The 122,791-nt window shown below is 36.3% G+C and overlaps 18 protein-coding genes and 4 pseudogenes across 44 annotated transcripts in view; 7 read left to right on the top strand and 15 right to left on the bottom strand.

The window, feature by feature from the left end:
- Window positions 1-3,823, top strand: part of POK1 (phragmoplast orienting kinesin 1) — an 11,963-nt gene extending 8,140 nt beyond the window's left edge. For both annotated transcript variants that reach the window (XM_086659840.1, XM_086659839.1), the window contains exons 22-34: window positions 1-419; window positions 525-632; window positions 874-1,040; window positions 1,133-1,220; window positions 1,334-1,408; window positions 1,517-1,738; window positions 1,867-1,965; window positions 2,072-2,146; window positions 2,246-2,304; window positions 2,626-2,737; window positions 2,845-2,946; window positions 3,022-3,186; window positions 3,340-3,823. The exon at window positions 1-419 is cut by the window's left edge and continues 979 nt beyond it. In XM_086659840.1, coding sequence (XP_086515966.1) covers window positions 1-419; window positions 525-632; window positions 874-1,040; window positions 1,133-1,220; window positions 1,334-1,408; window positions 1,517-1,738; window positions 1,867-1,965; window positions 2,072-2,146; window positions 2,246-2,304; window positions 2,626-2,737; window positions 2,845-2,946; window positions 3,022-3,186; window positions 3,340-3,363 — 1,715 coding nt within the window. In that variant the 3' untranslated portion in view covers window positions 3,364-3,823. The remainder of the gene's footprint in view (window positions 420-524; window positions 633-873; window positions 1,041-1,132; window positions 1,221-1,333; window positions 1,409-1,516; window positions 1,739-1,866; window positions 1,966-2,071; window positions 2,147-2,245; window positions 2,305-2,625; window positions 2,738-2,844; window positions 2,947-3,021; window positions 3,187-3,339) is intronic.
- Window positions 3,824-4,306: 483 nt separating this feature from the next.
- LOC147554835 (peptide chain release factor 1, mitochondrial-like) lies at window positions 4,307-8,948 on the top strand. Of its 8 annotated transcripts, none has more exons than XM_086659845.1 (12): window positions 4,307-4,400; window positions 4,804-4,972; window positions 5,069-5,169; window positions 5,256-5,354; window positions 5,489-5,672; window positions 5,816-5,864; window positions 5,953-6,031; window positions 7,315-7,389; window positions 7,475-7,552; window positions 7,651-7,809; window positions 8,115-8,210; window positions 8,288-8,948. In XM_086659845.1, the coding sequence occupies exons 2-12, from the start codon at window positions 4,804-4,806 to the stop codon at window positions 8,480-8,482; spliced, it is 1,284 nt and encodes a 427-aa protein (XP_086515971.1). In that variant the 5' UTR covers window positions 4,307-4,400; the 3' UTR covers window positions 8,483-8,948. The 8 variants fall into 8 exon arrangements, with proteins under 8 accessions (XP_086515971.1, XP_086515975.1, XP_086515972.1 ...); XM_086659849.1 differs by having other exon boundaries at window positions 4,335-4,400; window positions 5,252-5,354; XM_086659846.1 differs by having other exon boundaries at window positions 4,363-4,479.
- A 581-nt stretch (window positions 8,949-9,529) lies between these two features.
- On the bottom strand, window positions 9,530-12,946 carry LOC147554836 (protein FAR1-RELATED SEQUENCE 4-like). 6 transcript variants are annotated; one of them, XR_015234316.1, is made up of 5 exons: window positions 12,450-12,946; window positions 12,307-12,367; window positions 9,969-12,206; window positions 9,811-9,889; window positions 9,530-9,729 (listed from the first exon to the last, which is right to left on the bottom strand). XR_015234316.1 is itself a non-coding variant. In XM_086659841.1 (5 exons), coding segments are annotated over exons 3-5 (2,310 nt in total). In that variant the 5' UTR covers window positions 12,201-12,206; window positions 12,307-12,367; window positions 12,450-12,946; the 3' UTR covers window positions 9,530-9,727. The 6 variants fall into 6 exon arrangements, 4 of the variants coding, with proteins under 4 accessions (XP_086515967.1, XP_086515970.1, XP_086515968.1 ...); XM_086659841.1 differs by having other exon boundaries at window positions 9,811-9,886; XR_015234317.1 differs by having other exon boundaries at window positions 9,969-12,367; window positions 12,450-12,911.
- Window positions 12,947-22,008: 9,062 nt separating this feature from the next.
- Window positions 22,009-23,489, top strand: LOC147554837 (uncharacterized). Its single transcript, XM_086664293.1, has one exon. It carries the CDS (start codon window positions 22,491-22,493, stop codon window positions 23,370-23,372), a length of 882 nt encoding a protein of 293 aa, XP_086520419.1. The 5' UTR covers window positions 22,009-22,490; the 3' UTR covers window positions 23,373-23,489.
- Window positions 23,490-28,916: 5,427 nt separating this feature from the next.
- LOC147554838 (uncharacterized) lies at window positions 28,917-31,098 on the bottom strand. The gene is made up of 3 exons (XM_086663113.1): window positions 30,416-31,098; window positions 29,983-30,150; window positions 28,917-29,781 (listed from the first exon to the last, which is right to left on the bottom strand). Exons 1-3 carry the CDS (start codon window positions 31,036-31,038, stop codon window positions 29,235-29,237), a joined length of 1,338 nt encoding a protein of 445 aa, XP_086519239.1. The 5' UTR covers window positions 31,039-31,098; the 3' UTR covers window positions 28,917-29,234.
- Window positions 31,099-34,007: 2,909 nt separating this feature from the next.
- PFD3 (prefoldin 3) lies at window positions 34,008-40,471 on the bottom strand. The gene is made up of 6 exons (XM_086663302.1): window positions 38,662-40,471; window positions 37,319-37,376; window positions 36,540-36,611; window positions 34,701-34,820; window positions 34,507-34,608; window positions 34,008-34,414 (listed from the first exon to the last, which is right to left on the bottom strand). The coding sequence occupies exons 1-6, from the start codon at window positions 38,796-38,798 to the stop codon at window positions 34,331-34,333; spliced, it is 573 nt and encodes a 190-aa protein (XP_086519428.1). The 5' UTR covers window positions 38,799-40,471; the 3' UTR covers window positions 34,008-34,330.
- A 573-nt stretch (window positions 40,472-41,044) lies between these two features.
- On the top strand, window positions 41,045-43,062 carry LOC147554840 (uncharacterized). The gene is made up of 2 exons (XM_086659853.1): window positions 41,045-42,516; window positions 42,819-43,062. The coding sequence occupies exons 1-2, from the start codon at window positions 41,412-41,414 to the stop codon at window positions 42,851-42,853; spliced, it is 1,140 nt and encodes a 379-aa protein (XP_086515979.1). The 5' UTR covers window positions 41,045-41,411; the 3' UTR covers window positions 42,854-43,062.
- Window positions 43,063-49,891: 6,829 nt separating this feature from the next.
- LOC147554841 (transcription factor bHLH149-like) lies at window positions 49,892-57,159 on the bottom strand. 5 transcript variants are annotated; one of them, XM_086659868.1, is made up of 4 exons: window positions 56,857-57,159; window positions 55,290-56,626; window positions 53,923-54,007; window positions 50,601-51,619 (listed from the first exon to the last, which is right to left on the bottom strand). In XM_086659868.1, the coding sequence occupies exon 4, from the start codon at window positions 51,457-51,459 to the stop codon at window positions 50,797-50,799; it is 663 nt and encodes a 220-aa protein (XP_086515994.1). In that variant the 5' UTR covers window positions 51,460-51,619; window positions 53,923-54,007; window positions 55,290-56,626; window positions 56,857-57,159; the 3' UTR covers window positions 50,601-50,796. The 5 variants fall into 5 exon arrangements, 4 of the variants coding, with proteins under 4 accessions (XP_086515994.1, XP_086515995.1, XP_086515997.1 ...); XM_086659869.1 differs by lacking the exon at window positions 56,857-57,159 and having other exon boundaries at window positions 55,290-55,524; window positions 56,549-56,626; XR_015234319.1 differs by lacking the exons at window positions 53,923-54,007; window positions 55,290-56,626; window positions 56,857-57,159 and adding exons at window positions 49,892-50,196; window positions 51,787-52,142 and having other exon boundaries at window positions 50,634-51,619.
- Window positions 56,770-60,007, bottom strand: LOC147554842 (protein SUPPRESSOR OF QUENCHING 1, chloroplastic-like). Its single transcript, XM_086659856.1, has 7 exons — window positions 59,188-60,007; window positions 58,975-59,075; window positions 58,782-58,838; window positions 58,607-58,701; window positions 58,168-58,267; window positions 57,238-57,296; window positions 56,770-57,159 (listed from the first exon to the last, which is right to left on the bottom strand). The coding sequence occupies exons 1-7, from the start codon at window positions 59,750-59,752 to the stop codon at window positions 57,018-57,020; spliced, it is 1,119 nt and encodes a 372-aa protein (XP_086515982.1). The 5' UTR covers window positions 59,753-60,007; the 3' UTR covers window positions 56,770-57,017.
- Window positions 60,008-60,737: 730 nt separating this feature from the next.
- On the bottom strand, window positions 60,738-62,850 carry LOC147554843 (pentatricopeptide repeat-containing protein At3g62890 pseudogene; annotated as a pseudogene). Its single transcript, XR_015234318.1, has one exon. The product of XR_015234318.1 is annotated as a pentatricopeptide repeat-containing protein At3g62890 pseudogene (transcript).
- On the bottom strand, window positions 60,738-66,425 carry LOC147554844 (Protein phosphatase 2C family protein). The gene is made up of 4 exons (XM_086659855.1): window positions 65,837-66,425; window positions 64,985-65,352; window positions 64,331-64,567; window positions 60,738-64,232 (listed from the first exon to the last, which is right to left on the bottom strand). The coding sequence occupies exons 1-4, from the start codon at window positions 66,147-66,149 to the stop codon at window positions 64,020-64,022; spliced, it is 1,131 nt and encodes a 376-aa protein (XP_086515981.1). The 5' UTR covers window positions 66,150-66,425; the 3' UTR covers window positions 60,738-64,019.
- A 3,711-nt stretch (window positions 66,426-70,136) lies between these two features.
- Window positions 70,137-72,262, bottom strand: LOC147554845 (putative ubiquitin-conjugating enzyme E2 38 pseudogene; annotated as a pseudogene). The gene is made up of 3 exons (XR_015235332.1): window positions 72,000-72,262; window positions 70,668-71,941; window positions 70,137-70,236 (listed from the first exon to the last, which is right to left on the bottom strand). The product of XR_015235332.1 is annotated as a putative ubiquitin-conjugating enzyme E2 38 pseudogene (transcript).
- A 1,628-nt stretch (window positions 72,263-73,890) lies between these two features.
- Window positions 73,891-76,767, bottom strand: LOC147554846 (GDSL esterase/lipase At4g16230-like). The gene is made up of 5 exons (XM_086659859.1): window positions 75,326-76,767; window positions 75,099-75,229; window positions 74,798-75,031; window positions 74,431-74,686; window positions 73,891-74,352 (listed from the first exon to the last, which is right to left on the bottom strand). The coding sequence occupies exons 1-5, from the start codon at window positions 75,564-75,566 to the stop codon at window positions 74,126-74,128; spliced, it is 1,089 nt and encodes a 362-aa protein (XP_086515985.1). The 5' UTR covers window positions 75,567-76,767; the 3' UTR covers window positions 73,891-74,125.
- On the bottom strand, window positions 76,440-78,622 carry LOC147554847 (GDSL esterase/lipase At4g16230-like). Of its 2 annotated transcripts, XM_086659862.1 has the most exons (6): window positions 78,529-78,622; window positions 77,874-77,996; window positions 77,651-77,781; window positions 77,243-77,491; window positions 76,857-77,112; window positions 76,440-76,767 (listed from the first exon to the last, which is right to left on the bottom strand). In XM_086659862.1, the coding sequence occupies exons 2-6, from the start codon at window positions 77,923-77,925 to the stop codon at window positions 76,544-76,546; spliced, it is 912 nt and encodes a 303-aa protein (XP_086515988.1). In that variant the 5' UTR covers window positions 77,926-77,996; window positions 78,529-78,622; the 3' UTR covers window positions 76,440-76,543. The 2 variants fall into 2 exon arrangements, with proteins under 2 accessions (XP_086515988.1, XP_086515987.1); XM_086659861.1 differs by lacking the exon at window positions 78,529-78,622 and having other exon boundaries at window positions 77,874-78,479.
- Window positions 78,623-78,888: 266 nt separating this feature from the next.
- On the bottom strand, window positions 78,889-80,846 carry LOC147554848 (GDSL esterase/lipase At4g16230-like). Its single transcript, XM_086659860.1, has 5 exons — window positions 80,338-80,846; window positions 80,105-80,235; window positions 79,679-79,915; window positions 79,330-79,585; window positions 78,889-79,232 (listed from the first exon to the last, which is right to left on the bottom strand). Exons 1-5 carry the CDS (start codon window positions 80,570-80,572, stop codon window positions 79,024-79,026), a joined length of 1,068 nt encoding a protein of 355 aa, XP_086515986.1. The 5' UTR covers window positions 80,573-80,846; the 3' UTR covers window positions 78,889-79,023.
- A 1,566-nt stretch (window positions 80,847-82,412) lies between these two features.
- LOC147554849 (GDSL esterase/lipase At4g16230-like) lies at window positions 82,413-85,357 on the bottom strand. 2 transcript variants are annotated; one of them, XM_086659858.1, is made up of 6 exons: window positions 85,092-85,357; window positions 83,909-83,954; window positions 83,686-83,816; window positions 83,250-83,498; window positions 82,897-83,152; window positions 82,413-82,801 (listed from the first exon to the last, which is right to left on the bottom strand). In XM_086659858.1, the coding sequence occupies exons 1-6, from the start codon at window positions 85,110-85,112 to the stop codon at window positions 82,578-82,580; spliced, it is 927 nt and encodes a 308-aa protein (XP_086515984.1). In that variant the 5' UTR covers window positions 85,113-85,357; the 3' UTR covers window positions 82,413-82,577. The 2 variants fall into 2 exon arrangements, with proteins under 2 accessions (XP_086515984.1, XP_086515983.1); XM_086659857.1 differs by lacking the exon at window positions 85,092-85,357 and having other exon boundaries at window positions 83,909-84,834.
- A 603-nt stretch (window positions 85,358-85,960) lies between these two features.
- On the bottom strand, window positions 85,961-87,642 carry LOC147554850 (GDSL esterase/lipase At4g16230-like; annotated as a pseudogene). Its single transcript, XR_015235414.1, has 5 exons — window positions 87,169-87,642; window positions 86,761-87,002; window positions 86,537-86,637; window positions 86,395-86,442; window positions 85,961-86,299 (listed from the first exon to the last, which is right to left on the bottom strand). The product of XR_015235414.1 is annotated as a GDSL esterase/lipase At4g16230-like (transcript).
- A 556-nt stretch (window positions 87,643-88,198) lies between these two features.
- LOC147554851 (GDSL esterase/lipase At4g16230-like) lies at window positions 88,199-97,095 on the bottom strand. 4 transcript variants are annotated; one of them, XM_086659867.1, is made up of 6 exons: window positions 96,957-97,095; window positions 89,618-89,663; window positions 89,391-89,521; window positions 89,037-89,285; window positions 88,682-88,937; window positions 88,199-88,593 (listed from the first exon to the last, which is right to left on the bottom strand). In XM_086659867.1, the coding sequence occupies exons 1-5, from the start codon at window positions 96,960-96,962 to the stop codon at window positions 88,833-88,835; spliced, it is 537 nt and encodes a 178-aa protein (XP_086515993.1). In that variant the 5' UTR covers window positions 96,963-97,095; the 3' UTR covers window positions 88,199-88,593; window positions 88,682-88,832. The 4 variants fall into 4 exon arrangements, with proteins under 4 accessions (XP_086515993.1, XP_086515989.1, XP_086515991.1 ...); XM_086659863.1 differs by lacking the exon at window positions 96,957-97,095 and adding an exon at window positions 90,739-90,967 and having other exon boundaries at window positions 89,618-90,653; XM_086659865.1 differs by lacking the exon at window positions 96,957-97,095 and adding an exon at window positions 89,846-90,518 and having other exon boundaries at window positions 89,618-89,740.
- LOC147554852 (GDSL-like lipase/acylhydrolase superfamily protein) lies at window positions 88,370-88,775 on the bottom strand. Its single transcript, XM_086664485.1, has 2 exons — window positions 88,682-88,775; window positions 88,370-88,593 (listed from the first exon to the last, which is right to left on the bottom strand). The coding sequence occupies exons 1-2, from the start codon at window positions 88,773-88,775 to the stop codon at window positions 88,370-88,372; spliced, it is 318 nt and encodes a 105-aa protein (XP_086520611.1).
- A 601-nt stretch (window positions 97,096-97,696) lies between the features above and the next one.
- LOC147554853 (pentatricopeptide repeat-containing protein At5g15300 pseudogene) lies at window positions 97,697-100,038 on the top strand (annotated as a pseudogene). Its single transcript, XR_015235278.1, has one exon. The product of XR_015235278.1 is annotated as a pentatricopeptide repeat-containing protein At5g15300 pseudogene (transcript).
- A 1,030-nt stretch (window positions 100,039-101,068) lies between these two features.
- On the top strand, window positions 101,069-102,559 carry LOC147554854 (putative pectinesterase 55). Its single transcript, XM_086664487.1, has 5 exons — window positions 101,069-101,295; window positions 101,453-101,615; window positions 101,725-101,943; window positions 102,065-102,291; window positions 102,409-102,559. Exons 1-5 carry the CDS (start codon window positions 101,069-101,071, stop codon window positions 102,557-102,559), a joined length of 987 nt encoding a protein of 328 aa, XP_086520613.1.
- A 7,015-nt stretch (window positions 102,560-109,574) lies between these two features.
- On the top strand, window positions 109,575-110,771 carry LOC147554855 (putative pectinesterase 55). Its single transcript, XM_086664490.1, has 4 exons — window positions 109,575-109,798; window positions 109,940-110,087; window positions 110,226-110,426; window positions 110,517-110,771. The coding sequence occupies exons 1-4, from the start codon at window positions 109,575-109,577 to the stop codon at window positions 110,769-110,771; spliced, it is 828 nt and encodes a 275-aa protein (XP_086520616.1).
- The last annotated feature ends 12,020 nt before the right edge of the window (window positions 110,772-122,791 follow it).

Below are 122,791 nucleotides of genomic sequence, written 5' to 3' on the forward strand. Positions count from 1 at the left end.
TTGATGTCATCGTGGTCCAGTATAAAGAGCTCAAGGCACAGCTGGCCACTAGTGAAGCGGCACTATCTATGGCAAACTCAAAATACGAGCAAGCTCAAGACATGTGTGATGTGCTGTCAAATCAAAATTCTGATCTCCGAAACCTTGTAAATGATCTCTTTGCTAAAAAAGATGACATTGAAGAGCAATTGGAAGATAAAATTGAGGTTGTTAAAAGTTTGGAAGAAGAGATTCTACGCATGGCATTATCTGCAGAGGAAAAGATTCTTTCTTCTGTCGTCAGCATTGAGGATGAACTAAGAGGTGTCACCAGTGAGAGAGACCATCTTCGTGAAAAGGTCATATCCTTGAAAGATAAGCTTGAGATGGCCAATGCACTTGCTGAAGAGAATGAAGCTGTTGCAGTTGAAGCTCGTCAGGTTGGTATACGTTGTGGACTTCTCTTTATTTTTCTTAGCACTGGTATAGGCTTAAGTTTTACTGCTCCACTTCTTTCCAACAAAAGTTGTATCGAAATGTTATAGGAGTCAGAAGCAAGTAAAATGTATGCTGAACAAAAGGAAGAGGAAGCTAGGATTCTTGAACGATCTGTCGAGGAGCTTGAGTATACCATAAATGTACTGGAGAAGAAGGTGAGGTTTTCCTCTCTTTTCCTAATGGATGTTTCTTGGTGTTTCTTATGATTGAGTTGATTGTTTGAAATTGCTTGTTAGAGGAAGCGAAAAAGAAGAAAATTTGATGGATCTCTGAAACAATACAGTGGCATATAATAGTTGATGGATGTTCTGGAACTTCTTAGTACACAATAGCCTAATCTTAAGTTATCTCAGCATTTTACACTATTGATTAGTAATTGCTATGTTTTCACTGTAGGTGTTTGAGATGGGTGAGGAGGTAGAGAGACACCAGTTCAAGAGAGAAGATCTGAGACTGGCAACCCGAGATCCAGTACAGAGAACATTAGCTATTGGGGATTCCAGACAAATGATAGATCCAGAAAATTTCAATGTTGAACAACAAACAGGAGAGCAGATACCAGGGTTCGTATCTCCGCTTTATAGTTGTCACCTCTCAGATATTCTCATTTTTTGGATTATTATCTACTAGTTCTAAGATAAGAATTTCATGCCAGGCACCTGGATGATCAGATGCTAGAGCTTCATGAGTCGAAAAACAGGATTAGGGTTCTTGAGAAGGAAAACGCGGAACAGGCTAAAGAGGTGGGTCTATGGGTTCCAGAGTTGTTTTCCCTTCATTTGCATGTCTTAACAAATTTGGTGATGGCACTTTCCTTCCAAATTACACTTATAACATGGTTTTCTGTGGTTTGAAGATCAAAGAATGCAGAGACTATATCTCAGAACTAAAACTACACACTGATGCCCAGTCATCATTGTACCAGCAGAAGGTGTTGTAACAAATCCTTAAATTGATGCAGTTCTTTTTCTTCATCTCAATATATTTGTGCTAGCCCAAGTGCTTGCTTAAGATATCTAATAATTTGTTTTTGGAACAGTATAATATGTTAGAGGCCATGGTTCGTCAAGTGAAGGCCGATCAATCAACTTCCACATCTATGGCACTGGAGAAAACTTCGAGGTCAAGAGGTTCCAGCTCACCTTTTAGATGCATCCAGGGTTTGGTTCAACAGATGAATGTAGAGAGGGATCAAGATCTGTCAGCAGCCAGGATTCGAATTGAAGAGCTAGAGGCATTGGCTTCTAGACAACAAAAAGAAGTAAACTTTTGTTCATTCTTTGAGAAATAAAGAAGCAAAATGGCTACCTAGTAGATATTTTGTTTCCAACGGGATCCTATTAATGCCTGAATATTAGTTGCACGTAACTTATAAAATCTTGTTCACAGGTGTGCATGCTACATGCTAGACTAGCAGCAGCAGAAAGCATGACTCATGATGTGATTAGGGATTTACTTGCAGTCAAACTGGACATAACTAACTACGCCGTAAGTTCCAAGATAGCATCTCATTCAATCACCTGAGATCGTTCTTCTACCAGAGTATCTGCTGATATTTTAAATGCTTTATTTTTTCCTTTTGGTTTTTTTCCAGAACTTGGTTGATCAGGGTGAAGTTCAAAAGTTGGTGGAAGTAGCTCAACAACAAACAGAAGAGTTCATTGCAAAGGTAATTCCATGGAAATACTATTATCAATTTATTTCTGGAGTGGGTTTCTGTTATTTATTCTTGCCAGACATTAATATATGTCTGTTTTTATTGATCAAGGAGCACGAGATTCTGAAGCTAAGAAAGCAGGTCAATGATTTAATGGAAGAAAGACAATGGTGAGATTAATCCCCTTTTTATTGTGGGTGTAGAATGTAGATACTGAAACACCATTGCTGAATGCTTTGAACTTACGCTAATATAGAAACAACTTATGACATGTCACATTTATACAAACATAAATAAGTGAATTTGCAGAGTCAAAATCCATATAACTGAACAACAAAATGAACTGAGACAATTTCGTGAAAAGACCATGTTTTCTTGGTTTAAGTATGTACTGTTATCCACTGCTGGACTTATTGTTAAATTTTTAACGTCATACTATAACCAAAGATATGTTTTCTGTTCTTTTCACATGTTTTTCTTGTTATATGCAGCTACTTGGAGGAAAAAGATCAAAGGGAATCAGAAATACTAGCTGCCCAGTTGAAAGTTGAACAACTAAGAGAACGAGATCACATGCTCACAGCACAAAATGAAATGTTAAAGGTGCAAAAAATCAGTAAACAAAGTAGAAACACGTAACAAGTTGTATATCTTAGCATCAATGTCGTTGGTACTTAAGATAGCTAATTTTGCTTTTGCCCATTGCATAGATGGACAAGGCCAATCTACGTCGGAAAGTGACAGAGATGGATGATATGGTGAAGAAACAATCTGCCAAACAGAATATTCTACAAAGGACAACAAAGATGAAGGTACGATCTTTCATCTTCTCCTTTCTTAATAAAATCATCCCCATTTGTTATGTCTAAGTTATCTTGGTTTTACAGGAAAACAGTGTGCCAGGAATCGTTAATGAGGAGCTTAGCAAGAGGCTAATGTATTCCGAGAAGCTTCTTTCCAATGTTAATAATGAGCTTGCTTGGTATCAGAAATCTAACGGCAGGGATGTATACAATAGAAATAACGATGAAAGGCTCAGAAACCAAAGGCAGGCAAGTGATTAGATTAATAAAATGCCTTTTGAGCTAAAGATATAAGGTCTCTGGAAGGAAGTTTCCTTGCATAAAATGAAATGTTATTGGTATCTGAACCTAAATTTCTTCTCCTCTATCTGTTTATTAAGATGTGTGATAATATTATGACAGGGTAAAGAAGAAGATTTCAATTAGATGAAGAGAACACTACTAGCTTTTTCCGGTTATAATATTTGCAATCTCCGAGAGAGATTGCTCAAAATGGGGAGACACAACTTCTACTGAAGATGAAGCAACCATATATGACGCAAATAGTAAATTCGTAATCGGTTTTCCCTCTTGCAGGTTTTCTACTACTTGAGCAAGAGATTTTTAGTGTGGCAAGCAGGTTTGCTGCAGTTATATAAATGTGTTGTTGTATATATAATTAATAATTCGAAAATGTATTTTATGTTGTAATTGTAGGTTCTCGTCTTCATCTTCTTCTTCTTCTTCTTTTTTGTGAAGCTAATGAACTTGATTGTATGTTTACATGGGTATCAATTTGTTTGTATGTTTTCATGGAACATAGATATTATTGTTTGTCTTTGTACACAGAGTGGGGGTGTTGTGATGAATTATTGTTACAAATAAAGTTTTTAGTAGTGACGTCTCATTCGATGATCATCTCCAATTGTTTCAATCAGTTGTCACTTTATGTATGTTGGTAACAAGCATGAGGTCACTACTAAGCTTTAAAATTTTGTATCAACAATACAAAACCTAGATTATAGATTCAAATTTATGACACTGATGAAAATAACAAACCTCCTCCTCCTCCTCCTCCTCAAGGAGGAAGGCATGAAGTTGAAAGTCCTCAAGGAGGAGCAGTTTACCCAAAATATCTCTATAGCAATCCTATGGTGATCACTATCATCAGTATATCATCTATTATATTAAGACCCATCTGAAATGGACATTTGAGTCTTGGATGGATTGGTTCTGTTAGTTCAAGTGTAAATTACCAAACAATCCATTTGATTATAGAAAACCACCACAAATCACTAGAATCTCTCACATACTCCTAAAGATAGGGCGCCTTCAACAGAAATGGGGGGGCGTTTCTAACACTATCCTTAGATTGAGAGAACTAACTAACGAACGAACCCTAGTTTGAAGGATTAATTCCCCCCAAACTCTAACAGGTTCCACCACCTTCTCTCTGAACCTGGTGTAAAAAGTAACCCTAGTAGGTAGGTACATAGATCTCTCTCTCTCTCTATACTCTTCCGTTTGAGAAGGATTTTGATACATCTCTTTTCACTCTAACAGGTTCATTTCTTAATTAAATAAGCATGTTCATCTTGTATTTGTTTTGAGAATCACTTCTACTGTTGGATAAATAAGTATTTAATGCGTTTTTGGATTAGATTAAAATTTTCTCCTCAACTTTAATATGTATGATCAATGGGACAATCCTTGTTGTATGGTATTTCTTTTTAATTGGGTAGTTTCCCCAATGTTGTATGGTACTTCTTCTTGCATATAATTCAATTCAAAATCTTGTAAAATTGATACCATGAAATGATTCAAAAAATTTAACACACCCTTTTGGGGTTTGTTCTTACTCTTCTTTTGATTGATCAAAACATACAGATGTGGAGATTAGTAGTAGTAGTAGGTTCTTTATGGAGAAATGTGGCAGTTCAGGAGTTCAGATGCTTTACTACTGCTCCTCCGCCTTCACTCATCAACTCAAGATGTTTCTTTTGTTCGTCATTGATGATGCCTATGTTCCCTCGCTCTTACTCTTCTTCCGTTTCTGGTGCGTTTCCTTCTCTTTTTACCCTTTCAACTCCAACACTCCTACATTAATTACACAAAAGACCAGCCACTACTTATGAGTTTAATTTATTTGCAGGATCGGGGTCTCAACTGTCCAATGATCTGATTAAGATCATGGATCAGAGGCTGTCAGCAATTGAACACAGGGCCAACTATCTCCAAAATATTATGAACAAGGTAATTTTTATCCTACTTACTTTCTTCCCTCCACGACTCCACACTCTACCTTTTTCATTTGAATGTTTGGCGTAAATTGAAGACAGCCTGAAGCCTTACCAGCAGATTACTCGCGCGCTAATAAGGAGCTTCGGAAGCTCACTAGTTCTATGGATCTGATAACTGAGTTGAGGGCCAAACAGAAGGTTAGTCATCATTCACGAGCGTTCCAAAGATGTTCTCTATCTTTACGGATACTCTATTCGCTGTTGTTCATTTTTGTTGGATTTATAGAGTATCATGGACGATGATGAGACAGCCTTGCATTGTGATTTTGTAGGAGATTGATGGGTTGAAGTCACTGATGTCCGAATGCCCCGAAGATAAAGACATGAGTGACATGGTAAATGATGAGCTGGTTGAAGCTATGGGGGAGGAGAACAGACTGCAGCAGCTCCTTCTCAAAGCTTTGCTACCTAAGGACGACGCTGACGAAAGGGGTTGCATTCTGGAGGTGAGGGCAGGTACTAAATTGTGGATCCAAATACAGACGAGTTATAATTATGGATATATTGTATGACCATTCCAGAAAATCAAAGAACGTTTTAGAGTTATTGAACATTTTTTTTTTCATTTGAACTAACATTTGCAATGATATCTGATGTAGGGACTGGAGGTGAAGAGGCATCTCTGTTTGCTATGGATATTTTCAAAATGTATGTTGCATTGCCTAATCAAGGTTTCTGCTCAAAAACATACACTCTGTTGAGTACTTGGATCTTACAACATGAAGTTCTGTAACAGGTACGAAAGGTACACACAGAAGAAAGGTTGGAGATTTGAAGTTGTAGACGTAGTGGAGTCTGATCTTAAAGGGTACAAGGTATACTTTATTTCTTACTGAATATGACTTTATTTATGTGAGCCACAACTTAGATGGTGTAGTTTTAAAGCTTTTGATGGGCATCCATCCACCTGTTAGCTTGGGTTTGTTCATCCTTATAACCTTTCCATGCAATGTTTTAAAGTACATTTTTACGCCTCAAGGCAGTTTGCTCTCACAAGACGAGACATCACCTCAAGACGTATGTCTTAATGTGTAAAAGGAGTAAACCATTTCTTGCAAGGAAAATGACATCATTTATGTAAACACATAACAATATAACGTAACATCATTTTTCTACTTCACTCCAATAATATAAAGTCTTAAGTGTTTAATAAACAAAAATACTAATGCTTTTATGTTGTCCAACAACTTAAAAATACTAATGCTTTTTTGTGCTTATAAACGAAAATATAAAGTCTGAAGTGTCTAAAACATTCTTTCCATGTAATGCGTGAGAGGCTATGTTGGAAAAGTTGGCAAGGGGGACTAGTCGGCGGACTTGGGACTAGGCATAGTCGCTACTAGTCGTATTTACACGTGACTAGTCGTAGAATATAAATATATAATTATATATAGATATAAATATGAGTATTTGGTCTTAATGAAGTATAAACACTAAAAATTCATCCCTAAGAAGCACACATATAACTACCAACAAGTTCTAAGAAGCACACATATAACTACCAACAAGTTCTAAAAAGATTGAGTATTTGGTCTTAATGAAGTATAAACACTAAAAATTCATCCCTAAGAAGCACACATATAACTACCAACAAGTTCTAAAAAGATTGAGAAGATAGAGAAACTTGGAATCTTGTTTGGAGAGCAAGAAAACTTCAAAATTACTTCAATCTGGTTATAATGATATTTGGAGGGGAGAGGAAGGGTGAAAAGCCGAATGAGCAAATCCTAAACCACCTTTGTCGATTTGAGCAAAAGAAAAAAAAAAGCTCAGCTAAATAATCCCGACTTGCCCGACTAGTCGACTCGGTCCTAGTCGGACCAAGTCGGGGATTTACTCGGAATTCCACGGGACTAGGGTTTTGGCTCCTAGTCGAGTCGGCAAGATGGGGACTGAGGAGTAGTCGGGGTGTACTCGGGGATTAATCCCGACTTTTTCTTCATAGGTGAGAGGTGATCACTGTTAGATGGGTCAATTGTATGTCTTTGTTAGCCTTCTTTAAATCCAAACGCGCTCGATTATTTGTCTGATCTTTCTTTTTTCTCTCTCTTCTCATGGTTTCTCTTTGGGTTCTTTTTTGTCCTTCACTCATTTTCAGGAAGCTAGTGGAGCAATTACAGGGCTTGGTGTCTATGGAAAACTTAAATTTGAGAGTGGTATTCACAGAGTTCAGGTACTTGTGTGATTCATTATCTTTTCTTTAATTTATGATCGCCGAGAAAAATAACTTCAAAACGTGAACGTATTTCTACTGCCAGCGAGTACCTGTGACAGAGAAGTCTGGGCGTGTACACACTAGTGCTGTGTCTGTTGCTATCCTCCCTCAGGCTGATGAGGTGTTTGCATCCATTCTATTTCCGTATCTTTATGTGATTTATGTTTCACGAAGGTGAGATAGGTTGATATACAGTATGGGGTTTCTTTTCTTCTGTAGGTCGATGTGCAGTTAAAAAATGAGGATTTGAGAATTGATACTTACAGATCAGGTGGTTCAGGTGGTCAGCATGCAAATACCACCAATAGTGCCGTCAGAATAACTCATATTCCTTCAGGGATGACAGTCTCCATACAAGATGAACGATCTCAACATATGGTAACAACCTTCTTAACCCATTGAAACGTTCTCATATTACTTCGGCCCAATAATGGCTTCATCAATTGTCTGAGTGCCTCTGCTTGAGATCCAAATTTGAGATAAAAATTCTGTTTGAAGAATAAAGAATTTAAGAACACGCATCGATTCAACAGATGAAAGATATTTTATGTTTCAAAATCTGTTACCCAAGGTGTTAAAGATTGATAGTGCACTACTAAACCATCGGTTTGATGTTACTTCATTACTAAAAGGGGGAACATTTCCTAGTGATTTTTTTTATAGCTTTTTGTTGTTACTGACAGAACAAGGCGAAAGCTCTTAAAGTGCTTTGTGCAAAGCTGTACGAGATAGAAAGGTCAAGAATTCAGATGAGCAGATCAAAGCTTCGAATGGAGCAGGTAAGGAATTTTCTTGCATAAGAGATGATTTCACAAATAGGTTTTCCTTTTGGAAGGTGACTCATGGTATGGGACAGATTGGTAGCGGCGACAGGTCTGAAAGAATTAGGACGTACAACTTTCCTCAAGGAAGGGTGACTGATCATCGTGTGGGGATCACCCATCATTCTATAAATGATGTGATGCAAGGTGAGAGCTTAGACGTGTTTATAGAAGCTCTCCTTTTGCAGCAGGAGATGGACGCAATTGCCTCATTCACCTCCTCGGATTAGTATGAGTAGACACCGTGTTTGGGGAAGAAATCTTTCATACTGATCAATGTGAGTAGTGGTCTTACATGACCATGTTCAATGAAGTTGGATCTATTAGCATCGAATCAATAACAAGATGGTGAAACTCAATCAAATCGATGAAAAGAAAAAGAAGATGAAGTTTATTCTGACCGATCAATGGAAAGAGGAAGATGAAGCTCAAGTGGCTATTAGGTTTATTTCCTTTGTTATTAAGGACATTTATTTCATCAAACAGAAGAAGACTTTCATTAGTTTGTCAATCCACTCATAAACTGAGTCTGTTTAATACAACATTGATGCAGCAGCAACTATTGAGAACTGATGTAGTTTTACCCTATCTTATCTATAAATTTTCACTCTCTTTCCTCTCACCCTTCTGACTAAGGGTGAAGGAGGAGTGATTTTACGCCCGGTAGACCTATGCCGTGTTGCATACTCTCATAAAGTGGGGTGCCAGTTCATTTTTGGTTCAACATGACCAGTTGGCGACCACTCTCTTCAAAACACAATTTGGAGAACAAGTGTTTTTATCTGTGCGTACCTATAATAAGCAGAGTGTAATTCTCCGAAGTATTTTTAAGAGGAGATTTTAATGTTTAGACCTTCAAAACTGCACTTGAAGTTGTGTGCTTGTTGCCTTTGAACTTTTGAAGGTTCTGTGGCGTTATAAATTGTTTCCCAAAAAGCCTGCCTAGACGACCTGTCTAGAGGACCCGTCCCTTGGACCCATGAAGCCTTTTGCATCTCCAGTGAAAGATATTCAAATGTAATAGGATTTTTTACTTGTTGTACTTTTTAATTTTGTTGTGAACTAGTTCTACGTAGCTATTTCAAGAAGTTAATTAAGAAGTTTTCTACTATTTGGAACGTAACGGTGACCACTATTTTGTTAAAATACATTCCAAACTTTATGGTGTTGGAGTTATTTCTTCGTTATATACTGATGAACTGTTATGCAATATGTTAAAGAGTGTATGGAAACAAAAATAAAAACAATTTATACAAGGATTCAATAATAGATGAAACTTCAGAAGAAAAAAAGATAGATTAACAAGTGTTTATGGTCATGGTGTTTTTAGTTTAATAACTCCACATATCTCAAACAAAAAACTTAGACATCATATTGTCTTGACAAGAAGATAGAAGAATCCTTTGAGAACGACTCTCAACTTCTAATCGCTTTGGTTTTCATCAAGTCATTCCAAGCTTCCCGGTCCTTCATTGTCCTGTAACACAAAATATTCATACAATGACTATAATATTCAAACAATCAAAAGATTACAATTAAAAATGAGAAAAATATGCACATTTGTTATTATGTGGAGGATTTTTATGACTTTCTTGAGTAGCATTAAATCCCACGTTTTGTAGACCATCATCTTCCTACTATATAAAAGACTTCATTATAGTTGTATTTTCTAAAAATACTTCTAAGTAAAAAAATCATGATTGCATAGTAACGAACCTTGGTTCTCTTGTTACTTGACACATCTTTTTCCTTCGATTTGGTGAAAAGTGTAGACTCTAACTCTTTTGTATGAGGTCGTCCCTTACGCCACACACAATATGGATCAAGCAAGATTTCTTCATTATCATTACCGTTGGAACTACTACCTACATTAGTTCTCGAGATTGGATCTGGATTTAAACTCTGTTTAAACAAAGGTATCGTTTTTTTCTCATTCTCAACCCACTCAATATATCGTTCACAACGATGATCATCATCACACGCCAAGTCTGCAAGTTCAATAAATGCACGACATAATCGATCATATGTATGAAGATTCTCACTTATTGCCCTATCATCATATCCAATTGACAACTTTGTGTGTGCTCTCGTAACATCATTTCTCCATCTACGAAGAATGTATTTTTCTGGAATAAAGTCAATACCAAGATCAAGCAACACCAATATAGAATGCCTACACAATAAGCCCTTAGACTCAAACATAAAACAACTACAATGTATACTGCCACTCGTTTGATTGCAATAAACTTTATAAACCATTCTTTTCTTCATTCCCTCTCCAATGACAATGTCAGCCCGTATGTCATGTACGGTGAACATGCCTTCTTGGTAACTATGTATTTCCTTGCAATATAACAATTCAATCAACTCATTTTGAAATACTTTGAACTTCTCTGTGGTGTATACTTGTTGAGCTTGTTTTTCTATGGCAAATCTAGTTACACATGGTATCTGGTGTGCGTATGACCTAAAGTCCGCCTCCGCCTCCTTTTGGGCTTTATCTCTTAATGCATGGCCATATTGTTCAAAAAATTGTTTTAGAGTTGTTTTAGAATCAACATAACCATCAAAAAAAGTATTCACATTTTCACTTCGTTGTATAGTTGACATGCTAGCCCAAAAACTATTATTAAGGTAAATTGGAACCCAACGATACTTATCTGCGTATAATTTAGTCAACCATTTATTTTGATGTAAATCATATTTGTCAAGCATGTTTAACCAACCTTCTTCAAACTCTCTAGGGTCTTGAGAATCATATACTAAATGGTTCAGCGTCGAACTGATCTGATCTTTTTGTTTATTGCTACCAAACTTTACAGGCAACTTCTTCAAAATATGCCATAAACACCATCTATGCCTAGTGTTAGGAAATACTATCTCAATCGCACTCTGCATTGCCTTACATTGGTTCGTAATTATTCCTTGAGGAGGGCAATTATCCATGCAAGCGAGCCATGCTTGAAACAACCAAACAAATGTATCTATGTCTTCATTTGAAATGAGACTGCACCCGAGTAAGATTGTATGACCATGATGATTTACTCCAACAAATGGAGCAAATGGCATTTCGTGTTTGTTAGTCAAGTAAGTCGTATCAAATGCAACCACATCGCCAAATTCTTTATAAGATTTTCTACTCTTTCCATCGGCCCAAAATACATTTTTCAGCATACCTTCTTCATCGTGGTCCATACAATAGAAAAAATCTTTATTTTGCGATTGCATCTTCAAGAAATAACGTTGTACTGCAACTAAATCGCCTTCACCAAGGCGCAATGGCCTAACTTTTGTTAGGTAATTCTGACAATCTTTTTTGTTCGCAGTCAAGTTTTCATAACCATGTTCATCTTCAACAACCGTGTCAAAACTCTTACATACTTGAGTTCCTGCTCTATCATGCAATTTTGAATCTTTTTTTACGGATGACTTGATGTTTCTATAGCATTTATAAAATCTAGACTTGCTAGGACTTAATGGATGGTTGTGATCAAGATAGGAAGACGTTATTTTCCATCTTTCGTCTTCTTCAAGCGTTACTCTAATCTTAACTAAACAACCTGTTTTGGAAGAGGGTTTCGGATTTAAGCAATTCGAAGAAGTACTTTTAGGTTTTCCTTCTCTACCACACGAATAAGTAACCCATCGAAGCAAACCACTAGAGTCTCTTTTAGTAGTTCTTTTCTTTGCAGGAAACCCTGATAAAAATGCATATTTCTTAAAAAGTTCAAACACAAACTCAAGATTATCGTGTATTGTTCCAATCTTTAGTAATTCCAATAGTTCTAGTTTACTAAAGTTTGAACAATCAAACTTTTTTTCACTCTCTACACATTCTTTTCCGGATTCACAATCATCTTCGGGTCCACAATCATCTTCTTCACCAAAATTCCCATGATCAATATCCTTATCAAGATCTACATTATGGTCTATAGATATTCCTTCCATAGATACCTTGAATAAATCAATGAAAAATAAGAACAATCTAGGTACCAAGAAATGTAAGGGACATTATATGTTAATATAAAAAAAGAAAATTGTGATCTGAAGTTACCTTGTAGAGAGGGAATTAGGAAAACAGATGTCAAAATTTTGAGCAACAACTAGACTAGTAGCTGAAAGTTAGAGAAGTAAGTCAAACAAAAATGGAAGACAATACTATAAGAAAATCCTAATAGATATAATATCTAAAGTTACCTTATTTTTGAAGAGTAAGAGTAGTAGATGAAGGCAACGGAAAAGCTAGGGCTCTTCGGTTTGAACTGATGATGAAAAATGGACAACTTGAAACTAGGGCTCTTTGAAGCTTTTTGAGACAAATGACTGATTGAACAAGGAAAGTAGAGGGTGGAGAATTAATTTGGTTAAATTTATTAGGGCTTTCGATCTCAGCCCTTGAAAAAATTAAAGGCTGAGATTGAAAGTTAAGTGGGAACCGTTAAGTGAGGGATGGAACCGAAATGCTGACCAATGAATATTGAAGGGAAGCTACTCTACTCTACTGGCCAAGTTACCAGGTTTCTTTCTCTCTTGTTTAACAACCTAAACCCTAATCCTTTTATGTTGAGAGCTGTTCGTTTCGGGGTGATCCTCATTTTTAGTTTCACTTTAGGGTAACCATTAAAGCGAAAATTGGATAGTAATGTCTGCAGTACTGTCAAACATCAAAGCAATTGTTTTCAAACATAAGCGAGAATCGATCACGGGCTTTTCATGTTTATATATGGGCATTTTTCCCTTCGCGCCTGGGCTAACTTGTGCTCAGGCGTATTTTAGCCCAACAAACTTATTGCCTCGTGTACTTTAGCGTGGACTAACTTGCGTCGTGGCGTATTAAGTGACATAGTGAGTGGTATGCCATGGAATTGCGTCCAAAACCAAACTACATCGAACTCATGGTCTCCCGGCACAATATCTCGTTTGCGATTTTAATCACAACCAAGTCTTCTACAAATAACCCATGGAAAATTCTTTAGTGCCAAATTGAGTTCAGACTCAGTCATAAATCTAATTAGAAACACATTTTGCTTTACATCTGTCGAAGTGAATTTATTTGGACCATGAAGTACTTTAGAAAGTCGCTTGGCCGATTTCGGTTCGTTTGGTGCTTTGGGATCAAACTACTCCACTTTTTGATGATCCCAATATCCGAACAAGGTCTTCTCCATCCACCATTAACGGAGTTTTCTCCTCCACAGAGAGAGCGCTGAATAGTGGGAGAAAGTAAACATCGCGTGCCTCCATATTGTTGAACTTTAAAGAACAGAGAAAGCATATCTACTCATTTGAAAAAAACGATAACAAAGAGACTAAATCTCGTGAATGAAGTCCCCTAAAAGGTAAAAATTGGTAGGAAACCTAGGTTGTGTTTGATAGCAATTAGGGGAAAACAAAAAAAAATAGAGAAACATTTAGTTCGAAAAACTTTTTCTACGAGAATAATTTTCTCTCTAATATCTTTATATGTTCTACCGTTTGGTTTGATAGAGGACTTTTTTTAAAAGTTTTCTATGTTCCACTTATTGGACACCAACTAAAAAAAAATTCATGTTATTACTATTTTTTTTTTTTTGTTAAGATATGTTACTACTCTCTTCCCAGTAAAGTTTTCACCCTCTCTAGGGGTGGGAAACGGGCCGGGCTCGGGTACCGGTGGGCACCTCTAGTCCGGGCTCGGGCGTTTCGGGTACCATATTCTAATGAACAATTGACTTCTCAGGCGGGCTCGGGCCGGGCAAAAGTCAGATTTTCTTGCACAAAGCCCGCCATGGGTACTAGCCCATGACGGGCATAACAGGCATCGGGCGGGCCGGGTAGCGGGCCGAACATCTTCAAATTTCTAATTTTTTAAAATTTTAATTTCTTTGGATAAAACACAAATACCACCATGAACCCTAGATTTGTTAGTAAGTCAAAGGAAGATCAACATGAAAAAAAAGAAGTAGAGATCTACACAAATATTAGACCTTAACACAAATACTAATCTTCTGCAATTTTTATCTTTATAGAGAGAGACAGAGATAAATATATATCCAGATCTAAATACATGAAAGATTCATGAAATTATTTTCACAGATCTATATCAAAACTTTCTAAAAGATTTACTTATTGTTTCTTCTTAGATTTACCCAATAGCAAATATACAAATCTACTTGAAAATAAAATATTTACTGAGAAAAGATAAGAGTAAAGAGAATATTTGCAGAAAAGAGATAAAGATCTATTTCTTGTAGATCTTCCATGATGTTAACCTTCACTCTTCATAGCTTATCTTCAACCAACAACTCACTATCTTCGTTTTTTTGCTTTAATCTTCATATTTCTCTATGTTTCAATCGTCATTTCTTTGTCTTTCTCTCTCAATCTCCTTCTCTCTCACTCTCGTTCTCTCTCTCTCACTCTCGTTCTCTCTCAGTCTCCTTCTCTCTCACTCTCTCGTTCTCTCTCTCTCTCTCTCTCTCTCTCTCTCTCTCTCTCTCTCTCTCTCTCTCTCTCTCTCTCTCTCTCTCTCTCTCTCTCTCTCTCTCGTTATTTCTCCCTACCTCTCCCTCTTTTTCTTCCTCATTTTGATTAGAGGAGAATGGAGATGCAAAAAGAGGTTTTATACCTTACAAACCCTAACGTCAAAAATCTAAATCTGACCATCCATCTCTAATCTAACGGACCATATAAGTCGGGTATGTGATTCGGGCTTTGTGTTCGGGTAATGTACTCGGGCAAGGCTTTTCTTAGTAGAGCCCAAGCCCGCCCACAAAAATCTAGCGGGCCGGGCGGGCAAAGCCCGTCTCGGGCTTCGGGCAGCACGTTTTTTCGTCGGACTCGGGGGTTCCGGGCCGGGTTTCGGGCTCCCGGGCTAAATTCCCACCCCTAACCCTCTCCCCCTCTTTCTAAACCTACCCATTTTTCATCAGTCACCACCAACAAAAACTCCTTTCTCTCTCCCATTTTTCATCTATATCACCAGCAATATCATCTACCCAGTTCACATAATCAAAGCGAAATAAAGAAAAAGTAGTATTTAAACCGCTAATTTTTAACGTTACTTCATATTTCGAGATTGAGATTTAGAGAGAGAGTCAAATCTGTTGAAAAGGGGGCTTTTAAACCAAATTTGGGTTTGGGCCCAATATAAAAGTGTGGGTTTGAGTAAATGGTTTACCAAACTAGAAGGGGTAAAAAAGTAAAAGCCTCATGAAATTAATTAAAAGGGTGTAGAGAGTTCTTTTCTTAGTCAAGTTCAAGAACAATCTAGAGAGAGAATGTAAAAGGAGAATAGTATACAAGAAACTTGAAGAAGAAGACATAGATCTAGTATGAATATTGTGTTTAAGGTAAGAACTAACTTCAATATCTAGTTTAATATTGTGACAAAACTTTGTGTCTCTTGTTTTATGAGATTGTGTAGATCTAAATAAGCTTTATTATGTGAAAGTATGTTGATGTGAATCTTTTGAGTTTATTTGAGTGTATTGAAGTATCTATACCTCTAATCTCCAACAAATTGGTATCAGAGCCATATTAGTTTATCAATTCAAGCTTTTTCAACATTTTTGAGATCTAGGGTTTGTGAAATTTTTGGGGATCTTTTAAGAAAATGTCAAATATGATACAACCTCAAATACCTAGGTTAACTAAAGAGAACTATGAACATTGGTGTATTCAAATGAGTGTACTATTGGGATCTCAAGATTTGTGGGATATTGTTCAAAATGGTTATGTAGAACCAACTCAAGAAGAAGAGAGTTTTATGAATGATGTACAAAAGTGTGTTCTTAAAGACTCAAGAAAGATGGATAAAAAAGCCTTATTTCTTATCTATCAAGGAATTGATAGTCCTACATTTGAAAAAGTGTCCGAAGCAAAATCATCGAAAGAGGCTTGGAATATTCTCAAGAATTCATTTAGAGGAGTTGATAAAGTGGTAAAGGTTCGTCTCCAAATTTTGCGTGGTGAATTTGAAAGATTGAGTATGAATGAAGGAGAACTTGTCTCCGATTATGTTTCATGAGTATTGTCTAATGTTAACGAAATGAAAAGGTGTGGTGAAAAATGTGATGATGTTCGGGTGATGGAGAAGATTTTACGGTCTTTGACACCTAAATTTGATAATGTGGTTATTGTCGTTGAAGAATCAAAAGATTTGGAATCCATGACGGTAGATGAATTGATGGGAACATTGCAAATCCATGAACAAAGGGTGAATAGAAATGTCGCAACCTCTTCAAATTGTTCGGTTGATCAAGTACTTCAAGCAAAACTCACTTTAGAAGAAAAACAATATACACCCCAAAAAGAAAGAGGCTATGAGAGTTATGGTAGAGGTTATGATAATGGTAGAAGAGGCTTTGGAAACCAAAGAGGAAGAAATTTTTTTAATAGAGGAAGAACAAATGAACCAAGAGGAAGAGGTAGAGGAAACTTTACTAGAGCTTATAATAGCCAAGGTAGAGACAAAAGGGATATTGAATGCTATAATTGTCACAAGCTCGGGCATTATAGTAATGAATGTTAGTATAAAAATCAAGTTAAGGAAGAATCAAAACCTTGTTGAAGATGAAGTAGAAATTAATGTTGATCCTACATTGTTATTTTCTTGTGATGGTTTTGACGAATCACAAACAAACACTTGGTATTTCGACACCGGTGCAAGTAATCATATTTGTGGAAAAAGAGAATTGTTTGTTGAAGTGAATGAAAGTGTGAAAGGGTGTGTAAAGTTCGGTGACTCCTCAAAGATACCGGTGCTAGGGAAAGGTAATATCCTCATTCAACTAAAAAATGGAAAACATAACTATATTTCCGATGTCTATTATGTTCCCGCAATGAAAAATAATATTTTGAGTTTGGGACAACTTTTAGAAAAAGGTTATGATATAAGATTGAAGGATCTTCATCTCACATTAAGAGATAGAAGTGGAACTCTAATTGCTAAGGTAAAGATGGCAAAGAATAGATTATTTCCCTTGAACATTCAACATGGTGATGCAAAATGCTTAAACTCTATTGTGAAAGATGAATCTTGGTTGTGGCACTTGAGACTTGGGCATCTAAACTTTGATGGGATAAAGACCTTGGCAAGCAAGAATATGGTAAGGGGTTTACCATGTATTGATCACCCAAACAAAGTGTGTGAAGGGTGTATCTTTGGCAAGCATCATCGCACAAGTTTTTCTAAAGAAGGGAGGTGGAGAGCATCTAATATATTGGAGCTTGTGCATACCGATGTTTGTGGTCCATTGAAGCCAATGACAAATGGAGGTAACAATTACTTTCTCACTTTTATTGATGATTTTAGTAGAAAAACATGGGTTTATTTCTTAAAAAATAAATCCGAAGTATTTGAGACATTCAAAGAGTTCAAGAACATGGTTGAGAAACAAAGTGGTTTTATGATAAAGAAACTAAGGTCCGATAGAGGTGGAGAATACACCTCAAGAGCATTTGATATGTTTTGTAGAGAACATGGGATTGTTCATGAACTTACTCCGTCATACACACCACAACTAAATGGAGTTGCCGAAAGGAAAAATCGCACCATATTAGACATGGCAAGAAGCATGTTAAAAGAAAAAAGTTTGCCTAGAGAATCTTGGGGTGAAGCCGTTGCATGTGCCGTATACTTGTTAAATAGATGTCCCACTAAAAGTGTCTATATGAAGACCCCACAAGAGGCATGGGGTTATTACAAGCCTAGTGTATCTCATTTAAAGATATTTGGATGTATTGCTTATGCAAAGATACCGGAAGCAAGAAGAACAAAACTTGATGACAAAGGTGAGAAATGTATCTTTCTTGGGTATAATGAGCAAATGAAATGTTACAAGTTGTTTAATCCAATTGTCAATAAAGTTCTATTTAGTAGGGATGTGATATTTGAAGAAGATTTGGCATGGGAATGGAAAGGAAAAGAAATTGTTCAAGTTGAACTTAGACTTGAAGGAGAAGAAGAAGAAGATGTGCGACCAAGAGAATTTCAAAGAGACCCACAAACACCATCGTCCTCATCTCCATCATCCTCAGCATCGGGGGGAAGTTCTAATGAAGGGTCAATGAAAACAAGAAGTTTGAGAGAGATATATGAAGTTGTGGATAATGAAGAAGAATTAAACTTGTGTTGTTTTCTCATGGATTGTGATCCTATTAGTTATGAAGAAGTCATCCAAGAAGAAAAATGGGAAAATGCTATGAATGAAGAAATTAATGCAATTGAAAAAAATGATACTTGGGAGTTGACAAATTTACCAAAAGGATACAAACCTATTGGTGTGAAGTGGGTGTATAAGACAAAGAAGAATGCAAGTGGAGAAGTCCAAAGATACAAAGCAAGACTTGTAGCTAAAGGTTACAAGCAAAGAGCCGGCATTGATTATAGTGAGGTATTTGCTCCCGTTGCTCGTATGGAAACAATTAGATTGTTAATCTCTATAGCGGCTCAATATTCATGGAAAATTTATCAACTTGATGTCAAGTCGGCATTCTTGAATGGTATCCTTGAGGAGGAGATATATGTTGAACAACCTTTAGGGTATGTTAGAAAGGGCAAAGAAGATAAAGTTTATAAGTTGAAGAAGGCCCTTTATGGGTTAAAGCAAGCTCCACGTGCATGGAATGCAAGAATTGATAAGTATTTTCAAGAAAATAAATTTGAAAAGTGTCCTCATGAGCACACTTTATATATGAAAGTGAAAGAAGGTGGAGGAATGTTATTTGTTTGTCTCTATGTTGATGATTTGATATTCACCGGTAATGATTCAAGACTATTTGATGAGTTCAAGAAGAGCATGATTAAGGAATTTGATATGACCGATATTGGGTTGATGGGTCATTTCCTTGGTATTGAAGTGAAGCAAATGGAAAATGACATATTTATTTCTTAAAGTGGATATGCTAAGGAAGTTCTTAAAAGGTTTAAAATGGAGTCATGTAATCCGGTAAACACCCCTCTTGATAGTGGAGTGGAGTTGAGAAAATGCTCAAGAAGAAGTGATGTCGATCCTACATATTTCAAAAGTTTGATTGGAAGTCTACGTTATCTTACATGTACAAGACCGGATATTCTTTATGGAGTTGGGCTAGTGAGTAGGTATATGGAGACACCGGATGAATCTCATCTTAATGTTGCAAAGAGGCTCCTTCGATATATTAAAGGTACGCTCAATGATGGTTTATTTTTCTCTTGTGAACAAGATTTTAAGCTTATCGGTTATTCCGATAGTGATTGGGGCAGAGACTTAGATGAAAGAAAGAGTACATCGGGGTTTGTATTTTTTATGGGTTACACGGCATTTACTTGGTCTTCTAAAAAACAACCCATTGTGACTTTATCTACTTGTGAGGCGGAATATGTAGCCGCTAGCTCTATGGTTTGTCATGCAATTTGGTTAAGAAATATGTTGAAGCATCTTCAATGCCCTCAAGTTGGTCCAACCGAAGTGTTCCTTGATAACAAATCGGCTATTGCTTTAGCCAAGAATCCCGTTTGTCATGAAAGAAGCAAGCACATTGATACACGCTACCATTTTATTCGTGAACATGTTAAGGAAGGTGATATTGAAGTGATGTATTGCAAGTCTCAAGATCAAATAGCGGATATATTTACGAAGCCCTTGAAGCATGATGTCTTTGAGAGATTGAAGTGGATGTTAGGTATGAGAAGCTATGGAAATTTGGTTTAAGGGGGGATGTTGAAAAGGGAGCTTTTAAACCAAATTTGGGTTTGGGCCCAATATAAAAGTGTGGGTTTGAGTAAATGGTTTACCAAACTAGAAGGGGTAAAAAAGTAAAAGCCTCATGAAATTAATTAAAAGGGTGTAGAGAGTTCTTTTCTTAGTCAAGTTCAAGAACAATCTAGAGAGAGAAAGTAAAAGGAGAATAGTATACAAGAAACTTGAAGAAGAAGACATAGATCTAGTATGAATATTGTGTTTAAGGTAAGAACTAACTTCAATATCTAGTTTAATATTGTGACAAAACTTTGTGTCTCTTGTTTTATGAGATTGTGTAGATCTAAATAAGTATGTTGATGTGAATCTTTTGAGTTTATTTGAGTGTATTGAAGTATCTATACCTCTAATCTCCAACAAAATCGGCATTAGGTTTGATCAAATAAAATGAATCAAAATAATTTTTGATCTGTAATGGAGTTTTAACACATAAAATGGTTCTTGATATGCAAAAAATACAAAATTTAACTCTGTAAGAATCTAGAGAGAGCGAGTATAGAGATAAATGGGTTATCAATACTACTTGGAAAGCTTATGTCGATGGGTTTTGCTTGCAAGAAGAAAAACAACCTCCAACCAATATTGTTCAACGAACAATAGTGGAGATTATTTAGATTCTGAATTCATAAAGTACAAAATACCACTACTAGTGATTCTTGATCTGAATATGAGGTTGAGTTTCATCTTACATAAAACCCAGGAGAAGAGGAAACAGAGAACAATGGAGATGAAGAGTTATTCAACATCATCACTAGTAATGGTATGAATAAAAGAAACTAATGGAAGATTATGAAGAATATAGAAAAACCCATCTCTTTCTCTTCTTTTCTTTCCCTGCAACTTTTGTGAATTAAAAACAAAAGAGTTTTTATTAGGAGGTGGGTTGGAAATACAACATAACCGAAAGTGTGAAGCTCGATACCACAAAGTGAAAGTAGAGAGGAAGAGAGAGAAACACACAAGAGCCCATAAGTGAACGAGAAAGTCTTTCTCTCTCAGGAGTTGGGTAAAGAGATTCCTCGTTTTCTGGGAAAAATGGAAAACGTTAGTCACGTGCCCAATGTTTTCTTTTTCTCTCTATTGGCAATCAAACAAGTGAAAATTTATATTTCAGAGAAAAAGTTTCTCCTTTCCCTGGAAAAACTGCCTATCAAACTGACCCCTAGAAGAACAAGTTAAAGTGGGGTGACTATTCAGTCTAAACTGCCAGTAACCGCCGTTAGATAACCGTTCCCTCTTCGTGTAAGATGGCGAAACCAAGGGTCGCTCAATCGCTCTGCTCCACTACATCTATTATACTAACCCGCTTTTTTCTTTCGGTTCGATACCCTATCTAGAACACCTGAAACATGAAGAAAGTGGGGTTACGTCTAAGACAGGCTAAACCTGTCTCCCTGGTTAAATTAGATGGACTACTTATAGCCAACAAAGAAAAATGTCTACCGGAACGTATTTTCAGTTTTAAGTTGGTTATTAATGATATTGCAGAGTAGATGCACTACGTTTTCTTTTAATATTAAGTTGAAGTGTATCTTTAATTACACATTACCTAGAAATCTAATTGTTTGATGAGCGTGTTAGTAAAAAAAATGCACGTGGCGAGTTTTGTGCAAAATATTTTCAATTTTGTCTGCATTGAACCCGGAGATGGAGGAGGTGTCGTTGAATTTGTTAGTGGAGGTCGTTAGTGTTGAAGGTGGTAGTGGGAGAGGAAAAAGAGGAAGTTAAAAAATATGGTCGGTGTTACGGGGAAATAAAGAAATTTTCCGGGGTTTGAAGTTTTACCCCAAACAACCAACTCCTTATACTTTTTCAGCTTCTTCTTCCTTTCACCTACCACCACCATCTCCGGCAACTTCCATCATCTCTTGCAAAGTCTACCATTTCAGGCGATAATTTTTTTTTCTCCTCTCCATCTCCGGCGAAGGGAATCCTCTCCTTCGCCGGACCTCTGGTTTCCAGACGAAACCAGACGAGATCTGGTTTGTTCTTCAAACCAGATCTTCCCTTCGCCGGACCTCTGGTTTCCAGACGAGATCTGGTTTGTTCTTCAAACCAGATCTCGTCTAGTTGTTCAAACTAGACGAGCTCCGACGAAGGGGCTCCTCTCCTTCGGCGGAGACAATGAGAAGAAAGAGAGAACAAGAGAAAAGAGGGAGAAGAGAGAAGATAGAGAGAAGATGATGAAGTCGCTAGCAACATCCGGCCGGCGACATTTAAAAGGTGTGCTTGGTTTAATTTGTTTTTGTTTTCCACCGTCTTCCTCGAAATTTTTTTTACTTTCCCCGAAACAGTGGCAAAAAATATAGGGGTCGTGGTGTTTAGAGGAAAGAGGGGAATTTTTTTTAGTTCCACTCAACAGTAGTTACCTTTTTTTTTTTTTTTAATGGTACTGCCTTGCCTTGTTCAGTTGGTAATTGGGTCTTGTTCTAGATAGAGAGCAGAGAGAGAGAAGAGCATCTCCCTTGCATTCCCTAGTACTTTAGTGACAGTAGTAATTAGGGCTAGGAATCCGATGGCAAAAATTGGCGCAGCTGGTGTTATCTTCTCCCGTTATATCATCCGAAATGCTTCTTCATCATCCTCCTTGGTTAACCGATTATCTCCCTCTACTCCTCCTCCTCTTCCAACAACAACTCTCAACTCCATTTCTTCTTCTTCAAACACCAGATTCCTTAGCTCCTTTAAAACCAACAGCACCATCTCTTTCCCAGATTCTGATGATGACGATTTTCAGAATGATAATAAGATCAGGTGCAACAAACCCATTTCTCCTCCTTACGACCCATTCAACAAGAAGCCTGTCATCGAAGAACCTAAAGACCCCAAAGACCTCCAAGAAATATTCCACAAGATGAGGAGCGACGGTCTCATCAACAATGCCATCAAGATGTTCGACGCATTGTCTAAAGATGGTCTTACCCACGAGGCCATGGAATTGTTCTCTATCATCAAAGACAAAGGAAACATGCCCGACGTTGTCGCTCACACTGCCGTTATCGAAGCTTACGCCAATGCCGGGGGCCATTCCAAGGAGGCTCTTAAAGTCTACATGAAGATGCTTGCCGCCGGAGTCAAGCCAAACGCATACACCTACACAGTCTTGATCAAGGGTCTCTCTAAGGATGGCAAACTTGTGGATGCCAAGAAATACTTACTCGAGATGATGGACAGAGGGATTCGCCCCAACCCAGGAACTTACACCGCCGTCTTTGAAGCTTTCTTCTCCAACAACCAAGAAGAAGAAGAAGAACAAAAAGCGAGGGAATTTCTGGAGCAGATGAAGGCCAAGGGATTCGTCTTAAAGGATGATGATGAGAGTGCAGTGCGGGAACATCTCGCTACCAAGAGCAAGAGGGTGTTCACAAATGTTATCAGTCTACTCTTCTCCAAATGATATTAGTAGGAATACCCTAATAATAATATTTCCAAATCCTAAACTACTCTTTCACTTAATTTTTCTCTTTAGACTCTATATCTAATGATTATAAGATTGACCAAGTTTTCTTAAAAATGCAAACTCTCAAGCTTACAAATTTTCTACAACTACTTTTTGGATGTATAAACAATAGAATTACAGCTTACAAGTTAAAACTTCGTCAACAGTTGGTAGCCCAAGTAGTTCCAAGATGTTGACATAAAACTCCAGAAAACCCTAGAGGTCCCAGGTTTCGAATCCCAGAGAAGGTGGAATTTTTGGTTATTTGAATTAAGATTATTAGAGTATAAGTAATGTGGTTGGGCTTTAGACCATCGTTTAGTTGGGCTATATGTCCGGTCTTGACGTCACCAGGTCAAACGCTAATTTAGGCATTGCCTTCCTTCTAATCACACATTGCTTTTAACCAAATTAGGGATTGTCTTTAGCAAAATTGTTTTTAACATGGACATTGCCTACAAATTATCTCTAATTTTCTTATTCGATCAACTAAAAGGCTACAACACACACATATTCTTTCACAGAACACTTTTTTGTTTTCGACAAATTAGTGGAAAGACATTCTGTTAGTATGATGCTACCCAAGTCACTCAGTCAGTAACAATTAAAGGAACTTATTGTTGATGAGTTAGAAGGCATGAAAGTTAGTAACTTGGCTTGTTAAACAAACATACACGTTCATCTATGATCTATAAGAAGTCGGACGTCATCACTTCATTTCATCATGGAGATTGCTGCACAGTCTGAGAACCCCCCCCCCCCCCCACCCACTCATACCAGGCCAGACTCCAGAAGATGGATGGGATGCCCATGTGCTTTGCTACTCACACTTTCTTCACAACCATAAATATATATATATATATATAGAAAGAGAGAGAGAGAGAGCGAGAGAGAGTTATGGCCTTATGGGTTGTGGAGGTTGAAAGAAAAAAATAAAAGTTCAGCAATGATTATTACTGCACCAGCCGGAAATCGAACCCAGGTCTGTACTGTCACTAGGTACTATTCTACCACTAGACCACTGGTGCATTTTTATTTTTATACGTCACAATATTATCTTTGACCGCATGCATTTATGTGCAAATTGGACATTTGAATATTTAAAAGTTTAAATGAAAACTAACTCCAATCTTCATGCATGTGATGTTTCTATTAAGAGCATCTCCAATGCAAGACTGAAGAAAAACTCTAAAAATCTTATGTGCCAAGTGTAAAAAATAGATCTCTAAATGGTTTCTTTCCTATTTGGTCATTTAGAGACACTCTATTGCAAAACCTTCTCCAATGCAACACTAAAGAGAAACTATAAAAACCTATATTTTGGTTTAAAAGTAATTGATTTGCTTATGTGACACTTAGAGATCCTCAAGAGGAAAGTCTAAATTTAGAGCATCTCCAATGCAAGATTCAAGAAAAACTCTAAAAATCCTATGTGTCAAGTGTAAAAAATGAATCTCTAAATGGTCTCTTTCCTATTTGGCCATTTAGAGACACTCTATTGCAAAACCTTCTCCGATGCAACACTCAAGAGAAACTCTAAAAACCTATATTTTGGTTTAAAACTAATTGATTTGCTTATGTGACACTTAGAGACCCTCAAGAGGACACTCTAAATTTAGAGCATCTCCAATGCAAGATTCAAGAAAAACTCTAAAAATCCTATGTGTCAAGTGTAAAAAATGAATCTCTAAATGGTCTCTATCATATTTGGTCATTTAGAGACACTCTATTGCAAAACCTTCTCCGATGCAACACTCAAGAGAAACTCTAAAACCCTATATTTTGGTTTAAAACTAATTGATTTGCTTATGTGACACTTAGAGACCCTCAAGAGGACACTCTAAATTTAGGGTGTCCTCTTAAGGATCTCTAAAGTAAATCTTGACTCATCACTTTAGAGATTCATGTTGATTTGTGCATTGGAGATGGATTTTAAAGAAAAAACTCTAAAAAATCCTACGTGGCACTCTAAGATTTAGAGTTTTAGTGTTGCATTGGAGATGCTCTTAGAGTGTCCTCTTAAGAATCTCTAAAGTATATCTTGACACATCACTTTAGAGATTCATGTTGAGTTTTGCATTGGAGACGGATTTTAAAGAAAAACTCCAAAAAATCCTATGTGGCACTGTAAGATTTAGAGTTTGAGTCTTGCATTGGAGATGCTCTAAGAGTAGGACAAGAAAATTTAGATAGACTCCGCTCCTAACTCATATGTCGCTTTTTGTGATTTCTTGTTTAGAGGATTAAAATCATCGAAGGCACGAACTACGACAATCCACAGAGGATTTCTGACTAGATTTTGTCTGGATTTTTGTTACCTAACATTTTCCCTTTACTAATGAGGGTAACAGGTAAGACTGAAATAAAATAATCTTGTCCAAGACACAAATCAAGAAAAATCTTCGCATATAAATCTCTAAGAAAAAAATTGATTGGATAATCTAGAATTTGGATACGTTGTTTTTATTTTTATTGGAATCGGGGCCAATTTCGGATTACTTGTGAAATTTAAGAGATAAATACGTCATTGCATTCGTCTCGTCGAACTCTTAAGTTTAGAGTTAAGAATTAGTTAAATCCGATCCCAAATGAATGAGATATTCTCATTTGAAATTTTGATGAAAATTCTATTAGTTGGGGGACTAAATCGCAAGGAAGAAAAGTTAGTTTAGGGGTTTCTATGCAATAATATAACGTCCAGATCTGACGGATCTTGCTGCACCCAGATGAACTAATATGACGGCTCACGTTTTATATGTTGGGCTTGCTTAGGGCAACCTTCTATAAGGTCCCTTGCGCCCCAATGTAACGAACAACATCGATCCCGATTTGGGATCTCTTTCGGGAACTTGAAAATATCCAAGGGTTGGTGTTCTTCTCGCGAGTTCCTTTCAATCTAACGGTCCGATAGGCAACCGACATTTGGGTGTCTTCTCGCGAGTTCCTTTCAATCTAACGGTCCGATAGGCAACCGACATTTGCAACACCCAAATGTCGTGTCTCTTGGCCCTAACGGACACAGATCTGTTCCAAAATGAACAGACACACCCAGTATGTCCCACCTATTCGATTCTTATAAATACCTCAAATCAAATCCGATTTCTGGTCTGTTTTTTCCAGTGTTTAGATCATAGATAGAATATCATTTCAGAGTAGTGAGATACTACACATAAATTTCATTTCGTTTTATGATTATTTCGAAATTCCGAAGTTCATAATACTAGTCAACGTTCGCAATTTTCTTCTTCAACGTGTCTGAGAAGGATAATGAAGTCGTTGTATTCTGGAGGTGAACCGCCGTTGATTTGTGGGTACACACAGGATGTAATTCATCTTAAGTTAAAAGTATCTTGCCTCGGTTTTTCTGGGTTTGTTTGAATCTGGAAAGATTTCATTTGTTCGACAATTAAGAGGTAAATCTGACTAACTGTTCTCTAAATTTTATATTACAGTTGTACTCGTGGCCAACAATTTTTGTATTATGTCTCTTTATTTGTTTCCATCTAATGTAATTTGTGCATAATCATCCATTGACTCATATCTTAACCAGTGGATGTGCTTTTTAGTAATTAAGTAGACATGAATTAAGCCCAGTATTGAAAGTGGTGCCATGACAAGATAAAGTGATAAGTACTTTAGTAGTAAAATATTAACTAGTTCGAGTTGGTTGGTTTAGAATCTTGATTTTAGACCAACAACATACACAAATTGCCCAAACACAGTCAATTGGTGCTGATATAAAGATCCCCTACTTTTTCAGATATCTAAACTCTCTCTGTTATGTATGTCCACACCTTTTTAGGGAACTACTGTTCATTCTGTCTTATGCACTTAATAATAAATACTATATGATTTACACATTACTTTAGTTTCATTGGCTATCTCAAATCTTCATGCATATTTCCTTGTGAACTTGAAATCTTGATATAGAGAGAGAGAGAGAGAGAGTTAGAGATCCTTTCATTGATCTCTTCGATCTTCTTTTTTTTTTTTTTGTATAATTGTGATTGATTTCATTGAAAAATGATGACAAATCTCACAAGCAAGTAAGAGTTTTTATTAAAGAACTTATATTCTATCTCTTCTTCCATATGAGTTTGAATGTGAGCATTCATTCCACAAATCTAACCTGATCTAATCTGGTAATGCTTATAACCCCATCTCTCTCTCTCACTTAGTAGCTAGGTAGGTGGTGGTGACAGGAGGAAACTTGTTTATAAGGTTATTATAAGTTTGACCTCTTGTAGCTCATCATCATCATCATCAAGGATTTGCAGTGGGAGTTAATGATGTCTACAAGCTGTAAGTGAATACATTACTCTTTTTTTTTTTTTTGGTTGAAAACAGTGAATACATTACTTATGGCACCATTCTTAGTCCCTGCTTGTTCCAATTCATATAGCTAGAGCTAATACTTGTCTAAATATGTACTATTCATCTAGCTTCTGTTTTTGTTGTTGTTGAAATCTCTACATCTATCTTCTTGTTTACACATTATTGTTTAACTATTCGACAGTCATGTGCCCTTTTTCCTATAATTCTACATTTATGTACAAATATGAATATGTTATATACTATATAAATTTGTATATACATAGCAGGCAGAATATGTGTGTGTATATATATATATGGGCAGAATATATGACAATGTGCTGCCAAAATTTAATATTCTCCATTATGTGTTTCATATCATCTATTATCAATTGATTCTCTGTTTTTTTTTTTACTAAAGTAGTAGTAGTAGTATATATATATATATATAGCATTGAAGCATAAGACCAACTTTTCAAGCAGATTAAGACAATGTCACATGGTCAATTAAGGAAAAATATTAACCCTCCAAAAGTATTAAAACTACTCACACTTTTCATATCCCTCTCTAGCTAGCTAGCTAGCTACCAATATCTATCACCATTCCTCTAACGAGCAAGATATCCACAGGCAAGTTCCTCCTATATCTCCCTAGCTAGCTACCATTATATGAATAAAAAATCATTCTATATATAATTAGTTAAGAAGCAACCAATTAAGTTGGGAAATTAACAAAGCCATTAACTTCATTCTATATATAATTAGTTAAGAAGCAACCAATTATGTTTGAAAGTAACAAACTAACAATGTTGGGTGGTGTTTTATAACTAGTACCTATCTATACACATAATATTTTAGAATACGATCTCATTTAGTTCCCAAAACGATTCCCCAAAAAAATCATCCCATGTTATAGTTTTTATGACAACTTCCTCGAAGAAGGAACAAAATCAAGTTCCCAATATTATTCTAAATGTCTAGTATTCCCTATAAATAACTAATGAGGGTTGATTCTCACATGTAAAAAGCTGAAAAAGTAAGAAGTAGTTTCAACCCTATTTTTCTTGATGAGGAAACCCTAGCTATCAACACTATCCACAATGAATTTGATGCAGATTCCTTGAAGCAAAATAACAAAGATATGAGACAAATATTGTAGCTAGGGAAACAATTAAGAACAAGAAGAAAAAAAAAAGGAACCCTAGATAGCTAATTAATATTGATCCAATAAGTTTGAGTGTATATATAGTAGTATCTCATCATCAACATAATAAGATAATACAAAAGAACATACCCAATCAGAGAAACTAGCTAGCTAGCTAGTACTTACTGTTTTAAGGGTTTGAGTTGATCAAGTGTATTTCTTTCTTTCATCATCATTTAATCCTTCTTCTCATCAGATGTATATACTAATGATCTTCATGATATATGTATAATAAGCAGTAAGAACAAACTAGCTAGCTAGCTAGAGCTCATATAATTATATATATATATATATATATGTTCTAGCTAGTTTTCTTTTGATCTAATCATATCTGAAGGAACAATGTCTTGAAGAAGACCATGATCTCTAATCAACGAATTAGAATAAGATGGCGAAGAAGCAGTGCAAAAACGTTTAGTCATGTCTACTTGAACAAAATGCCGACTAGGAGATGGTTGTGAAGTACTAGTACTACTAGTAGTACTAGTACTAAAACTCAAATGTGGTGGTGGTGGTAAGTTTTGGAAATTGCTACTCATCCATGGTACTAATGGTTGTTGTTGTTGGAAACGGTGGGTTTGTGTAATGTGCATGGCCATAGTGGGGCCGAAAGCAGCCGATGAAACCCCCCTTGGGAAGGTGCTTGTTGAATCTTGTACTAGTAGTCCACCGGTACCAGTGGAACTACGACTACTACTAGTACCTGCGGCTGATCCCCTTGGCATAATAATAGTAGGACTTGGGTGAATATGTTGACCTTCATATGTGGTGACGACGAAAGCTGAATCATTACAACATCTTTCAACTCTCTTCTTCACTCCACAATTAGAACTAGTGCAACGATAGTAACTCCTAAAAATAATGAAATTAAGATGATCATAAATTATAATTAGAGAGCTAGCCAAAATAATGAAATTAACATATATAATTAAGAGAATACCCAAAATTTGAAATCACAAGAAAAGATGATGATCTAGCTAGGGCTAGGAGGAGTTGTTGTTGTTAGAGAAAGAGTAGTATGATATTGATATGCATGGGTGAGTGGTGGGGTACCTCGGGAAAGGGCTGTTTTTGACAGCTTTTTGACCGTACTTCCTCCATCTGTAGCCATCTTCAAGATTATCAACTTGACTCTTTGTCATGAAAGCAAATCTCTCTTCTCTACTAATACTACTTTGTTGCCTTTTCTTCTTCTTGGGTTTCACCGCCACCACCACCAATCTAATTATCACATCACAAATAATTATGAGTAATTAATACCACCACAAATTAAAAACCCATACATATTTGGTGATCACTCACAAGTGGAGTAATCTTTTTTAGTCATGTAAAAAAGTGGCGAGGGGGCATATCTAGCTAGGGTTTCTTTCTTTCACCTAATTTATAAAATGATCAAAGTAATAATGAATAAAAATCAACAAGACAAAACCATAAACTAAGGAGCTATATATATATATAGAGAGAGAGGCCGGCCGGATCGACTTACTCTTTGTTAGAGTTATCTGCTACGACTAGGTCATCTTCTTCTAGTCCTCCCTGCTGCTGCTGCTGCTGCTTATCTGGTGGTGTTGGTGTTGGTGTTGGTAGGGGTACTAGTAGGTTATTTGATTGTTGATCAACAACAACAACAACAAGAGTAGATGAGTTATTTGTTTCGGTAGAGTGGGAAGAGATGGATGATGAGGAATTATTAGGTGTCGAGGGGGAGTTCAACACTACTACAAGCTGATCATGAGAAGAATACTTGTCCTGATCTGTAATTGAATAATTAGATGGTGGTGGTGGTTGGAAATCGAATAAGAATGAATCAGCAAAATGATGATCTTGATCTTCATCAGGTTGGAAGAAACCAAGTAAATCATCATCAGAAACACTAGAAATTTGTAGTCCTCCCAGCTTTTTATGATCATCATCATCTATATTATTATTATTATTATTGTTGTTGTCGTCGAATATGCCTACTCCTCTTGGTGATAGTGGGTAATCAAATTGATGATCTGCCACTTGTTGGAATAAAGATGATGATGTTGATTCCATCACCAAATTCTCCATCTCCATATCCATTGGTGGTGGTGGTGGTGGTGCTTGCTTCTTGTTCCTATCACCCATCTATCTATATATATGTATGAATCAAAGTTAATTAGCTACCCATTTAGTATTTGTAGCTCTAGCTAGCTAGACAATTTGGATATATATATATATGAATGAAAAAAAAAAGAACCAAAGACTAGTAGTAGTGAGTAAATGGGCTACTATAAGAAGACTAACTATTACCAGTAATATATACTCTACTTTTAATACTTAATATTGTAGTGTGACATAAGTGTATAAATAAAAGTAGCCAGATAGCTAGCTAGGGTTTACTAGTGGAGTATGTGTTATTTTGATGGTGGAGGAGGATTTTTGACGGGTAATGGGCGGTCAACCATAAGTAGGGGAAAGATGCATTAAAATGCACAAGAACATGTTTAATTGTCCCGACAAAGTCTTTCTTTCACTGGCAACCGGTCCTTCAAGTGTGTGTGAAAGAGCTTCTGTCTAACGTTCACCTATTTCGCCTCAATTCGATCCATTAAAAATGAGTCCTGCAAACAAATATAAATTGATTAAAAGTTAATCACTCCATCTGGTTGAAAAAATATTCTACATTTTAATTTTCGACTACAAACAAATGATTCAATTTTGTCAAGTCTTAAGCTTTAGTTGTTGTCGGTATTATCTTATTTTTACCCGTTAAGACTGCAGGTACGGAGTATTGTACTCGACGAAAGCTCAACGAGCCTACCGAGGAACTCTCGGTACTTTAATTTGAGCATACACCTATACTCTCACGTTCCAGACACTCTCGTGAGTGACAATGTGGAACTATCACACTCAACAAAGAGTCATCATTAAGACACAAATTAAGTCAAGATATTCAGTACACTCGTCATTTTCCCTTAAGAATATAAGTTTCTTTACTAAAATGTTAAATAATTATGGTTGAGAATGACGATAGAAGCAGAAGCAAAACCGGATGAAGCTGCTGATGATACCATAGAAAACTTCACGATCGTGTGACAATCGAAATATGTAAATTGAAATAATGCATACGCACGTAGTTAAAGATCCCTGATCTCGTAGACCTCGACTTACATCCATCGAAAAAGCAATGAAAGACTGTTGATCTTGACAGATGTCTTGATTCTTAGATATTCTAACAATGATTATCTTGAAGTTGTCTCAAAGGCACTCATAAAGTAGAAAGGACATTAAAACTATCTTAGAGGTCATTCTGAACTAACGTATATTTACACAAATCAATTAATGATGAATTTTCACCTCCACCAAATATATGTAACAATAGTACAACAAATGAGAAGGGTAACCCAATAACCAACAACACAATGTCTAGGTCTTTTTTAGTCATTGTCAATTTATTTGGATTTAAATGACCACAAACTTAACCATATTGATCTTTTGATTCTTGGTTTTTTGAATCAAATGAATTACACCCACAATGCCCTATGTACTTTTTAGGGTTTTGATATATTGAATAAAGAAGTATATATATATATATATATTAAGCACCCTTTCTTTTTTGTTCAATAAAAAAACCCCAAAAGTACTTGACTTTTATCAAGTGATCCTTTTTGTAACTATTAAGCTCTCAAAGTAGACTGCTAGACACAAAATTAAATAAACAATTTTCGTGCTCAACGTGGTTGATCAATGGTGTTTGGTTTGGAAAAGTTGATACACATTATTGTTTTAATATAACTTTTTTTTTTTTGATGAAGTGTTTTAATATAACTGGGTGGAAAAAGTAATGACCATCTATTAAACACGACCCCCTTCTCCTTTGATACTATGACCGGGTCTTTACATACTACAAGTTGTAATGGACGGAGGTTTTAAGAGGGACCCTCTAAACTAACTTAATCATCGTCGACAATACATTGAAGGGACAAAAATTGATTGTTTAAACCCTAATTGTATTCGTGAAGATGTGATGCAATGTCCTTAGGGTTTGTTTCAGACCATAAATTGCTTTGTGAAGCTTGTACACATGAGTTGGATAACCAGGATGATGAAATCTCGTGGTTGTTTCATGAATACCTCTTCTGTTAAATCACCATTCAGAAAGGCATTCTTACGTCCAATTGACAGACCGGCCAATCCTTTATCACAACAAGAGAGAGAACAATGTGAATGGTGGTCGGACAAACAATTGGGTTAAACCGTACATATACGGGATATGGTGTCCAATATGAAATACAGCTCTGGTAAATGCGCGTAAAATTGACACAGTTATATGGTATAGGGGGACGAGGTTGCTTGTAAATGACGCTCTGAAGATCTTTTTTATTATGATTTTGTAGGAGGAGGTGGTGGGGTTGTTGATACAGTGCTTCTTCTTCTTCTTCTACTTCTATAGTTTTTATTCGTAAAAGTGAGTGGTTTTTATTAATTAATAATAATAATTGTATTAATATAGAAAGTTGCTTCAACTTTAAGTTTCAGACAACAACTTGCATTAGAAACCAAAAGGAAGACTGTTTAATTTATAGAGGGCCAAACCCACCATCTTTTGACTGCCGGTCATCGTCCGGTTACAGTGTCAGTTGTTTGACCGTATAAAAGTCAAAGGACTGACCCTTGTTTTTGGGTTGTTAAGATTCGCCCCTTGCCCAACAACAACCCCACAAGTCCACACAACAAAGGTCAACTTGAACATAGATAGCCCCATAACCCCATTCACTTTCCAAGATGTGCCAACTGGTTGGATTATCGAGGCCCGTGGGCCCATCTTATTTCCTTTTGATCCAGTGGGAGATTTAAAGTCAAGAATAACTTAAATCCGACTCCGAATGAATGAGATATTATTTTCCTTCTTTTATAAACACAGGGATGTTGTGGTGGTGATTAAGTATACATATTATTAAGATTTAATTATTAAGTAGGACATCACAATCTAAAAGCAATCCCATTTGTATTGATTGTTGCAAATTTTCAAGTCTAATAGACTATTCTAAGGATATTAGCAGCCCCTTCTTCCTTCCTACAATAACTCAAAACATTTTATAGTTAGAATCTTCTAAATTGAAAGATCACACAAATAGATTAGGCCATAAAGTTAACAAAACAATCAAAATTGTAATCCGCGTCCTCCACAAGAAACTCAACCACATTAACTCGTACGACTTACACAAAGACCATCCATCATATGATATACGAATACAGACAAGTTTAGTTTTACTTTTCTAGCATCTTTTTTGGGATCTCAAAACTGATACTGAATCAAACTCTACTCCATTATCACCCCTTGTAGACGAACTAAGGAAGAAAAATAAGATCATTGTACATCTTAATCCTCTACCCATAACATATCATAAGAAGCCCGGCAAAGGATATTAGGTTTTCATGAGTCTTTCACGGCGGAGGTAGTAGCTTGCTTGGTTCGGCGTTGATGAACGTCCCAATTGTACACCCGGGCAATAGTTACCTGAATGAGCAGCATTTCATTAGCAAACTTAGTGTAAATTAGACGAACAAGTGAAGCAAAAGAAGGACGTGGGGTTTTAAAATTCAACATACTTGGGTTATAGTTGTTTGATCTCTTAGGAATTGAAGATCGGCAATCAGGACTTCTAAGCTTGCTTTAGCATTCTCAAGATTCTTCTGCAGAAGAGCACTTGCCTGCAAAAACCAATTATCACCTTCTCTTAATATTAACGAATGTGTTTGTTTAAGTTTTGCAGTACCGAACAAAAAAGTTTCGAAAGATGGACCTCGTCACATGTATACTCCAGCATCACGTTTGCTCCCAACCATAGACATACGGAGTCTGAATCATCAATTCGTGCCCTTGAATATATGCCTTCCGAAACTTCAAAATCAGCTATCAGCTCCTAAAACAAAAAAGATAGAACCAATAGAAAAGGTCGTCAGACCATTGACCAAAATCAATCACAGCTGAACCATATTGGGTCAGCTCGAGCTTTCAGCTTCATGACCAATAAGTCTCTATCTACTCTCGTCGTGCCGTAAAAGGAAATGGGTCCCGTGATCATGCCTTACAGAGCTAAAATTGATCTAATCCAAACTGAGGGAATATGAATATACGCCTTTTTCTTTTATAATATATGCCTGGTGTGGTCCACAGAATCAAACATACTGAAATATATGACTTTTTGGGGATAGCTCAGAATCACAGCTCCACCAGCATGTGATGTGATTCTCTATATAAAAGTTGGAAAAGTCAAACAACCAGCTTATGAGGATGAAAAAGAATTGTAGTTGTACGTTTTTGTCTTGATTTACCATCTAAAGTACTGATATTAGTGATCAAACAGAATATTATTTCCTCAGAATTATACACAATGATGCCTTTATTACTGTTTCGCCAATTTGGTCCCCAACTTCATTAATGAACTTTGAACAATTCATAAAAAGGAAATATGTGTAATGATGAACCAAAATATCATCTAATATCTACTATACATACCATATCTTACTGTTCATGTAAAAACCAAAAAAGTTTCAGTGCTATAAGTGGGAAAACAAGAAAAAGAAAGGAGCGTCTTGAATGTCTGACGTTGGTAGTTGGGCATAGAAAGTTAGCTTGTACATTCAGAAACTACACTTACGAGACCTGACACAATTTAGCTCATATATGTGAACTTTTTATATTTCTTATCATGTAGTTCATATTCGTAGCAGCAAAACGTTAGTTCTATAGGACTTTTGAGCTGCTTGCAGAGTGGTAGTTTGAAAATAATGAACAAAAAACGTGATTGGGTTCCAAAGTTTTCCTGGCAATCCACATGATTTACATAGGTTTCCTGGCAAACCATGTTTTTTCTTTCTTTTGTTTCGTCTTCTTTTTACACTTCCCAAGTATCAAAACCTAAAACTCCAGATCTCTTTGCAAATGTGATAATGCTCATTGAACACTTTCATAATTCATGACAGGACCAAATCAACCAGAATGAAAAAATAAGGTAATAGAAGATTAAACTCTGCAAGAAGGGTTTGATCACTTACACACAAACTATGTCTCCAGATGCATCTATTTTCAGAAATATGGGGTTAGCAATTAAGAAGATTATGTCATTTTTCTTAACAATGATGTGGTGTAGCCTTTGTTCATGTCTATGCAGTTAAACTCGGCCGAGTGACTCGAGACTCGGCTCGGGCTCGGGGGTAATCTAGCTGAGCTCGTCCGAGTTCCCAAATCTAGGGTTTTCCCGGGTGACTCGGCCGAGTTTTGGTCTGACCCGGCTGACTCGTGACTCAGAAACTCGGGATAAGGTATACGTACTTTGGGGATATAGGTCGTAACCTTGGTCCATCTGTGTCGGTTGCTAAGTTTTTGCGGGATAAGGTTTCACCTATGATGCTAATTACTAGTAAAAGAAAGAAAAGAATACAACAAAATCCAAATACGTAATATCAGAATTTACATGCTGTAAATTCAGATGTGCAGCAAGTGAATCACCTGACCTAGTCCTAATGTATATAGTATAACCACTCATGTACGTTTCTCCTAAGTAGTAAGTAAGCATCTTATCAAGAAAAGAAATCATCAAAGCAGTATCCAAACATGCAAAGTAATATAAACAACGAACCTCACCAGTACCCTTCTTAGCTTGCAGCGTGCCTACTATGTCCAAACACTTCTCAATGTCCGGAATTTTCGCCTGTTTTTCACAAGAAACAGGTAGAATTATCATCAGTACAAAGAGAGACAAGCTTCTAGATGGTACTAGAAGCATCAAAATATAATTACTTAAAAATGGGGCCAATGTGAAGGAGGTGAAGGTTTCTAATTGAATCATCTTCTCTTGTTTAGTTGTTGATACTAGCTCTCTTTTCCTCTTATATATTAACCTATAGAGAGGGGTTACCGAAACATTGATATTCGGTTTTTACATATATAAACATAATATGGTTTGGTGTCAAGGTGACAATTTTTGCTTGGTCCAGAACCATAAAAGAATTTAAGGATGCATCTTTTCTGGACATGGTAGTAAATTGGGATGCTTGGATGTTGTAACAAGCCCCTATACCTTTAAGTTTTTCTTTTTTCTTCTTTGTACAGTTTTCCCCTTTTAATATATATTCATTCAAATTCTAAAAGAAATTTTTTTTTGGACCCTTGGAAAAATTTAGGCAGGACCTGTTTGAGTTGAGACGATTGACAAAGACCTCGAGGGATTTTGAGCTCTACAAGTGTTTCAACTTATAATTGATATTTTGAGTCTAGTGGTAATGGCTCGGGTTTGTTCAAGCGTAATAGACCAAATAAACATCACATATTTAAACCCATGGCTATAAAAGTGTAGTAGGATTGAGATAATAAATCTAGCAAGTTCTTGCATTTGGAAACTCTAAAAAGAGAAAGCACCTGAAGATCCCGTTGCTGAGCAAGAAGTTTCATCTCAACCATCTTGTATTGTTGAAGCCTGCAAATGTCAATGTAATACATCAATTACAAACAGTTGAAAAGTATTAATGTTTAAGAAACGGTTGAGGCGTACACCTCGAGGCGCACCTCGAGCCGAGGCGTCTCGAGGCGTATATCTTTTGAACCAAAAAAAACGTAAGCATCTTCTGTGTAAGCATACGCCGATGGAAGTAGTGATGACGTAGATGATGACCACATCCTTGGGTGATGATCTCCTTTAGGAATTTATTAATGCATTGCATTAATATTAAGAAGAATAACTCTTTAGATTTTTTTTGTTTTGCTATTCACTATTATTTTTTAGTTGTTTGGCAACATTTAAGACTTTATATTGTGCTAGTAAAGTACAAACATGTAATGTTATGTTTTTACATAATTGATGTCATTTTCTTTACCAACTTGTTTCCGTATTATACGGATCGACGTGCGCCTCGAGGCACCGCTTCACCTTGTGGGAGCAAACTGCCTTGAGGCGTAAAAACGTATTTTAAATCCTTGAAAAGTAAGGACCTAAAATATTATTTCTTGTAGGATGGAAATAGATTAATTTTGCTTCATGTAAGTGTTGTTCTGATGAAATTGTTTAAAAGATGTAAAAAGAAGTATGCGATATCATATCCTTGACTTTGAGATGCTAAGAATATATTATAGAACTTTTTACCAAACTATATTCTGTTCGATCAAATTTTATCCTATATCACCTCTAGACTCTTCATAAAGCTACATGTTGTTGTCGTAACATATGTGTTATAAGATCCGTCTAGTTTCAAGTTTCATCATTTATTTCTTCGAAAACCACCAACGAACTGTAACAAGCTTCTCTTAGTTTGCGACTATTGGTAATTACATGCCAAAGCATCACAATAACTTGCTATAATCCTCCATTTAAGCTACTCATCACTCCCTCAAATAGTTCATTTATCTCTTTGTTTCCCACGAGTGCTTTCATCATTAGCATCTTGAATATAAGTTTTATCCTAAAACAGTCACCTTTAATTGATAGATACACACATTGTCGACTAGAACCCTAATTTCCACACAAATTCAAAAGGGAAAATGAAAGAATGACACCACCCCTCGTATGGAAAACTAGATTCAACCAGGAACTAATGGATCTCAATGCTAGATTAGTATAAAAAAAGATCAATACTTTAGATTACCCAGTTCACTGAAAGTAATTAATATTCACCAAAAACTCCCTAAACACAGAAAGCGCAAATTTAATCTATAAAAATAATGAATACCCATTGATCGAATCGGAGTAAAGGAGATCAAATACCAACCTTTCTTGAAGAAAAGCTAGGGAGGAGTTGACATCGAGTCCTGTTTGTGTTAGATAGGTTTGAACATCTGATACAAACGAAGCTCCTGGAATACCCCTCCGTTCCGAAACCGCAGATGATGAAGAAGATGTAGCCATTTTAGTCTCTACTAGAATGGGTTAGTCCAAGAGAGACACAGAGAGAAAGGGTTTAGAGAGAGAAAGTGAGGTTGTTGGCTGATCGATTTGGCTGACGATGGTGCCAATTACTTGAGTGAGGTTTCAGGGTTGTTAATACTGTCTTGAAGAAAGGGCCCATTTGCACTGGATCTTTTGTGGAGGCAGTTAGGCCCAAATAAGGCCCATCAACTAGAATTGACCCATTAAATGCTTGAAAGTTAATTGCATGTCTCGCTAACATTAGACACCCTTGTAGTCCACTTTGTAGTGCATATGGGTCCCAAATTCGATCCCATGGAAGTGCAAAAAAGACTTGAGTGCCGATCCCATGGAATTGAAGTTTCTTTGGGCTTTAGGGCAATCACTTCTGCAAAGTTTAAATTCGGCGTTTCATGTCGTGCTTATCACATCATATTAATGTATCAATATCTTTCTAATGGTTGTTGTAGTCAATATGCAGAACAAAAAAACATAAGACAATGCTTATAGCATCATTAAATATGTTTACAAATATGGGTTAGGTTTAAAATGAAACTCTAAAACCCAAAAGATTACAGTACTTTTATGAGTGACTAATCAAACCAAGTTACACAAAATATGAAACTTAACGAAGAATATAAAGAATGAAGTCAATCTTAATATTAAAAGAATTTAATTATAGTTCATAGTTATAGCGGAATCGTACAAGGCGTTAACCATAATCTGCATAATCTTCACTTGCGTTTCTAATGACACGATATAATCGGCTGTCTCTCTAAAAAGCCCATCAAGGCCCACGAAGTCTCCATTAGGCACAATCTTCTTTAGAGTTTTAACCTTCTTCATAATTCCATTATTCATGGGTCCTCTATAACCTCCTAGAATGGACCTCCTCCTCTTCATCAATATCCTTGTAATAGGCCTTATAGTAGTAGTAGTATTATTGAACCCATGTTGACTTCCATTAATCTTGCTCATGAGATCCTTTCCTTTCCTTGATCTTATCCTTCTCATGGGTTCATGAGATATCAACACTTTACTCCACAGAGAACCACTTGATGATGATTTGTTCTTAACCTTATTTTCGAAGACCATATTACTCTTTGAATTAAGGGAAAGAAGATCTTTTAGAGAATTTGCTCCCATTAGTATCAAGATAACTCAAAAAGAAAAACTCAATTATCTCTCTATGTTAGCTAAAAAACTAGATCAAATTTGCACGAAAAGATTTAGTTAAAGAGTGCTTTTATATCTTCTCAAAAATGTTTTGTTGTCCATAAATTGTTGGAGGATATGAAATAATATAAAAGTGGCTAAGATTAAGCCACACATGTAAATAGATGAAGATAAATGCTAACAAAAATATTAAGGTCCTTAATTAATTTCCTAGAATATATTTGGGACATCAAATTATGGGACCCAAGTCTTAAGTTCTAGGGCATGTTATCCATCTTAATACACATGCACTCACATGGATTTCCAACACCCACCTTTAGGGTCCTCTACTACTCCTAGAGCCTCTCTCTCTCTCCCTCTCTACCACCTCATCAATTAAGACACTCTGGATTATTCCTTCTCTTCTCCCTTCACAAATGCAATGAATATACTAAAGAAGTAATGGGATTATTGGCATGGGCTACTTTCATTACCTAGCTACTATAGGTTTAGCTCACATGGAAGTTGGAACCCATTCATGATCATATATTAAGATGATTAAGTTACTAGATACTTGTGTTGATGTTTGGATTAGCATAGGGTGGAAGTAAAATCTTAATTTATGTTTAGGATAAGGGTCATGTGATTATACATCATAGTTCATGAGCCACATATTTTCGTGTAAGGTCGACCAGCCAGGATCTTTGTGGTTTAATTAAAAAAATGTTTATATTAATTGTGGAACATGTTCTAACATGAATGAGTATTCAACTTATTAATTGATGTAGGGCGGAAAACTTAGCTGATTGATGAAGCAACCCCAACTCTAACAAATCGTTCATGCATCTTCTTTATTGAATAAATTAATCATAAACTAGAAATTCACAAGATATTGTTGGAAGGTCCACTCCACTCGGCCAAACCGAGTGGACTTGGTCCAAATAGGAATCCTACTACAACTAGGATTCCTTAGGTATTAGGATTATAGTTTAGATTAGTTTAGGATTAGTTTAGATAAGTTTTGATAACTTAAAACTCTTCATCATGTAAACCTATATAAGGAGATCATACACAATGTAATATACAAGTTGTAGTGTTAATAAACAAGGTATTTACCTATCTCTCTATCTCTCTCACAACAACAACAAGCTCACCGATCTTCATCTCTCGGCTTCAACCGAGACTGTCATCATCAACCCTCGGTTATAACCGAGAGCTCAACTCATCTCCCTCTCTCTCGGTTATACCCGAGCTTCATCACTCTCGGCCTCACCGAGAGTTGTCATACACTCTCTCGGTTATAGCCGAGACTAGCAACTCTCTCAATCTCCCTCTCGGTTATCAACCGAGAAGATCATCACTTTCACCTACACTCGGTCATACTCGAGTGAGTTTAATAATCAAAGGTTTAACCTTTTCACATGGTATAAGAGCCTTCAAATTTTTTTCTCTTGAATCATGACTACTCCCGAAACTTCGGAAACTTCTCAACTTCACACTAATCTCAATAGTGGGCCGTTTGATGTTCACCATTCGGATTCTCCTACTACTATCCTTATTACACCGCTTCTTACGGGTGATAATTACTCATCATGGTCTCGAGGTATGTCAAAAGCTTTAAGAGCAAAAGGCAAACTAGGTTTCGTAGACGGAAGCATCGATAAACCCACCGATCCTAATGAATTAGAACAATGGGGACGATGTAATGATCTCGTTTCTAGTTGGCTTATTAATTCGGTAGATCCACCTCTTCGATCTTCTATATTATATGATGAGACGGCATCCGATATATGGAAGAATCTTTTTGATCGATTCCATCAAACCAATGCTCCTAAAATCTTTCAATTAAAGAGAGCTATTTCTTGTCTCAAACAAGGGAATTTAGACGTTTCTACGTATTTTACACACCTCAAGGCTCTTCAAGATGAACTCAATTCCTTGCTAATCACCGAGCCTTGTATATGTGGACATGGTCGCTCTTTGGTTGAAAGAACCAACCAAGATAGAGCCATGGAATTTCTTCAAGGTCTTAATGACCGGTTCTCATCAATTCGGAGTCAAATTTTATTGATTGAACCCTTCCCTTCAATTCTTCGAATACATTCACTTATCAAGCAAGAAGAGGTTCAACAAAATCTCGTTACTCCTATGAATGTTGACTCAAACACTGCTGCCCTTGCCGTTGGTTCCAACGATTACTCACATAACCGATTCAACGGTTCCGATAAACAACGTACTAAACGTCCTCGACCCTTTTGCGAAAATTGCAAAATTCATGGACATGATGTTTCCTCATGCTACAAATTACATGGGTATCCACCCAACTATGGTCAACGTGGAAGAAACCGAACACGACAAGATGCCGTGACTGCCTCGGTTATGGACAACAATGGTTCGGCCATGAACCATATCAACAGTTCGGCCATGAACAATTCGAGGGTGCCTGCAGCGTCAACTTTTACTAATGAGCAATATCAAGGTATTTTAGCATTATTGGACCGAAATAGGCAACCAACCGACAACTCTACCGGCACCAACAAGGATCCCTTCATCAATCTCACAGGTAAGTACTCTTCTTCTTCTCATCCTCCATGGGTTATTGACTCGGGAGCGGCTAAACATATTTGTTCCAATCTTTCAAGATTCTCTTCTTATTCCCTTGCACCACCGGATTTATACGTCCGATTACCGGACGATTCCCGAGTCAAGGTTGATCATATTGGTACCATCTATTTTTCAAATAGATTTTATTTAAAGGATGTTCTTCACATCCCTTCTTTCCAATTTAATCTCATATCTATATCTCAGATTTCTAAATCACTTCGTTGTACCGTCCTATTTGACCGTGATTTGTGTCTTTTCCAGGACCGAAAAACGAAGACGGAGATTGGGCATGGTAGTCTTCATGACGACCTTTATTTCCTTCGCACGGAGCGTCCCATCCTTTCAGTTTCAAATCTAGTTCGAGATAATTCTAGTCATGAGTCTTTTGTTTTATGGCATTGCCGTCTTGGCCACCCTTCTTTTTCACGTTTTCAATATTTTAATTCTAGACTTCCATGTATGAATTTTAATTTTTTATCGAATAAAGTGCCGTGCGAATTATGTCCTCTTTCCAAACAAAGTCGCTTACCTTTTCCAAATAGTACTACTACTTCTTCACATATTTTTGACATAGTACATATGGATTTATGGGGTCCTTTTCCGGTTCCCTCCACCTCCGGGTGTCGTTATTTTTTGACCCTCGTTGACGACTTTTCACGTTGCACTTGGATATTTCTCATGAGTTCCAAATCGGACTCAAATACGTTAATTATGAATTTTTCTAATTACGTTAACACGCAATTCAATTGCAATATTAAGACAATTCGTTCGGATAACGGTTCCGAATTTATGAATAATTCTTTACAACATTGGTTTCTTGAAAAAGGAATTTCCCACCAACGTAGTTGTACCTATACACCTCAACAAAACGGAGTTGTTGAGCGCAAACACCGTCACATTCTTGAAGTGGCACGTTCTTTACGCCTTCAAGCTCATCTCCCGCTTTACTTTTGGGGAGAGTGCGTTCTAACCGCCGTCTATCTCATTAACAAGTTACCTACACCTATCCTTGATGGAAAATCACCTCATGAAGTCCTCATGGGTTCTCCTCCAAATCTTTCACACTTACGTGTATTCGGTTGTCTTTGTTACGCCCGAATCCCTTTGGTCAACACCAAGATGGACGCTCGTTCCTCCGCCGGTATCTTCCTTGGTTATCCTAATGGACAAAAGGGTTATCGAATTTATGATATCTCCACACGACGTATATATACTTCTCGTGATGTGACCTTTTTTGAAAATCGTTTCCCGATGTCATCCTAACCGACGGACAAACCGTCTAGCTCGCGTCCGACACCTTTCATCTCCATCGACGACGACGACACATTCGAGTTTCCGGCAACCGATAAAACTCAATCCATATCACCGCCGGACAGCAGCAGTTTCACCGATGAATCTACTGTTGCTGTTCCGGCGAGTCTGGATTCGGGACAGGGGGTGCCTTCAGACACCCCCGATGACCCGACTACAAGCCCTGTTCGCACAGGACCGTCTTCCCCATCAGGAGTGCCTTCAGCAGACCGTGATGGGGATCCCGTCTCTAGTGTGCCTCCAGCACAGTCTACTCCTCCGACGAGCAATGACTCCTCATTGCCGAACCCCTCATCCGACGACAAGAGCTCCGACACCGTCGTTGCCGATTCCGGCCGACCAGTCCGGTCCCGCCGCCCACCTAGTCACCTTGATGATTATGTGTGTTCCAATACAAGCACTATAAAATATCCTCTTGAAAACTACTTTTCCATTAATTCGTTTTCAAATTCTCATCAACAATTTCTCTCTTCGGTATTATCAACTACCGAACCAACCTCTTTCACTCAAGCAATGAAGTCCCCTCATTGGAAAGAGGCGATGGCCAAGGAAATCTCAGCCTTGGAAGAAAATAAAACCTGGACAATCACTGTTTTACCACCCGGTAAAAAGCCCATCGGTTGTAAATGGGTGTATAAAATTAAATTCAAATCCGATGGTTCTATAGAACGATATAAAGCCCGCTTAGTAGCCGAAGGCTACACCCAAATCGAGGGGTTGGATTATAATTAATGACACTTTTGCTCCAGTTGCTAAATTAGTAACCGTTCGTGTCCTTCTTTCAATTGCCGCCATTAAAGGTTGGAATCTCCATCAATTGGATGTCAATAACGCCTTTCTTCAAGGCGACCTCGATGAAGAGGTTTACATGAAATTACCCCCCGGTTTTTCATCTCAGGGGGAGTCTAAAGTATGTCGTCTCCATAAATCTCTTTATGGTCTCAAACAAGCCTCCCGGCAATGGTTTTTCAAATTTTCCTCCGTTCTCATCGAACGTGGCTTTTCTCAGTCTAAAAGTGACTATTCTCTTTTCACCTTTAGATCTCACTCCACTCAAATTTATGTCCTTGTCTATGTTGACGACATAATTATCACAGGAAATAATGATCATGCTATTTTCCAGTTAAAAATATTCCTAAATAAAGCTTTTTCACTAAAAGATCTGGGCCGTCTACAGTATTTCCTTGGTATCGAAGTATCTCGCTCATCACAAGGCATTTTTCTATGTCAAAGGAAATATGCTCTTGATATTTTGAAAGATTCTGGACTCACCGCTGCACGTCCTTCTGAGTTTCCCATGGAACAAAAACTCCGTCTCAGTCCCACCGACGGTACACCTTTACCAGATCCGTCAGTTTACCGTCGTCTCATAGGAAGATTACTTTATCTAACGGTTACACGGCCAGACATCACCTTCGCTGTAAACAACCTCAGTCAATTCATGCAAACACCTAGCCAAGTACACTTAGACGCAGCTCACCGCGTTCTACGATACTTGAAGGGTACTCTTGATAAAGGAGTTTTCTTATCCGCAGACAGCTCTCTCCATATTACAGGATACTGTGATTCAGCTTGGGCTGGCTGTCCTTCCACCCGTAGATCCACTACTGGATACTTCACAATGTTGGGATCCAGCCCTCTCTCCTGGAAATCAAAAAAGCAACCCACAGTTGCCAAATCTTCGGCAGAAGCAGAATATCGAGCTTTAGCCATCCTCACATGCGAATTACAATGGCTCAAGTATTTACTACTTGATTTTGGAATCGACCACTCTGACCCGATGACAGTTTACTGTGACAATCGGGCCGCTCTTCACATTGCTGATAATCCCGTCTTCCACGAACGTACAAAACACATTGAGATAGATTGCCACATCGTTCGTGAAAAGATTAAAGACAACGTCATTGCCACGCGCTTCACCAGTACAGAAAATCAGTTAGCGGATATCTTCACAAAGCCACTTGGGGCAGAACCGTTCAAGAACATAATTGGCAAGTTAGGCGTTACTTCCATTCCCGCTCTAACTTGAGGGGGAGTGTTGGAAGGTCCACTCCACTCGGCCAAACCGAGTGGACTTGGTCCAAATAGGAATCCTACTACAACTAGGATTCCTTAGGTATTAGGATTATAGTTTAGATTAGTTTAGGATTAGTTTAGATAAGTTTTGATAACTTAAAACTCTTCATCATGTAAACCTATATAAGGAGATCATACACAATGTAATATACAAGTTGTAGTGTTAATAAACAAGGTATTTACCTATCTCTCTATCTCTCTCACAACAACAACAAGCTCACCGATCTTCATCTCTCGGCTTCAACCGAGACTGTCATCATCAACCCTCGGTTATAACCGAGAGCTCAACTCATCTCCCTCTCTCTCGGTTATACCCGAGCTTCATCACTCTCGGCCTCACCGAGAGTTGTCATACACTCTCTCGGTTATAGCCGAGACTAGCAACTCTCTCAATCTCCCTCTCGGTTATCAACCGAGAAGATCATCACTTTCACCTACACTCGGTCATACTCGAGTGAGTTTAATAATCAAAGGTTTAACCTTTTCACATGCCCTTTTAAAAATTTATAATACAAATCTACCTGAGTATAATTCCCTTTGGTTAGGATGATAACATGTTTGCCGTTTCGAAAATAAAACCTAAATCTACTTACCAGAAATCCAGAATCCGCACAAGATCAATCTCACCCCTATATATACACACACACACACACACGAATACTAGTCTTCAAAAGTAATACTGTTATTAGGACATAACTGATAAGTTGAAGGCCAACAACCCATTGTCCTTCGAAAGGAAATGTGTTTTTTTGCATAATGTAGTTGAATTCCCCTTTAACCCAACTATCCAAAGTAAATGAGGAGATGGGCCAAGTCCTATTCTAAGTATAAGACTAGTAAGACAACAGCATCCCCCATCTATATATCTACTCATTCATATTCCAAAAATTCCCATGTAAATACAAATTTGCAACCTTATATTTATGGACTCCCCTTCTCTGTCCCTAAAGGAAGGACATGGGGTATTTAGGGGGTATCCTTGGCTAGAATGAGACATGAATGAATTTCACATGGAAGGGAAAAGTTTTCTTACATATAGAAAGCTAGTCTTAAAGATTTCCCACTTCTCCCAAATCTTAAAACAAGTACGTTAGATTTGATCTCATAAAAGAAAAAAAGTAGGTTAGATTTGGTTGGAAATATCAGACCTCATTTTACTCAAATTTATAAATAGTGTTTTTTGAGCTTATCCCTTTAAAATTAATTAGTAATTGAGTTTGTCCCCTTGAATTTAGAATTTTTGTCAAAACTACTAAGGACGTGTTTGACATGTAATAATAAAGTCATAAATTAAATAACATATAAACTAAATCAATATTTACTAATATATTCCCGACCAAATCAAACAATAAAGTAAAGTGGAATCTCTACTGGGAATTATATTGAAGAACAATTGCTCTTGATAATCACAATTATTTCACGTACGTCAAATATAACTTTTGTACTTTTGTCAATAATAGTAAGTCTAAGGGGGTAAACTCAATTACCTATCATTAAAGGGGGTAAACTCAATTACCTATCATTAAAGGGGGTAAACTCAATTACCAATTAGTGACGAGGGGGTAAGCTCAAAAAACCCTTATAAATAACATCATGTATTCACGAGGAATAACATCATTTGTTTTACTTGCACGTGAAGGTTCACAAAATTTATGAAGCACGTAAAAACTTACAAGATACCCTATCGTGGTGAACGAAAAATGAAAACTGACGTTTTCTTTTTGAGATAAACCAGAATTTCATTCATATAAGGAATATAATCCAACAAATTACTGGTTTTGATAGTTTTGAATCCTTTGAGTATAACATGAATTTACTAAAGTAAATAACAACACGAAACTCATAAAAGTAAAGACAACATGAAGGAAAAGGTGTGCAAGATTGCAAAAATAAAATAAAAAGACCCTAAAGATCACAAATTAAAGATCCTAAAGATCACGAAGGAGACCCTAAAGGTCGTGAATTTTATTATACTTAATTATATGTAATCAGGATTTGTGCCTTGATACTCGAGTAAGTTGAGAAATCCTAGCCGCACAAATTGCAGGCACTCGAATCCTTCTTCCTCGACCTTCAACTTTCGTATGACGATCTTTGGTTGAAGTCCTTTTTGTTGTTGTTGTTGTCGTCTATGTTACCACCGACATCTCCATCGGTAAAATTTCTCCTTATTCTGTTTGGTGATTTGGTGTTGAGTTAATGAACTTCTCATACAAAGAGAGAGAGAGAGAGAGAGAGATTTGTTTTCTGGACCAACAATTACAATTACAACAAAAATATATGAGAATCAGATCCGAAAATAACACACTAGTAGTAGGAAAGAAAATCGAACATCAAAAATGATTTGCTCTGTTTCTAGAACGGTTTTCTCTCTCTCTCTCTGGAGCTGACAGTTATTGGTGCCATGACTGCCTAACTTTTACATGTTAGTGGCACATGCTAGGTTTGACACGGGACCCCACGATGTCACATGTGAAAAATATGTTGATGTGTGCCTATTGTGATCTCATGTTGAGTTTTCTTTAAATATTACTAATAAAAACATCATAGGGTGGACCTTGTGTTTTTGTGTTAGATTTCATGAAAGTACCGGTGGGATCCAATTTTGTTGAACCACATGGCTAACATTATTTGTCATGTACTTAACAAGTAGAATAATGATGAGTGAAATAGTTCGATTGAATCATTAACTTATGCGTTCAAAGTTCAAACTATACTCATGAGTACATACATGTATGTGTTTATCGGGACATTAATACCACACCCAATGTTATTTGTGGTTCTTCCAAGATGAGTATGTAGGAGTCTATTTTTTATGGCTTTTCAGAAAAGCAGGTGGACAAATTTTCATTTCTCTCTCTCTTTTTTGTCCCTTGGTAAAACATGAACTTATCCACACCTCCCTCCCTGCTCTTCTAATTATTTGAGGATAAGAATGCCACCTCCATCACTCACTACTACTAGCCTAGTAGTACTTTAGTTAAGCATCACCCCAACCATCATCACTGGCTCACCTAAGTAAGCACTTTAAATTTTCATTTCTCTCTCTCTTTTTTGTCCCTTGGTAAAACATGAACTTATCCACACCTCCCTCCCTGCTCTTCTAATTATTTGAGGATAAGAATGCCACCTCCATCACTCACTACTACTAGCCTAGTAGTACTTTAGTTAAGTTTATACATCTCCATCTCCATCCATATAGGTGCATGAAACACACAAGTAGTGGATTTGAGATCAAGTAGTAATCTATGTACATAACATCCATCATTCACTAATTGTACGAAGAAAAATCAAAATTAGGGTCGATAATATCTGCAAGAAAACAATTAAAGTCCGAAGAAAAGTATGGGTGGTCCAGAATGAGAAGAATGATTGTCGCTACCTCCACTAAGAATTGGAGAAGCTCCCACACTACTACCCCCTTTCTTTCTTTTGGGTATCCGGTCGTGTAAAGCGACACTTACCCATTTCCATGTGTGGATGACTCTTTTGACACGTGTTTACAACTATTTCATATACATCCAAGTAGTCCGCCAACTAGCTCCACTCGAACCTTTCGAAAAGATGGGTTGTTGATTTCTGACCCGTTGTCAATTTTCTCATATAAACTCAAATCTAAGACAGTCTAGAATGCAGACGTGTTCCGGTAGATTTGGTTATTTCTTTCTCTCTAACCAAATGTCACCGGAATATTTATCTTAGGTCCGACTGGGGGGTCGGGGGGGAAGGCAATGGATGATGGGCATGTGGACTAGAAGAAAGTAGGTGATCACATGGGAACGATACATGTAATATTGTGAGAAGGTAGGGTACGCCCTCTCTTTTCAATTATTACAACACATATGGAAGCCAAGGGTGGGGGAAACCTCCAAACTCAAAGTAGCAGAAGATCAACCCCTCCCTCAAACCCAATTCCAAACTAGTATTCAAATAAAAAGACAAGGTCGTCCAACTGGTTCCTCCTCCATTCATTCATTCATTCATTCATTCATTCATTTATTCATTTGTTGTTGTTAAGATAAGGTTAGTTGGGTGATTAATGACAACACTTCACGTGAATATTTTAAGTACTCACTACTGAGTACTACTTAACATCACCACCCCTATTAATTAACACACTTAAAAATAAAACACTCATCACCCGCCCACACCACCTCATATCATTCCTTCACACATTTTTCTTCAACTCTTTATACCACACCACCCACCTTCTTTGATTTGTCTCCCGGTCCCGACCCTCCACCACCACCACCTTCTTAAATGAGGAAGAACAAGAAAAGCTAAGGCAGACTCAACCAAAATTGTTATGTTGTCTTGCTACCCCTTTTGTTGTAGTGAATAAAAAATCATGACTCCTACCTAGAGTCTACCTTAGATCTCTCCCATCCAAGGGCCTCAAATCAATCCCCCACAAATAAATGGGTGGGTCAGTGGGCCCAAAACAATTGTTAGGTCTCCATCCTATTATTTTATTTTTATTTTTATTTTTGTGATGAACAGGTCTCCACCCTCTTTTTTTTTTTAAAAGAAATGGTCTCCACCCTATTCAAACCTCTTTTTTTTTTGTAGTTGTTGAACTGCCACCCTATTCAAACCTCAAAAAAAGAGAGTATGAAAGATAAACTACAGACAATTTCAAAAAAGATAAACGAGAGAGGGGAAAAAAAGATGTGTATACATACAAATTACAATAAATACAGTGATGAGATTTAAGAAAAGAAAAGTGGAGAGAGGATAATGTCCAAGAAGAAGAAGAAAAAGAGGTTTAACCTAATAATAATAGTAGGAAATAATACTACAGTAGTATTATTAGGAGGGAGGGAGGGGGGGAATGGGGGGGATCCCTAGGCCGCTATAATTGAGGAGGAGGAGGAGGAGTTGGGGAGAGGAGAAGGTGGGTGACAAGTGTCATGGTTCTTATTTGCATTTCCATAGCTGCTATGTAATCACTTGTTTCTTCTAGTAGATCAGGAAATGATATTCCTCCTCCTTTACTACAACCTGGTACTAACCCACCTAATACCCTAACCTTCTTTTCCAACCCCCCCAATAATAATACCCTCCTCCTCCTCCTCCTCCTCCTATTACTTTTCTTCTTCTTCTTCTCTCTACCATCACCACCAACAATATTCTTCTTCTTCTTCAGTTTCAGATTCACACGTTTATTACTACTACTACTACTAGTTAGAATAGCTCTACTCCATCTTGTTCTTCCTTTTGCTGCAAAAGCCAAAGCTCTATCTGCCGCTTCACGAACCACACGCCCCCTAGCCTTCGTCTGAGGAGGAGGAGAATTTGAACTCCGGCCAACTCTACGGAGTGCTTCTAGAAGCTTTGATGAGTAGATCCTTTGCTCCGATTCAGTTCTCCATTTCGTTGTTGTTGTTAATTGATTCTGGTGGTTAAGGTTGTTACGTTTTCTCTTGTTTTTTGACTCCCTTGATATCATTTCGGGTGTAGTTGAAGAATCAAGATTCAGAACAACAATTGATGATGATGATGATGATGAAGACATCAAAAGAGAGAGAGAGAGAGAGAGAGAGAGAGAGAGAGAGAGAAGAAACTAATAACTAATTTTTGATTAAGAATCCCCCCACCAAAAGTTTGTATTCTCAATCCTCCACTTGTATGTATCTAGGTAGGTAGGTAGGTAGCTAGAATAGATATTCTCCTCTCTGTTACAAAGAAACAAAATAAAAGAAACAAGGATATTCATCAGATGCCAAAGACGAACATACAAATATTATACTTACTGAATCTAATAATCAAACCAACTTAAATTCAATCTAATAATAAATGATGATTTCTCATTCAGATTGAAAGAAGAAAAAGTTCTAATTACCTATATACACTACGAAAGCATATAGTGTTTACCACTTAATTTCTCTCTTTATATATATGTATAGGAAGATTATGAGCAAAACTCCTTGTGTTGGGCTTATTATTAGTATTAGGTAGGAGAAAGAAAGAAGAATGGTGTTGAGTTTAGGTAGAGAGAGAGAGAAAGTGAAATGAAGGACTAATAGACTAGAGAGAGAGAAGATAGTTGGGAGGAGAGTCCAACCCCATTTAAAGCAATAACACAAGAGCACGTGTGAGGTCGCTTCAGTTCCCCAACCCCCCTCCCTCCTCTTCATTAGTACTACGTAGTATTACTATTTCGTAGACGGAGGTTTTTGGCTGCAAATCTATCACTCTAGTGTGTGTAAAGCAATAATAAAAACGATAATACAAATACTCTCTCTCTCTCTCTCACTATTTTCACAGCTACAAGTCAACTTGGAACGACGACCGTCAGATCTACACATCAGATCCAATACAGCTGTCAGATATTTCTCCTTTTTTATTACACTTTTTTGCATCACGGTTGATGCACATGGCCACGCCCCATTCCCTCACTTATTTCCCGGCTCTCTAAGTAGTAGCTACAATAGTATAGTATAGACCGGTGCCAAGTTATTAAGCTCAAATACTCTTTCAACAAAAAACAAAAGTTACTAACCACATACCATAGGCATAGGGTAAAAAACTAAAACACCCAGTGTTCCGGTCCGCCCTCCCAAGCTCTCAGACTAAATAACTCATGTAGTTCACCCAATGGGACAAGGTTTGTCACGTTCTATGCTTTAGAAGTTGCTCGTATTGTGTGATCTCTATTTTTACTACTTCACACATGTACAAAGATTTATTTTTTACCAAGGCTCCATGAGACTATCACAAGATTGAGCTTGCAGTCTACTTCTTATTGATTTTCATGAATTCAGGTATCTATGACGAGTTTTAAGTCTAGGTTTTTTTTTTCTTCTTGTCTGAACATTAACCAAAATCTCGTGGCATTCAAAAGAACCCTAGTTTGATTTACAATTGAACACTTCAATTCAAAGGTGGCCGGTCTTGAAGCATAAAGAAATCTAGGGGATGAAGGTTTTTGTACTAACACCAATCCAAGAAAGGACAAGGGTGGTGGACCTGTTGTTTGTCATATAAGGAAAAAGGTTAAATTGGTAATTGAAGAAAAGAAAAAAAGGAGGTTGAATGAAAGCTATCTAGGTTTGGCTATTTCCCCCTTTTCCCAACTGAAGTTTCAGCTTGTTAGGAAAAATGTTGTTGTAGCATTCAACTTTAAAACGTAGTAGTATTACATTTAGTTGGTACAGTCAAACATTATCATGTAAGGTGTTGTGGGTACAAGATTTTATACCAAAGTTTTGATATCGACATCACTTCAATATACTTGTGAGCGCACCATACGAAAATGAATTTTCTTTTATACCTAGGTAGAATTTTACCACATTAAAAACATAGTCATTTATCTGATATAGGTATTTATGGCTCACAGATGATTTACAACTTATAATATCCATAGGAGGAGATACATCTTATTTTGCAAGTAGTTGATGAATTTATTTCAACAAAAAAAAAAAAAAAGTAGTTCATGAATTTTGATCTTTAGATTCTTTTTTCAAGGTTTGGCTTATCAAGAAATTTTCTTTAATATTAAGGTGTTCTTTCATATTTCAACTAATCTATTAGATTGTAATCCAACTTTATAATATTTAGGGCTTAGCTTCCATTTATTGGCTATGTCATAGGCAGTAGATCCAACTTTAACTTTTATATATTCGTCAAAATGATTAATGTTAGATGATGCAACAAAAAGAACTTGAAAAAAATTATTAAACTTGCATGTGATTCAATTTCTTCATTTTACTTGTCCTTAAAATTTTCCTTTTGGCAAGAATAGTAAACTGGTTTAATGATCTAAAATTGCTTATACTTCAATTTTAAGTATATTATCACAATGATTGTTGTCTATTTTCATTTTAATACTATGAATTATGAACTACTGCTGTATAATATGGAGGGGGGCGGGCTCCTAACAGTGTAACCTAATAGTACTAGTATTTTTTTCGGAATTTTCGTTATATTATTTATCTAAACGCAATATATCCTAAAAAAATATATAAAGTTGACTTACTGATATTTGATTGTACGCCTTTCCACGGTGAGGATTCAATGTCATCTTGACGATTTAACTTGGTAGTCCATTTCATCACTTGTCCCTGTGACAATAGCAAAACTCCTTCAGAAATTTGTATATAGTTTTAAGCATTCAGATTAACTATGATGTTAAAACTGTAATACTGTATCTGTCGAAGTTTTTCGATGTGAAAAATAAGTAAAGATAAAAGGCCTTGACAGATAAATCACTAAAACCTTGATTATAAATATGGTAGGCCAAAGAGTTTGCCTCCTTATGTGGGACATGATTAATCGCCATAAAAGAAGGACTAATAAATATTATTTGAAAGAATTCATCTGCTGAAATTATTAGTATAAGACTTTCACACTTCTTCATATACATTTTTAAAAGGATAGTTGAGAAAACTATCAATAGTTATTCGTTCTAACATAAAAATAGTGGTTATAATATGTTTTTTTTTCTTTGAATTAGTACTATGACCAAGTATCAAGAACAAAAACTTTGCAGTTCATTCATATTATAGTGACTTCTTTTACACAATAACTAACAAAAGTATTGTGCAAGTAGAAGATTATTTCCTACAATATCAGGTCTTCAACAAAAAAAATGTAACTAAAAAATATTTTTCAGCATTTCAGCGTCATCTGCTACCTAGGTGAGTTGAACTTAAAATTCAATAATCAATGAAACAGAGGTCAAATAGTTAGGTTTCTTGGGACTCTTGAGGAAGTAGAAATTTGAATTTATTTAGTTTTTTTATGTAATCACATTCACAGAGAAAACGAAATTCTGTACTTCGATAAATTACTGAATAATTTTTTCAACCTTCTCTCTTCTTCTGTTAAGTTATAAATTAGTACTTATTAATTGTCGATTCTTATTCATGCTTAGCCTCAACAATGGTGAGCACCTTTAGAGAGTCAAAAAGCATTGCTTAGTGCTCTTTTTTACCCTACTATTATAATAAGAAAGCACTTGAGTTGTCTTTAGTTCATCAACCCCTAACATGGGTTTGTTTTATGCATTTCTGGTCTTTCTTCTAGTGATTGATTATAGTTCATCAGTGCTAGGTCTAATTTGACTGCTAACGCATGTACTTTTGCTTCATTTGACGCCGATCCTGGTTATTTTGTGATTGGCACTATCAGACTTATTCAATTTTTAGTCGTTGAGGTCATTGAATCCTTATACTGTGTATTTTATATAACTTGCTTCAAAACTTATATGTTTAATCCAAGGAAGATATTTGAATCTATTTAGATATTGTAAATATATAGTTTAATTTTCTTTTGGGTGGATTAAGAGCTAAGCTGTTTCTCACGAACGATAAACAACATTAATTATTGATGTTGAGGACTTACCCGAAGACGATGATGACTACACGCAGCTGCACATGCATTTGTCACTGGTCAGACATCACAATTCTTCTCACTCCTTGTTCACATGATAGAGATATGAAAATTATGACGGAAAATTCATTTTCAACCAATAAGCAAAAACTTGTTATTACTGATAATCTGTTAGTGACATAAAAACTTAGCTGACATAGAAGCAGTTTGCTTTGAAGGATCCTGCTTTCCTGCTAATATACATTATCTTGACATGCTCTGGGAGTTAGGGTTGTTTCATACTTTATAGAGTACAAATGAAAAAGTTCAACAATAATATTATTTAAAAACAGATTGTCACACAAAATAGGGAGTATTTCATGGATATGAAATTTCTAATATTTTGAATGATCGTCTAAAGAGGATGCTTGAGAAGTACTATATAAGTAGATTAGGAGGATGTCCAAATCTTTTCCTTTTCTCGAAAGCAATAGTTTCATGCCTTCTGCTTTCATGTTCGGGAAAAAGAATACGAAATAGTTACAAAATTGGATTTATCAAATGGTGATACAGATGAGAGAAATCTTAAACGTAAGAAGTTTTAAAATATACTAGAAGAAAAGAATTGACCGTGTTTTAGTCATTTTTCATTTTCTATGAAATCATTTATCAGCATAATGTACAAACAGAACACATGAAGTCTACTTTTAGCGACAATTGGACGACTTATACAGAAAGAGAAGGGAGGTTAGAGGTGCATCCTGAAGCACTTGAACTTGGCTCTCACGATAAATACAGATCACCATCATTGAGACATTGATAACCTATAGTGATTCAAAAGTTGGACGGAAAAGAAATGTACAGTGAATTACTCAAGCAAATCAAAGCAGGACTTGATTTGAAAATGTGTATAACTATGGTTAGCCTAGAGAGAAGTTTCTATATAATATATGATGAATTAGCTTCGAGCTGATTTGTTTTGTAACCCAACCATTTCAAAGGAGAGTCCGTGTCTTCTGCACAACTCAGATATTCAATAAGGATGAATTGCTAGTCGATGCACCGGTTATAAGGACAGTCATGTGTCATATAGAGGTTGGATATATAGTAGAACTCCTTTCATCTCGAACTACAGGTTCTTAAAGCCGTTTTAGTAAATATGCTAGGGAACCAACAAAGCTAAGAACAAGAACGATACTGGAAAATAACCTCCAAACACGAAAGATGCATAATTTCATAAAATTGTCTTAACATTCCTGGTGGTTTATCGTACACAAGTGAAAGAGACTTACCGTTTCCCGCTTCTAGAAGTCCAGAATCTCCAGAAGGCTCCAAAAGCTGCATTAACGATGCATGAAAAACTGCTTTTCCTGATATATGATATATTTGGATCATTTAGAGGCGTTGTATGGATATAAATAATAGTTTTTATTTTAATAATCTTAATCACTTTATAAAATGATTAAAAGAAAACTAGACCATGGTACACTGATAAGGATGACCGTGCAGCCACTTGAAGCAAAATCAGTAGTTTTTCTCTATTAAATTTATTGTCAGAGAAAGAAACAAACTTAACATTATCCTTGAGAAAAAACTTTACTTTACTAACAACAGTTTATTAGCTCAGAATTAAATGCAGCGCCAGGTCCAGCAAGTTCTCCAGTGGACTATCAAAATGCGGACCAGACTTGAGCAGTTCTTCGTCGTTGTTCAATGCAAGGCACTAGTGACTGATGCGTGAAATATATATAGTATCCCAAACTACATACTATTCCGACCAGAAACAGCACCACCGGCACCAAGTATGTCTTCAATAGAGATGTTTCCTATGTCTTTCTTGATGAATGATGGACCAGCTTGTGCTAAAGTCTCTTCTGGTAATGAAGTTGTCACAGCTATACATCTGCATAAACATGGGTAAAGATAACGTAATTACCAGAAAAGATATTAAAGCGACCCATAAAGGTCAGAGGAATCTCACCTCATCTGTGCAGCTTTTGCTGCTTGAACTCCAGCAAGTGCATCTTCAATTACAATACACTGAAAATAACGTAATTATCAGAAAATAGGAAACCGGGTCGTAAGATTCACCAAAGAGTTAACAGAACCTTATGCTGCTAGGATTCATGGATGTGGCACAATGGCACGACGCCACCATTGTAGCATTCGTTGTTACAACTTACAACGGTCATATTCAGCTATTCAGTGTTGACTGACAAAAAACTTAACAGTTGGAGACAAACTAGAAACCCTAAACAAATCCCACACTACAGAGAGGCCACATTTTACAAACTACAGGGGTAAAGAAAGAAAAACTCGAGAAGATGAATTCATTAGCAGATAAAAGCTTCGGCACTAGTGGATGACTGTTTTAGTAAGAACAAATTCCAGAAAAAACATATCACAGTAGTAAGTTCTACTTAGTATAATCTCACTACAGAGTGAGAGAGCAATCAAGTGGCCAGCACCAGCACTAGAATATTGGCAGAAGTAATATCGAACGTCAGGTCGGCATTGACCCAAATGAGTGAGTTGTAAGAACATAAGCCTCAAGCCCCAGAGTTGAGGAAAGGGCTCACCTTAAGTGATTTCTTTGATTAACCGTTCCTTAGTATGTTAGGTATGGCTACCCCATTTAAGCAAATAGGTCAAGGCCAATCTCTCGCGCATCCTATTTTATTTTAAGAGATGGAATTGTCTCAGACTCATCAACAAAATGTCTGAGGCCACGAGTGATACCTTTTGACCTTCGGGTTCAGGGTTAGTAAGGGGTAGCATGATTTTGACTCTTTCAAAAATAAGAAGACCACGGATACTACCTCATATCAGAGGAAAGGTTTTGATCACGAAACTTGGAGTTGTTGATTACAACTCTGATGATAGGAATATGCTTATCCCCTAGTTAGTCTACCTCAGAAGGGGGTACATTCAAGCTCTTCGATGCAGCTAGAAAAATATCAGGAGCTGGTTTCAAATTCTCAAATGCATCTGCTGATACAATGACATCAAACCTGAAATAATATGAGAGAAACAACACCTAAAGCAAATGAAGATTAACAGTATGAAGAAAGAAGAAAAACAATGTAACTTTTGAATTTTTTATGCAGCAATGTACATTCATTCAGGTATGGTGACTCGGCAAGTTGTTAGCCCGTTCTTTGGCTAGATGGACCACAAATTACAAATTCTACCACATAGTGTGACCAAGAAATTAAAGTTGGTGGCGGACGTGCCTAACCTAGTTTTTCTGTTTTACGACCAGTCCTTTACAAATAACATTCATTCTGATTTTAGTTGCATTGCCTCACTAAATACATAAGCAAAGGAAACCACACAGTTATTTGGCTTACATTGACAAGGGTAAACCAGCAGCAGCTAAATTTGCATCAACCTTGATCCGATCAGCACTTGAAGCAACAGCAACTTTGAGCCCGATTCTTTTGCACTGACGCAAATAACACTCTCTCAACTTAATGCACTAAAGTCATATGTCCATACAACTAAAGGAACATCTATTTATCTAACCTCGGTAATGAGTTCAAGTGCACCAGGAAACCCTATTCCAGAATTTGGTTTAGCATACTGCAGGTAACGAATAAAAATTAATACGAAATTAAAAGCAATTCCAACACTAAATGGATTTTATATGATGGGACATCATAATCAACTTTTTGTTTTATGGATTCTAATAGATAAATACAAACAATAGCTTGATTACCTTGTCTAGATATATCTCGAAAAACCTCTTTTTTGCGGCCTCAGTATTAAATCCCTTCATTCCTTTTAAACCAGCAACTCCTCCTAGAAAGTTAGCTTCCCCTGATAACCCATTTGACCAAAAAACAAATTAAAAACATTTAACCTAAAACACATATATAGATAGATAGATAGATAGAGAGAGAGAAGTGTGTGTGTGTGTGTGTGTGTGTACCAGTTCCAGTGAAGGGTGCAAATTCATCAGTTGTAACTTGGACGCCCATTTCAGCAAACAAGTGGACGGCAGCCATTCTAGAGGGCTCTTCACTGTTGCAAAGAACACCGTCCATGTCGAATAGAACAGCTGAGACCTTAATACCCCACTGATTGCCAAATGCATTTTGCTCTTCTGACTTCAAGCAAGATACCACCGTCGTCATTATTCCTCTTCTATGCCTGCGAGAAATTACTTTATGATTTGGTCTTCTGAACGATGATGATGATGATGATGGAGGAAATCGGTAAAAAAACTGTTGTGAGATCTTTGGAAAGCTGGAAATTGAGAAATTACTTGATGATGATTTCGTGTTGAACGGAGATGCTACTACTAACAATGCCATCTCTCTTTTTTTTTTTTTTTCCTTCTTGTGGCGGACTAAATTTCGCAACTCTTTAATAATAATAATAATAATATCCAAAAGAGAGAGAGTTGTATTCTGACGAAAATGCCCTTCAAGATCTGCCATCATTAATTGAGTGGTTTTTGACTGATTGCTGATCAACGTCAAGAAACTATTCATCTTCTCCGATCTAAGTAATCAAATGTAGAGATTTTAAACCATTCACATTCATGGAACTCGGCAAAGTGAATCATCATCCGATTCAGAAAGAAACTGATCTCATACCATTAGAGGTTCGTTAAGTTGTTCTTCTTGAAGATCTCTTTGCTTCATCTTCCTCCCATTTGGAATTTCAGCGATTTTGGGTTGCGTTACTTTCCGGGTGACTTCTTTGATTGATACTCCTCCCTCTTTCTTCTTTTGGCGGGAAATTTGTGATGGAGAGGAATTGGCCGAGAAATACATGGATGAAATAGAAGCGGCTAAATTCAAAGGTGACAGACTAAAACGCCCAAAACCGAAGCTACGGGTGTCGGAATTGGACGAAATTTTGAGGGATGGTGCGAAATAGCGTTCCGGTCATTCGTTGCAGCTTCGCCACAACGGACCCACTTTGAGGGGCAAATTCCATCGTTTAGGGCCTCAAAACGAACTTTTACTAGTTTTTTTCTATTTTCGGAATTGTTATCAGTTTAGGATTACTACTATTCTAGTATTTTATTTTATTAGGAGTTGCTATTGGAGTTTGACCAAGATTAGGAAACCCTAGGTCTATATAAAGAGGGCTTAGAAGTTGTTTCAGTCATTCATTCAATCAATAAAATTCAGTATTTTAGTATTCTTGTTATCAATTTCGGTTCTATAGTCTTTAGACGAAGATCTAAGACTCTTTTATTAGTTTTCCGCTGCGTCAATTTGACTTCTTCTCCAAAAGAATGAGGGATCTCTATTTATATGAGAGGCTTTCTTTTCTTTTCTTTTCTTTTCGCAAATTATATAGGCTTTCTTCTTGATACATACTATGTTGTATCTATTTTTTCCACATAATTTCGAAAAATTCTTTAAGAAGGTAAAAAAGTGCCATTGATTATGTTTTGTTAGTTTTAAAATTTCTTGCTAACTTTCGAAAGGATAGTTGATGATGAATGTTTTACGGCTCTAAACGTATTAAAGTTAACTACTATATCTTATCGACAACTATCGATATTTTAGTTACATATCATAGGCCAAAGAAATGCTATAATTCTAGTTCTTGGGTTGCTTTCCAACTACCAAAAGTCCATACAAGAACATGTTCCATTACGAAATTGATGATAACGAACACGATCTCTAACAATTATCTCACGATTATACACTCGTGAAATGAGCTTAGTTGCAGTATGACAATCTTCACAAACACGGAGATTCTTCACAATTCGAATAGTTGTTCCTGGACTTGTATTAAGAAACCCATAAGCAATTGCAAGTTTCTCGCTATGATGACAAAGAGCGGTTTCTTTCTTTTCTTCATCGATATCAAATAAGACTTCACTAGTGTTTGGGACATAACCTTCCGATTTCAACTTCTCTATAATCTCATTCAACATCAAATGGATCTCCTTCATTTGCCAGTGTGATCCATCTCCCATCACAAATTCATGAACCAAACCATTCAAATCTATCAAACTACTCCCTGGAATGGTTTTAATTCCTCTATCTTTCATCAACTTTCTTACTTCTGCAACTTCATTCCACTTACCTGCTTTTGCATAAATGTTCGATAATAGAGCATACCTACCACTATTTTGTGGTTCTAATTCGAGTAAAAGCCTCCCAACTTTCTCGCCTAATTCGATATTTCCATGAATCCTGCACCCACCTAATAGAGCTCCCCAAACAGCAGAATTGGGTTTTATAGGCATAGAATTTATGAACTCTTCGGCTTCTGTCAAATACCCCGCTCTTCCAAGGAGATCAACAACACAACAATAATGCTCGATCTTGGGCTCTATCCCATAAACTTGTTTCATGGAATTCAAGTAACTAAGTCCTTCTTCGACAAATCCAGCGTGAGCACAGGCATTTAAAACACCCACAAATGTGATCCCGTCTGGTTTAATTCTCTCATCCTCCATCTTCGAGAACAATTCAATGGCATCTTCTGCACGACCGTGCATAGCAAGTCCTCCGATCATGGCATTCCATGAAAATACTTCTTTCCGTTTCATGTTCTCGAAAACATCCCAAGCCATGTCTAAACGCCCACATTTTGCATACATATCAACCAACGACGTCCCTAAAATAGCGTCCACTGTAATTATTTTCTTTTTTATGTAAGCATGAATCCATCTACCTTGATCAAGAGCACCAACATTAGCACAAGCAGCTAAAACACTTGAAAGAAGAGATCTCCTAGGCTTAATTCCTTCAACTTGCATTTCATGGAAGACCATTAACGCCTCCTTAAACTTACCTCCTTTTATATAACCATCAATCATAGCACTCCAAGAAACATCATCTCTTTTAGGCATCTTACTAAAAATTTCTCGAGCAATTTCAATTTTCCCACATTTTGCGTAACCAGAGATCATAGCATTCCACGACCCAGTATTCTTTTTCGGCATATCATTAAACAAGTCCATAGCAGAATCAACATCTCCACATTTGAAGTACCCATCCATTAATGCATTCCAACAAACTACATCTGATTCGTCGCTCTCATCAAGCATCCTCCGTGCCTCTACTAATCGACCGCAAGATGAATACATCTGAATTCCAGCACTTCGAATAAACCCATCTCTTACAAGTCCATATTTAAGAACATGTCCATGGAGTTGAACTCCTACTTCAATTGCTTTAGTAACAGTACAAGCCTTAAACAGAGGAGGGAAGGTAAATATATTAGGCCTCGAATTAAAAACCACCATGTTGATATAAAAGGAGATTGCTTTCCTTGGGTCATGATTATCTAAAGACCCTTTGATCATGGAGTTCCATAAGAATGGGTGTGGTTGAGTGATTTGATCGAATACCTTGAGGGCAAGGGGTAAGCTGTTGAAATGAGGATTTATATAGCATTTGACTAAGGAACCAGCTATGAAATTGTCACGAGAAAGGCCATTTCTGATAATGAGAGCGTGGGTTTGCTTCAGATGTTGGAAAGAAGTTGTGCATTTTGTGTCTAAGAGATTGGAGAGTGTTTGAAAAGTGATGATTCTGGTTGTGGGTGGTGAAGACAATAATTGTTCATCTACTGGGAGACGATAAGGAAGAGGTTCAGTGGACGTTATTGAGCTCATATTTTGATTCTTTGTTTTCTCTCTCTCTTTCTATCATATCTTCAAGTTTGTATGACCAGTGAGAGTCAAAATGAATGGATAAGTCTTGGAAAGAGAAAAAGAGGTGAAACTTATTAGTCCCACATGCTTTTTTTTTTTTTTTTGTTGAGATAGTCCCACATGTTTTGATTCTTGTAAAAGATCAACCTATTATAAGTCAATATAACATACCCTACAGCTGCTCAGCTGCTTCGTCTTAAGAATGTTGGTTTTAAGATTTAGTAAATGTCCTTCCATCCTTACGTACCCATATGAGAGCAGACTAATGCATTCCACTTATTGCACATGGTTTCATACTCCAATCATGACCTCGTGATGTCGAAGGCGTCCTTGTGATTACCTCGTAATTCCTACAGGTCACGGGGTCTACCTCGTAGCTCCTACGGCGTGGAGATGGTGGGGCTAGTAGATCTTCCTTACTCTAAAAGCATTCCGCTCAAATGGTTGAACATGAATCAACTCGTGTGCAAGGGCCAATTTTGCGCACCAATTTGATCCGCTTTCCCAAGAATCACGAGAGAGAGAGAGTTCACATGGGTTGCGAAGAGTTCAGTTTGACTCTATCATTTCCGGACTCAACAAGGCTACTCAACCGCCTCCTGGGACTCCCACTTGTATCGCACGTGAGAGAAACAAGGGTTTCTCTCTCCACATGACTGAACATGTGATAGGAGAGAGAAACTCTTGTTTCTCTCACATGCGGTTCAAATGGGAGCCCCAGTAGGCGGGTTGAGTATACTTTTTGTTCCGGATGTCTATTTTGGCCCCTAATTTGTCTCATTTTGCCCTTAAAAGATGTACACATATGCTTCATGGGGTAATTATTGAAAGATATTCATTTCAAATGGTACTTACTACTCAAAGGAGGAATGGGAACACCACCTTTCTATTCTAGCCGAATTTAACACAAAAAATAGTACAGGTGACTTGAAAACGAAAGATCCTTAGATAATGAACTTGATCTCTACCATCTTGACCATCAATAAGAGAAAAAAAAAATCCGGTTCTTGCTGCAACAAGTGCACTGGAATAGCTTCATTATTGTGTGCAAGCGTCTTGACCCAATCCTAAAATTGGGTTTTTGATTGGCCCGAAAGCAGATAGAGTAGAGAGTATACTTTTATATGTACTCAATGCTCCAAAGCACTTCGAATGGATACTGAATGTCCTTGTGAGATATTTTTTGAGATAAGATCATGCTTTATGAACAAAATAATGACAGTTATATCATCATGGAAATGGCGTCTCACTTTCTTGTCAATCCTCCGAAGATCTGGGTATCTCATCTCTCGTTTTCTAGCTGCTTCATGGAGTGCTGCCTTTAAAAGACGTTTAGCACTTCCCTGCATCAATACAAACTTGTCATGGTCAGTCGAAAAAAAGAAGGCTTTACTATCTTTACTCGAGGCTTAAAAGATATACTAGCTTTAAAATAGCTTACCGGCTGTGGATGCTTATGGACAATATCCACAGCTTGTTGATTGCTCAAGTGTTCCCACAATCCATCAGATGCAAATATAAGAAAAGAATCATTTGGTTGAAGAGGATGAGATATAATAGATGGATTAGCACTTAAGACGGGTTTGTTCAAAGGTTCAGGGAGTCTGAATTTCACATTGATTTTTTCTCCATTATACTGAGCATGCTTCAAATATACATCACCTATAGATTTAGACACCTGCATCGAATAAGGTAATGGAACAATGAGAAAAAACAAATGGTAATAATGCAATAGGAGGGACCAAATATTCAGTGAACTGTGTAAAATCACAACGGAATTGGACATGTAGCAGGATTCAGAACGTCATAGTACGGGGAGAAAACGAAAATGAAAACGATCTAAAGCTTCCTTCCAAAACCGTATTAATAATCCATTATCGAGGAAGGCTTTTCTGCGAGAAATCATTTACTCACATCTAAGTAAACTAGTTTAACAGATTATCTGCATAAATGAGTGGACTAGCACATCAATGACAAAAAATTATATATATGTTTTTAGTCTAAACAACAATAATATAACCGTAGCTTTAGAAGCGACAAACAGAAGACTTGACAGATACAAATCGAAACGTGTATAGGGGTATTAAGAAATAACCTGAATAATGCCTTTTACTCTCCAAACACCATGTTTGAGGACAACTATTTGAGGATCATCTGGGTGTAATTCTTTAAGTTCATATCTCACTTCTTCCATGTTGGCGTTGTGTTCCTTTGATAATTGAATTGCAGCAATTCCTCCAGTGTTCCCGACCTTTGTCCCCAATACGACACGGGAATCACCAAGATTTGCAACATAAAGAGTCTTATTGCAAACAACTCCAACGAGACAACATGAACCGACAGTTGCTATATTTGGTCGATCATTCCACAGCTCTGAAACAAGAGACGTAAATCCTTCCTCTGTTGCTAGAAAAGCTCTCCGAATGGTCTCAGACGTCACACCCTGAGCCTCCTCTGAAATCTCTGTGGAGACATCATAATGCCTAAGAACTCAGAAACAACATCAGTTCTTCCTCTCATATATCACGCGGCCAACGACATAAACTCAACAACTTCAAAATCGAGTACATTATAATGTGGTCTATTAAATAAACTATGTCACGATCCTGAATGAAAAGAAAAGATGATACAAATTCCGTAACAACACAGACGAGTATCATCAGATTGAGCTGCAAACTAGTAAACAAGATATGGGATTTACTTGATTCTAGTTAATACTTAACAAGTTTGCAAATTTGATTAATCAGTGAACCAAATTAGTTCATATCTCACTCAATTGCACATTGATGATCTCTAGACCCACACCAGAACTAACAAAAAATCAGTCATTTCTGACTGTGTTTACTAGTAAACCAAAAAATCACATCGAGTCAAGCAAGTGTATAACCCTAGCAAATTAGAGTATCAAATTAGCTAATTTTTAATTTGAAAAAGAAATAGGACAAACCTCGAAAATGGCTGAACAAATTGTCACAGACGTAGCGAGCAGTATCAGGGCCACCATGACCATCATAGACACCAATAAAGGTACCAAAAGGACCGGACTCGATCTGACTCTGATCCTCTAGAACCTGATTGGCTTGAACAACAGCCATGGAGAAATCACCGGAAGTACAACGGCCGATATCATGAAACCAGAGCAACCCATCACTTTGATCCCTTTTTCCATCACAAGTAGATGAAGAAGAAGAAGAAGATGTTTTGGATGAAAATAGAGGTCTCCAACAAAGGGAAAACAGTTTCTTTAAAGTTCCAAGCATCCCCCCACATTCTCTTTAACAAAAACCCAATCAAAATTGATCAAATCCCCCAAAATTAAACCCTACCCAAGACCTAAAAATTGATGACGATGATGATGCTGACGATGATAATGAAAGACTGAAACAGATGAGTGATGAGAGAGAGAGAGAGAGAGAGAGAGTTTAGAAAAAAAAAAAAACACGGTTTCAGACTTTTAGTGGTGGTGGTGGGATACTAGAGAGAGAGTAGAGATGAACCGAACCGATATGGGGCGAGTTGGTTCCGTTTGCTGGTTAAGGGGGACGGAGAGAGGGGCCTGTATATGAAATAGAGTGAATTCCATTTTTACACCCTATAAATGAACAATTCACCAAGATGGGCCTCTAAAGATGACAAACGTCCAAAATGGTTCTTTCATCAGGAAAAAACACTTATTTATATCTTCTCCTTTCACACCCAACTTCACACCGCTGCCTGTCCCTCTCATGTTCTCTTTTCTTCGACGAACAAAACTCTTCCCGTCATCAAAACAGTGAGATGAGAGAGTTTTTTCTAAAGAGAGATTTTAGAGGAAAAAAAATATAGAGAGAGGGAGAGAAAAAAGTAGTCATGGTTGGAAGCAGCGGTGAAGATTAAGATAAAGATAAAAATGAAGAGGTAACAAATATACATGAAGTCTTAAAATAAGATTGTCCTATAATTTTAAATGTCAACTCAGTCCCCAAATTTTTCATGACCCCAACATGTTTTTGTTTCTCTAAAGTAGAGGTTTTTCTCAAATTATAAATTAGAATTGTAAATTCAAATGAGATTCATTTTATTTTCTTAAATTTGCTTTTAAACTTTAGTTTCTCAAATTTGTAAATTAGTAACTCATGGAACATGATCGTATTAAACTTTTTTTACGTCACACCAATCCCATTGTATTGCTAGAGGTAAACGAGTCTTTGAGAGTTATCCCGTAAAATCCATCATTGATTTATGGATTGTTTTTCATACGATCCTTTGATTTATGATCAGTTTTTTGCATGGTCCTAATGTCTTTATGAAATGATGATTAGATGACCTCCTTAGAGCATCTCCAATGCAACACTCGAATTGAAAAATTCAAAGTGTCACCTAGGATTTTTTGAGTTTTTTTGTATAAAACTATCTCCAGTTTAACGCTCAATTTGGATCTCAAAATTATGTGGCATCATTTAATGTTGGGAGATTTGCAGTTTGGACCCTCTTTCGTATAATTGACTTGCTGTTTGGACTCCTTTTTGACGGAATCACGAGAGAATACTCCGTCTCTAAAGTTATATTTTGCAAAATTCCCACTTTAGCCTTAAATAATCGATATTGCGGTTTGAACCCCCTAATTTATTTTAATGAAGTAGTTTGGACTCATCTTCTTCTGTTTGTTCAACAAAAAAACTTCTTCTTCTTCTTTTGAACTCATTTATTTTTCTTCTTTTGAACTCAGAGCGGAACAAATCCTTTCTCTCTCTAACTTCAAACTTCAATCTAAAATTTGAGTTCAATTTCCATATTTTCATTGAAATTATACTTGAAGAAGATAAAGGTGTTTCACCTTTGTTCATTAACCAGGCATAAGTTGACTAATTTTCTTTTGTCCCTCAACAATCAATATTTAGGAGAAAATAAAAAGAACCTAGAATCGATCCTTGATCTCTCTAACTTCTCTCTAAAATCTGGGTTGAATCCCATTTGAAGTCATACCTGAAGAAGAAGACGAAGGTTTCACCTGTACTAAGTAATCAATCATAAGTTGGCTAAGCTTTTGTTCTTCATGAGCACCTCCTTGTTCAGTAACTCTTAACCAAATAGAAGCAACAGTAAAACTAAGTATCAAACTCAAAAACCCACATCCCAATCAAGTTCCAACCATCGTCATTACTAGTAATGGTTTAGTTTTCATTGGGGGTAAAGGGTATTAAGAAACATCAAAACTACCTATCTAAAGCCCTATTTATTGAGGAATCTGAAGGTGAGAAGGGATGGGTCCTATGAGAAATTTAGAAGAAAGATGAAGGGCAAAATTGACATAATTTTTTAAATTGTTATGTTTAACTTTGTTTTTTGAAAAAGGGAGTCCAAAGTGAAACACTGGAAAAAATAGTCCAAACAGCAAGTCAATTATATGAAAGGGAGTCCAAACAGCAAATCTCCATTTAATGTTAAGATATCTCAAGAAGAAAGTCAATATTTGAGATTTCTTTTGAGAATCTCAATTGATCACTCAATATTAAAAGCAAATCTAACCATATAAGAAATGACACCTAACAACGCTCAATTTGGATCTCAAAATTATGTGGCATCATTTAATGTTGAGATATCTCAAGAAAAAACTCAATATTTGAGATTTCTTTTGAGAATCTCAATTGATCACTCAATATTAAAAACAAATCTAACCATATAAGAAATGACACATAAACTATTTTTAAGTTTCTAGAGTGTTGCATCCAAGATGTCTTTTGAATTGAGGATATTGAAACATTAAGAAAAAGAAACTCAATTGAGCCTTTAACCCATAGGACATTTTGAGTTTTTCTTTTGTGAGTTTTGCATTGGAGATGCTCTTAGTTCATAGTTAGGAAGTTCATAATTAAGTCTTAACTTGGAACATTTAATGATGTACTTACAATACCTCCATGACATATAAGTGGATAGATCTATAAAATCACACTAAGGGGCAAGTAGTGTCATTAAGAATCAAATAAATAAAAAAGTAGTGACATTAGGTAATTACTTTTTCACCCACCCTCTCTCAAGAAAATTAATGCCATTGATTCCCATTAGCTCAAATTTTTGTTCTTCCTATGCCAAACACAAGAGATCCATAAGCCATTACACATGGAAACCCATTTTTTCAAAACTCGATCTTAGATCTGTAATTCTTAATGGGGTTATTTAGTGTATAGACCCCAGTTATTTACCTATATTAGGGATCCACCCCAAAAACGATAATGCTTTAGGGGTTACCTCCCATTCTCTATTTTTTCGTCAAAAGCCCGTTAAGTTGCGAGCGTGCCAGTCACGTGAGCTTCCTTTGACAAATTTGCCCTCTCCATCAGTTTTACTGTTGGGGGTCTTTCCCTAAATAGTTGTTTTGCAGCGGGGTCATTCACCATTTTAATACTACTTCCTATTTTTTCATAAGAAAGTTGTGATTTTAGTGAAAACAAAGTTCAACTCTCTTCCAAGTGAGTAACTAGGTCGAGGTTTAACCTGGATTTTGGAGTTCATCTATAATGGAGTTCTAGAAAAGAAGGTTTCAGATAAATGCCAGCTAAAATTCAGAAGTTTTTCAATCTTTTTCTCTTTTTCTCAAGATCAGAATGTTATTCGTGTAATGTAGTTGGTATTTCAATCTGTTCAAGATCAAGAGAAAAAGATTGAAATACCAACTACATTACATGAATAACAATTTGATCTTGAGAAAAAGAGAAAAAGATTGAAAAACTTTTAAATTTTTTTCAAAAGCAAAGAACTTTTGCTTAATTGCTTCAAATTCAAGATCAAATACTAAATTGAAGAACACAAATTTACAAAGAAAACATTAAAATTGAGCATAATGACTCAAACCTAACAATTATCTCCAATTTTAGCTAGCATTTATCTGAAACCTTCTTTTCTAAACTTTATTATAGCTAAGCTCCAAAATCCAAGTTAAACCTCGACCTAGTTACTCATTTGGAAGAGAGTTGAACTTTGTTTTCACTAAAATCATAGCTTTCTTATGAAAAGATAGGAAGTAGTATTAAAATGGTGAAGGACCCCCACTGTAAAATAACTATTTAGGGAAGGACCCCCAACAGTAAAGCTGATGGAGACGGCAAATTTGTCAAAGGAAGCTCACGTGACTGGCACGCTCACAACTTAACATGCTTTTGACGGAAAAATAGAGAATGGGAGGTAACCCCTAAAGCATTATCGTTTTTGGGGTGGATCCCTAATATAGGTAAATAACTGGGGTCTATACACTAAATAACCCTTCTTAATGAGTAAAAGAAACAGTCCCGGTTAATTTAAACATTAATCGGTAGATACTAAAACAGGAGTAATTCTTACTGCCCTCTTTTACTTTTCTCTCACTAGTTACTAGTTATTCATAGTGAGATGATGAGTTTTGATCTTGGATTAAAGATGATCGAAAACATGAGAACAGGACAGTTCATTCTCGAAGGTGATTCGAAAATAATGGTAGAGTTGCTCTCAGATGAAGACAGCCACCCTCCATGGAGACTATCGAATGATATAAGAAGGATGAGATCTAGGGTTTCCCTTCTTCAAGTCGAATTACAGCATTGCCCCCGTATTTCTAATTCGGAGGCGCACAACCTGGCGAGATTGGCGTTAAGTCCACAGACGTAAGAAAGTTTATCTTTCGTCCTTTCAGTTAACACCGTTACCTTTTGTATTTGTTTCTTTTTGCAAGTTCAGTCCTTGCGACTTACTTTGTAATACATTGGATCTCGGTTATCTTATTTGAAAGCTTATTCCAAAAAAAAAAAAAAAAAAAAAAAAGTTACTAGTTATTCATCAAACTAAAACAGTAATTAGGAAAAGACACTAATTATTACTTACTCACTAATAAAACTTCTAGTACTAGTCTTTCATTAATTAGGTTAATCATCATGCTTATTTACAGTATTAATGTTGTTCCTAATCTTCTTCAATATCTTCTTCACTTTGTTATAAGCTTTCTTCAGTAACCCCCCTTCTTTCCTACTACTAGTATTTACAACCTCATCTTGAGTCTTCATCATCTTTTCAGACTTATCATTACCTTCCTCCTCTTTGTCTTCTTCTTCTTTCTTCTTAGGAGGAGGAGGAGGAGGAGGATGAACAAAATTCTCCAAAGAAGAAGACCCATTCTTTATAAAAGCTTGAACAAGCCTTGGGTAAATAACATTCATGGAGACTTGAAATTTCTTCGACGACAGACCACCGGTGCCGGAGGAAGAAGAAGACCCATTATTTTCTATTAGTATTAGATCACCAACTTTGGATTTCCCATCAATATAAGCTTTACAAGCGATTAAAATGAATTGAGCACGATCACGAAAATGTCGAGAAACAAGTTGTTGAAAATGTTTAGGTGGACGATTAAGAATAGATAAGATTGTTTTACAATTAAGAATAAAAGTCTCTTCATTATAAGCCAAAGATTTCTTCTCCCAATAACTCCAATTAGGCATAATTCCATTATAAGGTTCATTATAATAAGGTTTAGAATTAAGAACTAGGGCTTGAATTGAAACCAAAACTTGTAAAATAGTTGATTTAGAAGGATCCCATTTCTCATTTTTCTTACCAGCCCAAGTATTCAAAAGACTCAAACAAACAAAACCATTTGCATAAAGATTAGGGTTCAATCGAAAACCAAATGAATGATAATAAACTTTGGGTGGTTCATTTGGGTAATTAGATGGGAATTGAATATCAAACAAGAATAAACCATCATGATAAGGCGTACCTTGAGCTCCAATTATAACAGCTCTTAATATATCAATTCTTCCTTCAAATGCCCTAACAAAAATTGAATCAGGAAGATTTTTTTGAAGAATTTTCCATTCTTGCATGATTTTTGTAGTTGGGAATTTTGAACAACTAGATTGATTATTTGAAGATAAAGCAGCATAATGATGGTTTGTAATATTAATAATATTATTATCAGTGTTGATGATATCGAATTGCTTGAATTCATCTTCTTCTTCTTCTCTGTTTTCCTCTGTTCTTCTTCTTCTCTCTTCATCAATTTCTTGTTGATTTTCCATACCTGATTTCTTCTTCTCTTCAAGACCTAGAACTGAACTTCTTCTTCTTCTTCTTCTTCTTCTTCTTCTTGTGGGTAACTAAACAAGTAGAGATTATTGGGGATCGAGTCAGTTTTCACTGAAGGGAAGGGAAGGGAAGGGAAGGGAAGGGGAGAAGAGAAATACTGTAGTACAAAATCAGATGAAATCAAGAGAGAGAGAGAGAGAGAGGAAGAGAGAACAAGTAAAAGTGAAGAAGATTATTGGGCTGATAAATCGCTCTCTTTTTAACAAACAAACAAACAAACAATAAAGAAACCCCATTGGCTTTGGATCCGCTTCACTGACTCAGACTCTTTCTTTCTTTCTCACTCGTGTGACTTGCTCATTCATATTTCATGCCACGCCACTAACAACAACCCCATTACTTCAAAAATGACACTTTTACTCTTGTTGTAATGTTGGGCACGAAATGAATTCTACCAAATAGAATTAGTTGAGATTGATTCTGTAGGTAGATTATTTAGTCGACGATTTCAAAAGAAAGAGAATCCCAAACTCACTCACCCACCTTCTACAGTTGTGGTTCTCCGTCAAAATACAATTTCTGATGCCAAACATTTATGCTTGTCTAACATGTCCTTAGGAATTCCTATAACTATGTAGTTACTTGGTAATAGTTTATGTGTTGCGGGGGGTGGGGGATGTTCTAAAGCCGTGGGTCAAAAGTTTGTTTCACCAATACTATGTGGCTTGGAAATAGTCAAACAAAATTTTCACTTTGAGCCCTAACGCGTACATGGCCTTTTGTCGATAAGGGTTGAGTTCGGGCCATAAGTTTGGATTGTATAGCATTTTTATTTGTTTTTCGTTTTATGGGTTAATAGGTATGTCATATCTTCAAATAAAAATAAAAATAGGTATGTCATATGTGCCAAATGGGCATCTTTGTAATTTGCAAAGAGAATTTTAAGCTTAGGGTCTCTTTATTTATTACCACCTATCATATTGTTATACGCCACTTACACGATTGGTGAAACTATACATGATCGTCTAACAGTTATTTTTCTTCTTATCAAGAGACTCAATAGAAAAAGATAAAGTAGTTCGCTTCCTTCTTCGTTTGCTATAGAAGGCAAAGGAAAAACTTTTCTTAATTATCGAACTAAAGCAAATAAACATGCTACTTCTATCTCTTAAATCTAAAATAAAGGACATGACAAAAATTAGATGATGTATCATCAGACATAATTCATATTATTTTAGCGGATTATGTACCATCAGAAGTAACGTATCATTTCTCTAAATTAAACTGTAACTAAGTGAGGAGCATAACAGACTTTTATTAGTAACCTCAAAAAGTGCAGGTAATTATTTGTAATATAACACAAATTTATTTACTAGTCCTAAGCCCTTAACTTGTTTTGCGAATCTCATAATGACAACCTGGTTGAAATTTTGTATTCATTTTACTCATATTTATCTCCTTACAATTAAAGTGAAAATAAATGCATTCGACAACGACAAACTTGAATACAAAAAAAGGAAAGCTTCATCACAAAAAAAGACCTATATCCTTATATTATTTATATGAATATAGTCATAGAACAATAGACTAGTACCAACCAATGGTCGGTATGATAAAAGAAATACTAAAACAGGGTTTTTTTCATTTTGGTTAAACCTTTGACGAATGAGACAGATTGATAAACAAAGTGGATGCTCCATTACACCAAATGGTTGTTTCTAATTTTCACAAAAGCAATGAAACCATAGAAAATGAAAATCTATTGATACTTTGGTCCGTTATACATCATATATTGAACTTTTGACAATCGTGCCATGAATCCTAGTGCTTGAGGCCTCGTAGAAGTGAGTCAAAATCGTCTCGAGTCCCACAAGTAGTGGAAGTTCATGTCATATGGTATGGCCCTTTATGGGTTTACAAATCTGCAACCATAGGTCATCAAAAGTCCATGGCAACTTGAGAGAGAGAGACCTAAAGAATGTAATGAATAGATGAATCCCAAGGAGCATTCAATACCAAATACATAGCCACTCTGCTAAAAAAAAGGTCAATGTATAATAAACCAAAGCCCATAAAACTTGACAACTACAAAAACCAAGAATGAAAAGAATACATGTACATAGTTGTGAATAGATTATTGCCCATGATCCATCTTTAAACAAAGGTATTGAGGTAGTGTTTTGCTCCATTACTCACTTGCAATCTAAGCAGAGTAGAATAGTTGACGAATATTCATCGGATAAATGTATTCAAAATCTCCATCCATAAACCGTTTCGCGATAATGGCATTAGCGGCCTCAGTGGGATGAAATGAATCCCAAAACACATACTTTGATCGGTTTGGACAAACTATAGACATCGTAAGGCATGGTATCAAACCTCCAAACTTACCACCAAGCCTACAACAAGCCGAATTTGAATTTTCAAAACCTGCATTATATTTTCATCAAACTTAGATATAAAATTATTAGCAATTAAATTTGATATAAATAAGTTTAGTTATGGTACCATAAGCTTGAAAGTTTTGAATGATATCAAAAGCGACACGGTAAGCATCACCATATACAAATTTAGATCCAACAAGATTTGATCTCAACTCGATGATTAGATTCTTCAACTTGTTGTTAAATGACATGGCTAATTGATTTGGAAAGGCGACACATGAATTCCCCGCGAATGGATTTTTATCCCTTTGATTTGGAATGCAACCAATTGGTGGAAGATTATTAACAACAATCTTTCTAGCACCCAAATCATACAATCTCTACACAAAAAATCGAAAAAATCAAAAATATTAGAAATGAAGAAGAGCAAATTTCCAAAATTTGTATTTGTATTAAAGTGATCGTAATTAGGAAATGGGAGGAGTTCTTACTGTTAGCTGAAGTCTGAATCTGAAAATCAATGTGTCTATAAATAATTGTGGAGTAAGAAATGAATTAGCACTTGGAGTCAAGTAGTTGTTGATAAAATCATTAGAACCAGTTGTGACACAAAAGAGAGATTTTCGAAAAAATTCAGAAGCAGCAAGAAAACCGATTCTTGAGATTATGTATTGTCGAGTATTCGCGAAGTTATCAAGCTGAGCATCCATGTTGATTCTACCACCCTATCCAAAACACATCAAAATATCAGAATTTCAAAAACTCGAAAATCTTGAGATAAGAAAAACTTACATAGATCTTGCCAGTTTCATTGAGAATTCCACTAGCACCAGATGCATAATTGACTCCTTGAAAAACAATATCACCAACTGTAGTTGGATCCAAGTAAGGAGGAACTAGATTTTTCATACCCAACTCTTGACCTGTTTAATCACATTCGTCACGATTCAAGAATCAAATTCAACGAAACCCAAACTCAAAACAAGAAGAACAGAACAAGATTGGGGTTGAGTATGAACCTATGAAGTCAACAACTGCTCTTCCATTGGTGAAACGACCGGTAGGCTTCCCGAAATCGACACCATTGGGGTGGAAATTAGCTTTTGCTAGAGTAAGTATGAAGTTGTTGTTTCCAGAGTCAACCAAAGAATCCCCAAAGATGAAAAGAGAAGGTGGTGGTGGTGGAGAATTTTGGGCAAGACAAGCCTCAAAGAATATACTAATGAGAACAAGTAAATGATGGTTTGTCATTATAACCATATTTCAAATTTTCCTCCTTTTTGGGATAGAAAAAAAAGGCCAAGAAAGCTAACTATTTATAGCCTCTTTTCATGCCCCACCTTTTAAGAGGACTAATGGCAAGCAATGATATTCTGAGTTCTACCTAATGTCCATACAAAAATGATGAAAGTACCTCCGGTGACCTCCTCGCCTACGTGGCTTATAAGAGTGGTCACCCAGGGGGTCATCAAGGGGTACTTATATCACTGTTGATATCTGCATAATACAGGAAAGGGCATATCAAGTAAGAAAGTGGAGCCAACAACCGTCAACTTGGGTGGTTAAGCACTTGTGTGGCTGACCTCCGAGCCAAGGGTTCAAAGAGCTTGCATTTCTCGCTCCCTTAAATAGTCGGTCGACTTTCTGCAAAAAAGATGTAAGAGAGACGAGCCGATGACCCTTGACTGGAGTGGTCAAGCACTTGTGTCGACGATGCATGATGAACTTGGGGTTTCAGGCTCCCTTAACAAGCTTGTCACATTCTACAAAAGAAAGTAAGAAAGTGGAGCGAAAAACCCTCGGCTGGAATGGTGAAACACTTATGTGGTTGAGCTCTAGGTCAGGGGTTCCAGGAGGTTGGGTTCAGGGCTCCCTTAAAAACCTGCCGACTTGTACAAAAAAATTAAGGAGCCGAGAACCATCCGCTGGAATGGTCAAGCGCGTGTGTGAGTAACCTCCAGATCAAGGATTCGAGGAATTTGGTTTTCAAGTTCACTAAAAAATACTGTCCACTTCTACAAAAAAAAAAATAAAAAAAGTGGAGGAACCTTTACTTTATAGGACAGCCGTTTCAATTCACAAGACTCACTAGTCTCAATTTGATTTGAGTAGCTAGGGCTGGATCATTAACACTACGATAAAGAGTTTCATAAGATTGATGCTTAATGACTAAAAGAACATTGAAATTTCCATAATTACAAACATAGTATACGACCACAAGCACCTAAGTTCCTAGATTACATCTGAAAGAGTTTCCTGATATTGATTGGGTAAATGTCGCTAGTGTCACCGTCAAGCAATCGCTTGGCAATAATAAGATTAGCAGCCTCAGAAGGATGATATGCATCCCAAAACACATACTTCGATCGGTTTTCACAAACTTTAGAACCCGGACCACACGGAATCAGACCTCCATATCTACCAGCAACATGACAGCATGCTGAGTTATAGTTCTCAAAACCTGTCGAAAACAAGTTTTGCAGTTGTTTATTACTTCAAAAGAAAGCGACCTATATGAAGGAGTCACTAGTAAGTTCTATATAAACATACCATAAGAGTGAAAGTGTCGAATGATATCATCTATAATGTGATAGATATCTGCATATAAAAACTGAGATCCGACTAGATTTGAACGCAACTCCATTACAAGTTTCTTCAACCGTTTGTTAAATAACTCTGCTAAATCATTCGAGGACTCGACACAGGAGTCTCCTGCTAATGGGTGTGCATCCCTTTGAGATGGGATGCAACCAATAGGTCCAATATTCGTAACGATTATCTTTCTGGCATCCAAGTGATACAACCTCTACATAAAAGTAAAAAAAAAAATAAAAGAGAAAAAGAAAATGAACAATGAAGTGATGAACTTAATTATAAACTCAAGATAATCAATAAAGTTGCGGCTTTTGAAGTCGTGAGAAATGAGGAGATCTTACCGTTAGTTGAAGTCTGTATTTTGATATCATTGAATCCACAAACGATTCCGGAGAAACCAACTTCTTCATAAGGATTAAGTTAATGGGATTCATGTAGTTATTTAGGAAGTCGTTGGAACCGATTGAAAGAGAGAAGAAAGCTTTCCCAAGAAATTTAGAAGCTGCTGTTGGATTGCCGAGTCTGAAGATTATCTCTTGCCTAGTATTGGCAAAGTTATCGAGCTGTGCATCCAAGTTGATTCGACCAATCTGTTCAATATATAGACTCAAATCAGAAGTAAAACACTTCGTATTCTTGCAATTATAAACAAAAAACAGATAAAAAACAATTACCCTAAACAAAAACGGTATTGGAAGAATTTGCTACATGGAACTGCGTAAGTTGAACGATATAGTACAGAAGCTTACAAGAATCTTGCCAGTCTCGTTAAGAATTCCACTTCCACCAGATGCGTAATTGACTCCATGAAGAACGATATCTCCAGCTGTAGTTGGAGCTAAGTAAGGAGGAACAAAATCTTCTAAACCCAACTCTTGACCTGATGACATGAACACAAGTAAACCTAACAACTCAAAACGTAATCCATGTGATTAGAACAACATAATATACAGAACAAGGAAGTGCACTGACCGATAATGTCCATAGTTGTTCTTCCATTGGTGAAACGTCCAGTAGGTTTCATAAAATCGATTCCATTCGGGTGGAAATTGGCCTTCGCTAAAGAAACAATGTAGTTGTTGTTTCCACAATCAACTAAGGAATCGCCAAAAAAATAAGAAGACTGAATACTCCGAGCTAAGCAAGCCTCAAACAACACAAAATAGCAAAGAAAAAAAACATAAGGATTTAAAGATATACCCATAGAAGGGAGGAGTTTTCACAAATCCACTAGTTTTAAATTTGTGTATCTCAAATTGAAGATTGAAGAAAGAAAAACGAAAACCCAAGATTCCACAAAAAGAAAAATGATATGAACAAAGATTATAAGTAGGGAATAAACTAAAAAAACAAACTAGAAGAGACTCAGGAAGATGCTAGTTACTATATATATATATATATATATATATATCAAAGAATAAATGATTATGAAGAAGAAGCAACTCAGGAAGATCTAGCTCTAGAAGCGACCTAAACCACCCGTTGGTAAAAACAAAAGTTGCAGAATTTACAGCAAAAATTGGATTGAAGAGTGAAACTCATTAAATGAGGATTTAAAGAAAACCACCAGCACAAACCAGAAAATTTGTTGAGATATAAACTGTATAGCTGGAAGAAGAAGACGTACCTTGCTGATCCAAACTGAAAGTAGTTGAGATAGTAATGGCATTCAACTTGATAGAATATACCTTTCTTAGAGAAGCTATTTACTTGCAAATTACAATATATATATATATATATATATATATACCTTTCTTAGAGAAGAACATATATATATATATATATATATATATATATATGTTCTTCAATACAGTTTTGTTCTTCAAAGTAGCTAGGAAACCTGTGATTTTGTTTCTTATAGTTCCAACTCAAAACCTTACCATAAGTGAGTTCCTTACAATCCCTTTTTCGCCATTAACACTGAAATGGAAGTAGTTGGTCTAACAAATAATAAAAGCATCTGCAATGAAATTCATTACATCTTAAGTTGATTAGGTAGAAAGTACACAAGCTTTAACATTACACATAAGAGTATTACAATATTGATCCTGCTGACAGGAATTAAGGACATGGAAACTCAAATGACAAACATAATACGATCATGGGGTCCTAAGGTCCGAGATCAAGACTGAAAGAGGTTCCTGATATTGACTGGGTAAATGTCGTTAGTGTCACCATCTAGCAATCGCTTGGCTATAATAAGATTAGCAGCCTCAGAAGGATGAGCTTCATCCCAAAACACATGCTTTGATCGGTCTTCACAAACTTTAGAACCCGGCCCACATGGAAGCAAACCTCCATAACAGCATGCTGAGCTAGAGTCCTCAAAACCTACCAAATTATTGTGTAGTGAATCATTAGTTTAAGCTCTATCTGACTGACCCACTTAAGAAAAAAAAAGGGGTTTAAATTCTATAGAAAAACTTACCATAAGATGGGAAGTTTTGGATGATATCATCTACAATGCGGTACACATCTGCATATACAAATTGAGATCCAACTAGATTTAAATTCAACTCCACGAGAAGCCTCTTCAACCGGTTGTTAAATAACTTTGCTAAATCATTTGAGGATACAACACACAAATCTCCTGCTAATGGGTTTGTACCCCTTTGAACTGGGATGAAACCAATAGGTCCGATGTTTGCAACGACGATCTTTCTAGCATCCAAGCTATATATTCTCTACATGTAAAATGAACGCCAAATTCTGCGTAAATTTCCAAGTAAGCAACAATTTTACGGTTTATAAAGTGGTGAGAAATGATGAGTTCTTACAGTCAGTTGACGCCTGTATCTCGAAATCATCAAATCGACAAACGTTTCTGGAGATATCAACTTCTGCTTAATGGAAGTCAAGTAGTTGTCTAGGAAATCGTTGGACCCGATCACAAAATAAAAGAACGCTTTCTCCAAAAATGTAGAAGCTGCTGTTGGAGTTCCGAGTTTCAAGATAATATCTTGTCTAGTATTCGCAAAGTTATCAAGTTGTGCGTCCAAGTTGATTCGACCGCCCTACTTAATGCACAGATTGTGTTAATTTGGATAAGAAAAAAAAAAAGTCAAACAGCTTACGGAAGGAGGCCAAGATAGGGCGAATGTATCTGATTATATTCCGATTCGATCAATACTTCAAATTTAAGAGTTTTGTTTTAACCGATGTATGAAATTTGATTAAGTTGATCTATTTAAATAGAAATTTACAAATATGTTGCCAGTGTGATTAAAAATTCCACTTCCAGCAGATGCATAATTGACTCCACGAAGAACAACATCTCCAGTTGTAGTTGGAGCCAAGTAAGGAGGAGTAAAATCTCTGAAACCCAACTCTTGACCTGATGATATGAAAAATTCAAGTTAATCCAAATTTATTAAACTGAATCCCATGTGTGATTAGAACAATATAATAGATAGAACATCCAAGAAAGAACACATACCAATAATGTCCAAAACCGTTCTTCCATTGGTGAAACGTCCAGTAGGCTGCCCAAAATCAATCCCATTGGGAACATAATTAGCTTTTGCCAGAGAAACAATGTAGTTATTGTTTCCACAGTCAACTAACGAATCCCCGAAAATAAAATTAGACGTAATATTCTGAGCAAAGCAAGCCTCAAACAAGGCCGCCAAAAAATGAAAAAGAAAAATATGAGAATTTGATGGTACACCCATGACTGGAAAGTGTGAGTTTACTTATGTATAATATTCTGATACTTCCCAATCTCGGTTTATATGAGCAGGGAAATGAACTAAGAAAAGCAAACTATCACTCTATGAGTTCAACTCTTTTGGGCTATATATTTGAATTTTGAAGTAATGGTATTTTGAGTACTTCAACTAATGCTAGCTATTATGTTCCAATCGTGTCATGGAAGTAATGAATAAACAGGAATGTTGCAGGAAAATATTTTTTTCAGAAGCTATTTTTATACACCAAATCTGCCATACATAAAAACAAAAGTAGACATATTTATAGCCAAACTGGATTAAAGAGAGTCAATCTCAATAAATGACCAATTCAAGAAATCACATGCGCTAACCAGAAACCTGTAGGGAGACGAAAAGTCGTATCAGAATCTTTTTTTTTTTTTTAACCGTAAGATTCGAATGTTAGTCTCTGTAGTCTCTTGGAGGGGAGAGACATAAATGTGTCCACTTAACTAAAACGGGTAGTTGGGGAAAGTAATGACATCTAATCTCTTTAAAGATTACTCTGTTCTTCAACATAGATTTGTTTATAATTTTCCAAAAGACGACGCCCTTCGGGGTACTTCTCTACTTTCTCACCGACGTTTCAGCCATTAATTGGTCTATCAAATTGTTAACTGAACTTTGTTGGTGATTAGGACAAGTTAGTCATTCTTATCCCTAAAATAGACCCTAATCAACTCTTCATATTGAATTCCAACTGCTACTACCTACCCTTTTCTTTGGTTCAACTACTTACTCAAATATAGTGGAATTCAATTGACTAAATTTGTTTTCTTTAAATCAATGTTACTATTACAAATTGAGAATAATAGGATAGCTTGTTCAATATAAATATTTGTTGATATGTCAAAGACAAATGATAAAGTTTCATGGGGGATTTCAACCCAAACCGTAAAAAAAAAAAGAATCGCACCTTAGTTACATTTGCAGACAGCTGCTTTTGATTTTGGACTATCCCCGTAAAGGGTTTGATCAATAAACAAAACTACTTCTTTTGCTTCCTCCCCAGCCGGAATTTTAGTGTTGCATGTACTTGATTATGGTATTTGGGCAATAAAAAAACTACTTATACTCACAAGGAAGAGAACCGGTTGCAATTTATACAGGAAAATGATTAAGTATGAAGAGTTACTTACAGAGATAAACATTTTGTTGTAGGAGAAAGTAACACCCCAATAATGATAAGATCATAAGAAAGATTACATGTTTTGCGTCACCTTTATGTAAAACCTAATCCAGAAATCAACTCCATGTTTAGATTTTTCATTAGCTACAATTTTTAGTCCTTCAGTTAGATATGTACGATATCCCTTGAGAGAGCGTCCGAAACCAACATATAGGTCAATGGACTTGTAAACCTTTGTACTTAGTCGACTTAAGTTTATGTATCAAAAGTGGAGACAATATCGATAACTAATGAGGGTCTGGTTTTATAAGATTGAACCACCACGTTCTTCTTGTCTCTATGTTTAGTTGGTCAAACCAGTGTTTAAAAAAGAAACGCAGAAAGATACAAACTGTATAGTTGGAAGAAGAAGACGTACCTTGCTGGTCAAAACTGAAAGTAGTTGAGATAGTAATTAACTTGATTGAATCCCTTTCTCTCAAATAAGATGTTCACTTGCAAATTACAGTATATGTTCTTCAATACAGTTCTCTTCTTCAAAGTAGCTAGGCAACCTGTGATTTTGTTTCTTATAGTTCCAACTCAAAACCTTACTATAAGTGACTTCCTTACAATCGCTTTTTCGCCATTAACACTGAAATGGAAGTAGCTGGTCTAACAAATTATAAAAGCATATGCAATAAAATTCATTACATCTTATTTTTTTTTTTATTCAGGTAGGAAATACACAAGCTTTAACATTACATATGAGTATTTTACAATATTGATCCTGAAACGAATCAAGGACATGGAAATTCAAATAATAAACATAATCCGATCAAGGGGTCCTAAGGTCCGAGATCAAGACTGAAAGAGGTTCCTGATATTGACTGGGTAAATGTCGTTAGTGTCACCATCTAGCAATCGCTTGGCTATAATAAGATTAGCAGCCTCAGAAGGATGAGCTTCATCCCAAAACACATGCTTCGACCGGGTTTCACAAACTACAGAACCCGGCCCACATGGAAGCAAACCTCCATATTTACCAGCAACATGACAGCATGCTGAGCTAGAGTCCTCAAAACCTACCAAATTATTGTGTAGTGAATCATTAGTATAAGCTCTATCTGACTGACCCACTTAAGAAAAAAAGGGGTCTAAATTCTATAGAAAAACTTACCATAAGATGGAAAGTTTTGGATGATATCATCTACAATGTGGTACACATCTGCATATACAAATTGAGATCCAACTAGATTTAAATTCAACTCCACGAGAAGCCTCTTCAACCGGTTGTTAAACAACTTTGCTAAATCATTTGAGGATACAACACAGGAATCTCCTGCAAATGGGTTTATATCCCTTTGAAATGGGATGCAACCAATAGGTCCGACGTTTGCAACGACTATCTTTCTAGCATCCAAGCTATATATTCTCTACATGTAAAATGAATGCCAAACTCTGCGTAAATTTCCAACTAATTAAGCAATAATTTTATGGTTTATAAAGTGGTGAGAAATGATGAGTTCTTACAGTCAGTTGACGTCTGTATCTCGAAATCATCAAATCGACAAACGTTTCTGGAGATATCAACTTCTGCTTAGGGATTGAGATAATGGGAGTCAAGTAGTTGTCTAGGAAATCATTGGAACCGATCACAAAACAAAAGAACGCTTTCCCCAAAAATGTAGAAGCTGCTGTTGGAGTTCCGAGTTTCAAGATAATATCTTGTCTAGTATTCGCAAAGTTATCAAGTTGTGCGTCCAAGTTGATTCGACCGCCCTACTTAATGCACAGATTGTGTTAATTTGGATAAGAAAAAAAAGTCAAAGAGCTTACGGAAGGAGGCCAAGATAGGGCGAATGTATCCTGATTATATCCCGATTCGATCAATACTTCAAATTTAAGAGTTTTGTTTTAACCGATGTATGAAATTTGATTGAGTTAATCTATTTAAATAGAAATTTACAAATATGTTGCCAGTGTGATTAAGAATTCCACTTCCAGCAGATGCATAATTGACTCCACGTAGAACAACATCTCCAGTTGTAGTTGGAGCCAAGTAAGGAGGAGTAAAATCTTTGAAACCCAACTCTTGACCTGATGATATGAAAAATCCAAATTTATTAAACTGAATCCCATGTGTGATTAGAACAATATAATAGATAGAACATCCAAGAAAGAACACAGACCAATAATGTCCAAAACCGTTCTTCCATTAGTGAAACGTCCAGTAGGCTGCCCAAAATCAATCCCATTGGGAACATTATTAGCTTTTGCCAGAGAAACAATGTAGTTATTGTTTCCACAGTCAACTAACGAATCCCCGAAAATAAAATTAGACGTAATATTCTGAGAAAAGCAAGCCTCAAACAAGGCCGCCAAAAAATGAAAAAGAAAAATATGAGAATTTGATGGTACACCCATGACTGTAAAGTGTCAGTTTTTTCTTATGTATATTCCGATACTTCCCAATCTCGGTTTGTATGAGCAGGGAAATGAACTAAGAAAAGCAAACCATCACTCTATGAGTTCAACTCTTTTGGGCTATATATTTGAATTTTGAAGTAATGGTATTTTGAGTACTTCAACTAATGCTAGCTATTATGTTCCATTCGTGTCATGGAAGTAATGAATCAACAGGAATGTTGCAGGAAAATCTTGTTTTCAGAAGCTATCTTTATACACATAAAAACAAAATGGATATTCATAGCGAAACTGGATTAAAGAGTGAAACTCAATAAATGACCAATTCAAGAAATCACATGTGCTAACCAGAAACCTGTGGGGAGACGAAAAGTCGAACCAGAATCTTCTTTATTTTAACGGTAAGATTCGAACGTTAGTCTCCTGGGGGGGAGAGACATACATGTGTCCACTTAACTAAAATGGTAGTTGGGGAAAGTAATGACATTTGACTTTAGCACTTCACCTAATCTCTTTAAACATTACTCTGTTCTTCAACATAGATTTGTTTATAATTTTCCAAAAGACGACACCCTTCTGGATACTTCTCACCGACGTTTCAGCCATTAACACAGATTGGTCTATCAAATTGTTAACTGAACTTTGTTGGTGATTAGGACAAGTTAGTCATTCTTATCCCTAAAATAGAACCTAATCATCTATTCATATTGAATTCCAACTGCTACAACCCTTTTCTTTGGTTCAACTACTTACTCAAATATACTAGTAGAATCCAATTGAGTAGTAAATTTGTTTTCTTTAAATCAATGTTACTATTACACATTGAGAATAATAGGATAGCTTGTTCAATATAAATATTTGTTGATATGTCAAAGACAAATTCATGAGGTTCTACTATATAAAGTTTTATAGGGGATTTCAACCCAAACCGTAAAAAAAGAATCGCACCTTAGTTACATTTGCAGACATCTGCTTCTGATTTTGGACTATGCCCGTAAAGGGTTTGATCAATAAACAAAACTACTTCTTTTGCTTCCTCCCCGTCCGGAATTTTAGTGTTGCATGTACTTGATTATGGTATTTGGGCAATAAACAAAACTACTATACTCACAAGGAAGAGAACCGGTTGCAATTTATATAGGAAAATGATTAAGTAAGAAGAGTTACATGTTTTGCGTCACCTTTATGTAAAACCTAATCCAGAAATTAACTCCATGTTTAGATTTTTCATTAGCTACAATTTCTAGTCCTTCAGTTAGATATGTACGACATCCCTTGACAGAGGGTCCAAACCCCACGTATAGGTTAATGGACTTGTAAAACTTTGTACTTGGTCGACTTAACTTTGGGTATCAAAAACAAAGACAATATTGATAACTGATGAGGGTCTGGTTTTATAAGATTGAACCAACCCGTTCTTCTTGTCTCTATGTTTAGTTGGTCAAACCAATGTTCGGAAAAGAAAATCCAGAAAGATATAAACTGTATAGTTGGAAGAAGAAGACGTACCTTGCTGATCCAAACTGAAAGTAGTTGAGATAGTAATTAACTTGATTGAATCCCTTACTCAAAGAAGATATTTACTTGCAAATTACAATATATGTGTTCTTCAATGCAGATTTGTTCTTCAAAGTAGCTAGGCAACCTGAGCTTTTGTTTCTTATAGTTCCAACTCAAAACCTTACCATAGGTGAGGTCCTTGCAATTCCCTTTTAGCCATTAACACTGAAATGGAAGTTGGTCTAAACAAATTATAATAGGATCTGCATTATAATTCATTAGATCTTAAGTTGATTCAGGTAGAAAGTACACAAGCTTTAACATTACACATAAGAGTTTTACAATATTGATCCTGACAGGAATTAAGGACATGGAAACTCAAATGATAAACATAATACGATCATGGGGTCCTAAGGTCCGAGATTAAGACTGAAAGAGTTTCCGGATATTAACTGGGGGTACATGTCGTTAGTGCCTCCATCGAGCAAACGCTTAGCAATTATATGATTAGCAGCCTCAGAAGTTAGAAGGATGAGCTTCATCCCAAAACACATGCTTCGATCGGTTTTCACAAACTTTAGAACCCAGCCCACATGGAACCAAGCCTCCATATTTACCAGCAACATGACAGCATGCTGAGCTAGAGTCCTCAAGACCTACTAATTCATTGTGTAGTTAATCATTAGTTTAAGCTCTATCTGATTGTCCTACTTTAACAAAAAGGGTTTAAATTCTATAAAAAAAAACTTACCATGAGATTGAAATTTTTGGATGATGTCATCTGCAATGTGGTAAACATCTGCATGTACAAATCCAACTAGATTTAAATTCATCTCCATGATAAGCATATTCAACCGTTTGTCATATAGCTTGGCTAATTCATTCGGGTATGCAATCTCCTGCTGATGGGTTTATATCCCTTGGGAAAGGGATGCAACCTATAGGTCCAACATTTGCAACAACTATCTTTCTAGCATCCAAGCTATACAATCTCTACATGAAGTAAAAAAACGAACCGAATAAAAAAGTGAATGTGAAACTCTGCGTAGATTTCCAAATTCCAAGTAAGCAACAATTTTATGGTTTATAAAGTGGTGAGAGATGACGAGTTCTTCCAGTCAGTTGATGTCTGTATCTTGAAATCAACGAATCTACAACATTTCTGGAGAAATCAATTTCTGCTCAGGAATTGAGATAATCGGAGTCAGGTAGTTGTCTAGGAAATCGTTGGAACCGATCTCACAATAGAAGAACGCTTTCCCCAAAAATATAGAAGCTGATGTTGGAGTCCCGAGTTTCAAGATTATGTCTTGTCTAGTATGCGCGACGTTATGATTCGGCTTAATGTATAGATAATGTTAATTTGAATCAGTAAGAAAAGAGTCAAACAGTTTACGAAAGGAGGGCGAGATAGGGGATAATATCTGATTATGTTCCGATTCAACCAATACTACAAATTTAAGAGTTTTATGTCTTAACCAATGTACGAACTTGATTATGTTGATCCAGTTTGATAGAAACTTACAAATATCTTGCCAGTGTGATTAAGAGTTCCATTTCCAGCAGATGCAGAACAATATCTCCAGTTGTAGTTGGAGCCAAGTAAGGAGGAATAATATCTTTCAAGCCCAATCTTTGACCTGATGATATGAATTCAAGTGAATCCGCAGCTGTTCTTCCATTGGTGAAACGTCCATTAGGCTGCCCAAAATCAATCCCATTGGGAACATAATTGGCTGTTTTGCCAGAGAAACAATGTAGTTATAGTTTCCACAGTCAACTAACGAATCCCCGAAAATAAAATTAGACGTAATATTCTGAGAAAAGAAAGCCTCAAACAAGGCCGCCAAAAACTGGAAGAGAAAAATATGAGAAATTTGAACCATTTCACATCCGAATCTGGTGAAACAGGATGAATTGAGACAGTATTTTGTAAATACGTAATTATCTTGAATATATCAGCAGGGAAATGAAGAAAAAAAGGAAACTATAACTCTATAAGTTCATTCAACACTTTTGGGCTACATATTTGAAGTAGGTATTTCAAATACTTCAACTAATGCTAGCTATTATGTTTCATTCTCGTCATGGAAGTAAATGAAGAAGTAGGAATGTTGCAGGAAAATCTTGCTTTCAGAAGCTATTTTTATACACCAAATCTGCCACCAATAAAAGCACAAGTACGAATACTTATATCTAAACTGGATTAAAGAGTGCTCTAAATAAAAACAAAATTTGCAGAATCTTACTGAAAATTGGATTGAAGAGTGAAACTCAATAAATGAGGAATTAAAGAAAACCACCTGCACAAACAAGAAATTTGTTGATTCAAACTGAAAGTAGTTGAGATAGTAATGGCATTTTGACTTGATCGAATACCTTCCTCTCAAGGAAGCTATTTACTTGCATATATGTGTTCTTCAGTACAGTTTTGTTTGCAGAGAGAACTAGGCAACCTGTGATTTTGTTTCTTATATTTCCAAATAAAAACCTCATCATAACTGAGTTCCTTACAATTCCTTTTTAGCCATTAACACTGTCATGAAACGTTGGTCTAAAGACTCTAAACAGATTATAATTCATTAGATCTTAAGTTGATCCAGGTAGGAAGTACACAAGCTTTAACATTACATATGAATATTAGACAATATTGATCCTGAAGCGAATCAACACATGGAAATTCAAATGATAAACATAATACGATCATGGGATCTTAAATTCAGAGATTAAGACTGAAAGAGGTTCCTTATATTGATTGGGTAAATGTCGTTGGTGTCACCATCGAGCAATCGCTTGGCAATAATAAGATTAGTAGCCTCAGAAGGATGAGCTTCATCCCAAAACACATGCTTAAATCGGTTTTCACAAACTATAGAACCCAGCCCACACGGAACCAAACCTCCATATTTACCAGCAACATGACAGCATGCTGAGCTAGAGTCCTCAAAACCTACCAAATTATATTGTGCAGTTAATCATCACTTCAAGAGAAAGTGATCGATATGAAGGAGTCACTAGTAAGTTCTATATAAACATACCATAAGATTGAAAGTTTTGGATGATATCATCTACAATGTGGTACACATCTGCATATACAAACTGAGATCCGACAAGATTCAAACTCAATTCCATGATAAGCCTCTTCAAACGGTTGTTAAATAACTTTGCTAATTCATTCGTGGATGCAACTCAGGAATGTCCTGCTAATGGGTTTATATCCCTTTGATATGGGATGCAACCAATAGGTCCGACGTTTGCAACAAGTATCTTTCTCGCATCCAAGCTATACAATCTCTACATGAAGTAAAAAACGAACGGAAAAGAAGAAGATGAATGCCAAACTAAGCAACAATTTTACGGTTAATAAAGTGGTGAGAAATGATGAGTTCTTACAGTCAGTTGACGTCTGAATCTCGAAATCATCAATTCGACAAACGTTTCTGGAGATATCAACTTCTGCTTAGGGATTGAGATAATGGGAGTCAAGTAGTTGTCTAGGAAATCATTGGAACCGATCACAAAACAAAAGAACGCTTTCCCCAAAAATGTAGAGGCTGCTGTTGGAGAACCGAGTTTGAAGATTATATCTTGTCTAGTATTCGCGAAGTTATCAAGTTGTGTGTCTAAGTTGATTCGGCCACCCTATCAAATTGACAAGATAAGGTACGGTATATATATATATATATAGATGCATTTTGTGCATGAAAGCAGAAGAATCCATAGTTGACATGTTCAATAGAAACTTACAAATATTTTGCCAGTTTGATTGAGAATTCCACTTCCAGCAGATGCATAATTGACTCCATGAAGAACAATATCTCCAGTTGTAGTTGGAGCCAAGTAAGGAGGAATAAAATCTTTCAAGCCCAACTCTTGACCTGATGATATGAAAAATTCAAGTAAAATCGAACAATTCGAAATTCATGTGATAAGAACAACTTAATTAGATAAAACATCCAAGAAAGAACACAGACCAATAATGTCCAAAACCGTTCTTCCATTTGTGAAACGTCCAGTAGGCTGCCCAAAATCAATCCCGTTGGGAACACAATTAGCTTTTGCTATAGAAACAATGTAGTTGTTGTTTCCACAGTCAACTAAAGAATCCCCGAAGATAAAATTAGACGTAATAATATTCTGAGAAAAGCAAGCCTCAAACAAGGCCGCCAAAAACTGAAAAAGAATAATATGATGAGGTATACCCATGACAGGAAGGTGTGAGTTTTCTTATGTATAATATTCCAATACTTCCCAATCTGGGTTTATATAAACTTCGAAAAAAAAGGAAAAGGAAAACTCAAGATTTGAAAATAAATGAATGGTCTGAAAAAGAATTTTCAGCAGGGAAATGAACCAAAAGAAAAAAAAACACACTATAAGTTCAACTCTTTTGAGCTATATATTTGAAGTAGGTATTTAAAACACTTGAACTAATGTTTCATTCTCTGTCATGGTAGTAAATGAAGCTATTTTTATACACCAAATCTGCCACACATAAAAAAACACAAGTAGAAATATTTATAGGGAAACTGGATTAAATAATGAGTGAAACGCAATAAATGACCAATTCAATAAATCACATGTGAAATCTGTACGGGGGGCATAGATAGTATTATACACCAAATCTGCCACACATAAAAAACACAAGTACAAATATTTATAGGGAAACTGGATTAAAGAGTGAAACGCAATAAATGACCAATTCAATAAATCACATGTTAGTCTCTCTAGTCTCTAGGAGGTGAGAGACATACATACATACATACATGTTACAACTTATTAAACTCAGTTTGCGACCGGCAGACTTATTCTTGTGGAAATCATCGCGTTTTTGTTTGCCGTGGAGCAGGTCTCGCACCACTTAAATTTAGTCCCAACACAAAGAACCCCCTTTGTGTAACATGAATCATAGAAGATACTTGTCTACTTTCTCACCAACGCTACCCCAAATTGTATAACATGAAACGAGTTCCTTTTAGGATTCTTTTTCAGCCATTAACATGGGTTTGTCTATCAAATTGGCTAGTCTATTTGCTAAACAACTTTGATAAGTAGTAGTAGTACAAGTTTGTCATTATTATGAATAGGTTCTAACCCCTAAGATAGAACCTATTCATATTGAATGCCAACTGCTACAACCCTTTTCTTTTGATTCAACTACTTACTCAAATATAGTAAGTACTACTCCGTAGAATTCAATTGACTAAAATTTGTTTTCTTTTATTTAATGTTACTACAAATTGACTATAAATGTCTATAAACAGTTGTTGGTATACAAATTATGAGGTTCATGGAATTTCAACCCAAACCCTAAAAAAAAAAAAGAACCGCACCTTAGATACATTTGCAGATAGCTACTTCTGAATTTTGGACTATGCCCGTGAACTGTTTGATCCAATTCCTGACCCAACTATTTAGTTTTGCTTTCTTCCCTGGCCCGAGTTATTACTTATTAGTTTTAGGAGAGGGAAAGTAACACCCCAATCATAATACAACAGACAGCCGTATTTTGGCGTACCAGTCTTAAAATTATCTCGGGCCTTACTTAAGTTGATTATATGCAACAGAAAAGCTTAAGAAAAACATGTTAGAGTTCACTCCACTCGGCTAAACCGAGTGGCTTAGGCTCACATAATTATAGTAATCCTAGTAGGATTAGGATTCCTATTACTAGATAAACACATACTTAGTTAGTTTTATTTTTCTTAAACTCTTCTTGTAAACCTATATAAAGGATTAGATACATATTGTATAATCATGTTATTGTGTAATAAACAAAAGGTTTTACCTAAATCTCTCTCACACGATCAACATATCATCTTCTTCTTCTTCTCGGTCTCTCCGAAGCTCTCTCACTTCATCTCTCGGTCTCACCGGAGCTGCTGCATACTCCTCTCGGATTCAACCGAGTTCAGTCACCTTTTCACTCTCGGCTTCACCCGAGAGTCACTATCATACCTCTCGGGTTCAACCAAGAGTTACTGTCCTTCCTCTCTGTTCACACCGAGAGCAACTTCTTCCCACTACTCGGCTTCAACCGAGTTATTACTTCGTCACCCTCGGCTTCATCCGAGTTGATCACCAAGAGGATACTACCTCTTCACATGGTATAAGAGCCAGACTCCAATTTTTTTTTTAAGAGATGACTACTCCCGAAACTTCGGAAACCTCTCAAGTTCATCACAACATCAATAGTGGGCCGTTTGATGTCCACCACTCGGATTCTCCCACTACTATTCTTATCACACCACTTCTCACCGGTGATAACTATCCTTCATGGTCCCGAGGAATGACTAAAGCCTTGAGAGCTAAAGCTAAGTTAGGTTTTGTTGATGGAAGCATCGAAAAACCAACCGATCCTAATGAACTAGAACAATGGGGACGATGTAATGACCTTGTTTCTAGTTGGCTCATCAATTCCGTTGATCCACCTCTTCGATCATCCATCTTATATGATGAAACGGCCTCCGATATATGGCACAATCTTTATGATCGTTTCCATCAACGTAATGCTCCCAAAATTTTCCAATTGAAGAGAGCGATTTCTTGCCTTAGACAAGACAACTCCGATGTTTCTACATATTTCACCAACCTCAAGGCTCTTCAAGACGAACTCAATTCCTTGATTATCACCGAGCCTTGTACGTGTGGACATGGTCGTTCCTTACTTGAAAGAACAAATCAAGATAGGGCCATGGAATTTCTTCAAGGACTTAACGATAGATTTTCATCTATTCGGAGTCAAATTTTATTGATTGAACCCTTCCCTTCGATTCTTCGAATCCATTCACTTATTAAACAAGAAGAGGTTCAACAAAACTTAGTCACTCCTATGAGTATTGACTCCAACAACTCGGCACTTGCCGTTGGAAACAATGAGTTTAATCAAACTCGTTTTAATGGAACCGAGAGACAACGTCCAAAACGTCCTCGTCCCTTTTGTGAAAATTGCAAAATCCATGGACACGATGTTTCCTCTTGTTACAAGATACATGGGTATCCACCCAACTATGGTCAAAGAGGAAGAACTCGCACCCGACAAGAGAACATCAATCTCTCGGTTTCTGACACAACCGGCCAGGGGGTGCCTCCAGCAACTTCCTTCACGAATGAGCAATACCAAGGCATATTGGCACTCCTTGACCGAAATAGGCAACCGTCCACAAACAATTCTCAAGGCAACACCAACAAGGACCCTCTAATCAACCTTACCGGTAAGTATTACTCTTCTTTTCATCCTCCTTGGGTCATTGACTCGGGAGCCGCCAAACATATTTGTTCAAATATATCTCGATTCTCCTCTTATTCCCTTGCACCACCGGATTTATACGTTCGTTTACCGGACGGTTCACGGGTAAAGGTTGAACATATTGGTATTGTCTATTTTTCCAATAGTTTTTATCTTGAAGATGTTTTTCACATCCCATCTTTTCAATTTAATCTTATCTCTATTTCTCAAATCTCAAAATCACTTCGTTGTACCGTCTTATTTGACCGGAATTTGTGTCTTTTTCAGGACCGAACAACGAAGACAACGATTGGGCATGGTAGTCTTCATGATGATCTTTATTTCCTTCGCACGGAGCGTCCAATTTTTTCAATTTCTAGTCTTACTAAAGATAGTTCTAGTAATGAGTCTTTTGTTTTATGGCATTGGCGTTTAGGCCATCCATCTTTTAGTCGTTTTCAATATTTCCATTCCAAACTTCCTTGTTTGAATTTTAAATATTTATCTAATAAAGTACCGTGCGATGTTTGTCCACTTTCTAAGCAATGTCGTTTACCTTTTCCAACTAGTACCACTTCTTCCTCTCACATATTTGAGTTGGTACATGCGGATTTATGGGGACCTTTTCCGGTTCCATCCACCTCCGGGTGTCGATATTTTCTCACCCTTGTAGACGATTATTCACGTTGTACTTGGATATTTCTTTTGGATTCTAAGTCCGATTCCATTAAGACAATTATGAATTTTTTTACCTATGTCTCCACACAATTTAATTGTAAAATAAAGACCTTTCGATCGGACAATGGAACCGAATTTGTCAATTCCTCTCTACAAAGTTGGTTTGTCGAAAAAGGGGTTACCCACCAACGTAGTTGTACTTATACACCCCAACAAAACGGGGTAGTTGAACGTAAACATCGCCACATCCTTGAAGTGGCACGTTCATTACGACTCCAAGCTCACCTTCCTCTTTTTTTTTGGGGAGAATGTGTTCTCACCGCGGTTTATTTAATCAATAAATTACCGACACCTATTCTCGATGGAAAATCACCCCATGAAATCCTCATGGGTGTTGCTCCAAATCTTTCACATCTCCGTGTTTTTGGATGTCTTTGCTATGCTCGAATTCCTTTGGTACAAACCAAGTTGGACGCCCGCTCTTCCGCCGGTATATTCCTTGGATATCCAAATGGACAAAAGGGTTATTGTGTTTATGATATCTCCACACGACGAATATTTGTTTCTAGAGACGTCACGTTCGTAGAAAACAAATTTCCAATGTCTCCCTCATATTCTTCGGCTACACCGAACAACTCGGATCCAGAACCGTTTCTTTCCATCGAAGATGATGACACCTTCGATTTTCCATCGCCCAGTAAAACCTCTACTGTTTCGGCACAAAACAGCAGCACCATCACCGATGGAGCTGCTGTTCCCGCCGTCCAACAGACCACCGATGGAGCTGCTGTTCGGCAGCTTACTGATTCAGGGGTGCCTTCAGACACCCCTGCTGGACCGGGTTTCATTCCCGGTCCATTACAACAGGTACCCTCGCTCGAGGTGCCTTCAGCGGACGCTAGTGACACTCCCCAAACAGGAGCGTCTCCAGCAGCCATAGACAGTTCCACGTCCGACGTCCTCTCGACGGAACCATCACCGCCCGAGGCTAATTCCAACCAAACGGTTGAGACTTCCGGCCGACCGACACGATCGCGCTGACCACCGTCCCACCTAAAAGATTATGTGTGTTCCAACACATGTTCCGTCAAGTACCCACTTGAAAACTACTTCTCCATTAATTCATTCTCCACATCTCATCAACAATTCCTCTCCTCTGTATTATCTACTACCGAGCCTACCTCCTTCACTCAAGCAATGAAATCATCTCATTGGAAGGAAGCTATGGCCAAGGAAATCTCCGCTTTGGAAGAGAATAAGACATGGTCCATCACTGATCTTCCGCCCGGCAAGCGACCTATTGGTTGCAAATGGGTATACAAAATTAAATTCAATTCCGATGGTTCCATCGAACGATATAAAGCTCGTCTAGTAGCCAAAGGTTACACTCAAATCGAGGGACTCGACTATAACGACACTTTTGCCCCGGTCGCAAAACTCGTTACTGTCCGTGTTCTATTATCTCTTGCCGCCATTAAAGGGTGGAGTCTCCATCAATTGGATGTCAATAACGCCTTTCTTCAAGGCGATCTCCATGAAGAAGTCTACATGAAACTTCCTCCCGGTTTTTCATCTCAGGGGGAGTCTAAAGTATGTCGCCTTCATAAGTCCTTATACGGTCTTAAACAGGCCTCCCGTCAATGGTTTTCCAAATTCTCCTCCGTTCTTATTGAACGAGGTTTTTCTCAGTCTAAAAGCGACTATTCTCTCTTCACTTTCCGTTCACACTCCACTCAAATCTTTGTTCTCGTCTATGTAGACGACATAATTATCACGGGAAATAATGATCATGCTATTTCCCAGTTAAAAATATTTCTGAATAAAGCCTTTTCACTCAAAGATCTGGGTCGCCTGCAGTACTTCCTTGGTATCGAAGTATCTCGCTCATCACAAGGCATTTTTCTATGTCAAAGGAAATATGCTCTTGATATTTTAAAAGATTCTGGACTCACCGCTGCACGTCCTTCTGAGTTTCCCATGGAACAAAAACTACGTCTCAGTCCCACCGACGGTACACCTTTACCAGATCCGTCAGTTTACCGTCGTCTCATAGGCAGATTACTTTACTTAACGGTTACACGGCCAGATATCACCTTCGCCGTAAACAACCTGAGCCAATTCATGCAAACACCTAGCCAAGTACACTTAGACGCAGCTCATCGCGTTCTACGATACTTGAAGGGTACCCTTGATAAAGGAGTCTTCTTATCCGCAGACAGCTCTCTCCATATTACAGGATACTGTGATTCGGATTGGGCTGGCTGCCCTTCAACCCGTAGATCAACTACTGGATATTTTACAATGATGGGTGATAGTCCACTCTCTTGGAAATCAAAGAAACAACCAACAGTTGCGAAATCATCTGCAGAAGCAGAATATCGAGCTTTGGCCATTCTCACTTGTGAACTACAATGGCTTAAGTATTTATTACTTGATTTTGGAATTGATCACACAGACCCGATGACAGTTTACTGTGACAATCGGGCTGCACTCCATATCGCTGATAACCCCGTATTCCACGAACGTACGAAACATATTGAAATAGATTGTCACATCGTTCGTGAGAAGATCAAAGACAACGTCATTGCCACTCGCTTCACCACTTCAGACAACCAGTTAGCGGATATCTTCACCAAACCACTTGGAGCAGAACCGTTCAAGAACATTATTGGCAAGTTAGGCGTTACTTCCATTCCCGCTCTAACTTGAGGGGGAGTGTTAGAGTTCACTCCACTCGGCTAAACCGAGTGGCTTAGGCTCACATAATTATAGTAATCCTAGTAGGATTAGGATTCCTATTACTAGATAAACACATACTTAGTTAGTTTTATTTTTCTTAAACTCTTCTTGTAAACCTATATAAAGGATTAGATACATATTGTATAATCATGTTATTGTGTAATAAACAAAAGGTTTTACCTAAATCTCTCTCACACGATCAACATATCATCTTCTTCTTCTTCTCGGTCTCTCCGAAGCTCTCTCACTTCATCTCTCGGTCTCACCGGAGCTGCTGCATACTCCTCTCGGATTCAACCGAGTTCAGTCACCTTTTCACTCTCGGCTTCACCCGAGAGTCACTATCATACCTCTCGGGTTCAACCAAGAGTTACTGTCCTTCCTCTCTGTTCACACCGAGAGCAACTTCTTCCCACTACTCGGCTTCAACCGAGTTATTACTTCGTCACCCTCGGCTTCATCCGAGTTGATCACCAAGAGGATACTACCTCTTCACAAAACAGGTAAACAGAAAAATCAATGAAAAAAATAGCTCTTGAATCCATTAGGAAAACACAAAGATCACTACTAATGGCCGGGAGTGGGAAGAGATTTGCTAGCTAGTGACACTAATATATGAGCAAGACAATAAGTTTCACTTAAAAAGTATATGAATGACCTCGACTTACAAACATTTGACTCCACCAAATCTTGGAGTGGCTACAATTTTAGGTTTTTGAGCTGCTCCACATAAAAGCAAATTTACAAGCAACAAAATAACGGCATCGCTAGGGGAAAATTCTCTTTTCACGCATCTTCAGAAGCAATAACATTGCCTCATCAACCTTGTGCTTTTTAAGCAGACACAAAATGATGGGATTACAAGTAATGCAATTGGGAGAGCAACCCTTCTCTTCCATTTCACTGATCAATTTGTCAGCCTCGGGCAATATCCCGATCTTTTAATGGCAATTAACCATTGAACTATATGTTAAATAGTCACGCACTAATCCAATATTTGAGATTTTATCAAATAATTTTACTGCACTATGATATTTTTCCGCCTTGACCAACACATCGTAGTATAAATTTCAATACTAACTTTAGAGCCACTGTCTTAACAAAAAAACTTTAGAGCCACTGCCCCCATTACCTGATACATTTCTATTGACGTGTCTAAATCTCTGTTCTTACATAGGCCATTAACCAATGAGCCAATTGTAACTAGATCTGGAATTAGTTTGCAGTTCAAATCTTCTAAACATTGCAAAACCAGGTGTGAATTAGCCTTAAGTTATTAAAAATAATTTGTTTTGTCAAGACAAATTACGAGGAGATTGTTTACGAAGGGGATGGGTCACAACAAAGGCTACATTTGCGAGTTTAAATGTAGTACGTTAGAAGTCAAGTGGACTCGTAGAACTTTCACCATGAAATAAAACCGTATATGTATATGGGGAGATGCTACAATTACTTAAAGATGACATAGTGACTCATTTTTCACTAAAAGACAGTTTTTCAAAGTTTCACTATGATGTGGACCGTATTTTATCCAGACGAAGAAACATGTCATCCTCTAAATAAGAAATTCTACTTTAAAAAAAAAAAAAAAATAACTCTGATTAAAGTTAAAAAAAAAAGATTAAAAATAATTACATTAAAAAAATGAATTAGAGAAGAAAATCCAACAGCTAGAGATGATCCCCAACATGAACGTTGAGGACCTTCCCTTGGGTCGACTGAAGAGGTCGGTTGGGGCTCAGCCTGAGCGGGCGGAGGGTGGAGTTGCTCTTATGTCCCAATTAACTTCATTAGTCACATCAAACCATCCAACTTGTTTATCTCTACTACAATCATGTACATCAATGATTCAACTTCTCCAAATTCATGCCCAAATGATCCGAAATCACTTCTTCCAACACCCATTTGCTGCAAGCAAATTGGTCGAATTTTGTGCTCTATCTCATTTTGGAAATCTTCACTATGCACGTAAGGTGTTTGATCAAATTCCTGACCCAAATACTTTCACATGGAATACCATTATCAGAGGTTACTCCACTTCACCTTTCCCCAAACCCTCTCTTCATCTTTTCAATCAAATGTTAAAATCAAATGCCACTCCCAATACATTCACTTTCCCGTTTGTTATTAAAGCTTGTTCCAACCTTGTCGCTTGTATTGAAGGCGAGCAAGTTCATGGATTTATTTTGAAATGTGGGATTGATAAAGACTTGTTTTCTGTTAATGGGTTAATTCACATGTATGCTACTTGTGGAAAACCTGAATTAGCCCGGTTGTTAATGGACACTAGTCGCGAAAGAGATTTGGTTTCTTGGAATTCAATGTTATCTGGGTATGTAAATTGCGGGCTCCTTCGACAAGCTCGAACACTCTTTGATGAAATGCCTGAAAGAGAAGTTGTCACGTGGAATGCGATGATCAATGGGTATATCAAGTTTGGTGAGATTGGTAAAGCTAGAGAACTTTTCGATCGAATGCCTACTCGAAATATCGAATCTTGGAATATCTTAATGGGTGGGTATGCCAAGTGTGGTTTTCTTGAGAGTTCTCGGAAAATTTTCAATGAGATGCCAGAGAGAAATGTTGTTTCTTGGAGTTCAATGATAACAGCTTATGCACAAGGAGATGATCCGAAGGAGGCTTTGGTTACGTTCGATGAAATGAAGAAGCATAATATCAAGCCCAACTGGAAAGCCATTGTCAGTGCACTCTCAGCTTGTGCACATCTTGGAGCTCTTGATACGGGTAGACAGATTCATCATTATGTAGATCAGAGCAAGATGAAGATTGATTCCATAATTGCAACAGCTCTTATAGACTTATATGCAAAATGTGGGTGCGTAAACAATGCGCTTAAGATCTTCAAAACGCTACCTTCGAAAGATGTGTTCACATGGACAGCCATGATTGGAGGACTAGCTGTAAATGGCCATGGAAAGAAAGCTTTGGAGCTATTTAGTCAAATGCGAGAAATTGGTGTTAGACCTAATGAAGTCACATTTGTAGGTGTTCTTTGTGCTTGTAGCCATGGTGGGTTTGTCAAATTGGCTAAGAAGTATTTTGATTTGATGAAAACAGATTACAGTATTGATCCTCAAATTGAGCATTATACGTGTATGGTGGATATTCTTGGACGTGCGGGTCGTTTAGAAGAAGCAGTTGCTTTTCTTGAAGCAATTCCTGTAAAAGCCAATTCTGTTCTATGGGGAGCTTTACTTGGAGCATGTTGGATGTATAGAGATGCCAAGATAGGCAAATACATAGGCGATCGCCTCATTGAGCTTGACCCTGATGATTCTGGCATTTACGTGCTCCTTTCGAACATTTATGCCGCTGTGGGTCAGTGGGAAGATGTGAAGAGCTTACGAATTATGATGAAAGCTAAGCGTCTAGTAAAGAGTCCCGGTCGTAGCTCAATCGAGATTGATGGAACGATTCATGAATTTTATGTAGGAGATAAATCACACCCAAGAACCGAAGAAATCTATTTAATGTTAAATGAGATCAACTTGAGATTTATAGGAATCCCACCAAATACATTGTCTCTGTCATTCGACATTGAAGATCAATATTTGTTCCATTAGTGAAAGTTCTTAGCTTTTTGGATACCCTTCCTTGTGTACAGTTTAAAAAAATTAGTTATAATATTTGTAAAAATGGATCTCCAAAAGCCCTAAGTTATGATAAAATCTTGCAGAATATTTGTAAAAGTGGATCTCAAATTAAAGTTTGATGTTTTGGGGAAATAAAGAATTTTTTTCTTCTTACCATCTCCGGCCGGTAATTTCTGCCACCACCTCCCCTACCACTTCCGACCACCACAACCATAATTTTTTGGTATCTCTCTAATCTCTCTCTCAAATCTCCTTCTCTGAGATCTCTCTCTCTCTCTCTCTCCCTCGAATCTCTCTCAACATATTTCGACTGAAATCTAGATTATTAACCTTTTGATTTGAGAATGAAATTTTAATTGTTACCTTTTAACTAGCAACTTTTTTCCAGCATTTTAGTTTGGGTAGATTAGTTTCAACAACAAAAAAAAAAGGTCATGAGTTTTTGATGTTTAAGTTTATCACCTTATCTTTCCTATCTTGCAACAAAAAAACATATCTTTCCTGCATCAATAAGCATCCCCATTTCACCTTTTCTTTTCTTCTTAGAAGGAAAGAAATTTCCATTATATGAAAGAAAAAGATATGTTCAAAATAAACAACATTCTACAATCACCACCATTGAAAAAGATATTACTCATCAAGGTCATACTTGGCGAGCGAGCGAGCGAAATGACTGTGTCTGTGATTACTAGGAATGCCTTTCCAGATATATTTCTGCATACCAAATACTACCATTTTGGAGTGTATATTCTACCGACTGCATTCCATTTCTACGCGTCAAACATGGTTTATGAGTGTTGGAATAGTAGTATATAAGTTTGAGTTTGGTTGTTATAAAACTTGTATACACATATAGAGAACCATTTCGGATATAGTTTAGCTAAAATGGCACATATGTTTTGATTATTACACCTTAATTTGGTACTTAATCGTGGACTAATTAGTAAACTGTTTTGTTTATATCCAATGAACTAAGAAGGTAGTAATATCTGCTTATAATAGAATAAAAAAATATGTGAGGAAACTAATGGAAACTATTATAAATAATCTTTCATTTATACTAAATATAATGTTGGGTTTCCATTTCTTTTCTTTAAATCAATCCTTAACATTTTCAAAACCGATAAATTCACAGAAAAAACCAACTCATTAGTGTATTTGAGAAAATGGGTTTCTTCTTAAAAGTGGTTGGGTTGATTTCAGTGTTGTTATTCTTGTTCTGTTTTAGTGTAATTAGAGCCGTCGATTGTGGAAATCCAACTCATGTGCCGTATGAAATCACTGTTGATAAATCCGGTAAAGGAAACTTCAAAAAGATTCAAGATGCAATTGATTCCGTCAAACCTTGGAATAATCAATGGGTTCGTATTTCTCTCAGACCTGGCATCTATAGGTACATCTTTTACTCACATTATCTTTTATTTTGATTTTTGTTTTAAAAACTCTGACTAATTTTTTTTTTTTTTTTTACGACTATTTGTTATATAGTGTGTGCAAGTGAGTACGAATAATAATAATGTGAATATGATACAAAATGATTGTGTACATAGGGAGCGGGTTAGAGTCGGTTGGGAGAAAACATGTATATTGCTCGAAGGACAAAGTTCAAAGACGACTTCAATCGAGTTTGACGCTCGTCATCCATATACAAATGAAACTCCTACTTTCACTTTGGAAGCTGATAATTTTGTAGCCAAACAAATAAGCTTCAAGGTGATCAATCTTATGGCCTTTTAAAACTAATTAAAGTAAAATGGGAAAATTAGCAACTACCAAGCGACCAATCTTATACTATTAATTGTGATTATAATTGTCTTTGCAGAATACACGTAATTTGGACTCAAAAGGTAAAGTCGATAAAAATAATATGGCACCTGCAATAGCAGCTGCAGTGATAGGAAACAAAGCTGCATTCTATGATTGTGGTTTCTATGGGTACCAAGATACACTATGGGATGTGGTAGGTCGTCATTATTTTCAAAATTGTGAAATTGCAGGTGCAGTTGATTTCATATGGGGGAACGGACAATCTCTCTATAAGGTAAATCTCTCTACCAAGACAAAAAAAAAAAAAGTTAATAATAATAATAATCAAAGTTAGCACTATATACATTTATTCAAATAAATAGATAAACTAAATATAATTTTTTATTGATGCAAAGAATTGCCACATAGTGGTAAACGGAAATGGTTATATAACGGCACAAGGAAGGTCATTACCGAACCAAACAAGTGGATTTGTATTCGAAAATGGATGGATTGACGGTAATGGTTCAGCTCTTCTTGGAAGAGCTTATGGGAAATTTTCCAGAGTTATATTCTATAAGACGAAGTTCTCTGGAGTTATTGATCCCAAGGGATGGGATTCATGGGACAAAGGCAATCACAAGTAAGTTATTTTACGAACCTTTTGATAACATCCCTCGCAAGTTTAGTCTTTAATATCGAAAAAAAAAAAAAAAAAATCTATTCATATTTGATAATGTGGTACTATTATATTCTTCAGGCAATGGCTGACATATGCTGAGTATAATTGTGAAGGCGAAGGGGCAGATACCTCCAAACGTGTGAAGTGGCTAAAAAGGCCCGAGGATGTCGAAAGCTTCATTCAATATCACATCAACGACACCAAAAAATGGCTCTCCAACCAACCCTAATACTTTCTTTTTTATCTGTCAGCTCTCAAGTTGTATACACGTCCCATCCGTTTATGAGACTTATCATGCATCATGTGTACGATTTTCTTTCTGTATTAGTCTTATACAAGTATTTCTTGCCCTGGACTTGATGTTTATCTCTTGTACTTCTATTACTTGTCGTTGTAATTGGGGTATTTAGACAAAGTAATGAAGATTTTTAGTGTTTTTTTTTTTGGAAGTCACCGGCCGGACGACTTCAATCGGAGAAGATGAAGGTGAGTTGGAGAGAGAGAGGGGTGAGTTGGAGAGAGAGAGAGGTGAGTTGGAAAGAGAGGTGATGTGGAGAGAGAGTTGACATGGAGAGAGATGTGTGGTGGAGAAGAAATGAGGTGGAATTATAATTTTATTTTTATTTTTAATTTTGAAAAAAGATTTTAAGGAAGGGTAGTTAGGACAATTACATCAAAAAAGGGGGTCATATTTGAATTTACGAAAAAAAAGGGGCCATAAAAGAAGCTGGTCACAAAGTAGGGGGTCATATAGGAATTAACTCTTAAAAAAAATACTGCCATAAATTTTTAGTTAAAAAAACCATGGATTGCATATGTTAAGTTTGTGGCCATCCAACTCAAAACCAATTGGCAATGAGTGGAGAGGACCTATACTTTATATTCTTGGTTGCTAGTTACCCATTCTCCCATGTGGGACTATTCTCACACGCCCCCTCACGTGTGGCGTTCTTTGAGCCTAACACGTGTGCTTTTTTTTTTCTTTACGGGTGACGTGGAGCACGTGTGGCTTTTAAGCCTATCACGTGTGGGCCTAACTCTGATACCATGTTAAGTTTGTGGTCATCCAACTCAAAACCAATTGGCAATGAGTGGAGAGGACCTATACTTTATATTCTTGGTTGCTAGTTACCCATTCTCCCATGTGGGACTATTCTCACAGCATAAACATACATAATGCATGTGTAAATGAGATTAATATCTACAATTGGATCATGAAGACATCAACCATATCTACCATTAGATGATGAAGACTTTACATAATATTATTTATGTCTTTCAAATTTATTAGTAATTACTATTGTACCTATGAAAGATCTATTGTAATAATGAGAATATATCTTAATTAGTCTTACCTAATAGAGTGACTCTAAGACTATATATATATTTTGGTTGTAATTAACAATGAGCATGGAATAAGAATTATCTCTTTTCTCTAATTCTATCATGATATCTAGAGCCTAAAAATTCAAACGAGTACTGAATTAGATCCTAGTAAGTTTCTGCAAAACCGACGGTGGTAGCCAATATCAATGACTACCGTCAGCCAGAGTATTGTCTATTGAATTTCTTTTTTACTGAGTTCTAAATTTCTGTTTTTTGCAATCATTTAGTTTTAAAAAATAATAATAATAAATTTCTTGATCTAGAATTGATCTCATGTGTCAACTAAGTTCCTCAAGATTTGTGTACATCAAAACCTTGATTACTCCTAACTACCTTAATTTTTTGTTGAGTGCTTCTAAAGGCACCGGGCCGAAAGGCTGTTAGCATCCATTTCTGTTAGCACCAGGCTCAACCGCTCTTTTCTCTATTAGCACCGTCCAACTATATAGGCACCGGTCAAATAGAATTAGCCAAAGTCAATTACCGAAGAATTCGTCTGAGCTGTTCAAGTGCACGGTGATCTCCAAGGTCGGAGACATAAGCGCGTAAATAATCAAACGGAGCTCCAGCTAAAAGACCTTCAAGTTCTTGAAGAGCTTCAATTCGTGATTGTACATAGTGAAGTCCAACTGGATTTAACTTCAAAACTATTGTTCCTTCAAGCAAGAAGCAACGGACCTGCTTGTCTATCTACAAATTTCACCAGGAAATCAAGGTACCGATCTGTTTGGATTTGGGAAGTACAACCTGGAAATGAGTTTGACTGTGTTTCAATTTTGCAAGGACACTCACAGGATGTGAAGATGGTTCAATGGCGTCAACATATGGATATTTTATTTTCTTGTAGCTATGATAGCACCATTAAGGGACAAGAAGTTCAAAAGCATTTCATTTGGTTCCTTTTCAGATGAAAAACTCAATTAAAATGGCTGGTCTTTAGGTTTTATTAATTAAATGGTGAGAATGTCTTCTTAATGCAATTGAAGAAAAGAAACTTTGTTTTGAAGAAAAATGAATTGGGATTCATTTTGTTTTGGAAGAAGTGCAAGAAGCAAATGAAGGTGAACGTCACCCACATTAAAAACCGGTGTTTATAGAGAATTCGGGTCAATGGCCATTGACTCGAGTCAATAAAATTTCCGGATGCTAACAGCCTTTTGACCCGGTGCCTTTAGAAACACCATTTTTTGTTTCTTAAGTCTCTAACTTTTCACTTTACCTTCCTGCTCCCTAGACGATGCATGAATTCAATTTACAATGATTGATCTTAATCGAAGTAAATTGATTCAAATTCTTCCAAATTTTCCTTTCGCTTCAATCTCATTATAGTAACTGGCTTCTTTTCTACAATTACAATTTTCTTGGATCTTTATATTTTCTCTTTTATTTTTCCATATAATTTTATCTCTCTCGTGGGGTTTACGATGACCTCATTGTTTTCTAGCTGAAATCCTCTATCTATCTCATTTTCTCAAACAAAAAGGAAATTGATTAAGATTTTCTGAACTCAAGACCTAGTTCAGATTTTCTATTTCTTTTCTTCCCACTCGATTTTCTTTTATTCTCTTTCTAACAACGAAGGGAGAAATTGTGCTAACAAAAGAAGTTGATCTAGCTCTGGTTTTCCACTCCTTCTGTCATTGGTATATAAGAAAAATCTGCATCCACTATTTCAAAAAAAAACGAAGAAAAGATTTAAAAACAAGAAGCAAAGTTTGAAGAAGACTTGACAAATTGCATGAAGTATAATATATATATGACAAGCTAAACAAGTGTAACGACCAGCTTAGCTTGAGGGGGGATGTAAATAAGATTAATATTTACCATTGGATCATGAAGACATCTACCATTAGATAATGAAGGCTTCACACAATATCATTTATATAGATGAGTGATTTGGAGAAATAAGAAAAATATATGGGGTGAGGTTGCAATTAATGGTTTTGATTTATTTGGGTTTAGTTTATGTATGAGAATGTGTTTTTGCTAGAAGGAAGATGTTGATGATGTGTTCATCAGTTTATATTGTTACTCTTAAACACTGTTCTGCTGTTCATAGTTTCTGATGAAGTTTGAAGAGCAACCACGGTCCTAGACATTGAAATATATAGATTACACAAATCCAGGTCTCTCCCTACTTATTTATCTCGTATTAATATGAAGAATTAACTCTCCCTCTAGGGTTTGTTTGATTAGGATTTCTATTTGTTGTTTAAGTTATAGATTACACAAACTCAGGTCTCTCCCTACTTATTTATTTCGTATTAATATGAAGAATTACTTTCCCTCTAGGGTTTGTTTGATTAGGATTTCTATCTGTTGTTTAAGTTATACGGCACCAAACCCTAATTTTGATGGATCTTCTTGTCTTGTAAAACTTGGTTTCATCACTTTGAACTCCTAGGTTTGTTTTTTATGTAGTAACTGGTTGAGTAACCATGGATCATGGATGGGTTTTATGGAGATCGTCGGCCTCAATGATGGAGGTCACCGGAATATGGTTGAGGTCGACGAAATATTTGGTGGAGGAAGAAGAGGTAGAAGAAGCTGAAAGGTTGAAGTGTTTGGAGGAAATAACAAATTCCAAAAGTATTTTATTTCCACCCAAAATTTTGTACCCAGGATAATTTCTTTATTTCCCTAAATCACACACCTTTATAAATCTTTCAAATATATTATTCTGTTGTAAAGCAATCCCACATTGGTGGTGAGATGGAGTGCGGTGCTCCTCTTAAGAGGTTAAGCACCCTTCCCTAGTGAGGTCTTTTAAAATCGTGAGGTCCAGGTGTGCCAAAGCGGACAGTATCACTAGCAGCCCAGAAGGCTGGTCCGCACCATCCTATAACACGTTATCAGCACGATTTGTTTTATTGTGATGTGATCTTGGGAGGGTGTGTTGTAAAGCAATCTGACATTGGTGGTGAGATCGAGTGTGGTGCTCCTCTTAAGAGGTGAAGCACCCTTCCCTAGTGAGGCCTTTTAAAACCGTGAGGCCCAGGTGTGCCAAATTGGACAGTATCACTAGCAGCCCAGAAGGGTGGTCCGCACCATCCTATAACATATTCTCTATTATACCTATGAAAGATATATTGTAATAATGAGAATATATCTTAGTTAGTCTTTTTACCTAATAGAGTGACTGTAGGACTCTATATATATTTTGGTTGTAATCAACAATGAGTATGGAAGTTAACAACCCTTGGTCAGAGTGGTAAGAGGTATAGTCATCCACCTTGGAGGTCAACGGTTCGAGACACGCTGAACAATTCAAAAAAAAAAACAATGTGTATGGAATAAGAATTATCTCTTCTCTCTAAGTCTATCAGCATGAAGATATCGAACAACATTAAGAAAAACATAATAAAACACAGGTCAACAAAATAAAAATCCTTAAGAACTGACTGCAAATTAAACTGTAATTTTACGACAAATGACATAAAGGATCTCTGATTTAGAGATTTGAAGAGTATTTTCATGATATGAGTCATAAAACACTACATGTTTGGAACAAATCGAATTCATCGTCGCTTAAAGACACATCGTTGTTTTCATCGGGGAGCTGCATCATCTCTTCGACATCCTCTTCTCCAACACCAAGCTCTTGGGCATCTAAACAACAGACCCCTGACCTAAAAAAAATCAAACTAACCTAAATTTTACAGACATCAAAAAGCAGAATTTGAGAACAACAAAAAACTACTGGTGTGTTTGGATGACGGAATCGTGAATTCGCGGATTCATGATTCCACAAATTTTTTTTTGGCAACTAATAAGAATCCTATGATTTATTGTTATTTGAGTATTTTTTTTGGTACACAATTTTTGGCAACTAATAAGAATCCTATGATTAATTATTATTTGACTTTTTTTCGGTACACAATTTTTTTCCAATAATAGTTTTTCTCGGAAGCCATTTTTTCCTCGAAAAACCTTTTCCCGAAATTTTTCTTTTTTTCCAAAATTATTTTTTTATCGAAAACCATTTTTTCGGTAACCGAGATTTATGAAACTTCTTTTTTCACGAAAATATATTTTTTTCCCAAAAACAGTTTTTTCGTAGAAAAAAAAACATAATTCAGGAAAAGTGGTCCTAATGAAGCAAAAAAAATTTCAGTTATCGAAAAAACTGTTTTCAAGAAAGAAAAAATAATTTTTCGGTAAAGAACGGGTTTGGAGAAAAAAAACAATTTTAAAAGCAAAATATGTTTTCGGAAAAAAAAAGCGGATTTCGAAAAGAATTTATTTGGGGAAGAATCGACTTTCGCGAGAAAAAAAACGGTTGTAAAAAAACTCGGATTTTGGAAAAAAATAATAATTCTTTGAAGAAAAAAAGAATAATTTTTGGGAAAATTTTTTTTTTTGGGGAAAACATTTTCTTAAAAAAAATGATTTTTGAAAAAAAAAATTTGAATATTATTTTGTTGAAGGGAATATTAATTTTTTTTTGTTGATTTTAAATTTGAAATCTAAGTTTATTAATCCAAACTCCTAGCAAAAGGGGGTAGGGTGGGATTTTGCTCTAATACAAATTTTGGGATTAGGAATTCTTAGGATTCAAGAGTTTTAGGATTTTTGGTAGCCAAATAGACCAAGGATTCTTGATTCCTACCAAATCCTACTTAGGAATCCTACAACCAAACGCACCATACATGTTTACCGTTCAAAATGCTTGTAGAAAGCTTCATTCACAATCACATCAACAACACGAAAAATGGCTCTCTGGACACCTCTAACACTTTTTTTATTTTTTGATATGTCACCTCTCAAGCTGCATACGTGTCCAATCCATTTATTAGATTTATCATTCATCATATATAAGATTGTCTCTCTGTATTAGTCTTACATTCAAGAGTTGAAGAGACTGTATGACTAGATTGTTAATCGAATACGATTTTTTTTTTCTTTTCTTTTATTTTCTTCTTGATTTTTTTGAGCAAGATTTATATTTTTGTTTCATTCATAAAATCTCCTTGGAATGATCTCATTGCGGTTCGATCAGCTGTGTTTCATTGTTTTCAATCTCGATCATACATCTTCTTCGTTTACAGAAAATTGTTGATTTGAATTCAGATTTGGCGCCAAAGGGGTGGTGTTAGTTATAGGGATACAAAGAGTTGAAAACTGAAGTTGTTAGAGCTAACTGTCAATAACAGGTCGACAACCTTTGGTTGGATTGGTTACCCAGTTGATTTCCACCCTCTAGGTCAAGGGTTAGAGTTACAGATTCATACCCTTAAATTCTGTCAGACCATCGTTATAAATGTTACGGGCACCACCCTTTTCAGACATATACACACCGCCCCATCTACTTTCAATGTTCACACTTCTGTTACACCATCTTCTCTAGTTCTGAGGGTGATATCACATTCAAATTAAGTTTTTATCATAAAGATTGTGACATTAATTAGACTATATCTTATAAGTACATTGTAATTAGAAAAAAAAAATCTCATGTGTCACAAATGGTTAGAGTTTTAAGATGAAATTGTTTTTCTTTTGCTATCTATTACAGATATTCACAAAACAAAATCTTAGTTATGGGTCCAGGATCTCTTAAGTCTGCTGATTTTAGTAAAAAAGAAAAGAAAAACAAAATCCTAACTAATCTTTTTAAAGTAAAATTTCCAATTTTATATGTAGATGCAAGATTATGTGATCTTCCTTGATTAATTAGCCTCTATACATACTAGTCTATCACTATCCCAAAAATCATAATATGAAAGGAAGAACTATAATACTAGTTCTATCATTTTTCTATATAAATGTGATAAGTCATGTGTTACCAATATAGATATATACATACCCCTATCAAATTGGTTTCAATTGTTTGTCTAGTTATCAAATTAGTTAATTGGAAAATGGGGTTTGGAGTGAGATGGTTTTGGTTGATATCATTGATATGGTGTCCTGTTTGTTTGGGAGTGAGCAAAGCCATTGATTGTGAGTTAGAAAACAAGGGTTATACCCTCACTGTTGATAAGTCAGGTCGTGGTAACTTTACAAAGATTATAGATGCAGTCAATTCAATCCCAAATGGTAACAAGAAATGGATTCGTATTCTTGTTCAACCGGGCCTTTACAGGTACTAAATTCTCCTTTTTCTTTCACGATTGAGAGAGTTTGTTTAAGTTTCGGTAAATAGTGGAGTCTAGTATATATTTTGTTGTACGAATAGAATAGAATGAATTAATTTTTAAGTCATGCTACTCATTTTTTTATGCAGGGAACGAGTAATCATAGGTAGAGACAAACCTTGCATCATGCTAATAGGGAACAGTCGAAAAACGACTCAAGTTGAATTTGCCTCTAAAAATATTGCAACTTTGACTTCCCAGGCTGACAATTTCGTAGCGAAACGGATAAGCTTCAAGGTGAAATAATGTGGAAAAGATGCTAGTATAATATATTCATGACTAATTATATGATATGCAATTTAATATTGTGGCTCTGAAGACAAACCAGTTTCTAGCCAAGTTTGAAAAACTTTCATGTTTTCCTTGTCATTGCAGAACACATTTAATTTCATCAGACGCGAGGTGGAAAAAGCTGTTGCAGCAGAAATAAAAGGAGATAAATCTTCGTTTTACGATTGTGGTTTTCATGGAGTACAAGATACAATTTGGGATGCAACAGGCCGACACTATTTTGAAAATTGTGTGATTGAAGGTGCCATTGATTTTATCTGGGGAAGTGGGCAATCTATCTATAAGGTAAAATTTACTATCAATTCCTTTAACTAAATTGTTTGTTCATCCACATTTACTTATTTATTTATTTTGTCTATGATGGATGAAATGAAGAACGCTCATATAGTGGTAAATGGAGGAACGAAATTGAATAAGGGGACTCCAGGCTATATAACAGCACAAGGAAGATCGACCGAGAAGGAGCAGAGCGGATTTGTATTTTTAGGAGGATCGGTGACCGGGAATGGTGTAGCCTATCTTGGAAGAGTTTATAGACCTTATTCGACAGTCATTTTTTACAAAACCGTTTTTTCTAGAGTTGTTCACCCTGCTGGCTGGGACTCATGGCCCACTCTTGGTCTTGTGTAAGTAACCTAATAATAATTTAACTTTTCTTTTTCTTTTATCTTTTTTTTTTATTTAAAAAAATCACTTATACCCACTTATTTTTTTGTTATGAACTAAGAAAATTGTTTTTATTTAATGCTAATAATATGTAATTTGTTTTTATGGTATCAAACATTTTGTATTTGTGTTCAAATGTTTTGACTGTGTGTTTCATATGATTTGACATCTTAGGGATAAAACTACGTACGCAGAAATTGAATGTGGAGGAAAAGGTGCAAAAAATTCCACACGCGTGCCTTGGGAGAGACGACTTACACCCGACGAAATCCAACACTTTGCAAATGTATCATTTGTTGATGGACCAGAAGAATGGATTCACAAACAACCATCTTAGTATAGATTCTCATTTCATTTTCTCACCATTTGATGTAAATGTGTGCGAAATAAAACGATGTTTCCCAGGGACGGATATAGGGTTTTCATTTAGGGGATGCGTATTTATATACTTAAATAAATTTTTTGTTTGCAAACACAATAATTAATAAAATATTTATATTCATTAATTATATTAATACACCAACATTACAAACGCAATTGACCTCTACGAGAGTTCATATTTAGATGAATTAAAGTTTGGAAGAGTTTATGATAGATGAATTGAAGTTTATAGGATTTAGGATAGATGAATTGAATTTCATAGAATTTATAATTGATGAATTGAAGTTGGTAGGGTTTAAGGTAGTAGAATTGATTTTATAGGTTTTAGGGTAGTTGAATTGATTTTATATAAAATTAGGATCATTAAATTTAATAATTTCAAAAATAAAATTAAAAATGTGGGCAGTTGGATTCGAACCTACTACCTCAAGGTAAGTGGTCCACAAAACACACTGTTAGTACAACTGAGCCCTGCTCTAGTTTGATATACAGTTAAGGACACACGTGTATGTATATATATATATCTATTATATAAAACAGGTTGAAGAGTGCTGACTGGGACAAACAAAAAGATAAATCTAGCCGTCTGTCTCAGATCAACACAAATCACCATGATAAATCATGCTCTAATGACCTTTAGATCCAACATGTCTATGATTAAAAGAAAACGTCCCAAACTAAATTTATTCTAATTAAATTTTGTCATTATAGAATTAATACCCCTTCTCTATGTTACCATAAATCGAATTCATGCAACAGTTACAAATCAAATGGATGCTTGGTTTCAAGACCTTTGGGTCTAACATGTCTATAATAAAATTTATTCTAAGTAATTGTTGTCATTGTAGAATTAATACACAATCTACACAATAAATCAAATTCATGCAACAGTTACAAAACAAATGGATTTTATATGTTGGTTTCAATGGATTTTCATTTATAGTCATAAAAATATTTGTTTCGTTTCATTTTGTATTTCTCTTTTTTTGTAGATCAGTGGCAATGAAATTGTTCTTATTATATTTTGTGAGTTTGATTTTGGTGTTGAGAGTATATGTTTTTTGGTTAAAGGAAAATAAGTGTTTTGATATCCTCGAAAGTGTATGAAAACGGTAAGGCATCGTTCCGATTTCAATTATCTTTTTCATTTTCATGATCTTTTGTTTATCAAGTGTGGATTGAAATTATTGTGAATGATTTTCGATCATATTAACAAAAATTGTAATTTGAATTTTTGGGCTTATAATCCAAAAAACGGGCCCTAATAGGACTTTTAGTCCTCTCTAATCCTATAAAGGGTTTAAAAACCAAAAAAATAATACAAATGGATATCTAGTCCATTTGGTGTCATCTAGAGAGAAAACACAAATCTCTAGAATCCCAAATAATTTATAATACCTAAACTAACCTTCCATATATATAAGATCTAATTTAAGTTCAAATCAACCAATATTCGTTTTCCTATTTTATCTCCCTGTTTCTCTCTCCAATTACCGACTCTAAAGGAAGAAAGAAATCTTTATCTTCCTTAAATTTGTAACCGAAACCTTCTATTCCTATCTTTCTCTCTCTCTCTACATCTTCATCTTCTGAAACTATCCTCCATTAAAACAAAAACTTTGTAACCGAAACCTTCTCGTCCTATCTTTCTCTCTCTCTACATCTTCATCTTCTGAAACTATCCTCCATTAAAACAGAAAACTGAGTTTCTAAGTTTAGGTAAAACTCAAACCAAATTTTATGTTTTCTGATTATGTTTCGATTGAAAATCTTCCATTAACTTGTTTCATTATCATTAGAGCTATTCAAAATCATCATCTTAATTGTTAATCAGGTAAACAATTTTCTTATTTGATGATTTGTTTCAGATCAAGAAAGTTATTATTGTCTTTCTCTCTCTAAAGTTTGTATTAATGATCACGATCTTCATGAGATTAATACTTCATTTCTAAATCTTACAAATCGAGTTTACTTATTGTTTTCAATCAATCGTTATATCAGTTATCAATAGATTTGGAGTTTATGCAAAGTATGATATTCAAATTTTCTCCAGATCTGATTTTTTTCCGTACAGATTGATGAAACGTGATTCTGTCACACGGTTACTCGTAACAGAATTAACATTATATATACTTTAGAATAAATTACCATAATGTAACGTAAATTATATAAACTTTTTCCTGCGATGTATATCAAATTGAGAACATGATATATGTTCTGGTTCTGCAAATTTTTCACGAATAACATTAACATTATATTATTTTGTGTAAATCATACGTAATTTATGAAACATTATATATGATTTAATATCAAAACTGTTCTCGTTTCATTATTAGAACATCTTTGGTTTACATATGTAAATCCTCTGTACATTTCTGTAAAGTACATATAATTTATTCAAATGTTCATATAATTTACTGCAAATAATATACTTGTATGTATAATTTATTTGAATTAATCTATCTCACTTTGTTATCACAGATGGAGTTCCAGGCAGAATCATCAAATCAAGATAAGGAAATCAAACTGAAATCAGATGGTTGGGATAAGATATTTACAGAACCATGACAGTTATTTTCTGGGGGTGAAAAAGCTTTTCGATATGCTCTTAGGCAATATAGCATCAACACCGGTCATGATTTCAAATTCATAAAGAATGAATCTAAGCGTGTAACTGCTGTGTGTCCTGTTGAAGATTGCAAATGGATAGTGCATGGATGGACACCATTGAAATGCGATTCTATTTTCATATTGAAAGACATGGAAATGAAACATGATTTCATTATTTGTGATAAATGTCTCATTATTTTTCATAAAGTTTGCATAATTTATTGTAAATTATACAATATAAATTCATTCATATAAATGACTTCTATCAGAAATTACAAGGTTTGATCAATAAAAAACTTTTAAATTTTTGCTGTTATCATCGGTTATTTATAAAACATTACCAAATCCTGTGGTAAATCACGGATACTTGTGAATAAATTATACATACTTTACAGTAGTTTAAGTTATACCAGACAGAAATTAACATAATTTATCAAACAGATCTCTAAAAATTGATTTATGACGAAGCTTTGAACATCAGAAACTATGTCACAACATAAAAAACCATAAAAATCAACCCAAAATCTCACCATAACGTTGAAACAAACTTCTTTATGATGAAAAATAACCATCCAAACTCGATTTTATAAAGATTTTCACCTGAAAGTGATGATTGTTCGAAACCCAAACTAATCAAGAAACCTTTTCGTTTTAATGGCGATGATACCTCTTCAACTGAATCAGAATCTTGAAAGATTAAGAAAGTTGAAGAATAAAGCCCGTTTCTTACCTTCTGGAAGATGGCGATTCAATTTTCTCGTTAGGATTTTGGAGCGTCAATTTGGGGAAAGTTGTGATTTTTACCTAAACAGTACAACTGATGAGAGAGAAAGTCGATTAAGAGATTTTGTTATAAACGGAAATACCCAAAAATCACGTTTCATTTAACCGTTACCAAGATTCGCTCGACCCCACATTTAGAAATCCCGTGTAAATTGAGTTGGGACATAACTGGAAATAAAATAGAGATGGTAAGGGTTTTTTTGACCAAAGAGTAAAAGGACTAAAAATCCATGTTTTGAGAAGATTGGACCCTAAACCCTTTTTGAACATTATTTTGGGCTATATACTCACGGACCCTTGTAATTTTATCTCTCTAGAAATCAACCTAATCGATTATAGAATTGTTCTTTTATTTGCTTAATAACCTCTTAATTATGTTATGCAGGGAGAAGCAATTGTTCAATCTTGATGGTTTGATAGTTATGTATCCTTAAGGGAACAAGCCTTCACCTAGCTTCAATGTAATGGATTTGGATTGTAAGTTTATTTTAATAATTTTGAGGGGGTTTAATAATGTGGTTCCTTTTTTTTGTCATAGTTTTTTCTCCATGAATTTGATAAGGAATTTTTGTTGTAGTTATAGAATTGTAGTTTACAAATATTTTTCAAGATTTGCACTCAACAAATATTTAGTTTGGTTGGGTTGTGTCAAAGAAAAGATCTAATAAGTACAATAACAACAGATTTATTGAGGTTACTAATCCGTTTATCCAAAGTTATTTAATTTGTTGTTGGTGAGCCCAGGTTTCCTTCATTTTTGTTGCATTTTTCAGATTGAGCTGATTCAAGTTTTTCGTTTTTGTTTAATTTGTCCAGGTATGCTTGATATTCAAGTTGGTCCAATTCTTTTTGTTTTTGTAGAATACACGATGACTCTAAGTTTGCTTTTAGATCTTTACGTTCTCAAACATTTGGTTTGATTTATTTTTGGCAAGAGGGGATCACATAATTTTGCTAACAAAAGATCTGTTTTTCCAGACAGAAGGTCATTCATTTTCATAATAGGTGGTCACTGACTTTATAACGTATATAATGCTTAGAAGAAACGTTCGTGCCGAAGGCACGGGTTATACCTAGTATATATATATAACAAATTAAATGTTTGAGGGGGGAGTCAAACCCATGACCTTGCAGTCACGATGAATTATAACTTGTGTCTAAACCACTAAGCTAAGTCCTTCTTCATGTCATCTATATACATCATTATATAAATAATCATATATATCTACGTATATAAAAATAAAATTATTGCTATTATTACAGTTTTTTTCAGGAGGATCGAAGGGGTGCAACCACACCCCCTCCCACCCCCATGGATCCGCTCCTGATGTTTTCTATACTTTACCTACATTTGTTGAGATTTTTACATGGATATTGTTATACCCTAATTTTGTTGCGTCTATATTACCATTCCATATACTCCCTCCACATTAAGAATCCCATATTGGTTACCAAATTTTGGGTTTTTAGTCCAAAAATCTACCCCTAAACACACATTTAGTCCACCCTAATATTAATATAGGATTTTAAGCCAAAATAATAATTATAATGGATATTTAGTCCAACTTAGTTAAAGTATGTTTATATGCCAAGATTAAAGTGTTTTTCTGTTTATTGATTCTTGTTTTGTTTCATAAATTACCAATTATTTATTGTTAAAATTTCATACTTTATTTTTATTTTTTTCAATTTTTTTTTTTTATATGCGTTATACATAACACATTATGTATCAACAATGTTTCTTCAAAACGGAAAAGGACTAAAAACCTATTTTTTGAGAAGATTGGATCTTAAACCCTTTTTGAACTTTATTTTGGACTTAAAACCCATCGACCCAAATTTGACCGTTAGTCATTTAAAGTAACTATATTAATCTAAAAGAAAGAATTTGTTGCTTGGAAAAATTAATTTTTGTGTTGGAAAATGAAAAGTGTCAAATGCCTTATTTAGCTTAATTAATGCACCATATATGAAAATATTAAAGAAAGGATATACATGGAAAAGTAAGGGATTCTAAATGATATATTAAGAATGAGACTCTTAATTAGCTTAATTAATGCACCATATATGGAAATATTAAAAAAAGGGTATTCATGGAAAAGTAAGGGATTTTAAATGATATATTAAGAATGAGACTCTCAATTTGGAGCATCCCAAAAAGGAATAGTGGACTCTTAATTTGGGACGGAGGGAGTACCATATATTGTGACATAATGTCTTGGATTTCTAAGTGAGATTTAATAATTCAACAATTGAATTATCTATAAATGAGGTAATACTCGTACGATTTTGACAAATTTAATTACATTACCATTCTTGTTTAAGTTTGGACTATGGTCAACGACGTTTCCCATTTCGTCTGACTTACATAGATATGCAGTTAAGATAAAAATTAGTGATTGCCAACAACTTTGGACTACAGTGGTTCCCAAGTTGAATTTTTTACTTTTTAGAACTCTGTATTTAAAATACGAAAACAAATATTACCATTCAAATAAAAAGATAAAAGATAGTGATGATTAACATAGAAAATGAGGTGCCCTCAATTAGTTTCTTGGAAAAGAAAAGAAACTGTTGACATCTAGACTTTTTCCTTTTTTCCAATTATGGTGATCTTTATTGAACTTGAGTTATTAAGGTATAAATAATGATGTTGGACTTTAAGCCATAGTTTAGTTGGGATATAGATCCGTTCTTTGTAAGAGTTTGAATTCAATAGTTTCGTGTTTATCACATCTTTGATGTATCAATGTCAATGTAACGACTATCGTAGACCATATAAGCTTTTGTGAAGAAGACACACATGATCCTTGAGCTTAGAATCAGAGAAACCAGGTGGTTGCTTCATATACACCTCTTCTTCCAAAATGCCATGAAGAAAGGCATTTGAAACATCTAGCTGTTTAATTTCCCATGAATTTGAAACAGCAACAGTAAGAACAGCTCTAATTGTTGTAGCTTTCACCACAGGACTAAAAGTCTCTGTGTAATCTAATCCATCAACCTGATGAAACCCCTTAGCCACAAGTCTGGCTTTGTACCTTTCCACAGACCCATCAGCCTTCAATTTAGTTTTAAAAACCCACTTACAGCCTAACACATTCATAGAAGGAAGAGGAGGAACAAGTGACCAAGTGTGATTCTTGTGTAAAGCCTCAATTTCCTCATTCATTGCTTGACACCACTCAGGAGACTTAGAAGCTTGAGTATAGGAGGTAGGATCAATGGATTGATGTAAGAGGGTGACATATGCTTGTGGAAGTGGATGACAGATAGTGTGATGAGATACAAACTCAGGAAGAAGTTTGGGTCTATGAATTCCAGCCCTTGCTCTAGTGGTCATATGATGTATAGGTTGAGGTGCAGAGACAGGAGATGAAGAAGAAGAGCTCGACTCTCCATTTGTGTGTGCAGAATTTTCAAAAACAACAACATTGGTACTAGGAACAGTAGGCATTTGAGGTAATGTAGAAATATTTGAAGAAGGGATAGGAAGTATGACCTGAGTAGAGGGTGCAGATGGAGATGTGGTTGAGGATATGAGGCTAAAATCCTCAAAAGGAAAAGAACCCTCATCAAACACCACATGTCTTGAGATATAAAATTTCCCAGAGTGAACATCAAGACACCTATATCCTTTGTAAAGAGGACTAAACCCAAGAAAAGCACACCTCACAGACTTAGGACTAAGCTTGTCCTTCCTAATTGCTCCCAAATGAGGATAACAAGCTGATCCAAAGACTTTTATGGCAGAATAATCAGGTACTTTGTCAAAGAGTACCTCAAAAGGTGATTTTCCATCTAGAACCTTAGTAGGTAATCTGTTGATAATATAAGAAGCATACTCAAAAGCATCAAACCAGTATTCTTTAGGGATAGAAGCTTGAAAACTCAAAGTATTTCCTATCTCTGTGATTTGTCTATTTCTTCTCTCAGCTTTCCCATTTTGCTGAGGTGTATATGGGCAAGAAATCCTCAATGTAATTCCTGATTCATCAAGAAACTTCTTGAACTCACCTTTTGTAAGTTCAGGAGCACCATCAGTTTGAAAAAGCTTGATCTTTGTTGAAAGCAAGTTCTCAGTAGTGATTTTGAACTTCTTGAAGCAAGCTAAACAGTCACTTTTGTATTTCAATGGATAAATCCACAAGAATCTGCTATAGTCATCCAAGAATAGAATATAGTATCGAAATCCATTAGCTGATGGTGTAGGAGCAGGTCCCCATATGTCACAGTGAACTAAATGAAGAGGGGTTGAAGTCACACTAGAAGATGACTCAAATAGCAAACATTTACTTTTACCCAAAAGACATGGATCACACAGCTGAGATGAGTCATCAGATGTAAGCTGAATAAGGTTCGACTTATGTAAAGTTTCAAGAACCCCATGAGCAGTATGTCCCAATCTTTGATGCCACAAAGATGGAGAAGCTATTAGATTAGCTGATAAAGCCTCAATTTGACTAATGGACCATGGTGTAAATTCAATAGGATAAAGATTGTTAACCATTGGACCTTCTAGCAGTGTAGATTGAGAAGCTAAGTCCTTGATATTATAACCCCAAGGAAAGAATTCTACTGAGCAATCATTGTCTTTAGTGAATTTTGAAATGGACAGTAGATTCTTCCTAATACTTGGTACAAGTAAAATGTCATGAAGATCAAATTCTTGTGAGGCAGACATCATTTTGGAGCTACCAGTACTAGCAATACTAATGGTGTTACCACTACCAACCATTACTGATTCACTACCAAGATAAGGAGTAGAGTGTGTAAGTACCTTTGAGTCATGTGTCATATGACTTGATGCTCCTGCGTCTGCTATCCAGGACTTTGAGTTAGATGAAGAAGGAATACCAGCAGTAAGTCCTTCTTCTGTTTCAGCAATATGACACTCTTCTTGAGATGGATCACAATCACCATCAATGTGAGGTGATTTTGATGATTCTCCAATATGAAGTCCAGCAAATGAAGGTGAATCTGAAGGTCTGGAAGGAGGAGCATATCTAAATCTACACTTGCTAGCCTTATGACCCCATTTGTGACATATCCCACAGGGAATGCTAGAGAAATCAAAGTTCTCAGCTTTTTGATTATGAAGTGGATGTTGTATTTCAGATGTTTGAGGCTTTGTTTGAGAAAAATTTCTAGGTTTAACTTGATTTGATGTCTGATTTCGATCTGAATTGTATCTAGTATAGCCTGGTTTTGAGTAATTTGACTTGTTTTGATTATAATTGTTCTTTTGATTTGATGTGGATGGTTTATGATAGTCTGTGTTCTTCACATAATAAGCAGATTGTTCATCAAACTTCTCTTGAGCAGATAGCCATTGCTCATGATGAAGAAGACGAGATCTAAGTTCAGGAAAGTTTATTCTAGTTGTTCTATTATCAATAGCAACTATAAATTGACTATAATCCTTTCCTAATCCAGCTAAAACAATTCTAATTATCTCCTTTTCAGAAATCTTATCATTAACAGCAATTAACGAATCAGATAAGGATTTGATTTTTCGTAAATACTCACTAATTGTAGCTGATCCTTTTCTGGTATTTTGAATCTCTCTTCGAAGAAGATCTTGCTTAGCTTCGAATTCTTCTGCATAAACAGTATTCAAATACTCCCAAATTTGTTGAGAAGTCTTCAATCCAAGTACATCTGAAGAAACAGATCTAGAAAAAGTGGCTTTTAGACATGATTTTACGAAGTTATCTTGCTTTCTCCAGATCTGATAGGCTGGATTTAGAATTTCTCTATCATTTTCATAGATCGAAGCTTCTGGTTCAGTTATAGATCCATCGACATAGCCAATTAGATCGTTACTGATCAAAATAGTTTCGAATTGATCTCTCCAAAGCAAGAAATTTGTTTCATCAAGCTTCTCTGCTATGAAATTTGTAACATCAAAGGATGGAAGATGATTTGAATTCGAAGATGAAGAAGGATTCGAGTGTGAACTTGTTTCCTCCATTGTTAGATCGAAGAAAACCCTAGAGCTCTGATACCATGTGAGTTTGAGAGAAGTTTTAGAGAGAGAAGAGAGATTAAGTTTGAGAAGTTGTATTTGTTATTATGATCAAATGAGAGTACAATCGAGTTTATATAACTCGGGTTAGAGAGAGAAAGAGTTGGAGGGAAAGTTTGTTATAACAAACTTTCTCTTCCACTCAAAAGACAAAAATGACCCTCGTTATGGGCACTCACTTATTTAACTATATAACCGAGTTTACACTCCCTTTACATCATCTCTCTCAATCATCTCTATTACTCCCCCTCAATCTGAACAAGAGACATCAGATTGGATAAGAGAGAAGTATAGAGTGGATTAGCCAAACCTTTGGTAAACACATCAGCAAGTTGAGAGGAAGATGAAACATGATCAATCTTCAAAATTCCAGAAGTCACAAGCTCTCGAATGAAGTGATAATCGATTTCCACATGTTTGGTGCGAGCATGGAAGATGGGATTAGCAGCCAGGTGCTTAGCACCCATATTATCACACAGTAGGATGAAAGGATGAGCAATTGAATACCCCAATTCATCCATGACATAAGATATCCAAAGTAATTCAGAAGTAGCATTGGCCATAGCTTTATATTCAGCCTCTGTGCTTGATCGAGCTACAGTAGGCTGCTTCTTCGAAGACCAGACAACCAATGTAGAGCCAAGAAACACAGCATACCCAGCAGTTGATCTGCGAGAATCAGGGCATCCTGCCCAATCGGAATCACTATAAGCACAAAGAGATGACAAATTTCCAGGCTTGATGGTGATTCCAGACCCAACAGTACCCTTTAGGTACCTGAGAATGCGTTTAACCATTTGAAAATGAGATGTTCGAGGGGCAGCCATGAATTGTGCTACATAATTGACCCCAAATGCAATGTCAGGTCGAGTGGTGGTTAAGTATTAAAGGCCTCCCACAAGGCTTCTATATAGTAATGGATCTTCAAGTAACTCACCATCAAGAGCAGACATCCTTTGGCCAAAAGGTACAGGAGTTGAAATGGGTTTGCTCTCAAGTAAACCAGCCTTCTGTAATAGCTCAAGAGTATACTTGGTTTGTGTAAGTAGCAAACCACCAGATAATTTGTCAGGATGAACCTCAATTCCCAAGAAGTAATGGAGGGAGCCTAGGTCCTTCATAGAGAACTCCAAGCTAAGTTGAGAAACCAGAGTAGTGAGAAGAGAAGCAGAAGACCCTGTGAGTATAATATCATCAACATAGAGGAGAAGAACCATAGTGTCATCACCAACTGTATACACAAACATGGAGTGATCTGTGAGGCTCTTTTGAAAACCATAATCAAGTAAAAACCCAGCAAACCTAGTGAACCAGGCCCTAGGTGCTTGCTTAAGACCATATAAGCTTTTGTGAAGAAGACACACATGATCCTTGAGCTTAGAATCAGAGAAACCAGGTGGTTGCTTCATATACACCTCTTCTTCCAAAATGCCATGAAGAAAGGCATTTGAAACATCTAGCTGTTTAATTTCCCATGAATTTGAAACAGCAACAGTAAGAACAGCTCTAATTGTTGTAGCTTTCACCACAGGACTAAAAGTTTCTGTGTAATCTAATCCATCAACCTGATGAAACCCCTTAGCCACAAGTCTGGCTTTGTACCTTTCCACAGACCCATCAGCCTTCAATTTAGTTTTAAAAACCCACTTACAGCCTAACACATTCATAGAAGGAAGAGGAGGAACAAGTGACCAAGTGTGATTCTTGTGTAAAGCCTCAATTTCCTCATTCATTGCTTGACACCACTCAGGAGACTTAGAAGCTTGAGTATAGGAGGTAGGATCAATGGATTGATGTAAGAGGGTGACATATGCTTGTGGAAGTGGATGACAGATAGTGTGATGAGATACAAACTCAGGAAGAAGTTTGGGTCTATGAATTCCAGCCCTTGCTCTAGTGGTCATATGATGTATAGGTTGAGGTGCAGAGACAGGAGATGAAGAAGAAGAGCTCGACTCTCCATTTGTGTGTGCAGAATTTTCAAAAACAACAACATTGGTACTAGGAACAGTAGGCATTTGAGGTAATGTAGAAATATTTGAAGAAGGGATAGGAAGTATGACCTGAGTAGAGGGTGCAGATGGAGATGTGGTTGAGGATATGAGGCTAAAATCCTCAAAAGGAAAAGAACCCTCATCAAACACCACATGTCTTGAGATATAAAATTTCCCAGAGTGAACAT

The sequence above is a fragment of the Eschscholzia californica genome, unplaced genomic scaffold (genome assembly GCF_041429995.1).
Source record: "Eschscholzia californica isolate CP2 unplaced genomic scaffold, dmEscCali1.0.p SCAF_2, whole genome shotgun sequence".
Taxonomy (NCBI): domain Eukaryota; kingdom Viridiplantae; phylum Streptophyta; class Magnoliopsida; order Ranunculales; family Papaveraceae; genus Eschscholzia; species Eschscholzia californica.

Coding starts and splice junctions, on each gene's coding strand:
- LOC147554840 (XM_086659853.1), top strand. CDS start 41,412: ATGACTACTCCCGAAACTTCGGAAACTTCTCAACTTCACACTAATCTC. Junction 42,517..42,818: donor TCCCTTCATCAATCTCACAG/GTAAGTACTCTT, acceptor TGTCTTTTCCAG/GACCGAAAAACGAAGACGGA.
- LOC147554851 (XM_086659863.1), bottom strand. CDS start 89,849: ATGGGTATACCTCATCATATTATTCTTTTTCAGTTTTTGGCGGCCTTG. Junction 89,522..89,617: donor AACGGTTTTGGACATTATTG/GTCTGTGTTCTT, acceptor TCATATCATCAG/GTCAAGAGTTGGGCTTGAAA. Junction 89,286..89,390: donor ATCAAACTGGCAAAATATTT/GTAAGTTTCTAT, acceptor TCAATTTGATAG/GGTGGCCGAATCAACTTAGA.
- LOC147554835 (XM_086659848.1), top strand. Junction 5,170..5,255: donor TCCAAAATATTATGAACAAG/GTAATTTTTATC, acceptor AATTGAAGACAG/CCTGAAGCCTTACCAGCAGA. Junction 5,355..5,488: donor AGTTGAGGGCCAAACAGAAG/GTTAGTCATCAT, acceptor GTGATTTTGTAG/GAGATTGATGGGTTGAAGTC.
- LOC147554847 (XM_086659861.1), bottom strand. CDS start 78,105: ATGGGTATATCTTTAAATCCTTATGTTTTTTTTCTTTGCTATTTTGTG. Junction 77,113..77,242: donor AATACAGACTTCAACTAACG/GTAAGATCTCCT, acceptor ACTTTTATGTAG/AGGTTGTATCACTTGGATGC. Junction 76,768..76,856: donor TCGACACTTTCACTCTTATG/GTATGTTTATAT, acceptor TGTTTTCGACAG/GTTTTGAGAACTATAACTCA.
- LOC147554836 (XM_086659841.1), bottom strand. CDS start 12,200: ATGGAAGGAATATCTATAGACCATAATGTAGATCTTGATAAGGATATT. Junction 9,887..9,968: donor CAAGTAACAAGAGAACCAAG/GTTCGTTACTAT, acceptor TTTATATAGTAG/GAAGATGATGGTCTACAAAA.
- LOC147554842 (XM_086659856.1), bottom strand. CDS start 59,752: ATGAATAGTTTCTTGACGTTGATCAGCAATCAGTCAAAAACCACTCAA. Junction 59,076..59,187: donor TGCACCCTTCACTGGAACTG/GTACACACACAC, acceptor ATGGGTTATCAG/GGGAAGCTAACTTTCTAGGA. Junction 58,839..58,974: donor TCGAGATATATCTAGACAAG/GTAATCAAGCTA, acceptor CGTTACCTGCAG/TATGCTAAACCAAATTCTGG.
- LOC147554838 (XM_086663113.1), bottom strand. CDS start 31,038: ATGGGTGATAGGAACAAGAAGCAAGCACCACCACCACCACCACCAATG. Junction 30,151..30,415: donor GCAGATAACTCTAACAAAGA/GTAAGTCGATCC, acceptor TGTGATAATTAG/ATTGGTGGTGGTGGCGGTGA. Junction 29,782..29,982: donor AAAAACAGCCCTTTCCCGAG/GTACCCCACCAC, acceptor CATTATTTTTAG/GAGTTACTATCGTTGCACTA.
- LOC147554849 (XM_086659857.1), bottom strand. CDS start 84,143: ATGGGTGTACCATCAAATTCTCATATTTTTCTTTTTCATTTTTTGGCG. Junction 83,153..83,249: donor GATACAGACGTCAACTGACT/GTAAGAACTCAT, acceptor TTTTACATGTAG/AGAATATATAGCTTGGATGC. Junction 82,802..82,896: donor CCAAAACTTTCCATCTTATG/GTAAGTTTTTCT, acceptor ATAATTTGGTAG/GTTTTGAGGACTCTAGCTCA.
- LOC147554852 (XM_086664485.1), bottom strand. CDS start 88,775: ATGGAATTGAGTTTGAATCTTGTCGGATCTCAGTTTGTATATGCAGAT. Junction 88,594..88,681: donor CCAAAACTTTCAATCTTATG/GTATGTTTATAT, acceptor ATAATTTGGTAG/GTTTTGAGGACTCTAGCTCA.
- LOC147554844 (XM_086659855.1), bottom strand. CDS start 66,149: ATGCTTGGAACTTTAAAGAAACTGTTTTCCCTTTGTTGGAGACCTCTA. Junction 65,353..65,836: donor TTTGTTCAGCCATTTTCGAG/GTTTGTCCTATT, acceptor ATGTCTCCACAG/AGATTTCAGAGGAGGCTCAG. Junction 64,568..64,984: donor GAGTAAAAGGCATTATTCAG/GTTATTTCTTAA, acceptor TATTCGATGCAG/GTGTCTAAATCTATAGGTGA.
- LOC147554855 (XM_086664490.1), top strand. CDS start 109,575: ATGGGGTTTGGAGTGAGATGGTTTTGGTTGATATCATTGATATGGTGT. Junction 109,799..109,939: donor GTTCAACCGGGCCTTTACAG/GTACTAAATTCT, acceptor TTTTTTATGCAG/GGAACGAGTAATCATAGGTA. Junction 110,088..110,225: donor CGAAACGGATAAGCTTCAAG/GTGAAATAATGT, acceptor TTGTCATTGCAG/AACACATTTAATTTCATCAG.
- LOC147554841 (XM_086659868.1), bottom strand. CDS start 51,459: ATGTCTTCATCATCATCATCATCATCAATTGTTGTTCTGAATCTTGAT.
- LOC147554848 (XM_086659860.1), bottom strand. CDS start 80,572: ATGGGTGTACCATCAAATTCTCATATTTTTCTTTTTCATTTTTTGGCG. Junction 80,236..80,337: donor AACGGTTTTGGACATTATTG/GTATGTGTTCTT, acceptor TCATATCATCAG/GTCAAGAGTTGGGTTTCAGA. Junction 79,233..79,329: donor CCAAAACTTCCCATCTTATG/GTAAGTTTTTCT, acceptor ATAATTTGGTAG/GTTTTGAGGACTCTAGCTCA.
- LOC147554846 (XM_086659859.1), bottom strand. CDS start 75,566: ATGGTTATAATGACAAACCATCATTTACTTGTTCTCATTAGTATATTC. Junction 75,032..75,098: donor ATGAAACTGGCAAGATCTAT/GTAAGTTTTTCT, acceptor TGTTTTGGATAG/GGTGGTAGAATCAACATGGA. Junction 74,687..74,797: donor GATTCAGACTTCAGCTAACA/GTAAGAACTCCT, acceptor TTTTTTGTGTAG/AGATTGTATGATTTGGGTGC.
- LOC147554837 (XM_086664293.1), top strand. CDS start 22,491: ATGGCAAAAATTGGCGCAGCTGGTGTTATCTTCTCCCGTTATATCATC.
- PFD3 (XM_086663302.1), bottom strand. CDS start 38,798: ATGGCTACATCTTCTTCATCATCTGCGGTTTCGGAACGGAGGGGTATT. Junction 37,377..38,661: donor CTAGCTTTTCTTCAAGAAAG/GTTGGTATTTGA, acceptor TGACATTTGCAG/GCTTCAACAATACAAGATGG. Junction 34,821..36,539: donor CTAAGAAGGGTACTGGTGAG/GTTCGTTGTTTA, acceptor TTTTTGTTTTAG/GAGCTGATAGCTGATTTTGA.
- LOC147554854 (XM_086664487.1), top strand. CDS start 101,069: ATGGGTTTCTTCTTAAAAGTGGTTGGGTTGATTTCAGTGTTGTTATTC. Junction 101,616..101,724: donor CCAAACAAATAAGCTTCAAG/GTGATCAATCTT, acceptor TTGTCTTTGCAG/AATACACGTAATTTGGACTC. Junction 102,292..102,408: donor TGGGACAAAGGCAATCACAA/GTAAGTTATTTT, acceptor TATATTCTTCAG/GCAATGGCTGACATATGCTG.